The sequence below is a fragment of the Triturus cristatus genome, chromosome 4_2, assembly GCF_964204655.1.
Source record: "Triturus cristatus chromosome 4_2, aTriCri1.1, whole genome shotgun sequence".
NCBI lineage: Eukaryota > Metazoa > Chordata > Amphibia > Caudata > Salamandridae > Triturus > Triturus cristatus.
Window position 1 is genome coordinate 509451721 of NC_140586.1, and position 144179 is coordinate 509595899.

Consider the following 144179-nt stretch of genomic DNA (forward strand, 5'->3'; position numbering starts at 1 on the left):
AATTTTACGTGCTCTAGGCACTGTGTCTATTCAATTTGTGGTTGTTATACCACTTTCTTAGTATATGGTTTGGTCTCCCCTGGAGCCCACTATGTATTGTGCTATTTACTGTCGTTCTAGTGATTTAATATTGTGTGCTTCTGCTCTAATCTCATAAAGAGGTTAGTATAGAGTGTTTAGTTATAAATACATATATTTTATATATCTCTTGTGTGGTTCTCCTTTCATTTGGTCAATCAGGAGGTTCTAATCTGGTAAAAACAACCTGCTTTACATTCCTTTGAGACTGAAGGCTGCTCTCAATAGCTAACACTAGGATAGATTTTAATAAAGGTTGTCTTTAACCTAATCATCAATAGGGGTTGTTTGGACTGGTACAAGGTGCCCACTTTAATTATTGGTCAGCCTATACGAGGCCAACTTCTCACACACTTTCCAGGCCATTGTTTTTCACTTACTATGCCATTTAGACAGAGACCAGGCATAAGCAAATCAGTCTTATAGGAACAGTTCTGGCTGAACTGCAAGGCCACATCCCCTTCAGAATGGAACACAAGCAACCTTTTTGTGGTTGTGGCATATATAGGCACTGTCAATGTGGTATAGCTTGAGTCCTACTTTTATTCCTTATATCCTTTGTATGGTCTTTTACCAGACTTTTTGCCCTCAAACCTTCTTTTTTAAGTATTAGCTTTTGTTGCCATTAGGACCCTGTGTACTCTACCCCCTCTAACCAATGCTAAAGTACTTGTGTTCTGTCCCTTACACATGTTAAAATTGGGAAATAGTATTTATAATGCTGTTGTTACCATGTGTGGCTTTACATTGCAAGTCGTTTCTACGACTTGTGCTGGTGGCGTGCAACACCAGGGAATGTGTTGGATTTTAAGTCCAACATATTCTCTGCTGTTGCGCTAACTGGAGTAGGAATAGTGCTTTGTACTATTCCTAAATCCAGCGCGCCATCTAGCGCAAGTCGTAGATATGACTTGCGATGTAAATCCACGCGTGGGAACAACACGGTCATTGTAACGACACCGTTGTAACCCACCGCGTGGTATTTGCTCGCGGTGTAACGTCATATATTCGTTAAAATTGGCCTAGAGCTGATTGGCAATTTAATGTACATGTACTTCCCTAGTAAAGTGGAACTGCATGTACCCATGGCCTGTAAATTAAATGCCACTAGTCGGCATCAGCATGCATTGTGCCACCCAATAAAGTAGCTTTTGAAAACACGTCTCAAGCCTGCCACTGCAGCCTGTAGTGTAGTTTTAAACCACCATTTCGACATGGCAAAATAATCCTTTTGCCAGGCCGAAATCTTCCATTTTAATACATATGTGTCACCCCTAAATTAGGCTCTAAAGGGCCATAAGGCACGGCACATTGTATTTAAAAAGCAGGACATGAGGCTTTGCATTGCACATGGTACTGCAAAACACAAAATTCATTTTTCACTACTATACAGCCTATCTGTCCTGCTGGATAACACTGGGTGATCCATTTACATTTAGTAAGCATTAACTTCTGATTGGAAGCAGATTTAAATGTAATGTTTGGAGTCATATGAATTGTAATTTAAATTCTCTTCAAAGGTAAAGTTGGATTTTAAGTCACAACCCAGAAAATGCCTCTGCCAATGTCCTGGGTCACGTGAGTGTGAATGGTGCTTCCATTCGGGTTTGTATAGTCCTGCCAGACAGTAAGACAAAGGATGAGCCCCACTGTTCCTAGACGTCTGGAGGTGGAGCTGTTCCATATCCCAATTATACTTCAAAGGGCTTGCCTCCAGCATACTCATAGGAACCTGACATCACTTTTTTTTCACCCCAGGTGTCTTGGAGCTTTTGGCAGGGGAAGGTAAGAACTTTCTAGAACCAGACATGGTGGTAGCTCAGGTTGTCCCTCCACTTCATATGCTGGTACCAGGTAAAAATATTAGACCCTCTAAAAACCACTTCAATGTAGCTCCTGGAGCTGTGGAAATTTTGACATCTGCCTGGACCCCCAGAGGACTGCCCTGCTGCTACCAGAGTAATCCCCAGCTGCTTATAGGGCTCTCTTGCTGTTGGAAGGAGTACTGGATAGCTCCTTGAACATAGGACTACCAGAAGTGACTTTAAATGCTCGTCTGCTGGCCTACTGTGTGAGCTGGAGTGACATACGCTCCAGAGAACCTGAACCCCATACCTGGCCTCTGGTGGAGTGAGTCCTAACCCCCAAGTGGTGTCCCCTAGGTCCTGGACTCTTTGAAGTGGTGTTAGAGGTGCTGCACCTGCCTAACCATAAAACTTGCCATTTCAAAAATATTGCACCAAGAAGTGCCCTGAGATCTGACAGAAGACTGTGACCTACCTGCCAACTAATCAGTCCAAGGTGCATTGCAAGTCTGAACTAACTTTCTGAAAGCTCCCACTATGTTCATCTTTACAGCAGCAAATCCTGTTTAGTGGGACCTCCTGGTGAAGGTGTCCAGACTTGTGGATCCCTCATTGGCTATATCCTTCAGCTTTTGCATGCCAGAGACATTGTTCGACTTCTAAAAAGTGACAATCTCTGAAAGCAAAAATGTTCACTGCAACTCCATCCAGCAGCTCTCTGACAACTACGAATCCTCCTCATACACCTCTTCTAACTTACCCAGCTAAACTTGACCTTCTAGGAAACGTTTCTCTGAAATTTTTCCATAGGCTGAAGGTAATTCTAGACCAGACTCAATTCACCATGTGTATCCCACCCAGGCTCCATCATGGTGAGCCTTAACTTTTAACTTTGCCCGGGTCTGGTGCAACAAGATACCCACGGTTGGGGCTTTGATCTTTTTGGCAATATTTTGCACTAAAAGCCTTACAAATGAGTAGGGTTTTCACCCCTCTCAAATAGAGAATAAATCAGGGAATAAAATTAATGTATAGATACACACAAACATGTTTTTAAACTCTGTTCAGGTACACTGATTTGAGTACACACAGGTCACTTGTTAAATCAAAAAATACAATTGTGTACAGGCAAACTGTTGTTCACTGTTTACTAGGCACATCCAGGGGAAAGTGACAGTGTACAGTTGGTTTGGCTCTCACATATGTACACCAAAATATGGCTCTTCAGGATAGAGAGCATAAGTGATGTGTGCTTGCTTCCTGTGTGGAGGAGGCAGAATTGGGCCAATGGCATTCTGGGAATGAGTGAAGGGAGCACTCGGCATCACAGTGAACGTGTGCATAAGGTGAGATGAAAATTGCACCGTGTGCATTCCAATAGAAGATGGGAGGACACACACAACCAACAAATAGCATTGGGCAAGAGATAAATATTCCATTGACCTGAGCAAACACGGGATTGACACTCAAGCAACTGGTTAAGAGATGCTTGAAAAGAAAGCTAGTGGTTGAAAGTGGCAAGCCCAAAGTCAATTCTGTGAATTTTGCTAGCTATAGGGCTGTTTAACAGCTGTGTAGTCAAACCCCAGACATAAAAACGAGATCTGCTTTAAACAAGGTCTTCAGTAGAGTACTTGGTCCATCGGTTAGTCCCTCCCATAAAATTGAGCGAATATCCTATCCTCCTTTTCTGCTTTGACTGCAGATCAGACGCTGGGCTATTTTAAAACAAGTTAAATCCATATCCCCACGGGATCCCTGTCCTCCCAGAATCATTCATTTGGTACCTGAAGCTATAGCAGGGCACCTTACATGCATATTTATTCAAAAATTCAAGTCAGGACTCTTCCCAATGGAGTGGAAACTGCCTCAATTTTCCTGCTCTTAAAGAAATCTAATTTAGAGGAAAGTGATCCAAATAACTATAGGCCTACATCTTGCTTAGGATTTCCAGCCAAAATTATTGAGACGGCCATCAATCATGAACTGACTACCTTCATCAATAATAATGAGATTCTAGACCCAACACAATTTAGGTTTCGCAATCATAGTACAGAGCTTGCTGTAATTACTGCACCGATGAACTCAGACAGGCTCTAGAATCTGGAGGAAACGCAGCTTAGATTTTATTAGACCTTTTGGCCATGGTCGATACTGTCAACCATGATCTTCTGGTTGGCCGACTCGCCTCCATTGGCATTAAAGTTGAAGCCTTAGCCCTATTAACTTTGTTCCTCACAGATCAAGTCCAGATAGTGGCCTTAGGAGACTTTCTCTCTCCCTCTTTCTCCCTCCCATGCGTTGTGCCACAGGCGTCATCATTAAGCCCCACTTTATTTAATTTATATGTTACCCTGCTAGCAGTGTTGAATTAATCCTTTGGCTTCTTTCTGGTATTATATACGGACGACACTCAGATCACTGTGTCATTCGCTGACAATCCAGAATCCACAGCAGTCAAATTCCACGACTGTATGCTTCAGGTAGGCAACTGGATGAGAGACAACTGCTTAAAGTTACACTTTTCAAAAACAGAAGTCATACTGTTTGGTACAAACCCTCTTTCTGGTCTTCTAATTGGTGTCCTTATGAGCTAGGTTCTCTTCTAACCCCAAGTGCAAAAGTGAAAAACATGGGGCTGAATTTTGATTCCAAACCATCTTTCGAGGGCCAGAATAATCATAACACATTCTCTTGTTTTTTCTTCTTAACAATTCTTAGTAAGGTTCTTCCATTTCTGCAACAGTGGTTACGGCACTTATTACCATGAGACTGGACTACTGCAATGCGCTGTTCACTTGCACTCAAAAACACTGCTTTGAAAAATACAGATCCTCCAAAATTCAGTGGCTCGGTTGCTCTTGGGCATTCCCAGTTACAACTCTGTATAAAGAATTCTTTATTGTCCACTTAATTAAAATCATTACAATAAAACAACACGATTCATAAAACAAAACAATTTCTAACTTTCCTTAAAGATATTGAAGAAGTGTTAACATCCCTTTATAACCATTGGAAGTACATACAATATCATAGAAAAATATTTCATTCATATCCTGATAAAAACATTACATTTCATTATCAATCATCATGCATATTATTAAAACCATCCCAACAAACAGCCGCGGCCCGTGGAGGGAGTTGCGATGGGGCAAAATGCGATGCAGCGCGCGCTACGAAATTCGTTTTATTTATTTAATTGTTTACTTACCTGCAATTATCCATATTCCGGTTTTTTGAACCCCCTACCCTGCCCCTCCCCCGCCCCGCCTTACCGCCCCACGGGACTCCCTCCACGGGCCGCGGCTGCCAACAAATAATCTTTGGATCCTCTCTCTGGTTTTTAACCAGCCCCTTAAAAGAAGCTATGCATAAGGTAACACATTTTCAATCCAATTATAATCGTAATGATTAATATATAAAGTGCATCTGCACTTCTTAAGATTTCCTTATACCTTAGATACTATATCATCAGTGAAAGATAGACATAGTGGCAATTTATCCAGTTACATTACCAATATAGAAAAAACAATATAGTTAGTATCATAGCCACTTTCTATTCTTATTGCATGACCAAAACATCGTCCTGAGCCAGTTTTTTCTCAGCTATAAGGATAAATTTAACAAAGTGAACTGTTAAAGTGATAATACACCCTTGAAGGCACACTATTATCGCTTGGCGACACAATTTCACCCCTTGTTCCTTGAATATTGGTTTTAAAACTGTTAATCTTTCTTGACACAATTTGGGGCAAATGCATACAATGTGCAGTAATGTTTCATTAGTATAACCACATAATCTACATTTTTGTGATTGCCAAACTTGTACGCATCTCGGTGTCCCATCTTTTGTTGGATAGTGGCCAAACCTAAGCTTAAGCAATATATCCCTTACCGCCGGTTTCAAAAAAGAGGTTAGATAGGATTGGGGTTCAATTCTATTATACAAGTTAATAACTGACCAGGCATGCTTTTTTTTTGCAGTTATCTCCTAATCTAATATGAATGATACAAATGTAGTTGATTGATTTAAAATCTATTTTAAAATGGTCTTATTTCTAATCATATCGTCAAAAGGTGGGAACTTAAAAATATTTAAACTTTCCGTTAAATATAACCTTCATGGGCTGGTATACACTTTTGTATTTATTTCTTGCCAGCACATATATGCAAGGGACTCAGGGTCCGATAAATAGAGTGAAAATAGACATTTTAAAAATGCAGCTTGCCTTACCAATGTTTGGTTTAACAAACCAAACTCCAATCTAAGTATATATAGCATGTCCAACGTTTTTCGAGATCCTAAAAATTGACTTAAAGACTTTTATTTGTAATTCATCCAACAGTTGACTATCTTTGCCGCAGAAAATTATTGACCCATATGTAAGCGCGGGGATAAGTTTCACCTTCATTACTTTTAATAAGTGCTTGTAACTTGGGAATACAAGTTTATCTCCCAATGAACTAAAGGCAAAATACAATGAAGTTGCTTTGGCCTTTAAGTTATCAAAATGTGGTTTAAAAGTCATCCTATCATCAAGAGTAACTCCTAAGTATTTACACTGCTTTACTGGTTCATTAGATAAATCCTTAATTTTCCATAATGTCAAGAAAATGTCATGATTTTCTTGATCCTATTATCATAATTTTTTTTTTTTTGTATTTATTTGTAAACCATTTGCTAATATATATTGATCAAATTACTCTATCAATCGTTGCAACCCTATTTGCGTGTGACTTAATAGAATGGTATCATCTGCATTTTGAAAATATTTAATACTTTGGCCTGCAAGGATTGGCGAGTGTGCATTGACATTATGTAAATGATGTGATAGGTCGGCCATAAAAAGATTAAATAGACATGGGGCAAGTATGCAGCCCTGTTAATTGCCACTATATGTTTCAAATCGACGAGTGGTATGGCTTCCATCCCCCACTTTAACCTGCACCAACGTATTTGTATACAACAGTACAATCATAACCAAAAGATTTTTTAGTACGCCCCATGCTGCCATGGTGATAACTTTGCCCAAAGGAGATTACGCAAACAGAATCAAAAGCTGCCTTTAGATCTACATAAAAAATAAAAGTTTTTGCTTTTTATATTTGGTTTTCTCTGCCAACAAGGTAAGTATCAGCAGGTTCGTTATTGTTGATTGTCCCCTAAGAAATCCAGTTTTAAAAATTAGGATAACTTTCCTTGTAGTTGCCCATTCCTCTAGATCTTTGAGTAATAATGTTGCAAACATTTTCGCCTCTACATCCGTTAGGGCAATTAGCCTATAGTTTGCTGGGTTATTAGGAGGACCACTTTTATAAATAGGATGTATTATGCTGCCTTGCCAGGATTCTGGGACCAATTTAGTTATTACAATGTTTTTAAACATTTGAGTAAGAAATTTTTACCATATGTCTGTTCTTGCTTTAAAGACAGTTTTCGGGATCCCATTTGGACCAGATCCACCATTTGATTTAATCCTACTTATCAGTGACTTTACCATGTCCACCTGTGGTGACTCAAAAATTAATAATTGATCATCATAGTTTCATGCCTTCTATTCTCATTATGTATATTAATTATCGATAATGGCTTACATGCATCATTAATGAAGTTTGGCCCATTTACAGTATTAGACCCATACAGGATAAGAATAAAAAAATCCCAGGCTATTGCGAGAATGTTGGCACTGCCAGCTCTCATATTGCCATGTTCCAGAGTGTTAATTATACCCCAAAATGCTCTTAGATTGTTTGTCTTGCTTACATGGTACAATTTTATCCACAATCCTTCCTTATATTCTCTTTTTGCTTTCCAAATCTCATTTTTGTACAATTTACTCAATTTCTTTATTAAACACAACTGGGTAAATTTGGTTACTCCATGTGATGTTTTGAACATAGCACAAGAAGCTTTGTTAAGAGACTTTTTTTTGCAATAACTTTTATGAATACCACATTGTCCTTTTTGATGTAAAAGGGTTTCCCCTGAAAGCTGGTGTTACCGGAAAGCGATCAACCAGTAAAGAGCAGAGACCGGGCTAAATTTCTGCTATTGAATTCCCGTGGCAGCCCTCATTTATTACTAGATCTATTATAGGGATCAGAAAGTCAAAAATCTCCTCCTGTTTTGCTGAATGCCACGCCAGCCTTTTCAGATTATAAACAACTGGCCCTTTGTCAGGAACTCTTGATATTGGTAAGTAGTCCACTGCCAACGATAATGGAATTATTTGTGGGTTATGATCACTTTCTACTCTAGGGGCCACTTGTAATCCAATAAGACTATCCATTAATTTATTTGAGATAATGGTATAGTCAATTGAAGACTGTTGCCCTGAATTTATAAAGATTGGGAAACCTGTTGTATTATGTTGAGAATCCTGTAACAGCACAATATCCCATTTCTGCAATTGGGAACAGAACATCTTGGTAATAGCATTGCCACTCTTCTTTATGCTCCCTGTACTTTTAGTAAACAGATGCATATAGAAATCTCCCGCAATAATAAGGCTAGTTGCCGGATATTGATATGATAAAATTGTAATTGATTCCAATAATACTGAAAGCTGAGTCATTTAATTCAATCAATCAATCAGTGGATTATAAGCGCGCTACTCACCCGTGAGTGTCTCAAGGCACTGATAGGGTCAGCACATCTGTTTAGCCAAAGAGCCACGACTTGAGGGTCTTCCTGAAGGTGTTTAGGGAAGGGGAGAGTCTGATGTCTGCTGGTAGTTTGTTCTAGGTCTTGGCTGCGATGTGGGAGAAGGATCTTCCGCCTTCCCAGGCTCTACGGATGCGGGGGATTTCGGCCAAGGCGAGGTTGGTAGATCGGAGGTTTCTCTTGGGTATGTGGACGTTGATTCTGTCTGAGATATTTAGGCCTGTTGTTGTGTAGGCATTTGTAGGCGTGGGTGAGGATCTTGAAGGTGACTCTTTTCTCCACGGGGAGCTAGTGGAGCTTTCATAGGTTCTGGCTGATGTGTTTGTGCTTGGAGATGTCAAGGATGAGTCTGGTGGCGGTGTTCTGTATTGTCTGGAGTCTGCGGAGTAGGGACTTGTGTTTCCATAGTCCAGTCTGCTGGTGATGAGTGCGTCGGTGACCATCTGTCTTGACTCATGGGGGTTCCATTTGAAGGTCTTTCGGAGGATTCAGAGTGTGTTGAAGCAGCTGGAGGTGATGGCATTGACATGTCGGTTCATGGTGAGTGATGAGTCGAGTACGATGCAGAGGTTCTTGGTGTGGCCTTTCGGGGTAGGTGGGTTTCCGAGGGTGGTTGGCCATCAGGTGTGGTCCCATGCCGAGTGGGTGGTTCCAAGGACGAGGACGTCTGTCTTCTCAGCGTTGAGTTTCAGGAAGCTGTTGGTCATCCAGACTGCAACGTCTTGCATTCCTTTCTGGAAGTTGAGTTTGGCAGTGATGGGGTCTTTTGTGAGGGAGATTATGAGCTGGGTATCGGTGGCGTAGGATATGATTTTGATGCCGTGTTGTCCGACGATGGCAGCGAGGGGAGCCATATAGATGTTGAAGAGGGTCGGGCTCAGAGACAACCCTTGTGGGACTCCACAGGTGATCTTCATGGTATCGGAGAGGAAGGGTGGCAGTCAGATCCTTTGGCTTCTTCCGGTGAGGAATGATCGGATCCAGTCCAGGGCTGTTTCCTGTATGCTGGTGTCATGTAGTCTGGCGACAAGTGTGCGGTGAGAGACGGTGTCGAAGGCTGCTGATAGGTCAAATGGGATGAGTACTGCGGAGTGGCCCTGGTCCAGGAGGGTGCGGATGTCGTCTATTGCGGTGAGTAGGGCGGTCTCTGTGCTGTGGTTGCTTCGGAATCCGGATTGGGATGGGTCGAGGATGGCGCTCTCTTCGATGAATCATGTCAGTTCCCTGTTGACTGTCTTCTCTGCAACTTTGGCTGCGAAGGGGAGGAGCGAGATGGGCTGGTAGTTCTTTAGGTCATTGGGGTCTGCTGTGGGCTTCTTGAGCAAGGGCCTGACTTCTGCGCATTTCCAATCGTCTGGGAAGGTGCCTGCTTTGAAGGTGGTGTTGATGGTGTGTTGTAGTTTGGGTGCGATGGCGGCCGTGGCTCTGTGGTGGATTTGATGGGGGCAGAGGCCGTGGCAGCCCCTGAGTGGATGCCTTTTATGGTCGAGGCGGTGCCTTTTGTCATGATCGGTGTCCAGTTGGAGATGGTGGGCCGGCTGGTGTCTCAAAGGGGAGTGGGTCCAGTTGTGGAGTCTGGTAGGTTGTCGATGAAATCGTCATAGAGGTTTTTGATTTTGAGGTGGAAGTAGCTTCCAAGTTTGTCGCAGAGGTCTTGGGATAGGGTGATGTCTGTGGCTTTGCTGTGTGGGCTGTTGAATTCCTGAATGTCACTGAAGATTTCCTTGGAGTTGGTCGAGTTAATTGCGTTCTTTACACTCAAATACACATTTACAAATATGATTGGTGTTTCAAAATCTATTTTAATGCACAATAACCAGGTCAATTGAAATTCTATTACATGATGAGTAGCATCTAAATCATAAGTAGAGAGCCCACCTTTCGCTCAGCCGTAAACAGATGTGCGAGTTGCAAAGTTGGCATATTCATAAATACCAATTATGGGCTCATAGCACATTTTCCATGTGTCCTGGGACATTAAAATTTTAAAATTCTGAATAAAATGTATTGTATCATGATCTTATAATAGCCTAGCAAGGCCATATACATTCCAGGAGCAAATATTAAAATTGGTTGGTCCATTCTTTCTGGGCAAACTGCTCCATCTTCAATCATTCTCATTAAGTTTTCCTCTACTGAGTATTTTCAGTAGCCAGGCCCAATCCTCCATGGGGGCTGGTTGTTTTTGGGTTTCTTTACAATTTCGAGGCCCCAAATACTACATGTGATGTTGATGCCGGAAGATAGTTCAAGATTGAGCAGTGGTCCTATTGCCCCTTTCAGAGTTTTTACATTCACCTATAGCGATCCCATAATCGTTAATTTAGTTGGTAAATGACTTTCGTCCCCGACTTTGGGTATCAACAATGTTGGATACAAATTGTCTTTACATTATTTTTTATTTAATTCCCCATTTCTCGAATTATTTTGTGTATTTCAGTATCCTATTGATAATCTGCTCGCTTTGCCAAATGGTACAAGTTACTTCATATTTGGGGTTATCAGAATCCTGTTTAAATTGAACTGATTCTAGAGCGTATGATGTTAGGTTACTAAGCTCTGGTATAGAAGCTAATAGCTGTAATATATTGCCACGATTTACAATATCATATTGACCCCTTAAAACATACAATGGAATAAAAAGTAACTTTGCAGAAGAAACGGCACAACCATCCCCAATTATAGTTGGTTTCTTTTTAAGTTGATGATTAGTAAAAGATAAATTACAATTTAAACTTGTAACCTCGAAGCTCTTTGGCTATCTTCAACATGAGCAGTTTGTCCTAGTTCAAAATTTGGTCCTGAAATGACTTCATATTGCATAAGAACTTTCTTTTCACCAACTGAAGAGGGTGATGAAAATGTTGTATTTAACAATTGTTTTTCCTCAAAAATGGTTAAAGGATTATTTTGACTCTTTGTTATCAACCTGAATCTGAGTCTGCTGGGGGCAACTTTTGCATAGAACCTTGTCAAGCCACATAACTATATGGGACTTCACCACTTTGAGGAGGTGTTATCCTACTCCAAGCATCTTCAACCAAGAAGGATTTATCTATATCCCCTTTATCTCTGTCTAATATATTACAAGATAGTTTTTCAGATACTTTGAAGATCGGCTAGACCTCCTTTGTGGAATGCAAAACACCAGAGTTTGTTAATTTATTTTTCCAGTGTGTTTCATTATGTGCTTTCCTTTGTTTTTTCCTTGCTCTTTTGGTGAGACCTACTGATTTTTGGTTAAGAGATGAATCTAAAGTATATGGTGCTTGGGCAACCTCTCCGCTTTGAGCTATTTCTTGTCTATTGGCTTCAATTTCACAATTAACAAACGGTTGTATACTTCCTTGCTCAATTTTAATATTAATTTGTTTTTCATCCTCTTCGATGGATTGTGATTCTAGTTCCAAATCGTTATGTAAATCCTTGTAATTAATCCACTCATTTAATGCTCCATACTTAATCTGCTACAATTTTTTTTGTGGGGGGTAGATGTCTTGCCCATGGCTATGATCATTCATATTTGAAATTACTGACATTGTTTTACTCTGCATTTACATTAGTCTTACTTTGTCCATGAGAGAACCAACTATAGTCGGAAGACCTGATATTTTATCTATAATATTTGCACATGTACAGGAAATCATTTGATTATCCCTATCAGCTTGTGCCCTTACTAATAGGTCTGTCAAATGTATTAATTTAGAGTCTATTCTTGCTACATAAAGGGCAAGAGTATTTAATCGATCCACCTAAATACTCAGTTTGTCAGAATGATAATTCAGGGCGTTGGTTATAGTATTCATAGTATTAAGCAAACTGACCCATATTCCTGTTTGAATGTCCATACCGTCCTCATCTGTTCTTCTACCCACAGAAAAGTTTGTATCATATTTGGCCAATAAGGAGAGATCAGCTGAATTGAGAGGATTATTCATAGAGTCGGCGTTCTCTGGTTTGTTTGTCAAATTTGCACACTTAATGTCTGTCACCTCGGGAATCATTGCTAGTTTTAGATCGGAACTGGATCTCCCAATTGTTGAAATTAGGCTAAAAGGATCCAGTTCAAATACGGTTTTCTGATTCTTAGGACTTAAAATGACTTACGGACTCATGTTATGACAGATACGATCCCTATTATAATTAGATAGGGCTAGGTTTCTTGGTGATTGAATGAAGAATGGAAGAAATACATCATCTGTTGAATTTGACTCTATACCTGATGATATACTTATCACCAATTTATCCTCTTTCCAACTCACTTCATCAGGTAATTCACCATCTTTCCTGACCTTTTCCAAGGCTTTCTCAGATCCATTTCTAGCCTTAGATACTGTTTTTTTCCACAGATCCACTTTTAGTACAACTTGGCTTGGTCGAGGTAGTCATAGAACAGGGAGCATGAACTTGAGCTTTTACAACCAGAGAATGAGCACCAAGCACTTGATTAGGAGCCATGTTATTATTTATCTTTAAAGGTTTTTGATAACAATGCCAGCAGGTGCCAAGTCTATTTTAATCAATTCTTACCCTAAAAGATGCATACAATTAGATGATATTATATTCGATTATATATTACTTATTTCCGTCGTTGTTATGTTGTTGGCCATTTTTTGTGTTGCAAAAGATCTTTTCCTTTCTAATACTTCCCACGTAGAAAAATATTCCATAATAGTTGACTGTAAGATGTCATTAGGATTCTTTACATAGCATGCAGTTACATCCAAAAGACAGACTTTTGGGGAACAAGGTGCAGTTTTTGTTAATATATTTGACTTTTCTCTAATTTGTGGGGCTGGTCCTCCACCAGATGCCTCAGAATCACCTTCACCTATTTTCTTTTTCCATTGCCTATTATGCTACTGTAGCACTGCTCCACGCAAACGCCTAGATCTCATAGTCCCCCAGTTATATGACTCACTGAATTGAATACTTTATGGTTGATATTTGGTTCACAGTGCCAATCACATTGTAATTATTTGCAGTTTGAACACAATAAATTTAAATATTTAAATATTCCCCAAACAATTAAGCACAATAGATTTTGGATATTCCGAGGCTCACGTCACCAGCCACTTCTTAACAGTTACCTGCTTCTCTCGCTTACTCCCAATGGGTGGAATTCCCTTAGAGTCTGGCCAGTAGGTGTTGAGAGGAAACTTAGATTAATTAATAGCAATAACAAATGTCCCCTCTCACCTTATGAAACTCAGGTCTCCGCTGGGAGCCAGAGGAGGGGTGGCAGGTCTCCAAAAATGAAAACCCAACCAAGATGTCTCACTGCCATATCCCCCCCTCCTTACAGGATAAACCTCAGGTACCCCGGGTCCAACGTAATTCTCCTGGTTCATGAGCTGCCACAAACGTCCCAAGTTGCAAACCTTATGGGGGTCGCAGGGGTCGTATTCGAGTTCAGGGGCAACACTAGAGCAGTGTGGAGGCCACCACTTTCCACAGCGAGAACAGCTGCAATTACCACCCGAATTGCTGCTCCCTTTGTGCCTCCTGTGACCGTTTTCAGTGCTCCCGCCACCCACAAGCCACACCCGGTGTGTGTTACACTGGGCCACTTCCGTGGGGATGGAGCACCTGCTGCACCTTCTAACCGCTTGGTCACCCGGAACCCAGTTTGATTCCATGCCCTAATTTTGTGTTCCTCCGCACTGTAATGCAGTTAGTTACACGGCCGCACTGTAACGCCGTTAGTGACACAGGCTCTCCTGCACTCCTCCCGCACTTTCTGCTATACTGCTCTTGCCCGAACAAAAGGAAATGCCAGCGGGACTGTGACTGTCCATGCAGATTGAGGGGTCAGCTGTCAGGGGCCGGGGAGGCCAGGGAGCCAAAGGAGCTCTACTCCGTGCCACGCCGCAACGCGACAGCTCCGACTCCGGCTCTGCGGTGTACAACCAACTCTGCAACTTAGCAACTCTGGTATCGTTTCTTACTCCTTACAACCGGCGCTGTCTCACTGCCAGCGAGGTATATATCGCAAGATAGATGCTGAGTCCTCATTCCCGATAAAACAACTCTGCTTCTCAAGCTTTAAGGCAGTTACACTGGCTCCCTGTGGTAAAACGCAGTAAGTTCAAGGCCTTGTGTATTGCTTTTAAAGTCCTTACACAGCCTGGGTCCTTTACAGCTGTTACAAACCTTTCAACCATATGGTCTAACAAGATCTCTTCATTCCTCCTCCAGTGGAAACCTTGTTGTTCCCAGATTTAAAAGAGTCAGATGGGGCACTAAGAGCTTTTTCACAAGTACAGCAAGACTATGAAACACACTACCTTTAGCACTTAAGACCAAATCAAATCTGCCTGACTTCAGTAAAAGTTTAAAAACTTGGCAATTTAAGCAGTAAATTATCCATCCGCTCTTGGACTCCTGTATGTGCTACAGCTCATAGAGAATTAAGCACCTAGACACCCCAGGTTATTAGTTGAACTCTGCAAATTCTATTTTCATTTAATTTCAAAGAGTCAGTCTGAAAATGTAATTTCGTCATTCCAAATGTGGGTTCTTCAGTCTATGCATAGTTAGAAAAGGTAAAACATTTTTATAATCCCTGGGATATTCCTTTCACCCATCATTTAATCAAAGAATGGAAATCATGATCAATTTTTGGAGGACTCATATTATATATGTTGATACCAGACTACACTTTGTTTGGAATTGCCAGCCAGAGGAGACTCATCCACCATGCCCTCCTGACTTGTGAGGGTTCATTTGACCATGAGAAGCATCACAAAACATGGTCAGAATTGTATATAATTTAAGGAAGTCCCGAAGTCCTCTATAAACATTGATACTCTACCAGATGCATATGGAGAGAAAAGAATATTGATCAGTTCAAGTCATGTTGTTAAAGATAGATACACACAGTTTCTCTGTTTAAAGAGAATCTGACGCACTAGCCTATTTATAGATCTGACTTACAAGTATGAAAACATACATGAGTTCCTGTCAAAATACCTTTGCACAGAACAGGATAAGTGGATATGTCCCTGAAAGAAATCTAAAATCTTTGTAATGGTTGGACCTGTCATTTTTTGCAGGGTCTCCCCCAGATGGATGCCTTCTGTTACTAACCTGTTTTTTGTTGGCATTACCACTTTTTCCCTCATAACCAGTGGTATAGTGCTTGTGCTCTCTCCCTAAAACATGGTACAATTGGCATATACCTCTGATTGGCACATTTAATTTACTTGTAAGTCCATAGTAAATGGTACTATACTTGTATCCCGAGCATGTAGATTAATTTCAGCACTCATCATACCGCCCAATGAAGTAGCCTTTTAAAACATACCCGGCCTAAACCTTCCTTTTTAATGTCAGCCTTAAGGTAGGCCCTGAATTTCCATAGGGCAGGGTGCATTGTATTTAAATGTATACTTTCGTTTTACATGTCATGAGAGTGAAAAACACCTAAAGTCAGTGTTTACTACTGTAAGGCTTATCTCTCTCATTCACTAACATTGGGTTACCCTTTTAGGTTTCATGAGGGCGAGCTTTTCATTGAGAACGGATAGAAATATGGTGTTTACACTCAAATGAATTCTAATTTATAACCCTCTTTAATGGCAAACTGGGATTTTCAGACAAAATTCTGAAAATGCCACTTTAAGAAAAATTGAATTTTTCTGTCCTAACCATTTGTGCTTTTTGCCAGTGTCATGTGTAACATAACTGTGAATGGTTCCTCTGTTGGGGTTTGTGCATTCCTCTCAAACAATGATATAAAAGGGGACTCAGTGTGGGCAGGATGGGCCATACTGCTCTTCCCTGCCCCACTTACACTTTAAAGGGCTTGCCTCCAGCACACAGAAAATAACCTGTTACTAGCATTTCTTCAATGCAGCCTTGAAAGGGGAAGGAACTTTCATGAACCAGATGTGTCGGAAGCATAAGGGATCCCAAAACGTCAAAGGCTGGCAACAGGAATAAATATTGGACCTGTAGAGCTACTCATCAACACACTCCTGGATCTGTGGACACTACAGAAGAAGGGCTGTCTTGTTCCTCAGAGGACTGCCCTGCTGCTTGAGGACTGCATGGACCCTCAGAGGGCTAACCGGCTGCTTGTATGCCCTGGTCTCTGAGATGGAAGACTTGACCTGCTCCCTTCATCACAAGCTACCTGAATGACCCCAAAGTGTAAGTTGGCTGACCTCCATTCTAATCTGAGCTACAGAGACACAAGTTGCAGAGGCCTCCCTGCCCAGCTGACCTGCTTCCCTGGACCTGCTTGGCTCTGCAACTGGACCTGCCTGAGCCATACTGCCCTCTACTAGAGTGAGTTCCCAATCCCCAAGAGATACCTCCTGAGGTGTTGGAACCTTGGCTTGTATCAGTTGAGCTCCTCTTGTGAAATAAATTGAAATTCTGAGGTTTTGGGCTCTTTGTGACCATAAATAGGCCCGTTTGTGCCAAGACTCTGTCGGCCACAATGAGCGCTAATGTGAAGCTCTGGTGATCGCAACTATTCATGCCACTGCGACCGCCAGCAACGACCGGCAACACTAGATCTGCACTTCACAATACAGCAATGACAGTCTGCAGTGACCACCAGCATTAAGCTCCAGCAGCGACTATCCCTGAAGCCCCATCGGCTCTTTGGACTGCATCGATGAAAGCTCAAGCCACTCTGTGTGCTCTGTGCTCTACAGCAAAACACCATTCATGATGCTGTCCCTGTTTTTGCGGCCTCCTCCATAGTGAATGAAGCTCATCTTGTCAGATTTTCATCAGGACTAGCCTGATCCCTGTAGCCTGTGCTCCATCCCAGTTGGCCTGAACTTGTGACTTTCTCCTGGTCTCACCCAACGAAATGACCACAGGTGGCGCTTTGTGCTTTTAGGTGCTATATCTACTTAAAATTTTAATTTCTCCAATTATACTGATTATTTCTGTCATTCTGGTATCATTTTATTTAATAAAATGTACTCAAATGTTCTGAATTGGTATGGCATTGTTCTTGTGTTGTGTTTTCTCTTTTTTACTGTTTGTGTGCTGCATGCAAATGTACACTTTGCCTCTATGTTATTACTGACTGCTTTTGCACTAAGCTATCAATTGTTGCCTGAGTGGGGCTTCCAAACTCTCAACCAAATCTGTGATTTCTTGCAGTAATGATTCCTGTTTTTTGTATCATATGATGCCCAAAACCAAACATAAAAGGGTGATCTTTCTACATTAAATGATGCTAGCACAGTTCTGTCTGCATGAAGGAATCATTTATTCAGAAAACAGCCATTCGGAAGAGTAGCCCATAAAATTACTTATGTCACCAATTTTATTGAGCAAATGTTAAATAAAGTTGTTAGAAGAGCATTTTGATTATGCTCTTAGTTTGTAAAACCTGCATTTACATTTAATATTGTCAAGTGCATCAATTGCTGCTTCATGCTGCACATGGCAGTGCTCCACAAGAGCATGCAGTATGTGCATCAACAGTTTCTACAACATCTTCTGCCTTCTCCAGTTTCACCTGTCCTTCAGCCAGATCCAGAGAAGCATCTGTAGAGAAAGGTGACATTTTATGAACACGATACCCATACTTCATTTCGAATGTTTTCCAGTGTATGCAAAGAGGCTATCATTTCCTTCGCACAACAGGTGCAGGAATGAATAACTGGACTAAACAACAGTACATTTCCAGCTTATTAGTATAGAAAATGTTATAGTAACAGTATTTAGAAGGAACCGAAGTGTTGTGTGAAGCGCTATGCAGAGACAAAGTAGCAACTATTGTTATCTTTAGACTGCTTCTAGTGCAACTCTCATTACTACATTCTTCAATTGCTTTGTCAAAAGCCCGCAAAGTAAACAATTATATTATGGACTATTAAAGTAAAAGCATGCCTGTGAAACGTATTAACTACATTTTTCTAATGGTGTAGCCTTTTAGAAAATATGATTTAAGCGCAACAGTGTTTCAATGCAGTTTGGGATGCTGGGCTAAAATATGTGCAGTGGTTTGGGTTTCCACGTGCAAAAATAAATTCCAATAGTTAAACACAAAATATTGGAGCACACTGGAGGCTGGTTACCATTGGACCGAGACCCGAGACAAAGCAATTTGCTTTGTACTTTTGGGTCTGCCTATTGTTTATGTTTGGATGGCTTTCTTGTCTATGCCAATTGCCTGCTCCTAATTTGATGTTTTTGCTTCCATATTCTTATATTTCCCGTGCCGCAGGAGTCTGCTAGTTTCACCCTGCTTTTAAATTGGTTCAATGTATCCTTCCACTGCTAACGTTAGGCAACAATTTTTAATTGCTTATGTCTCTGACATATGAACTTTACCACTTGATTAATGTTTATGTTTCTCTCTCTCTCTCTCTCTCTCTCTCTCTCTCTCTCTCTCTCTCGCTCTCTCGCTCTCTCTTTCTCTCTCAGTCTCTCCCCAACCTCTGCCTTGCAGTTATCTGTAGTCATGACCTCAAAGCCACTTTATCACTCTGGCACCTTCCTCCAACCAGTCCCCCGTCTCACTCTTACTCAATCTGTGACTGTCTCCCTCCTTACACACAACTCTCCAACAGACTCCCTCCACCTCTCCACTCAGTCTCCCTGCCTTCTGCTTGCCCCTCTTTCATTGCCACTGCCACTACTGCTGTTGACTTTTCAATGCTTGTAAAGCTGCAGAGCAAAGCTGATAGCATTTGCTTTAATCTTGAAATGTTATTTTGTACACTTTCAAGATGGTCATCACATTGTGTCTATACACAACATGAACACTTATAGCTCTACCTTTACAGATGGCCATCACATTGTCTAGACGCAGCCTGATGCCAAGATTGGGAGTATAGGAAATAAGACACCAAGATGGCCGCCTTGACAATGCTAGCACCACAATTATACGAGCATTAAAAAAGCCAATACCAACAGCAAATAAGCATTGGCAAAGCAAGATCCATTGTCTTTGCTAATGCTTGAATTTGCATGAAATAAACACTGTGAAGTGCAGACCATTCAGGAGACCTGCAATGCTCCTCACTAAAAATCTATATAATATGCCACAAAAAAATTGCTAGAACATATTGGACTATAACATTTTAAATTGTTAAATATTTGTTACATTAAACAGCGTTTATAGCAATAGTGGTTTGTATGTTCATTGTCTTAATGCATAGTGGGGCCGAATGACAAAGTTAAACTTACACTTTTGTGTAAGTTTACTATATTTTTGTTATTCACAAACTGTGAACTAATACTAAGTTTACGACTGTGCAGTCGGGTAGGAGAGAACTCCGCACATAAAAAGATGAGCCTGTGATATCTTTTTGTGTGCCGAGCTCTCCGCCCTGATTGTTGAGTCTCCGCAATCATAAGCTTACTATTAACTCGTAGTTTGTAAATAGGAAACATATCATAAACGTATACAAAAGTGTAAGTTTACCTTTGTTGATCAGTCCCTAAGTGCTTTTAAAAGCATCCTTTGTTTTTAAGCTTACCTGTTCTTAGACAATGAAAGCCAACAGAGACAGGAGCAGTTCTGATTGGTGAGCATCCCTTCACACAGCGTAAAACTGGATTGACAGAATAGCACTTAGAATTGTCGCCATTAATAAGGATAGGTTTGTCAAGTTTCACCATTGTGCGCTGTAATTTGCAAGCTGCAAATGATCAAAAGATGTTTTATGAAATACTACAAAACACTGCGATGCATTACAATTACAGATTTTGGGCTTTACAAATAACAATTACATTACAATATTTTTAATAGTTGTTTATTGACACTGCAATACAATGGCAGAGTTTGCACTCAAACTAATATTAACAAGTTTACAAGGAAATTTTATGATGATCACTAATTCCAACATCCATTGTAACAAGTGGATAATATTGATGAACAGAAGAACATAAAATCGGCCTCAGCATCTTAACACTTCAGCATTATGAATTACTTTTATTCACAAAAGGTGGGTTTTGTGCAATAAGGGGGTTGTTTGCTTATTTATGTATTTATTTGGAAGATTTATTGAGCACTACAAGTTATCTAAATAGGTTCAAAATGCTGAAGCAATATTAAACAGATGATAAAGCCTTTCAATGGAGAGAACAGAGTTGCCAAAGGTTGGGTGCTTCTAAGTCTCTAACCTGTCCGCCTTGGCAGAAGTTAGCTCTATGACTGTGTAAATTTGTGTATTTTTAGCAGATTTCTGAATCTGATGGAGTCTGGTTAAAGACTTAAAGGCAATGGAATAGCATTCAAGATGGAGGATCCATGTGAGAGAAAAGTTTTTCACCTAACTTCTTATAGCAGTATCGTCAGATGGGCTGTAATTTGTAGTTGGTGGATCTAGAGAGTTTTCTGGATGGGAGGGAGGGAAGAAACAATTTAGGCAGGTAGTCTGGTGAGTGATCATGCAGACCTTTATGGATGAAACATAGTTACTGGAAGTTGACACATTCCTTCACTTGAAGCCAGTTGGCCAGTTGGGAGGCTGTAATGCGTGTTAGAAGTGATGGTGGCGAATCAGTACAGAGTATACAGGCAACGTGGATTTGGTCCCACTGAAGTTTGGACCTGTTTATTTATGAGAAGGCGGGTGTTGAAGCTGTTACAATAATAAATATGAGGTATCACCACAGAGAGTAAGATGGCAATTGTCTATGTGAGGTGGAGTGGGGGAGAGGAGTCCTCAGAAAATAAATGAGAGGCTGTCATTGAATAGCACCCACAGGCTATAAGCTTTTTGACTGATTGTGACGATGAGCCCAAGGAACCAGGCTAGAGAAAGGAAAGATGGACCACAGAGTAGAATCCCAAAAGCGGAATTTCAGTTTTCTCACCATTAAGGCACAGACAGTACAGCTTGGTAAGCAATTGACGACTTTTGATGAGGTGTCAGAACTGCCATTAAGCCTCATGTGTAACTGGGCATCATCAGCATACAAATTAAATCTTAGGTCGCAGGAGGGACACATTCTAGTGTTGTGGAACATTCAGATAATTAGAAGCCTGGAAGAAAGTGGATCCTTGCAGGGCAGGGCCCATATGACCCTCTGAATACGATTTAGGAGTTGTAGTGTGGATTTTTCTTCCACAAAACAGTTTTTCTTTTACAGACTATATTTTTTAGAAACAAAAATGTAGTTTTATTCTATTGTACTTAGCAAATATGAAACTTGTGTGCTACTGATCTGTACCAAAGGCATTCTGGGTGAAGTAGACTCAAAGGTACAATCCCTGAGTATCAATCTTCAATGTACTCACTGGATGGCAACTGTTCCTATTAAAGAAAGCAGTAACCCATTAGGTTACAAGAAACGAATGTGCATAGATGGTCTCTTAGTGTCTTACTGCTCGCAAGAGTGTGTGAGGGCACTCATTTCCAAAGGAGAAATTCCCCATCTTCATCTGAGCAGTAACACACTAAGAGACCATCTATGCACATTCGTTTCTTGTAACCTAATGGGTTACCGCTTTCTTTAACGGGAACAGTTACCATCCAGTGAGTACAGTTACGTTCTTGGGAGCACTGGTATTGGACCTACTCTTTCTACAACCGCTCCCCGTCCCCCCCCCTTTGTTAGTGTTTAGTGTATCAATCTTCAATACCATCAATTCCTTGTAAAAGTATTGATGACCAAAATCTCAACAAGGGAAGTAAGCCCTGTATATGTACCTTGACAATATATAAGTATCTTCAAGGTAAGTAGATGTGGAGATAAAGATAGTAAATTCATATGTACCTCTTTATACCTACCTTGATAATATTGTGGTCATTGATATCTTGCACAATATTAACAAGCATTGCCATTGCCAATAGGGTTGGCTTTAAAAGAATGTTGAATGGTTACGTTATACATTACAAGTGAATAGCTTGAGAATGTTTATGTGTTTGTGTGGAAGCAAAGAACTGTAGAATAATATTGGTGTAAATCAGTGGTTCCCCAACTGTGATCCGTAGAACCCCAGGGGTCCGCGACACATTCCCAAGGGGTCTGTAGGCAGCTGTTTTAAAAGCACTTCAAAGTTCCTTGTATAACAGCAGTTTTCTGGCAACAATAAAAACTTCAAGATAACTCTGGTTATTATTGTACCTGCTGCAGAGAGATGGAAGCTTTGTTCAGTTGCAGCTTTAACTAATCTAAGGTAGCACAGAGAGTTAATATGCTTGCTGCAAAGAATGTGTACCATGTCTTTAAAAAGCAGTATTTTATGTGCATAGCTCGGTGCCTTACTGCTTTTGTCACAGAGATTCTGTTGTTACTGTACAGTTCATAAGTTATAATTGTGATCTAGCACAGGGAGCTGTGAACTGCCATCAAAAAGCTGCATGCAAACAGCATGGTACAAGTTTGTAAGCTTTGTTTTTACCGGTCTTTCGTTATTCTGATCCTGCTAAAAAGGTTTTGTTCAGGTAGAGATACATTCTTATTATTTAAGTTAATGCTAACTCCTGAGTTTGTGTTTCTCCAGACCAAGCATGCTTAAAAATACCTACCAGTATGGATGATAGGTGAATCGTAGCTTCTGATTTATTTTTTTACACACATATGATTCATTGTCTCTATATGTGTGCCAAGTAAAGTGTTCTGGCACCCTACACTGGTATGAGAGGTGCTATAATACAAATGAAATATATGTGACAGAGGGGCTATGAAAATATAAGAGCCACTGTTGGAGGGTAATAGTGAGGGAATCATTGAAGAGCCCCAACAAAGACTGTTGCATCCTGGTGCACAATAAGGTCATCATTTACTATGATTTAAAAGCCAATACAGTTCATTATATAATGACAAATGTGTTCTAGAATGCACCATTTTCCCCACATTTCTTGGTGGGAGAGCCCACTAGACCCCCCTTTGTAGTGTTCAGTCTCACTCACTGTACTTGGTGTACATCGTACAGGGACTGGTCTGACAACATTTGCGAGGGCAGCTTTGGATTTCCAGTCCAGCCCTGGCAGGAGCAGGAGCCTCGTACCACGAAATAAAACCAAACATTGAAATGTTAGTCGCTGAGATGCAGCACCAACTTTCCCATTAAATGGTAAAAATTTTTGCAAATTCTTTCAATATAAACTAATAAAATCTTTAGTAATTCAAGTATTTTGTTTGGTGTGCACTTATTTGTGTCTTTTTTTGTGAATTTACTGTTTTAATATTTGAAATTTAAATAGTAGAAACTGCTTGGGGATCCCCAGCTTCCAGTAGTGACTCAATGGGGGTCCTCAGGAGTCAAAAGGTCGGGAACCACTGGTGTAAGTTAAAAGGTCAGGTGACGGTTGCATTGTCAAACTAAACCTAAACATCTATGTAGGTTAATCACTGACATCCTCCCTTCTGTGTCACTGTCAAAGAAAAATACCATACATTTTCTAGTTATCTAAGACACTTTCCAATGTCATGTGTGCCCCTGGAAATTCAAGATCAGTCTGCTGTATAAATAAACAAATGATCACAGCTGTGTAGAGGGCATGCACATTTTTGTGTGGAAGTACACAAAGTCTGCTCAATCCAAACATGTACTCCTGGATCCCAACATGTGAGGGGAGATGAAGCCCCTCTCCTGTTGATTCTCATATAATTGCCTGGCAGCAACTGTGCTGTCTAGCCGGACCATACAAAATTGAGATTCAGGCATATAAGCAGCAGCAAGTAATATTACCTCCAGAACAGGACTCTTCTTCGAGCATCCAAGAGTGGCCTAGGCTCTCCTCATCTTTTGCTACTAATCCATCTGGCATCTGGTATTCCCGTTCCCGCTCATCATCATGTCGACCGCAAACTCCGCATGTCTTGCCCTTCATCCACAAAGATGTTCCAACCTATGTGAGGGCATAGTAAAAGAGAACTAATTTGTAAATAAATGTATATTCTTGAGAAAATATGGGAGTAGAGATAAGGCACAATAGTACCTGGCATGTTATTCCATTATAGAAGAGCTTTTCAATGCCAAATTCTGGAGCAGATAGCGACAGACCATCACCTTCCTTTTCAATCATCACATGAAGATCTGTAATGAAAGGATGCAAATTGCCTTCATTAAAAGAGACACAGTTTTGTTTTAATGCTCTAGAAAATATAGATACATGCAGCTAAATATATGTGATGTTGGCCTCTGTACTAATATATTTGAGTGGGTGAATGAGTGCAGACATTTGTATAGCAAGTTCTATAATTGGCCTTGTCAAAGGAACTCATATTTATGCTAACAGGTAGGTGAAAGACAGGTGTTTCCCAATAATGAAAGGAACTAATCCCTCTACCTATCATGGGTTTGCTTAGAAATATGGGCATTTGCAGATTATGGTGGAGTGGGAGCAATGCTGTTAATTGGCAGTGCCAGGACCTCACTAAACATGAAGTTTCCCCTCTCTATTTAGACTTGGGTGAAGCACCAGGTTTACATCCACAGAACATCCCCTATTTTTGTCTGTGTAAACCGATGACCTCTCAGCCCATCCACCAAAGGACTGGCAGGTAACAGTGTCAATCAACCCATCCTATTGAGGAAGGGTAAGTGACAGCCACTTGTTTATCCTGCCTAGGTCTGCCATTCAATGCATGGAGGAGCTAGGCAGGGACGATGCAGGATACCCCCCCACACACACTGGAAAAAAGTTCCCATTGCAAAGGGCCATTTGCTTTTTCTTCACAGAAACCAGACCCCTGCTTTGGCTGCTAGATTTCTTTAAACAAAAAGCCTTGAAAAGTAGATGCTTTAAACATGGCATCCACTAGGCAAACCTTCAGTGCTGTGAAGGGAATGGCCATGCACGCAGGAATATCTAACTAAGGATGACAGTCCTTTTCCATGGTGGTGGAGGCGATGGCCTCCACCCTCGGGCATTCCATCTGCCAGGGTCATATACACCCCTATAGTTTTTGGCTTGTGGTTTGTTGAGAACATTCCATTACTAATCTACAAGCAGATCTCTGCATATCTAATTTGTAATAGTTCATTGGTTTCAAATAAGTAATTACCGAAACACCTGTTCTATTGCCTAATGTAATGGTCTGAATGCCTCTCTGACTCCCTAGAGCAGTGTCTTCATGTATGTGTTATTTGTATAGTGCAAACCTGAGCAAAAGGCTTCAGAGCACTGTACATGATTAAAGAAAAGGATGACATCAATGAGTAATTAAAAAAGTAGCTGATGTCTATTCTCAGAAGTATGCTGTTACTTATTCACAAATGATAACTGTTTCTCTATGCGGGAGACAAATTAATTTTAACATAGATTTGTGTGAAACAAAATATATCTGCCCAGATTATGCAAGACTTTGTGAAGTGAGTTGGATATGCAATATGCAGGACTAATCCTAAAATAAAATTTTGAGAGTGCCATCTGAGTTTTTGAAAGTAAAGTACACTTTCACAGAATTGAAGGTTATTCATGTGAAGTAGTGACACAGAATGTGTTTCTTGACATGATGTATTTTCAAGGCCAATATTGAAAACCTTTGTCATTATCTGTAATATTATAACATCACCAGTATATTACATCACTTTGTCCAGTTCTAAAAAAACCCATAAAAGCAGGATTAAGGAAATACGCATTATGTCAACGATTCATTGAAAAAGTGTAGCAATTATTTTGTTGTTGGATAGAGACTATGTCCAAGAGACTATTACATTAAATACATGAGTTGGAAATGCAGTGTAAATGTTGTACTGAGAATCAGAAAAGTAATAACACATATAATGTAACAACTGACAGATAACTCAGTCAGAACACTTCCTGATACCAAAGATTGCTGTAACAATAATTGACAGATGTTGCTATTTTTTGTTGTGTATCCACAAACTAACCTATAGAAATGTGAAACCTGATGTGGTCTTGTCAGATGCCAAAAGATAAATTATTGGGAACTAAATTTCAAAACCCAAGAAGACATCATCAAGGAAAATTCTCTATTGGTGGTGATTGTTAGAGATTCAGGACTTAGTAAAGAGAACTTTTTCACTACTCTATATGGCCTGTGTAAATGTTCCTTGTGTTTTTGGAAAATACATTTTGAACACTGAATTACAACAGGAGCATGTTTGATTAATGGAGTTTACCAGAATAAGACTGATATGGCAAACTGTTCACTTCAATGCCATTGATCGCCAATTTTAAGGTCTCCGCCGATGGGAACATGTCAATGTCACTTAAAAAGGAAAAAAAACACAATCTTGTGTTAAACCTTTTCTGTATTTCTGAAGGGGAGTTAAATCTTGTGAAGTCAAGTACTAAGCAATTCATTTTTTTAAATATTATGTGCAATATCATCACAGAGAAACAGCCACCTGAGTACATGCAGGTAACCTGATGGATTCAGATTATCAGAATATATGTTCCACAGAGCTAAATCACGATTTAAAAGCAGAGCGAAAACTAAGGGTAAAGGACAGAATAACCATATTTATAGCCTGCAGATGTCATGCTTAAATCATTGACAGTAGGATTAAATATATAATCACAGGAGCAGAAGAAATATTGAAACATTGTTTCCACTTATGTAATAGACAGTTTAATTGTGTAAATTTATCAGGGACACTTGAGGGCCATAAAACATCTAAGACCTAATTGTGGGTCACCAGGTATTGGGCCAACATTTACAGCCACAGTTTTATCTTTACTGGCTGGGATGGCACTTAAGGGGGGACTATAAAACTACAGCATTATGAGTTGTACCTTGAGAGTCCACTAAGATATGGTGTACAACTGGGGAATTGAACATATCTGATTCCTCTGGTTATTTTTCATTCCCGGCAGTATATTCACCCAGAGATTTTGGTTGCCTAGAGCAGTCCGGTTCTCCAGGATAAACTGTCTGAGCCTTACATTTTTAGCAAAATTCATGATCCAAATTGATCTGGTATCACCCGTTACTGGGCTTTTTCGAGATTACGATCAACTCTGCAAATGAGGGTCTTATAATGACAAAGTATCATGAGCCAGATTGTTTCAACATACCTCTGTAACAAAGCAAAACAATAATGCATATTTATATTAGCTCTCAATCTGTTTGAGATTATGAAAAAAACACAAAATATTGCGGTTTAAATAACTATCATCAGGCTGATGTAAAAAGAAATCCATGACATCTCTATTTTTAGTGTGAATATTTCAAAATGCTAAAATGTATTTTTTTACATCATGGCATCATATATTTCTCTTTGAAGACACTAGGACATATTAACCATAAATTCCCTTTAATATCCAGCTTGGACAATGCACATTCTTTAATAATTAACAATCCACTTTCCATATTTTTTTCAGTAATGTTATAATAAGGTGCATTATCTCACATTTGTCTGGCAAATATATAGAGTGAACTCTGGCATGCCTGCATTTCCATTCCAGAATTCCATCCTTTGGACAATAAATATTTCATGTAAATTGCATGTTAAGGAAAACCCAAGCAGGAAGGGAACTGGAGTCATATTTCAACACTGTGAAGAGATTGGGAGTGCTATCACCACACACATGTTCACAGTGTATGTTATATATTGACATTCATAAGAAACGTCATACACTTACTAACTGCCAAGTTTGACATTAATGGCTTTTTGATCAGGAGACCCTTCTGCTGTCTTCATCATCACCAGGAAGCTAAGATCAGGGCTACAGTCTTGGGCCAGGACATGGTAGCAGCTTCCAGGCATAGAGTAGTTAAACTGAACATTGTTGAAGGTGATGATTTTATTGTTTGACACCGTGCAGTGACCTATGAAGAAATAACACATTGTTTTCAAGACCTAAGAATTATTAGTAAATTATGTTTTATGTTTTAAATAGTCATGTGTGGCTCATGTGAAAATAAATTTAAAAAATGTTTTTAGTTATCCAATCATGGACACTAAAAATTGTTGCATCTAAAGATCAACATATATTCTTCAGGCGGTTGTAATCACTGAATTTGACGCACACATCTTTCTTTATCTACAAAAGTATATTCAATCACTCTATAACCTTGCTGTTGTGTGGTACAGCACACCACTTTAACATACTACATATGGAGTGCACATTTTAATTTACAATTGATGTTTTTTATATGAGTCAACACTGAAGACACAATCCAGTGGCTACAAAAAATGAGAAATGTAATGGATGATATTGCCAAATGTTCACCTCTCAGTTGGTTGAGGAAGTAGTGTGGAGCTTCAGCAAAGATATTCCAGCTTGGGGATTGAATGGCTGAGCCCTGGGTTGGGTGTCCAGCAGAGATCGCGAATGGGAGCTGGACGGCTCTGTAATACAGAGTGAGCTGCAGAGGAAGGAGAAACAAAACATTAGAAGTGGAACCAAATATTTTTGCAAACAGTATTTAATGCTGCCATTGATTCCAATACTTACCCTTGGGACTTGTATCAGGGCATCAAAAGTTCTTGGAGAGCTTAGTGACAGAATGACCTTCGCCTGTTTATATGGATTCTTCTGTAACTTTTCTGAAAATCCAGCCATAAGTGCAGCTCCAGGAACAAACTGAGCAACCCTGAAAAGAAAATTAACTCTTATGAATGCTTAATTATAATATAATGCAACCATATGTGTATGTCTCCAAATGCCTCAATAGTAAAAGCATGTGATTATTAATGATTGAGGACGAATGGGCAGTATTCTATATGGTGCTTGTATACTGTGATTCTACATCTGAATTTGTATATTTAACAACATCCTAGAAAAATGTTAAACGTTAAAGAGTAGGTAGAAGTTATGAAAGACATCAATTGAAACATGAGTAGATGCAATTAGGGCTGTAGTTTTAAACCCAGTTTAAGCATTTATTGAGGATCTTCTACTCCATGAACTCCTGCTATATAAAAATACAGGGGCTTGTTTACAAGCCCAGTGTGCCACCAGAACATCACCTTTTATGATGTTACGGTGGCAAATTGGGCTTACCCATATTTACGAGGCCACGTCAAGACACCCTTTTCTGCTTTTCAGGGCCTCGTAGATATGGTGTGAGGCAACACAGCGCAACTCACTGTGTTGCCACACACTGCATTGGGGAGGCATGCAATGGGTGTTGTGGCGAGTGTTCCCACGTAACACCATGGCATTTGACAAATTCCCAGATTTACGACATGCTGTAAGTCTGGAAATGCATCAAAAGTCTACACCTACTCAGGGATGGCGTAAGGGTTGTCTTTGTGTGGGAAGGTGTCCCTTCTTCCACAAAACCAACCTGATTTCAATTCAGACACCTGCATTGGCTCATGGCAGCCATTTGTGTGCCAGCGCTGTGAAAGAGGATAGGAATACGCCAAATCTCATAGATTCCAGGCCTCTCTTATGTTGGGAGAATTGGAGGAGCACCACCAAAAGTTGGTCTGAAATATATATTTTAGTATGATGCACTTCAGTCAGCGTGAGTTTCATGTACTTCATATATATGTAGGTAGATTATTTAAAGGTAAGTTTAATGTTAAATCATGTTAGGCCAGTTTACATGCATTGCCCTGGGATTTGTAGTTTGCACTGGGGACCACATAGTTTTGCACTCGTGTTTGCATTGGCTGAGACTCAAACTAGAGTCTCATACATCAACCCGTGTTAATCCATTCAATGGCAGAATTTGCCCTTGCCATCTTGGCTTCCTAAATGATATGGCTGAGTCTCATCAGGTAGTTCAATCTTTAGTTTCACATTGACAGCACCCCAGTGCTTATAAAGTTGAAATGGTTCCTAGCTAACACTGAGATTTGATGAAGAAGACCTGTTTCAGCTACGTACTATTACAATAGTAATCACATGTTATGGCATAGCAGCTTGGCTGACAATGTGAGTAGACTCCTGGCTCCTCTGGTGAAATGTTAGACCAGGAAACATAATAACCTTGGCTTCTTTTTCAACTAGGCCCTCATCCTGTCGCCTTAAGGTAATTACACTTGCTCAAGTAATTAATTGGTATGGATCCCAACAGTTTGTGGCATGTTAATGCCAGTCCATTCAACATTCACCTGGGCAAACTGACTAACCTGCAAATAGCAACTCTAAACATAAACTGGTAAAATGCAATGGGTATAAATGGCCTATTGGTCATTGGGGATTCATGTTGGCGGTGAGTGCAGTTTGGGGTTGATGCGGGATCAATGCTTAGAGATTTATCCACAATGGTTATGTCCATATTAAGGTTCTTGTAAGTCTTCTTTTCTGTAAATTGAATGACTGAGTTAGCAGCACCGGGCCTATTCGCAAAGGCATTTTGTTATGTTATGTTATTATTTTTAAAGCACTTGATAAGTCATACAGCATCTTGTCCCACCATGTGACCAATTATTATGTTGAGAAAAGCCACGTTTTCAAGGCATTACTGAAGGTTAATGGGTTGTGCAAGGTTTTACTGTGAGAAGGAAACTCATGCCAGGCCTTTGAAGCTCCCAGCACAAAGCCCCTGCCACCCCAGGAACTGATCTGGAATCTGAACTCTGTCACCACATTGGCAGATGGACCTGCCTGTTATGTACCAGTTAAAGATTTTTCTAAGAAAGGCTGGTCAGTAGTCGTGCAGCACTTTGAATGTGATGCAAAGTGCTTTAAACACATCCTCTGTCTGACCGGAAGCCAGTGCAGATCTCTGAAAAATCTAGAGATAGACTGATATTTGGGAATTTTAAACAGGAGCCAAGATGCAGCATTTTGCAGTAACTGCAAATTATTATTGGCAGATTGATGGGTGTTGCGAAATAGTCCCTTACAATAGTGGATCTTTGGCATCACTAAAGCAGTGACAGCTAGTTTCTGCAATTGGGCAGGAATAGATGGTAAAATCTTCTTCAGCAGCCTGAGCGTACACAACCCTGCTGACGTGCAGAGTTGGGAGGAGAGCAAAGCTGAGCCACCAGGATGAAGACCAGAGAGATGGTTTTGCCCCAATGATCCAGACACGGACAGCTTGCGTACATTAGTTGAATCTTCGGTTGTAACCCGAAGCACCTGGGTTAGAGAGACGATGATTTGTGTATTGTCAGCATATGACGAGAAACAAAATATCAAAAGATCTGATGAGCTCTGCCAGAGGAGTAACATATACATCAAAAAGCATCAGGCTAAGAGATGATGCTTGTGGAGATCCACAAGGAAGAAAGTACATAGGTGATGTAAAACCACCTAGGTTGACCACTTGTTCTCACTTACTGAGAAAGGAACTCAGAAGTTCCCAGGCTACTCCAGATGTCCCTATCTTCCCCTAAAAGATCCATCAGCAGCCCATGATTCACTGTATCAAAGGCTGCTGATAGATCAAGCAGGACAAGAGCAGCTTTTCCTTCTTGGTCCCGGGTAATCCGAATTTCTTTGGTGGCTTTGATAAGAGCTGTTTCTGTGCCGTGTCCCGACAGCTATTCTATTGTATGTGTGTGACTAGTTGCATATTCACCACTTTCTCAATATGTTTTGCTGGAAGGAGAGGCGAGAAATTGGAAGATAGGTGTTTGTGGCCAGGGGATCAAGAGATGGCTTTTTTATGAGAGGCAGAACTGAGGCTTTCTTTCAACAGGTGGGAAAAATAACTGTAGCAGACATCTGCTGAAAAATAGCGGTTAACGTGGTGCTATAGTTGCTGCTGCTCGGACAGTCTCTTTGGGAAGACAAGGGTCACATGGCATTCCCGACTTTGATCCTTTGATCAGCTTTGCAATTTCTTCCCTAGAAGGAGAGATAAAGTTGTCAAGCTCAGTGAGTGTGACTTGATGATTATGGTTAATAGTATCAGGAGTCGTTGCTGCTCTAAGAGTTTTAAAATTACTAAAGAAATCCTCCACTTTAAAGCAGAAGGAATCTGCCATTGCAATACAGAAGGACTGCGAGCAATCCTTGAGAGAGTTGGTGTTTGGAGTGGTTGGCTTTTTTTTATAGTCAAAAACATTTATTTAGATGAGTTACTGGCTTCTTCAATCTTTGCTGTGAACTGAATAGTTTTTTTCTTTACTGATTTGGGTCTTGTAAACAGCTAAGCATCTTTTATAGTTTACTTTTTCCAGTTCACTACAGGCAGAACGCTATCTTTTTTTTCCTGTTTTCTACAGTTCTGCTTGAGGTTCCTGAGATCCTCAGAGAACCAGGGGGGCGATAAGTCATTCCTTTTCACCCAGGTTTTTTTACTGGTGCCAATGCTTGAGACACCCCATCAACCCTTTGAGATATACCGAAAGCTGACACGGTGGATAGCAGAGAAGTACTTTCTGGATCAGCAGATGCCTCCAAAAAGAAATTGAAATCCTTTAAGACTAATAAGTCGTTATGCAGCGCATCGGTTTCCAAGAGAATACATACTTCTTGGGCAAAGCTCACCCATGGCCCTGGGGGCCGATAGATAAGAGTACCTTTTGGGATTTGAGTTGTAGATATTGCATTGAAAAAAGGCATCGCTTCGCAGATAGAAGTCATTAATGGGGAACACCAAACTCTTAAGTCGGAGTGGTATATTATTGCAAAAGTGCCACCCCGTATCCCTGAGCGGTCTGCTCTAAGGAGCGAGAAACCATGAGAAATAGAGGATTTCTGGACTAGAGTCGATATCCGCCCAAGTTTCTGTTATAAAAATAAGTTGTGACACAAAAGTGTTGATAAACAGATTAATTTCAAGGCTATGCTTTATTAAGGACCATGCATTGATAGGGGGTCAAGGTAAACCTGTATTTGTGGCGTATCAGTGCAGATTGTGGAATCAGATATTATCTTAGAACAGGAGCCTACAATGCCAGACTGAAAACCGCAAGTAGCACAGGTGATGGCAGCCCTGTCAGAAAGACCTAAGAGGTCAGTCCGTTCACATGTTGAGTTCTTACCCGTTTGGCCTATCACCCACAGTGCTGTACGTGCATAGCAGAGTCTAGGACTCTGTTCTGGGTTGTGAACAGCATTTTGGAGAAGGCAAGTAGTGCCTCTGTAGAACTTTTTTATCTACTCCTACATGACTTTGAGAATTGATATTAAAAAATCCAAAATGGGAATAATGCCAGTAAAATGGGAATGGGAATATGCATATAAAGTTATTACAAATTGAAAGGTGTGAGTACTTTTTGCACTTACACTAACACGAAGTTGAACGTTTTGGGGCCCATTTACAAAGATATGTAATAGTACGTGAAAGAGTATTCCGCTAGTACTACTTTCTGTAGCCATACATGCTTTTGTGAGCTGGACCCTGCAAGCATAGCATGCATTCTAGCACTTATCAATGAGCAATGCCGTTTCTTAACACTCACAACACTGATAAATAATCAAGACACATACAATTATCAATTAGGAAACACTTTTTACAGCATCTACGAAGCAATATGTGCATCCAGGATGTAAATCCTAGTCTAGAAGGAAGCCCGCCGCAAATGGAAAAGAGGACGGCTGGCTATTTCACCTGATCTGCTATTGGCCAGCCTTAAACGATTATAGAAAGTGGTTTCTAAACCGTGTACTTAGGAAAATGGGTTAAAAAACTTGCACAAACAAATGATCATAAAAAACTGCAAATAATGGACAAGTACCTTTAGACAATACATGGAAACAAATCTTTTTAAGGAACACTTTTTTAGACTGACATTGATTCTTAGTTTCTTTACATACGGACTATGCAATTCTCGTTATAATTAAATTACCTTCCTTCTCTTTAAGTAACAACTATTTATGTATTTCTTTTTTGTCCTGTACTATATGTACTGTGCACGTGAAAGAATCAAAAAATGCACCAATAATGATGAACAATTACCATTTTCCAGCCGATTTCAGTTTCGATGGGATTCTTGGCCATTCCACCTTCAGCCTCAGGCCCGGTTGACTGCCAAAGTGACCAGTTTGAGCCTTTGCAGAAATTTTGTAGTCCTGGCAATTCTGACCCCATTTCAGAGAAGCCTAGATCATAATGTAAAATACACCATTACAACAGATCGTATAGAAGAGGAGATTTTAAAATTGTATGTTTTTGTGTTTCTTCCATGAATATCCACGGTTGCCTCACCTGTGCTTCATGAGAGTTGACAACAATTGCATTTACACAAGCACGCCATCTGCTGGAGCTGGCGATTTCCACTGCATAGGCCTGGATCTGGGGCTTGGAGTTGTGGTAGTCGGCGTACACGATCACCTGGTATCCTTGTTTCTTGTTGTCATTTCTCACAGCTTGAGCAGTAACTGCCAGCACCGGGGGCTTGTTGTCTCCCATAAATGCAGGCTACAGCCAGGAGAGACAGTGACAAAAAGGAAATATGAAGGTAATCTGTTAAAGACACAATTGTATTAGACCAATCTGATATATAATTCATAGAGGTTTGAATGCTAACAAATTTATGATCCTAAAAGTAACCGCATTCACTTAATAATTAATATACGTTTACAATTATCCAGGCAGCAGGGGAATCCTTCAAGAATAGAAAAGCATAAAAGCGGCACATTCAATCACACATGTAAAAATGTAATCCTGTTTTCAAGTAACAGGGTGGACTTACCCTCTGAGATCTCCTGTCCTTAGACCCATGGCTGCTGCTTGAAGAGCTGGAGCTGGACTGCGAGGAAGATCTGTGGCCAGACGCTCTCTTATTGGAATTCTATTTTTTCAAAAATAACAATAAAACTTCGATGGCTCCACAATGTGACTTACTTTAAAGGTTGTTTCATTTTATTAAACTTCAGTGGCGTATTTTCTAAGGGATGCAGAGCTACATTATTCCAAAAAATAAACATATATTTTAGGAAATTGATAAACGTTATGCTTACCTTTTGTTAACATACTCTCATATAGGACGTACTGTTATTTTGCAAAATGTCTGGGAACCCTCAGCCATTGAACTTTACTGCATATATTGTTTTAGTCATTGAGTGGGGCCTGGGTGTATCTCACAAGAAAGGTTTGGAGGACGGTGGGGGCATGATGGCTACCAGGCTATTTAGTTTCTCCTGCCCATGAATTCCATTCTTCCATTACCTGTCAGGAGTAGGATAAAGGGAGGTAGTGGCCAGGTGCACTGGGGGTGGTGGGTATGAAGGTGAGGTTTTTAATGGGCGCTGTGCACCTATATTGTCACCTAAAGACAAATAACTTTCAGTAAGCACAAACTTAACTTCCATTTGGAAACGTGGCCTACGCCACAAGACAATACTCAAAAATATGTGTTACTGTGTGAAACGAATCAACCAAACAACAATACTGTTAAAGAAATGATTAGCCAAATGGCCAACAAGACTCATGTTAGCACTTGGCCTGGGTGAAGATTTACAATTATGTAGCTTTTTTGTCACTCAGTGGAAGGTGGGGATGAAGGTCTTATACTACAACAGCACCACATTTCAAACTAGCAGTAAGCCTCTATGAAAACATGTTTTTTGCAGGAAAGTAGAACATCTGAGAGTGGGATAGGGCGATGTGGCTATGAGACAATGTGCTCATAGCTTCTGGAGTTGACAAATGTTGAGTTCTGTTCACAAACAAATCAAGCACATATTCTGCAAAACAGAGGTCGGCAGACACAATGAACCACTTGCACAGTTTTTGAAGCTATTTTATTCTGGTCTCGCCTTAAGGAGACTCAATCCTTACAAAACCAGCTTTATGGGGCATTCTATAACCACTGCAGTCTTCCACAGTCCTCTTAGCAGCATACCAATTAACTTGGATCTCCAAAACTAATCTGCAACATCCTCTATTACTGGACATTCTCAATGCACTTGGATGTCAGACTCTCCAGAGGTGCATCTCTTCAGCAGACACACTGTAGTTCACATCAAGGGAAGTTTTAAATCTCTTCATGCATTAGGTGAACAAACTGACTGCATTAGTTCTTCATATCTGCTCTTAAATCTGCTCAAATTCATCTGGTAGGCAGGCCTGTTTTATTTTAGCATAGTGGGAAGAGATGTATTATTTTTCACTCTGTCTCAGCTGATAATCAAGTGAAAGAATTGCTAGTGAATTTTATCCTAGTGCTGCCTAGGGGCCGCGGGGGGAACTCGCGAAAAGCCTTTTGGCCATAAACTCACGCTTACAGCCGAAAAGACCTACATTTACCCCTCCCAGGAATCAGTAGTGGCTCGTGGTGGAGTGCTGCGGGGGAGGAGCAGGGGGGTAGTAAACTATGGCATACTGCCGAACAGAGGTAAGTAAACAAATAAATAAATAAAACAAATGTCATTGCGTGCGCTGCATTGATGAATGCGATGCAGCGCGCGCAACGAAATTCGTTTTATATCTTTATTTGTTTACTTACCTCCGTTGGGCCATGTTTCGTAGTTTACTACCCCCATCCTACTTCACCTGTGCCCTGCCCCATCGCCCCGCAGCACTCCCACCACGAGCTGCTACTGCCAGGAATTAAGAAGGGGAATCCTAGCAGGCAAACATTGCTTTACCACTGTGGACTTTTGCACCCAGAAAAATGCACAGTAGTCATTCCCACAGAAGAGTGTGGAAGATACAAGGCATAATTAGAAATTCATTTTGTGAATGCCCAAAAACATGAATGCTCAAGGGCATTTAACAGCTTCAAGCCAACCTTTCCCACCCCTTGAAAATTTGGAGGAGTTTTGTAGGCTTATGTAGATGGCAAGGGGGAAGGAATCACCTCCAAACTACATACATGCCAACAGACTCAGGCAGGGGTCTCCCGATTTTGTAAGCCAAAAATTACTTTATTTTAGCTGTCTCACAACTAAAATTCCTTTTGCTTGTATGTATGTAGATTCGGAAAATAATGCCCCCGATTTTCTTTTCCAAATCTCCCTCTTTCCTGTTTCAGAATGTTGGCATGCATTTCTCCAAGTGTAGAATTTTTTTCCTAATGGAAAAAAAAACTAAATTAAAAATTAGCCACTATTTCCCCTGTCCTTAAGTCTACACTACGTAGACTTACGCTTTGCAGTAAATGGATGTCAGGGAATATGTCAAATGACATTCCCAGTAGTATGCATGGCTGTCTGCGCATAGAGAAGCTTTCCAGTGAGAATGTTAGTGAACTCCCAAAACTACCACTTATGCACCCGTTCTTAAGAGTACATTTACGGGTGTGGATTTACTAAATTATTTGTAAATTGTCCCAGAGTATTGTGGAGTCTCCCTATTGAAACGCTCTCCAGTGCTACCTCACACTGTGGCACTTGCTTGTGCAGCTATAGCCCTGGTGAGTGATTCATCTCCTCCACTTGACATTGGCAGCTTGCACTCTCATTATGCCATTGGGGTAAGTGAAGGTAAGCCAAAGACATTAATCAGTGCATCCGTCAAAGCTGACTTGAGATCCCATATTTTAGTTCATTAATTCAAATTCACTATAAATTAATACTTACTCGCTGTCTGTTTGTTGGATTGAAACGAAGCTGATAAATCTCAGGAGTTGACTGCATAAAAAAGTAAAATATAATGTTGAAGAGACAAAGTTAGAACTGTTTGAGGTATAGTTAATAAATATAACAACAACACCATAACGTATGAAGGCTACATTTCCCCCCATATTGTAGCATTAGAAAGGTTTCCTTAAGTTAACATAGTTAACAACAGAACTTTATTTCACAATAAAACTCAAAGGTGCTGTGCTAACATTGAATTTACCCATTTCCTCGAGGATTCACTGCTGCTGCTGCTGCTGCTGCTGCTGCTGCTGCTGCTGCTGCTGCTGCTTGCGCTGCTAATGCTCCATTGTTTTTTACGGTCCTGTTGGTGATGTTGTTGGCTTCCACGACGAGTACTCTTAGGGCTTGCTCTAACTCTTCTTGTTTGACTGCTGCTGCTACTGCTGCTGCTGCTGCTGCTGCTGCTACTACTGCTGCTACTGCTGCTGTTGTTCCTGCTCTTTCTACTGCTGCCACTGCTGCTACTACTGCTGCTGCTGGCAATGCGATGTTGGTTCTTCTTTGAACTTGTGTCTTTGTTGTTTTGTTGCTGGCTACTGCTTGACAGGCTGCTTGAATGGTGGTGGCCATGGTGCTGTCTCTTTCCTGAAGCATGAGATGAGGACGATGAGGAAGATGATGAGGATGAAGAGCTAGATGAGCTAGATGAGCTAGATGAACTGGATGAGCGTCTGCTCTTTCCACGTCTTAAGATTTCTGCAACATTTGGTGTATCGTCTTTGGGTAGTTTGGTGCTTCTGTGCTTCTTATGTCTTTTACTTACGCTAACCTACAAAAAAAATGTCAATATGAGCTTAAGACTTGGTGCCAATCAATAATCTAGTTTGGTTCACAAAATTATGTTGATTCCATCCACCTTGATTTTCAAATGTCAACCAAATAATATTTTATATGATCAAAATTATAATCATTTAATGGATATTCTGTAAATTACACATATTTAATGTGCACAAACTTTCTGTAAAAATAAATAGCAATGAAAAAGTGTAAGAAAAAAACTCGAGTAGAGTACCTAAAAATAAACACCATATTTTCTGACGTTGATGGTTAAAACATCATTTAAAAGATATGTGGTTATTTTTTGGAGATTGGAAGGGGTGCCAGCTGGCATTACACGTTACACATACATGCAATGAAATAGGTTAAGTGGGCTCTGTTGCCTATTTTGCATTGAACTGTGCGATACAGTAAAGTCTTGTGTTGTACTTAATGTGACTGAGCACTTCAGAGTGCACCTTGGTGTAAAGGAAGAAGAAGAATATTCACGCGGTATCTAAAGAGTGGTAAAAAAAAAAAATACCTCAAGCAAGTAGGTGGGGCTTTTGACTATGTCTGAAAGCAAAGACTAAAGGGATTTTACAGCTGCGAAAAAAAAGGTATTTGACCCCAAAAATGTTTGGTTGTAAAAAAAACTATTTACAGAGGCTGGAACGGTGAAAAATGAAGGTGGTCAGTGTTGCACCTATTTCAAAGTTCCAATGCTTTACCTTCAAATAAACAAAACATTCAGACTCCAAACTAGTCTTCTATACCCGCTCTTTCATACAAATGCCAGTAGAAACAATTTTATTTCTCCAATCAAAGTTGGCACACATATTTCTTTTCAAAATCAGGGACATGAAAGGCGTATCCTAACTTGGTGAGATTTAGAAATTTGACATTGAAGATGAATAGTGTACTTTTACAAATTTAATTACTAAAACTACTTCCATGGTCCTGCAGTACGTGTCTGTAAAAGGTTACCTCGATCAGGTTTTGTATAACGTGTGTCTAAGAGGTCAGGAATTATGACATATTGTCAGAGTTTCTCAAAAGGATACATTTACAGAGAATAAAAGTGAATGGAAAATCCCAATAAGGAGAAATCACGGGTTCCACTAGGAATCTGGCATGGATCCGACCCCTTAGATCACAACAGATCTAGATAAACGTGTGCATGACTGTTCATAGAATCAAATAACGGAGCTAGTAAATTAAAAATGGCATACTTGAATACTGAAAATCTATTTATAGAGGTGTAAGACATATATACCTTATATTCTTCATCAATTCCCAGAATCTTCTTTAGCTTCATTTGGACTGCTGACTCTTCAAGTTCTTCACCCTCATTTTCCTCCATAGCTACCATTGTGATTATTTTTGAAGCTGCCTTTGGACCAGCCTGTATCTCCAACAACAACTTTTCAATAGCTGCATCAGTATGTGCTGCAAAGAGCACAAAGGAATGTGTTATAGAATGCTCTGCTCTGCTCTGTGTTTATTGACTATTATTTCATTCCATACTTTCCATTTCACGGTTTCAACGAGCATAAATGAACACAATTTCTAGTTTAAAAACATTCTTACCTGGTTCTATCACTATTTTTGCTTCATGTTCTCCAACTACTTTGTAGAGAGGTGCGTTATTGAGGAAAGCTGCATTTTGGGACTTGGTTTCAAGGCAGACTTGGAAACCAAAGTTTTTGGCCTTGGCACAAGAGCGATGGGCGGTTGAACTCATTGTTGCAGTGTGGTGAATTCCTTCATCTGCAGAGTATGCGTACTTCTTGGACATCAGTTCAGAAGACATATCCTGCATCCATAGAACAGAAAGTAACACTTGCTTTAGCTGTTGTTTATTCATAGTAGTGCGATCAACCCAATACCTCAGTTGACAAGCCTTACTACATTGCTATAGTTACTCATTTTCCTTGAAATACTCTATAAACCTCAAAATATGAACAAATACAATTTTGATAATTCAATGTAGTTACCCAAAATGTATTTTCCTCCCTTGCCTATTCCTTTGACAAATGTGCCTTGTTTACGACAACTCTTACAAAAACTAAACTTGGATTTCTTCAGGCCCTGACCTTTGCCATCCTCCTGCATCCCCATCTCTCTCTTGGATCTTTGACCCTCCCTGTCCTCCTCCTTCTTCCCTTTTCCCTGCCTACCTCTCTTACCTACTAGCTTCTTTACCACTTTTCCATCTTCAGTGCTAGCTCCCCACAATTTCTACCTATCTTCTTCCACTTTTACTCATATCAGCCTTCTCTTTTCTTCATCTTACCCTCCTTATTCACTCCCACTTCTGACTCTTCCTCTTTACCCTTAACCCAGCTGCAAACCTTTACTGCCTTCATACCCTGCGTTTCATAGGTTACCTTCAATGTTAATCCAAGTCTGACCTGAGAAAAGTTTGTATAAAATGTCTATCATTTTAAATATTCAGAATCTAATATTGGTTTCAGATTATGTGCTGTTTCAAATCCTGCATAAATGGCTGTTAATTGTATTACTTGCCAGCACCGTCTTCAAAGTTAATTTCAATGTAAGTGCACTGTTGACTTTCTGGTTGAATGGCGATAGATAAAAGTGTAAAGAAATATATTTAATAATAGAAATTGAAATTCAGTCACAATTTGTTAAATATTACCTCCTAATAAAAGTAATGTGTGTGCGCACAAAGACATTGACATATGTGCACATGGATACACGACTGTAAAAGTGGAGCGACAAAAAGCAAGCTGGCTTATATCTGGCAGTGAACAGCAGAATATGCTATATATTATTTACTCCTGATAAGGTACAAATGATTTGCATTTTCGGTCAATAAGAGTTACCTAAATGTATTTTAATATTCATTTCACTCTCTCCACTATCTTGTTAATTTCATAATTTTGAATTATAGCAAATTCTAAACAGTTTTCTTTTTATCTAGATGTAAAAGTTGGCATTATCGCCGGATTGCATATACAGTTTTGTCTTAGCATTTGTTGGTGGTGTAGATTGTATTAGGTAAAAAGATTTGTTCCGGCAGTATTTTCTATCTGTAAATTGCACAGTGTTTGATGCTCAGCCCATATTGCATCTCATAATGTGTTTATCATTACCACAGTAGTGTTTCATTAAATTAAATTTTTCACAATTGATGAAAATCCACTAGTATGCACAGTATTTAAAGCCATCAAATTAAAATGCCCTTAACATAAATCCTTTTACATAACATGGCCTATTACATGAAATGGCCAATAATGTTGACAGTCAAAAAGCAATAACAAATAACAGTTGACGTCAGATGACCCCAATGTTCTAAAAATGTCTTTATGTTGTTAGTTTTAGGAGTTCATTGTTTGTGTCTGTTGGAGGTTTTTGATTAAAATGTACTAGAAATGTTTGAAGCAAATCATCAGTGTCAATGGTTAGTGATGCCACTTTTTAATATCTTATCTTGTCAATGAAGGTTATACGGTCTATGATTCACTTCCACTACTGCTATATTTTAAATTACACCCCTGCTGTGAAAATATACAAGTCTACAAACCATCATGCTAGCAGCTTCTGCCGAGGACTTTCCTGTTGTCTCAAAATGTTTCTTAAGAATGTTTTGCACAGCTCCTTGTGGCAAAAGAGGGGTCTTCTTGGCTGCATCCTGGTCTTCTACATTCCTTGTGACAGCAAACACCTGAGCCCTGAAAACACAAAGATGAAATACTTTTAAGATGTCAGGTAGGGTCGTAGAACATAAGGTTTGCTAGCTTAAAACTCTCACTTTTTTCAGATAATCACAGTCTAAACAAAGTATTTGCTATTGTTATCTTTCTTGGAAAAGTATCAAATGGAGTGCAATAAAAGTAGGTGTAATGTAAACTCTCAGTAATTTAGCTTGAGGCCTTTTCGAAGGCCAGTGTACAGGCTTGTGCAGTAAGCCAAAGAGAAGAGGTGTCCTGTTGGAGTTAGTGTAATTCTTTAAGGAACAAGGCAAAGAGAGAGGATTTCACAAAGGCTGAGAAGGTGGTGAGCAATATGAAACAGACAAAAGGCGATGGGAGGCTCCTTGCAAAAAGTCCCTAACTAGCATCCAGAAATAATGCCTGCCTGTTTTCTTGGATATGGCCTTGTTTCAAGACTATCGTTCATCACCAAACCCCACAAAAGGTGATGGACAGAATGCTTGCAATTTGTTTAAACCACTGACAAACACTTGGGGTAGCATTCCAACCCATTGTTCTTTTGCTCACGGTGCCACTTCAGTTTGGACCCAGCCATATGCAAATCAGTCTGGATTCTGTTCCTCATGGGATCAGTTCAACCCGAACTGCCAAGCCAGGTCCTCCCTGAACTGGAACACAAGCAACCGCGGACCAGTTTTGCCCTAGTTCTGGGCTCATCAGCCAAGCACAGCTTAGTTTCAAGTGACAAAGTGAGCATGGGACCCAAGTCTGGACATACCCATGCAACTTAGGTGGAGTTCATAACACACACAAAATGTGATGTGAGGCTGCTTGCAATAAGTCTAACTACTGGAAATTGCTCTGAGTAGCACTCCAACCCATTGTTTTTTTGCTCATCATGCCTCCTCAGTTTGGACACAGCCCTATGCAAATCTGCCTTGACCCTGTTCCTCATGGGAACAGTCCAGCCTGAACTGCCAAGCCAGGTCCACCCTGAACCAGAACACAAGCAACCCAGGACCAGTTTTGCCCTAGTTATCGTCTTATCAGCCGGGTACAGCTTGGTTCCAGTGACAAAATGAGCATGGGACCCACTTCTGGGTATACCCATGTCACTTGGGGGGTACATAAAACACACAAAAGGTGATGTGAGGCTGTTTGCAATAGGTCTAGCCTCTAGCAATTGCTTGGGGTAGCACTCCAACCCATTGTGCTTTTGCTCACCATGCCTTCTCATTTTGGACACAGCCCTATGCAAATTAGTCTTGACCTTGTTCCTCAGGGGATCAGTCCAGCCTGAACTGCCAAGCCAGGTCCACCCTGAACCAGAACACAAGCAACCCAGGACCAGTTTTGCCCTAGTTATCGTCTCATCAGCCGGGTACAGCTTGGTTCCAGTGACAAAATGAGCATGGGACCCACTTCTGGGTATACCCATGTCACTAGGGGGCTACATAAAACACACAAAAGGTGATGTGAAGCTGTTTGCAATAGGTCTAGCCTCTAGCAATTGCTTGGGGTAGCACTCCAACCCATTGTGCTTTTGCTCACCATGCCTTCTCATTTTGTACACAGCCCTATGCAAATTAGTCTTGACCTTGTTCCTCAGGGGATCAGTCCAGCCTGAACTGCCAAGCCAGGTCCTCACTCAACCAGAACACAAGAAACCCAGGACCAGTTTCACCCTAGTTATCAGCTCATCAGCCGGGTCCAGCTTGGTTCCAGTGGCAGTGAGCATGGAACCCACATATGGGTATACCCATGCCGCTTAATGTAGTACATGAACCACACACCTAAGTGGCATGAGTATGCCCAGACATGGTTCCCATGGTCACTTTTTCACTGGAATCAAGCTGTACCCGGCTCACTGTGTCACTGGAGCTAAGCTGTACCTGGCTGATAAACTCATAACTTGAGCAAAACTGGTCCTGAGTTGCTTGTTTTCTGGTTCATGGAGGACCTGGCTTGGCAGTTTGGGCTGGACTGTTCTCATAATGAGCAGGGTCAAGACTGATTTGCATTTGGCTGGGTTCAAACTAAGGTGGCATGGTGAGCAAAAGAGCAAGGGGTTTGGATGCTACCTCGAGTGATTGCCAATGGTTAGACAAATTACAAGCATGCCTCCCATCACCTTTTGTGTGTTTCATGTATCGCTCTAAGTGCTAAGGGTATCCCATGCTCACTGTGTCACTGGAACCAAGCTGTACCTGGCTGATGAGCCCATAACTAGGGCAAAACTGGGTTGCTTGCTTCCCAGTTTAGGGAGGGCCTGGAATGGCTGTTCGGGCTGGACTATTTCTATGAGGAGTATTGTCAAGACTGATTTGCATATCACTGGGTCCAAACTGAGGTGACATGGTGAGAAAAAAATCAGTGGGTTTGGATTCTACCCCTAGTGATTGCCAGTGGTTTAAACAAATTGCAAGCATTCCATCCATCACCTTTTGTGGGGTTCGGTGGTGAACGCTAGTCATGAAGCATAGCCATATCCAGGAAAACAGGAGGGCATTATTTCTGGATGCTAGTTAGGGACTGCAATTTGTTTTAAATAAGAAACCTTACTAAATGTATTATGTTGTTTAGTTTTCCACTGGGTGAGCTGCAGCAACAGGGGCACTATATTAGTTTATCAAACACTAATTCATGCCCCCAGAATCAGGCATCAGCTCTTGTACTTCGCATGGCCGTTCAAGAGGAATCAGTGATATGTCTCCTGCATATAGGTAACACCACATTGAAAATGGAGGCAAACAATGTGGATAGATAGTGGCCCTTTCCCAAAAATATTGACTATAGGCTTAAGTAACATTTTATGCATGGGAGTGAACCATCTACTAATTAAAATGATAGTGCAATGTATACCTACCTTGTAAGTAACAGTTCATTCTCCTGTTGGCATGGCATTGTTTCAACCTTGATGTTGTTTGCTTTCATGTCGACCTTAGCTGTGAATTTCAATGGTAGACTTGCACGTAGTTTGGCGTGCAACTCAATTCCAGCCTGGATAAGGTGGGTGTTGATTCCCATTGTAGCAACTGTGTGCATGGACAAGCTGAAAGAGAAACCAGATGCACATATAGAGCATGACTATCTTAGTTATCGGTTAATTCATTATATAATTTCATGGGCGTGATTAAAAACCATATGTGGCAGTATCACAGTTCAATGGTCCAAACCAAACCACCATGAAAAGAAAGTCTGTTCATGATGATGCATTTGTCAAAATCTACGCAATACACAGGTCTTTTAAGTCAGATGTGGCTTTAAATCACCATGTGCCAGAGCTCAATGCCAAAGTAGCAGAGCTTTATAATCACTTGGTCTCCTTGAACACAAAATAGGTGAGCCATTTTAACACTTTTCAAACAAAGCAGTGAAGGACGTCATACTGTTTATAGACCATTTAATGCAGGAGATAGCCCTTTTCAAAGTGACTAGAAATCTTGCTAGATAAGTAACTGGAGGATACACTGAGTTGCCAAGAATAATACAATTTGGTTAGGAATGGACTCTGGTACTAGAGCTCAGGTTATTCTCTCACAACAAACAACCAGCCACTAGATAACATTTCCTACCACAAAGACCACTATTGCACTGATTGCAAGGTATGAAAAAAGCAGTTTTTTTATTCAACGGTGGTCTATATGATATTTAGTATGTTTTCAAATCCTCTATAAGAAGATGTTACCGGTGTCACTGGTAGCTTTAAATGTAATAGATCATCAGTGATAAAGAGATAGAGCAAGAGAAGCAACACAACTTTAAATCAAAACAATTGAAAAGGGGCTTTTGTTAAATGATAACGTCCTAGTTGGAAAATGGATTAGACACATATAACATCCCTCCAACAGGTGATCGCTCACACAGAGCGGGGGACCATGCAAATTCTCACTAGCAACAATGATCCTCTCCAGGATATTACTGCACACCAAGGCCCCACAACCACATCCATCTCAGAAGCCTGATTTGTACGAAATACCCCTTATGCTGCACGTGCATTCTGAACTGTTTCTCCAGTGATGGGTCAGCACTTTGTAAATGTCTGCCAAGTAAAGTTCGAAGTTACGCTGAGGTTAAGTGGCTCCTCCCAGTACTAACTCCTTTTTGTTGGAGTTGCATTAAAGGGGACTGTTAGAGCCGCAAGTATCCATATACTGCATATTTTATGTCAGCCCTACGTTGGTGCATGCTAAAAAACATTGCAAAATGTGTTAGTAATAGCAAGCGATCCTCCCAATGTTATTTCTTCAAAGATGTTAGCTCAAGGAATGTGTTTCTATTCCGGTCAATGACTAAGGAAATATGACCAGCTTCTTGGCAGTTATCCTTTGGTATCACTCAGACTTAGTGGGATATTGTAAATGTGAGGAAAGAAAAAAAAAAGAAAAATATGAAAGCAATATTGCCCTCCTGCTAACTGAACCTGGTTATCCAGATTCTATCAAGATCATTATTTTTTCTAACTCATCATCCAGTCTACAACATTGTTAATAAGAGTTGCATGTTATCATTGAAGCTCTAGGCATATCACACATAGTAAATTGTCCTTCCTCTTGACAACAATCTAAGGGCCAAATCTACGACCCTTCTTTGTGGCTGCAAACGGGACATCCTTCCGTTTGCGACTGCTAAACAGGGTAATGGCATGTACAATGATCTTTTGCGAGTCACTGACTCGCTAAATAGCATTTGCGACTCCTGCTATTAGGAAGGGGCGTCCCTTCCTAATAGCGAATCACCATGCCATGTACAATTGTCTTGAGACCACATTTGCAGCCGCAAAACACTCGCAGTTCACCACCTACTTCAAGTAGGTGGTAAACCACTCACAAATGGGAAGGGGTCCCTAAGGGACCACTTATCCTTTGTATGTGAGAAAATATTTTTAAGAGCAGGCAGTGGTCCCAGGGACCGCTGCCTGCACTTAAATAAATGAAACTGAAACATTTCATTTTTCTTTTTTAAATGAATCCCGTTTTCCTTTAAGGAAAACGGGCTGCATTAAAAAAAAAATAATACTGCTTAATTTAAAAGCAGTCCCAGACATGGTGGTCTGCTGACCCCAGCAGGCCACCATCCCTGGGAGGGATCACTGACATAATATCGACTACAAAAATATAGACTTACAAAAATATCGATGCCAAAATATAGAATGCCAAAATATCGAAGTCCTATCTCCAAACAGGAAATTACAAAAATATCGAATCCAAAATATCGTTGTAAGTAATATAGTTAGTCAAAATATCGAATTTTTTAAATGTTTTAAAAGTAATGTTAAATAAATGAAATAATACATATAATTAACTGACACATACTTAAAAATACTTAAATAACAGTAAACTTAATGAATAATTAAAGTAAGTAAAAAAAAAAATTAATACATATATCTTAACGTGATATTAATTAAAAATATTCAATATTTTCTGTGTAGGATAGCGGGCGCGTAAAATTTACTATTACCACTCCAGTAAGTGCAATAGTAGGGAAAGCGTTGGATAGCGGGAGGGTAAAAATTACTATTCCCACTCCAGAGAATGCAACAGTAGGGAAAGCGTTGGATAGCGGGAGGGTAACATTTACTATTCCCACTCCAGTGAGTGCAACAGTAGGGAAAGCGTTGGATAGACGGAGGGTAATATTTACTATTCCCACTCCAGTGAGTGCAACAGTAGGGAAAGCGTTGGATAGCGTAGGGGTAAAAATTACTATTCCCACTCCAGAGAGTGCAACAGTAGGGAAAGCGTTGGATAGCGGGAGGGTAACATTTACTATTCCCACTCCAGTGAGTGCAACAGTAGGGAAAGCGTTGGATAGCGGGAGGGTAACATTTACTATTCCCACTCCAGTGAGTGCAACAGTAGGGAAAGCGTTGGATAGCGTAGGGGTAAAAATTACTATTCCCACTCCAGAGAGTGCAACAGTAGGGAAAGCGTTGGATAGCGGGAGGGTAACATTTACTATTCCCACTCCAGTGAGTGCAACAGTAGGGAAAGCGTTGGATAGCGTAGGGGTTAAAATGACTATTCCCACTCCAGAGAGTGCAACAGTAGGGAAAGCGTTGGATAGCGGGAGGGTAAAAATTACTATTCCCACTCCAGAGAGTGCAATAATAGGGAAAACATTGGATAGCGTAGGGGTAAAAATTACTATTCCCACTCCAGAGAGTGCAACAGTAGGGAAAGCGTTGGATAGCGGGAGGGTAACATTTACTATTCCCACTCCAGTGAGTGCAACAGTAGGGAAAGCGTTGGATAGCGTAGGGGTAAAAATTACTATTCACACTCCAGAGAGTGCAACAGTAGGGAAAACGTTGGATAGCGGGAGGGTAACATTTACTATTCCCACTCCAGTGAGTGCAACAGTAGGGAAAGCGTTGGATAGCGTAGGAGTAAAAATTACTATTCCCACTCCAGAGAGTGCAACAGTAGGGAAAGCGTTGGATAGCGGGAGGGTAAAAATTACTATTCCCACTCCAGTGAGTGCAACAGTAGGGAAAGCGTTGGATAGCGGGAGGGTAAAAATTACTATTCCCACTCCAGTGAGTGCAACAGTAGGGAAAGCGTTGGATAGCGGGAGGGTAAAAATTACTATTCACACTCCAGAGAGTGCAATAATAGGGAAAGCATTGGATAGCGTAGGGGTAAAAATTACTATTCCCACTCAAGTAAGTGCAATAGTAGAGAAAATAATAAATGTATTTTTATTTTTAAATTAATTAATTATTAATACAAAAACAAGTATTACCATTAATTACCAATCACACAAGAATTGATCATTTTTAAATACCAATACATTTTTGTTTAATTAATTAACAATGAATAATTAATTAACAAACAATTGTTTTTCAATAACAAACATTATTAAATGCAAATAATACCAATTAATAATTAATTTATAATATATTAATTAAGGATATACACAAATTATTTAAATAATTTTTTTTTCCCAATTATATTACTTCCCACCATATTCCCGTATAAACACAATACCCGCTACAAATATTAATTGAATACAATTAACATAATTATCAATTTACCTATTAATACTAATTAATTACCAATTAATACTAATTATTTACAAATTAATAATTAATCAACAAACAATTAATTTGCAATACCAATTAATAATTAACTAATAACAATTAAATTACTTCCCACCCTATTCCCCTATAAACCCACAACCCGCTACAGAAGTAAAATGCAAAATTAAATTAAAGATATATTAATTAACAATATACACAAATAAATTACATAATTATTTATTTACAATTATATTACTTGCCACCATATTCCCCTATAAACACACTGCCCGCTACAAATATTAAATGAATACAATTAACATAATTATCAATTAAACAATTAATACAAATTAATTACCAATTAATACTAATTATTTACCAATTAATAATTAATCAACAACCAATTAATTTGCAATACCAATTAATAATTAACTAATAACAATTAAATTACTTCCCACCCTATTCCCCTATAAACCCACAACCCGTTACAGAAATAAAACGCAAAATTAAATTAAAAATAATTAATAATTCCTATAAATTATTATTTAATAATATATAATTAAATTACTTCCCACCCTATTCCCCTATAAACCCACAACCCGCTACAGAAGTAAAATGCAAAATTAAATTAAAAATAATTAATAATTCCTATAAATTATTATTTAATGTACTATAATTAAATTACTTCCCACCCTACTCCCCTATAAACCCACAACCCGCTACGGAATTAAATTACAAAAAAATAAAAAAACATAAAATTCAATAATTTAAAAATATTCTAACATACATTCCAATATTAATACATACTTTTAACACATATACTAACACTTAAAACACTATAAAAAAATCGATATTTTTAACAACTATATTATTGCAATCGATATTTCTTACCTGTTTTTCGATATTCTTCACCACTATATTTTTGCAAGTCGATATTCTGTCCATTCGATATTAAAAACTCGATATTCTTGCTACTCGATATTTTTTTTTCGATATTATGTCTATTTACCCCCTGGGAGTGCTACCCATGCCTAATGGGGTCGCATATTGTGACAGCCTATTAATATTCATGAGGCATTCAATTTGCGACCCCATTAGGAATCGCTAACAGTGTCTGAGACACTGTTATACATCCCAATTTGTGAGTCGCAAATTGCGAGTCACAATTTGTGAGTCGCAAATTGGTGGGTCGTACATTTGGCCCTAAGACTTTTAAGCTGTCAGGCTCCACTTCACCACTTAACATTTTGAGTTCATGTATCATGTGTCTGAAATATGAATTCTATTTTCCACTCAATGAAGTAGAGGAGGTCCTCCAAACTCTTTGGTGTCTTGCAGCCAACAGGAAAAGAATCATACCCACCGGACATCAGAGAAGGGAAAATATGCATCTAACCATTACTCTTCAGTTGATGAGCAAATTAAGTTTGAGTTCATCTATGCCAAGTGGCCATGCCTCCACATCCACTGTACATCAAAATGGAACATGCAACACTCATTTGTATATAATAGTGTCAAAAAAATGACTTTTTGGTAACCTTTTTTTCTGCAACTCTCACTAAACAAGAAGCCCACGTACCTCCTTGATTTACGCACGGTGCCTCCAGATATTGCTGAATGTGGTAAAGGGACTGATCAGATTATAATATTCAAATTCTTTCACTAAAGAATGCCAAATATTCATATAGAGAAATGTAGCCTCTTCAGGGTGTTACATTTGTTTCAGCAGTCATCAGTCCCCACTCAAACACTGTGACTTTTTTCATGAATCCAGCACAAAAGGCTGCTCTTGATCTCCATGAAACTCAATTATCACTGTTGTTTGAGACTGAGACTGAGCACACCATTTTATGGCTGCATGCAATGGATGACACATAGTCGTCTGTAGAAGGGACTCTCTCATATCCTAGTCTTCCAAACACATTATTATTATATTTGTTTTGTTTCCCACAAGAAGTAAGCACCTCTCATCTGGTCTCTTTGACCTTCATCATTTCAACTTTTAGAGACCATATACCAGTTTAGCTATCACTTAGCCTTTATTCTGCCAGGCTCAAATCTAGAGGACTTTTGATAATCTGTAAACAATTCAACCATAATTCCAGACATCTAATTACTACACAACTACCCATTAGCAATGAAGGTCAAAGGTGATCTAGTGTCTACCAGAGATATGAGTGTATGAGATAGTAGACTTAAAATGACCTTATATTTTCACTCCTCAGCATTTTCCTGCACACTGTTAACCATGTTACCATCGAGCACTTAGATCAGCTTCATAATATCTAGGAACTGTGCCTAGAAAGATATTATACCTATTCCAGGCATTCTTCATTTTCTAGATTAGCATTAAGCCAAACGGTCTTGGCAATCTATTCAATAGTCTATAGAACTAAGCATATTAAACTAAATCAAAGAAGTGATTTTCTCACCTTGGAGCTACATCAGCATGGATTTGCAGATTAGACTCCAAAAGTTGTGCAATACTGAAATCCGATGATGGGGAGGGGGTCACCTTTACATCAGCTTTGAAAGACAAACATGAACATCAAAGTTAGAGAAGCAGCTCCAAAATGTAGATGTTGTTGCTAAATACTGTCCTAAACAAATTCAAGACTTTAGCTTTTCCATGATTTTAGATAGCAAACTATAGTCATGTGCAACTACTCACTGTTAACAGCAGCATTGGCCACAGCTGCAGAATATAAACTCCATTCCATAGGTAGACCGACACATGTGGGAACGATATGTCGGAGCTCAGCAGCAACCACTGGTTGGGCAAATTGCCCAACAACTCCATTAAGAAGTTTGTTGATAACAGTCCTCACCATGCTATGTCTTGCTGCTGGTTCATTGACAGCCTGTGAAGAAGTACACATGCAACAGAATGATCAAATCTAAAGTATTGGTTACCTTTACGAAACAGAAAAGTCAAAATGTGGCAAGTTTTACCTTGATTGCACTCTGGATAGATTCCTTGTTGATGTTAAGATAGGCTAGTTCCTGGCCAAAAACTTTAATGTTAGCAGAAATAAGTGGGACCTCAGAAGGCAATGCTTTCCAGCCCAGAAGCTGCAAAAGGTGAAAAATATAGCAATTACAAATGTATATATTTAAATGTTCACAGGACCTTTTCTTCGAAGAAGCAAGTGTTCTTTGTACAATATAGTGATCATGCTTGTACTCCACGCATTGGTAATCCAACCATTGTTCCATGCTCAAAGATAAAAATGGATGGCTTTATTAACCCCTTCCCCGCTCATGACGGAACCACTCCGTCATGAGCCACGGGTGCGCTGTGCTCATGACGGAGTGGTTCCGTCATGCTGCGGCCGTTGGCGGCCGCTCCGCCCACGCGGCGCTAATTCCCCGCCTGTGCGGGCGATTAGCGCAGTGGGCGGAGACGTGACGGAACCACTCCGTCATGAGCACAGCTCACCCGTGACTCGTGACTGAGTGGTTCCGTCACGAGCACAGCGCCACCGCAACTGCTCCCAAACCCCCCCAGCGCCGCGGCGGAATTCCTGCCGCGGCGAAGGGGTTAAAATAATAGGTCATAGTCTATTTTAGTATACTTCTTCCTTAGTCCGTATTATTTATCTAATAACCTTGAGCTTACTGGCATGATAACTAAGGTCAGTGCCTCCACTGCAAATACTGGCTTTAAGGAGCATGGCCTATGTAAGGCTGATCACAGATTACAATTTCATCTTGTTTGAACTATGAACATTTGCTTTTGTTTTCCCTTTTTTATTTCATTTAGATGAGAATAAACAAAAACACATATGTCATTATTTGTTAGTTAATCTATAACATGAATCAAAAGATCTAATTTAGGTAGGAATGCAATAATGCCTGGTATATGATTTGATTTCTGTGAAAATGACTTTAAGTTGAATTGGTTAGCGAAGAACAAGGGTAACTGAACGACCGGACTGGTGGCACTGTGCCACTTTTAAGAACTTGCTTTCATGCTCTGCGCTGATAAAGGGTGAGATTTTGTTCTCAATACATGTTGGATCTAAAATTCTAAACCTCTATATGTCTGAGGGCCTGATAATGATCAGAGTTCTCCCACTTTGCTGTGTAGCAATATGGGTGGCACTGTTTCTATGACTTTCTTTTTTGCTTTAAGATTTGGAACCCCAGGCTGCAGGAACCCAGAAATGTTTCCGCTGTTCAGCTATTGAACATTATCTGTGAAACAAAAGTGTTCTCTGGAATTTCCATGAACGTTTTCTATTTTGAATGTTATTTTATAATATTATTGTTTTGTGGATTTGTTTTCCCTCAGTTCTAGTAATATTTATGAATAAATGCTGTGTGAAGGTGGCTAATAATGTTGTAAGACAAACTTTGTGACAATCTTGTCTAATGAGGATTGGACAACATAGCCTTGCACTGAATAGTGCTGGATGGAGTCCAACCCCTCTTTGCCATTCTGTCCTTTTCGGACGGAATGTGCTTGGTGCCACAGGATTCCAATGCACATTAAACACCCATAATTGCCACAAGATGGAAAGTGACTGTTTCAATTATCCAGTGTGCAACAATGTTTCAGCCAATCTGATTAACCTGCATTTCAGACAACCTGCTAGGATTGTCTAGTCTAGCCTGGAGTTTTTATATAGCGCATGGCTACCTGGAGGCGTCCTAGTGCTGCAACAGAGACCACAAATCATCAGTAGCTGTAATGCAAGATTAGTCACTGAAATGTCAGGTCTTCACGGTTTTGCGGAATGGTAGTTCATGCTCCAGTAAGCACAGTTCCAAAGGTAGGGTACTCCAAAGTTTTGGCCCCAAAAAAGAAGTAGAACGGACACCCCATCGGGATACACGAAGATCTAAGACGTCTCCCAGGCAGATATGGGGAGGCTAGCGACCTTAACAGTGAGGGGCCTTTTTTATTGATTGCTCTGTGCCTTATGCATAGGGTCTTTAACTGAATTCGTTGTTAAACTGGCAGCCAGTGCAGTTCTCTAAGAGCCCTTGCAGCAGACTGATGCTTAGGGATGTGCATCAGAAGTCATGCAGCAGCATTCTGCATGGTCTGCAACCTTCTGACAACAAAGCGAGGTGACTCGAGATACTAGGCATTCCTGTAATCAAGATGTGATAGCACAAGGGCCTGAACAATCAATCTTCTAGCTGTAGAAGCAAGACCGTTGAGAACCTTCCTCAGGAGTCTCAAGATGACATAGCAGCCAATAGCAAGCTTTTTGGCTTGATGGTCCATCGTGAGACTGGAATCTAATCACTTCCCAAGGCTCTTTATTGAGCTTTTTGGGAAGGGCAGCTTGCTCAGGCAGTCTTGTAGAGGGTTCAGGGCACTGCTGCAAAAGTTGTTGCCCAGCAGTATAACTTCAGTTTTATCCTCATTGAATTTCAGTCTACAACCAGTCATCCAACTGGCTACTTCATGAAGACATGGGTTCAAAGATAAATTACTAGAGCTGGGCTCCGAGTAGATTGACATGACCAACTGGATGTCGTTGGCATGGAAACCAAAGGGAGCACAAATGAGCACACTATATCAGCAAGGGAAAGCATGTAAAGATTAAAAAGGGTGGGGCACAGGGTGGGACTAAGGGGAAGCTGGCTGAGTAACAAGACTGATCCAAGACCTTGAGAGTTTTATTCCCCGAGAAGGAGAGTGTAGGAAAGTCGGATCTGCTTCTTATGGTTGCCCTCACTTTTTGCTTGATGTTGCACTGGTTTTGACTAGTCTGACTGGGATCCTGCTAATCAGGACCCCAGTCTATCTCCTTTCTCCTTTAATACGTCATGTATGTACTTTGGTCCACTCAAGATTGGATACTGGGGTACCCTTATAAGTCCCTAGTATATGGTACCCATGTACCCAGGGCATAGGTACCCGAGAGGCCTCCCATGGACTGAAGCATGTATTATGCCACCCATGAGAAGCCATGCAAAATAGAACTATGTGCCTGCTACTGCAAACTGTGTAAGCTGGTGCTTGCACCGCTTACTTTAGATATAGGTTCACTATATCTATTGATCACTACACATAAAGCTTATAAATCACCCCAACAGCACGCCTTATCAATCCTGAAGGCAGGGTTGCTGGGCTTTAGGTGAGAGGGTGCCCCTGCATGAGCAGAGCCTCTCTGCAGCCTTCAGAAACCATTCTCCCGGGTTGTCTGTGACTCAGCCGGACATATAGGTAGAACTGCATTAGTTATAACCTTGCGGTAAATGCTATCTTGAAAATGGCTGCATAGAAACATATCGTGTTTGGAATTATACCTCCACACCAGTAACCAGTTAGGGAGGTATGATTCCACCCTTCTGAAGCGAGCTTCGTGGGGTCACTGGTCTATCCGGTGCCAGCCAGCCAATGTCTGTTAAGTAGGAATTGAATAAGAGAGGGATAGAAGCTTCAACAGGCTTCCCTGTACAACTGAGAATCAAATACCTGGGGAAAAAATTCCTGTTGTCTCAGGCGGACAGTTTAGATCAGTCCATGGACTGACTTTACTGCAATGTGGTACAGGGTCAGCTGAAGGGTATTAATAGGGGAGCCGAGTGACATGTTTGTCCTGACTATCTCGAGTCATTAGGAATCTTCCCCGGGGGGAAATGAGGAGTCCCTCTGCTTTTCCTTCCCTCATTTGCTCCTCGGAGTAGCAGAGGGGTAACAACCTTTACAACATGGGCGTTGCCGCGCAGTACCTTCACCACATATCCATTCCAACGCATATGCATTTACAGCACAAAATTTTACAATCATTTGCCTTTACCACAAATGCCTTTCAACAAACAATTTAAGTATTTTGCAGGTAAGTAAAAAAAAAATATATATATATGCATATATATATATATATATAGAGAGAGAGAGAGAGATATACATATACATGTGTATGTAAATATCTATATATCTAGATCTATATATCTAAATATATCTCGATATATATATATTTTTATTCACAAAAAAAAAAAAAGGTTACAGGGACATTATAGTTAGGGTCAGATTTCAATTGTACAAAACCAGGAAAATTCTGTCACTATAGTTAGCTGAACTAACTATAACTCGCTACCCCGCAATGACCACACATATTATATCACTCATGACATGGTCAGTGACATCACTGATGAGATCTCAAATGACATCACTGATGACACCTCAAATTACATCACTGATACTGATTGTGTCCTGATGCACTGGCAGGTGTTTTTCATTAGGCAATGGCAATGCAAACTAACATTGGCATATCCAGGGACTCTGCCTTTTACGATCAAGGCCTATTCGCTATGTTAATGCTTGTCAATAGTAATTCTGAGCTATATTTAAATACAAGAATGAAATACTCACTGTTTTTGCTATTTGAGCAATCTTTTTGCGCATCGGATAATCTGCAAATGGAATATTCTGCTTCCTGAGAGTTTGTTCCAGGCCTTCTGCTCGGACAGCAACCTATTGACATAAAAAATGCAATTGGGTTGAGCTGAATGGAGTCACACAAAACCACGAAGTGCATTCCTGATTTATCAATACAATTTATTTTTGTGATTTTAGGAACACTGTTGATAAAGGATGTCCTTCCCCTCAACTGTTGTTTGTTGTCGCCCTGGGGCTCAGGGATGTGGGTTTCAGACTAATTAAAGTAATACACAATTATCTGCAAGGTGTTTACAGTATCAATATATACAAAGAAAATATGTTTTTACAATTAGGAAAACAGATAAAGGCTCTTTATAAATACGTATTAAATAATGATTCATTTGCAAGGGATCTGGTTATAAAATCAGGATGGGTACAACAGAAGGTGTGTCTTTTAAGTAAATAATGATGCGAATTGAGCCCATATCCTCCTTCTTTGTTATACTGTAAAATATATGCTACATTTGGGTGAATTAATGTGTACTAATAATATTTTGAGAGATGGCAAACACGACTTCCCTGATACCAAATGGCTAGAATTATTTTTCCCAATCAGACCACCAAAAATACTTTAGTAAACTGCAGTATTTCCTTTCGGCTGTAGAAAAGCCAAGATTTAGCAAAGCCCATACACAAAGTTCATACAATTTTGCCTTTATATCTCCAAGTTCCCAAATTCTGCTAAGTTTAAAAGGGAGAACTGTGCTTTGCATTTTGGCACCCAATGCATGGAATGATCAGTATGGCAGCATGACGCAACAAATACATTTGCTAGCTTTCAGAGGCTTCTGTTAAGATAGTAAATTAGCCTTTCAGTTCTCCAATTATTTCGAGCACTAGGAACCTAAATGTGAGCAGCAGCACACTTTAGAAGTTGTCCTCGTTCAATCATTTACCCATTCAAGGATTTGCTTTCCAAATCTCAGTCTCTGAATTTGCAGAAGATGTTAGTTACACTTCACTACAGGGACTCAGTGTACAGGGGACTTGAAGAAGCACTTGAAATCTTCAGTGGGAAATTAAGAAATCCGTATCAACATGTTATAGCTAACGTATGGAAACTGCCACCATGAGAACTCAGTGAAGCAGTGAGTGTAATGACCCCTCATTTTAGATGCTTCACACCTATCTCCTTCCCCTTCTACTTTGCAGAATTCATTTGTCCCATCTCGTCCTTGCCCGTGACCACTAAAAGGTCACAGACTAACAGAACTAAAGGCCTGCTCCCTCTCAGTTGTTACCCCTTCTAACTGCACTGCCCTGTCTCTGATCCTTGCTTTTCCACTTTCCACCCTTACTCCTTGCTACACTTGTCTGCCCAAATACATTTCTTGCTTGCATGTTGTCCCTTGCACCTCCAACTTGGGTTACCTTTACTTTCTGGTCGAAAAGGAGCATAAACAGTAGTTCTCGGAGGACCATGGGCTTTGATTAGCAGTAGACAAACATATCAACCGCTATACCCTTCTTAGGCCCTTTGGTGTCACTGGCACTGCCCTTATTACTATATCAAAAACTGCCCCATGTATTTACACCAACTGAGTATTTTTTAATGGTTGTGACATTGCCTATGTATTCAGCGAAGGGGGTTGGTCCTGGCCTTCATTAAGCTCCAGTGCCCATCTACAGTGTGTGCCTTCCTGAATAAGATAGATGAGTTAAACATTACCTGGTTTTGTTAAAATGACGCACCTCACAGAGGAAACTTTGGGTCACACTGAGTGGTTCATTCAGTGCCCCAGGCTGGTCATCATAGATGTGCTCCTTAAGTGAGAGTATGGTGTGGGGGGGCTATGGTACTCTTCCTTGTTTGAAACTCATGGTTCTCCTAAGGAGTCATTTGTGGTGGCTCTTAATCAGCTGTATCTTAGTCTTACAGATTATGTATTCTTCCTTTTCTCACAGGTGCCCCTTTTTTTGTCATTGTCCTCTCTTATTTAAGATACTGGTTAGTATGTCATTTAGAGTTTAAATATGTGTCTGAGGCGACCAATGTTCTTTATTTGGTTGTGTCACCGTGTGCATTGTTAAATCAATGTACCATGTTTCGACGTAATAGTTATGACTGGCCAACATGTTTCATTGCCATGATCGGTTCGGCAATTCTGTTGGGACCTGAGGACCAACAGTCACTTATTGTCACAAAAAACCTGCAAAAAGAAAAACAGAGAAAAGGAGAAAATACCCTGGTGACTCCTCAGAACAACCTACCGTTTTAGCAGTAAGTGATAGTCTGCTGAGGGGCTTAGGCATCAATCCAGTGATGTCTTTGGGTTCAAGGGTGCATGATGTAACTGATGCTACCCTTTGCATTTTGGTGAGTCGGTGTTCAGAAGAAGAATGGTAGGGGATGGGGGGGTAGAAGATGACAAGGGAGAGAAAGACTAGAATGAGAATAAATTATCAAGAGGTACATAGTGGCTAATGCACACTTGGACATGGTCATTAAGATATCCCTTTCAAAATCACCCAGTACCGGATTGGATTTCCTCACACAGGTTGGATTTTAAAAGTCTGTATTTATAAAGACGGCTTTAATTTTAATGCAGGATATATTGGAGTACACAGCTCAACTGACTTTTGATCATACATAAAGATTAAAGGGACCAGTGCGAAGGCAAGAGGGTAACCTTTGAAATGTTAAGAGTGGAAAGGCTCTGCACTGATTGCTTCCATTTGACAATGTTATTTAGTTCTGTGGATTAACCTTCTCATAATACATATTTTGTCCTATTTCATAATTCCTCTACCTTGTAGGCTGAAGATAGGGGGAGTGCAGAAGGGAAGTTTGGCAATGAACAGGACTTTACAAGGCAATAATCTGGCAAACAAGGGAAACCACAGGATTGAAGCAGAGGGAATGAGTATTTCTCAACATCTAGTATTGAAACTCACAAAAGTATTCGGAAAATAAGTATTTATAAAATAAGATATTTAATTCAGTTAGTATCCATGTATGACTGAACCTGACAAATTGGGACTTTGTGCAATATATGAATTAGTGTAGTCATCTGCTCAAAGGGGTGTGAATGGAGAAAGTGTGCTGATAAATTTAGTATTCTCTGGATTGGAGTAATCACTAGGGGTGGGCGGAATTTGCGAAATCCACTTTCGCAAATTATCGCGAAAATGTTTAAAATTATCGCAAACAAGCGGAAATATCGCGAAGATGCGGAATTTTCTTTCCTGCATGTTCGCGAGATTTTCTGCATGGTTGCGGGTCGCCAACTTACCCATGTGGTTGCTCGCGGGCGCGGCCATCTTGTTTTGAGTTGTCTCGCGGTGCATGATCGCGAGAAGAAAGACGTGATCGCGCGACGCATGATGTCACTGCGGGCGCGAACTGTCGCGAGACAGCGCAAATGGCTAAAAACAATCCAACATCTCATGGAGAACGCTACCGGATCAAGAAAACTTGTCGGCGAACGCAGGGATTCAGGTAAGGTGATCGCACGCACGCGAGAATGTATTATTTTACGGCGCGAGCAAGAAACAAATTATCGCCAAGCTGCGGAAAGTGGAAATTTTGACATTTTCGCGCTCTCCGCGGAACGCGAAAATGTCAAATTATCGCAATTAACCGCGAACGGAACGAAATTTTTGCCCAGGCCTAGTAATCACAACAACCTGGGTAAGGAAAAGAAGTAAGAATGAATTTTTCATGAAGCATGTTTTTAGCATCTCAGAAAAATCAACAGCATCTAATAGCTTGCAAACAAGCGCTGCATTCATGAAGTAAGACTTCAATGCTCTTGCAGATTTGTGGTCTATTACCTCTAGGATATCAGCCTCTGCACCAGTGAAGTATCCTCGGACTTTAGCAAGCATCAACACGGGGAGCAGGGTAGTGGCACTGTTCATCATGAATATATCTGCTGCTGCGCCAGCCATCAGTGGATCTGAAAACAGCAATAGTGGTACATTTTCCTTTATTTCACAGCCAATTACGAAGATCTTGTGACTAAAATTGAACAGCAAAGTGAGCCTGACAGCACTTCACACATCATCACTCGGTGACTCCTCACACTTACAAATTTAGCACTTGCGCTGCCAGATCACGGCACTCAATTCACAAAAAAAGAAATTTATTCCTGCAGGTTTCCTCCTACATTTGGAGTAAGTCTCTAATTTTACTGATGTTCAGAAATGTTTTCAAATACACCTAGCATACTGTTGCTTGGAAGAATGTTCATAGTGAGGGATAGCTTGCACAAATGTCTTGTTAAATTATTTCCCCTGGGGAAAATATGTTTTCCCATGGAGGCAACCCCCCAACTAAACCCCAACATAGTTGGGGGTATTTTTTTATATTCCCACCCTGGGCACAAATGTATTTCTGTCTTTCAGAGTAGTATATCATTAGCCCTTCTGGGAATATGGTGGCGAATGTTTGTGAAAATCCACAAATGTGCATTTATGAATGTTTCCAAACTTTCGAGGTATTCCCTCACTAGAGAACCCACTGCCCACCTTTGATAGATTTACTCAAACACAAAACATGGAGACTTGGTAAATCAATTTACAAGTGTAAACCCTCATCCAGAGATTCACAGACGTGACTTTTCACTCAAAAAAGTGACTTGCATATGTTTTAAGCACACATCGAATTACTTTGGAATTGGGACTGTAATGCATTACAACAGGAAACAGGCATGTGCAAACAATGATAGGGCAGTGAAAATCCATAGTGATGTTCATTCTTTCACTTTATTAACACGCTGCACAGTACATTCAGGTAGATTTGATTGGCCATGGCAATCACATACCACTGGGTAGAGAAGGAGGCTTCACCAAACTAACATGATTTTGTCGTCAACCGAACAACCAACTTTGTTGAGCCTATCAATGTGGACCTCATTTGAATGCGGGTCAGGCCCAGGTAAAGCACCTGCCCTTCTACCGCCATAATTATTTTATTACAGTGTCCGTAGTGAGCAAAAAATACTCCAAGGGGCATATTATCAAGAACACGCGATAAATATCGCAAATGGCGCTTAGCGCGTTTTTCATTATCACCCTGTATCGCTGAATTACATCGCCGTGTTAGCCGTTATGGCGAACAAAGCAAAAAACCCTTGGTACGGTGATGGATTAAACCCAGATCAGTTGACTGGGGTTGAGTGCTTGCAATGTTCAACACTCCGTCCATCATTCCCTTTGGTTTTGCTTTGTTCGCCATAAGTTGGCAGGGTATGCTCAGACGTGAGTCCCTTGCTCACTTTGCCACTGGATTCAAGCAAGCCTGGCTGAAGACGGCTGAAATGCCAGAAACCGGTCCTAGGAAGCTTGTTTCTGGTCCAGATAAGACATGGCTTGGCAGTTTGGGCTGGACTGTTCCCATGAGGCACAGTGTCAGACTTATTTGCATATGGCCATGTCTGAACTGGGGTGGCAGAGTGGGCTAAAGAACGGTGATGGCTTAAACCCAGATCAGTTGACTGGGGGTGAGTGCTTGCAATGTTCAACACTCCATCTATCATTCCCTTTGGTTTCGCTTTAAAAAGATCTTACCCTGGAAAGTATTTTGAAGGGCACTGGAACATCTCACAGAGACCCCCCAGAGTTTTGATTCCCGAGGCTTAGCACTAGAAAGACTACTCTGCTAGGTGGACCAATTTACACACCGCTGGAGAAAATGTTAGAAGTGATACAGGTATGCTGTAAACAGACCAAACACCCATTGCAGAGTCCAGTCAGTTGTCACGGAATTGCTACAACGATCCCCACTTTGCCATTTCTGCCTCAGCCATATATTGGTAATATGTGTTCTGCAAAAAGGGTGGACCGATTGCATTTAGTATCGTACACTCTCCGTAGAACTTAAAACATTATTAATAACAAAACTATTAACTTCCATTCTTATTGTGTTTTTACTCTGTTCATCATATATGAAATTAAATTGCGAGGTCAAATTAACAATAACATTCAAAAGTCTGGGAAATTAAATCACCTGAGAATCCCTCTTCATCCAGTCTATGAATCCAGTAAAGAATGGAGAATTCAGTATATGTACTCACACTTAAAGGAATCCATATGTAGAGCTTTGCTGTATCGATAGCTCATTCTGTCAAGAGCTGGGTTCAGTATCTTAACAGCTACACTGCAAGCAGCGGCCCTAAAATAAAGAAAAGTAAATATAATCAGAATAGTTTGTTGCCTATTAGAAGAACAGAACATGTTCATTCCAAGGTGTCCATTGTTATAGTACACTAAGGCGCGCTTACACTTGGTGGAGAGATGGTACGCGGCTTCTGGACAAGGCCTTTATGTAAGAATAAGCAAAGCTAGCGAGCTGCAGGTTCACTTTGCTCTCCTTCGATGCGATGTTGGCGATGGTGGTCACTAAGGCGAGACCAGGCTTGGTTTCGAACAGAACCACAGTGGCCATCATCCGGACCTCCGTACGAACCTGGCGGTCCATGAAGACCTGGAGCAGAATCTCCTGAACCTATGTGGAGGCAATTAAAATACTTCAGGAACTCAAAGATTGCTTTACAGCTCTCTCTCCCTATCAAAATGAACCTTAGGGGTAGGGGTGACTGATTTGAGACCCACAATGCTGGGGCAAAGACAGTGCCAAGCATGTTACACAGAGGCCAATTACACTTGAGCCATAGATTATACCTGTAATAATTGGGGGCCTCGGGCCCGAGGAAATTACAAGGCTAGCAATACTGCATAAGCAACAAAACTGGCAGAAAATAGAAAATGACCTGGGGGGGCAATACTTGAAAGTGCAAATGCAAATAGGATGGTAGAAGTTAGGGCTGATCAATACATACACCCGTTACACAGCTCAAGGCCCTTCCAGACAAAAGATTCTTGATGATCTGCTGGGTACAAGTGAACGTGAAATCATATTTGGAGGGGACCTCAATGCAATATGGGAAGATGCTTGGCGGTCTTCAGACCCAGACATGAGGGACTACCAATGTTATTCCCACGTGCATCTATTGTATTCACGCATAGGTCTCATCTTCATGTTGTAGGACATAAATAGATCATTATTCTTGGCTGAAAAACGGGAAATTTTCCTCTAAGACAATGCATACCTTGAAATACTATGGGAAGGGCAAGTGAGAAGAAATGTTGCAGAAAAAATGGAGACTGAAAATGAGCGCCTTCTAAGACTCACTATTCAAAGCTGAAAAGAGCAATGGAATAACAGTATTCTTCCAGTTCAATGAGGAGGGAAAGTCGCATCAAGGCAAAGGTGTGGGTACCAGTCATAGCTATGTCAGCTCAGGCACAAGGAGATAAAAGGCATGAAATAGACAAAGGCAGCAAATTGTCTCATTAGCCAATAACATTTTAAAGGTGGCAATATCAAGGCCTAGAGAGAACATGTATTAAGAATTAACTGAAATCAAGCATGTTTCTATTAAATGTGAAACAAGGTACCAGTGATGCAACCTCACTAAATAATTTCAAACAATTAGGAAGACAGAAACAATCTTTATTTTCCACGATTAAACGATGCCCGCAAAGATTGAAAAAGTCCTTTCAAGGAGACTGACTGAGGCCCATTGAAGGAGGCAGTGCATATCTACTTTACTCTCTCCTAAGGCAGTTATTGACCTTCTTTTCCTGATCTCTTACCCTTCTTGGATCCTGCTTGGCGATGTTCCTGAGGGCCATCACTGCATCAGTCTGAACCCGGACCGGGAGCTGGAAGGCGCTGGTTGAGAATCCTGGCAGGAACTTCTGGATGCGCTTGATACTGGCCGGCTGTCCTGCATTACCCATGGCTTTCAGAGCCAGGGACATGTCCTCTTCATGGGCACTGTTCGCTGCCTCCGATGCTAGCTCATGGAGGGGCTAGAATAGAAACATCCATTTATGCACCCCAGCTTCCATGTCAATCATTGGAGAGCACAGATCTCCATCCACTCAATCACAAACTACACTGCTTTTAACACATAACCTAATCCCAGGAATTATGTTTATTTGCATGTTTCAAAGAAACTATGGAAGCAGACACACAACATGTCATATCTATGTATATGGGGACTGGCCTTTGGTCGTAATACAGTGTGCCTTCTGAATTCTAACTCCTTGTGTGCCTTGATGCTGGGATAGGTGATATAGCACACCAGAGCAAATACAATTGTGGCTTTATTTCCTCAAAGCATTTGCTTGAAAGTATCTAACCACACTACAGGGGCTGGTCCCGTAGTGCCATGGTTCTCACAAAAGCGATGTTTATCTGGTTATGTCAGGGTTTACTTACACTGTGAGTAGCAGTCCCAACCCCACCTCATTTGGTAGAGAGGAGGTTAAAGTTCAGTGTATTTATGCCTAGCCATTTACAATATAAATTATGAGTAAATAGTATTGAATGAATGCCTTCATTTAGTTACCACAATCATGTATTAATATACATTCATATATATGTAATAGGGCACACATTCTACACAGGGAAAGTGGAAATGAAATATCCTTCTTTATTGAACACCACCTTGCATCAAATGGGCAACTATGTAATGTATTTCTTAAACCAACATTTTTAACTTGACTTACATTTCACTCATATAAGCCGCTTGTATTGTTTTTGGGAATGAAGTCTATTACTCACAGAAAGGGCGGACTCTGAACCAGATGAGTGCTCACTAGAATACTTTTTCACCATGGACCCATATGCCAGAATTGCAGCTTTGAATATTTCAGGGTATTTCTGATGTTTGGCAACTGTCACTAGATCCTGCAGGAACAAAGACAGAGAACAATGGTGAGCATAAAATGTATTCTGAACAGACATGGCCTCTGCAAGAATGTGGCATGAACAGACTAAGGGCTCTGATGCTGCCATCGCTGGTATTACCTTGTGTTAAAACCACCCAGAACCGAGCATATTGCAGAACTATATTAAAAAAATTATGATCGCTTTTTCAACAATACTCAAAGCATTACAGGTAACAAGATCTCCAAGGACACCGCTACATCATCATATCATACATCGGATCTGTGTTTCACGTTGACAAATTCAAATATCTCTACAAAATTCATTGTATTTAGGAGTGTGTTCCAAGTGGTCCATGTTGGCCTATTTGTTTTAGAGTACTCTTTCTTCCACCTTGTCCTAAACCTATGTGGAACATAACCCTCTAATAAGTCATTAAAATGTGCAAGTGGATATCTACATTGGTATCCATAGAGATGCTACCTATGAATTTATGGAGTCAAATTGACAATAAGGCAAAGGGCATGTGTGCCGTGGTGATTTCAGTACTCACTTTCCCACTAGCCACTTATCTGCAAAGAAATCAACATACACCCTCACTCTTGTGCAGGATCCATAGTTTAAGTGAAACTGTACAACATGGTTAAATAACCTCCAGCAATATGCTTAAGTCACCAACTATTGCATCAAAGCCATAAGACCTAATAGTAGTTTCATCTGCACGTAACATATATTGACTAGTTGAAATCAAATTCTCTGCTGACTGAGCAGTGAGTCTAGGAGGACTTTCTAGATTGTTAGCATGCCTTTCTGCCGTAGTAGCCCCATCTTGTACCATTCTGAGCCTTCGATGGCTTGATGGCGCTCCACCTCACAGAATTCTACTTCCAGTGCAGGTTTGTCTGCATGTGCTATCCCCAACTAGGGACCAATTGGAATTGATGAACCTATCTGTTTTGGCCCTGTTTGTCTTTTTCCTCTATGTCGGTCAATGTTCTAAAAAAAATTATCATGTCCAAATCTTTGGATCCCCCAGGTAGGCCCATTATGTGAATGTTGCTACATCAAGGCTGTCCCTCAGAGTCCTCTGCACTCCCATCTAGAAAAAGTAGACCAGCTCTGAGAGGTCCTTGAATTGTTCTTGTATGTCAGTAATTATGGGTTGTGGGCTTATATTGTAGTTGCCATATATGTCACTGTCTCTACAAATGTATGTAAATGATCCCTTAGTCTACTGCCATTGTATCTACTTTTAGCACAAGTGCCCCTCTAGCTGCTCCAGTGGCTTCTAGTGTTTTGTCCAGCTTGTCAGGAGTGGCATTAGCAATATTGTCATATGTTACAGCACCATGAGGGTTTTCAATGGGGTGACCTTACCAAAGGATTCACTTGAGAAAGAAACATATTTTTGATTAAATCTACATTAGCTAGTGAATAATATAACAATGAGGAACGTACTATAGTATGTAGGAAATTCTGTTGTAACAGATTACTATAATTTTAGTAGCAATATATATAATGCACTTATAGATAAGAAACATTGCTCTCTATAGCAGCAAAAAACAATTAATGCAATTACAGCAAAATTAGAGGCTGATTTTGAATTTGTCGGATAGAGCACTCCGTCCAAAACATAATGTATTTCCCTACCCACTAAACTGACAGTCCGTTCATCTAATTTAGAGTCAGGAAGACGTAAGTATTTCATCAGAGGAGCTCCCGTTGACTTCATCATAGGAAAACTTCCTTTGATGGAGCAAATCAGTAGGGGCAATTAGGGGGAGCACATAACACCATCTGTCCTATGTCGGATGAGCAGCATTAGGTGCTTTTTTTGCTGCCTATTATTTATTTTTTCCTGTACCTCACTTAATGGTGAGGGACAGGAAAAAACTAATGATGACCTCTACGCCCTGGGTAAACACTCCCAGAGTGAGGGGGCATTATTGTTTTATTTTTCGAGTTTGTTTTTGAAAAACAAAAGCTTAAGAAATATTTGTCAGCTGCCCGTCATGTCTGAGAGTACCATCCGTCAAACGCTTGCTACTTTGAAAGGAACTGCTATGATGGTGGTTTCTGTCAATGTAGAAAGGTGTCCACGGGCCGATGGGCATATCTAAATTGGGCAAACAGCTTGTCTGTCAGGTATTCCTTTGCCCTCTTCATGACACGAGATAGTGGCACTCAGAGGAGTACATCAAATTAGTTTGGTGTAATTCCCAAGCTGGGTAGCAACAGACCCAGGAAGGATGAGAAGGACTGTTGAGGGGCAGACACAGACACCCAAAAGTAAAACAAAAACTGCCTTGTTTAACTTGACAGATTTGAAAATACAATTTTGGGTTTATTGATTCACGAACGTGTGGTACCAGAATATAATTGTCAAAATATCATTATCTGATATAGATATAGTCCCTAAAATATCGTCAACAAAAATAATATCCACTTTGGAGCAACCAATAGAAAATTTACACCCAGTAGGATTATATTTTGGTAAACAGTATTTAAGACACAACATTTATGTCAGGTGCTATTTCTCTGGAGTCCTAATTTTTGAGAAATCTTGGAAAGTTCTACGAAATTACTTACTTGAGCTACTTGCAAGGTCTGGTGATCTGCTTTGGTGAACTGGACAGCTAGAGTGACAGCCTGGGCTGCCTCCCTGGGGCTCAGCTCCTGGTTATGGATCTTCTGCTTGATAACCTTCAGTGCATCAATGGTTCCCACCACTGGGATAGTGTTGAGCAACCAGCGCCTGCAGTCAAAACAAACACATATTCTGAGTCCCACTGAAAACGTTCCATCATTTCAAAAGGAACATATTCATTTGTGAGTACTCTGTACCTGTACTGAGGTCTGTCGGCAAATTGTTTCCATATGGCCTGGATATTTTCATAGTTTGCCGTGCGCAGAATCTGGGCAAGCTGCAGGAATTTGGCAGGTGCATCAGCATGTACCTGTTGTTGGTTGTTCTGCACTAAGTGCTGCAAGGTTTCTGATATCTATAAAAAGCATGTGTCGAACATATTAATCTATGGTAAGACATTGTATTCAAAAGCATAACCAAAAACATAGGGTGCAAGAATATTACAGGCGTAAGGCATAATGTGATGGTAAAAAATAGGACGCGTTTAGATAATCAGGTAGAGTCCTGGTTAAGCTACTCAAATACACGTAGTGTCACTTGTCATCTCTATGATTGGAGTCGGGATAAAAATGTAATGAATTGGTACTGTGGAATACATGATAGTGAGAAAGATAACTTCCAGCAAACACATTCCACCTTCAAAGAGGAAATATCACACTCAGATGGAAAACCACTGGATGGTGGGCAATTTGAGGTTTTGGTGGAAACAGTCAGAGGAGTCAAAGTAATGCAATTTGTCTAGGGAGATTTTATTGTACGTACTATCAGGTCATTATGTTATCAACTACATAGTTGGCAAGTCAGACTTTGTACCTCCTACACATTATTGTACATGTATTTTCCTATGCAAGGAACAAGACAATTGGGAGAGGCAGCTGAATGTACCTCTTAATAAATACATGTCTATTCCGAAAATTCCTCAGTGTGATGCCTGAGAAGTACAAAGAAGAATAGGATGAGTATTGCAGTGTGTTTTCAGAAATGTGGTCCACTGCATCTCACACTCCTAAAAGTCTTTACGTTCATGACAACTGAGCACCTGGAGATATGCTCAATGCACACAACACGAATCTCCCAACCAGAGGTAGAATAGGAGCTATCTGGAGAATTAATCCCAGGTACAGGAAATCAAAGGACATTCCTGCTAAAAGTTTCAGTGAAACTAAACATTTGTACCAATCTGTTACGCTATGGAACTGAATTTCACATGAGGAAACACTGAACTATGTGGAACAATTCTTATATATGAGCGACCGATCACATAGCTTTATTAATATTTTAAAGAATTAATGTTATTTTGCATGTATTTTACTGTGTTAGAAACAATATAATGAGTGTGTGTTTTGCTACAAATGTATTAATGTTATTTATATTGTTTGGGAAAAGTTAGGCTAGTGTATTCACTAAAATGTACAGTGTTGGTAAAGTTAGGAGGTGAAGTAATAAGTAGCGATGATCAATCTTGCAACAGATCTAGTGATGTGTGCAAGACTGTGCAAAGCATTCATGGTCCCACAAAAAACTTGGAACTGCTATTTCCTTCTTGAATGTATGATGTTAAACTGTGCTGTACATACCTGGGACTCAGGACTTCTGGTCTTAACTAGCTGAATTGGCATCTGCAGAACTTCAGAAGCAAATTGGTAATGAAGGCCACCTCGGTTCTGGAGCTCCGTCTGAGGAGCGTTCACTCGATTGCTCTTAGTTTCAACAAACGTGAGCACTTGCCTGAAAGAAAATATAGTAAAAAATCCATAAATTGCACTACTTACTGCTAGTCCTTAGCATGAGGTAAATATTGTTTAAGGTGGGATATGGATCTGAGAGTTGACGTAATCTTCTAAATAGGATCATTATGAGTTCTTAAGTTTCCCGGTTCCCTACCTGAGTACTTCTTCCAGTTTAGGTTGTTTTTATTTACATTCTAGGATTTGAAGTCCTGTTGATCCTATTATAAAATAAAGACTTTGGGGCAGATTTACAAGCCCTGTGCGCCACATTTGCGCTGCCGTTGCGTCACTTTTGTGACGCAGAGCGGCGCAAAGCTAGCGCCATGCTGCGCCTTATTTACAACGTGACGTATCTAGGGAGATGCGTCACGTTGTAAAGCCCTGCGCCACATTAAACCTGCGTCAGGTTTAATGTATGCAGGGTGGCGCATCCCTGCTGACTTGCAGGGATGCGCCAGGGAACGTAAATCTGCCCCCCTATGTCCACGACGGCAAAGAAATCCTGAAATGGAGTGTGAGAGCTCTGGGTCACTTTTACTTTGATGGAAGTACCATGTGAGACCATAATATTATCTGCATTTCCCTGCCTGAGTAATTTATCCCGTTTAGGTTGTTTTTATTTACATTCTAGGATTTTGAAGTCCTGTTGATCCTATTATATATACTATGTGGGACCCTAATATTTTCTGCATTTAGTCTGCTTATATAGCCCCCTATCAAGCTCTGTTACGTCTGCTATTATAACTGTATAAGGGTTAGAAAATAACAAAATAAAACTTCTCTACACTGTTCCATCCCACAAAGTGGTAAACAATAATCAGTCAGATTCTTTACAATAAAAATAATAAGTGGAAAACATCCACAACGTTGGTTTAATTGTGATATTTTCAGAATTAAAATGTATTTTATTTGACAGAAGGAAAGAAAAAGAAAGTTTGTATCACTAATGTATCCTACAATAAAGCACTAGTGGTGAAAACAGCTAGAAGAGCAAAACAATTAACTCATGCAGGTTGAGAAAGACAACAATGGCAAATTATTAAGTTAACTTTTTTTTACAGAAGATGCAGGAACGAATGCAGTGGGTAAGGGTTTTTATGTGTCCATCACCATTTGGCAAAAATATTATTGAAACCTTTACCCAAACAGAAGGCAGTATATCAAATATGTTAGCCAACAAAAATCAAAATTGTAAAAGAGAAATATTTTCATCAGCAACCTTTTTCCTTTATATGTTCACATACCACTACATCAACCACAATGCATATCAGTCTACCACATTTGTGGCTATGTAAAACAACCTTTCAAACAAACCTGTTTACGATGCTTTAAGCAGTGAAAAACATGCTAAATAACTGTACTAAATTTTTTAAATATTATAATCATTGCCAAAAATGGCCAATAAGGTAATCTTCACCCACCGATGGCAAGCCTCCTGAGGGCATATGAGCCTGCTGGATACTAGGCCCAATGTATATATATCGAAGGAGAAAATCTAAGATATAGGGGCTTATTAAGAGTATGGTGGTCCATAGGCCTACCTGCAGTATTACGAGTGTGACGGTTGGACCGCTATGGGACTGCTACAACCGCAGGGGATCCAAGATCATGTGGTGGTTGCACAGTGGTCAAAAGCCACAATATGCTGGAGGTGCCGCTGTGGTACTGCAGAACATATTCTGAGTTGGCTTTTCACTGCCCCTTTCATGGGGCGAGCCCACAATGAAAAGGATGGCGAATAAGCAGCTAAGGGTGCCCTAACAGTGCCCCCTGTCACTCCTGGGGGCATATGCAGGGGGGCACATGTTGTGCCCTTCTGATATTGCACCCTCAGTTCCTGTACGGTGTAGCATGCATGCAAGCTTTGTCTCTAGTTTTAACATACACTATATAAAAATTGCAGTGGCCAAGCAAAGCAAGATGCAGAGGCAGATTACTGTGTGAGGTGAAAATGTACTTTATAGAATTAATCTCCAGTGTGATTGCATTTATAAACTTCATTGGAGGTGGCTCTCTTAGGTGCATGCTCCAGAAGCAGCTGATTGTATTTCTAAAGGGGCAACAATTTGTCTAGAAGAATTTGTAATTAAAGATTGATTTGAAATATATCTTGTTGGTAAGGATATAATAGCTTAAATAGTTGATCAATATTTGCAAACAGAATCAATGCATTTTATAATTTTAGAGAATATTTACCTGGCTTCCATAATAGCTGCCCCATAGAGCTCATAGAACGGGGAGAACTGATACACCTGGCGAGCAGTTGCTTCAGTGATCAGAGCACCACCATCGCTGTATTTCATCTTGTATGTATAGGTGGCTGCTCTTCTTAAACTCTTTGACTTCTATATAAAAACATTAATATTGATAAATGTATGTGCCATAAATGGAGACATGATATAGGATAGTACAGATAAAGAAGTGGTCGAACCTGCTGGCAAGCAACGCATTTCTCCACATAGGCCATGCCGATGTTCTTCTCCACTTTATCCTGGCAGCTGTTTAGGTCCCTGGATTTCACAACAATAATGCTATCGGCCTTCTTGTCTTCCTGGATCACATACCTTGTGTGGCAGACACCAGTGATGCCCGACTGAGGAAATCAACATAGAAAGATTACTGTTACATTCGGAGGAATTCATTGTTAGTGTATCCAAACAGTAATAAGGAGCTGATGGAATGTGTGGCAAATGGTGGGGAATGAGGTCCAGAATAGCATGTATAATATAGCAGGGAAAAAATATGTAGTATCCTCAGGTCATGTTAATATGTTCTCTTTCATTCCTACCATATGGACTAGCACTATATTTTCAAGGTAAGCAGATGTGAAGTTAAGAAAAGTAAATATAAATTTATATTCAGATATGTGAACTGACAATATAATAAAAGGTGAAGTAGATGTGGTATTTTAAGTGGATATTGTTGACCTTGATATTGTGACATATGATATGATTAAAATAACAATCATCAAAGAGTGGAGTTATTGTGGAAGTCTCAGCAGCTGACATTTGCTCTGGGCATATTCCTCCTCATTGTTTAATGACACAGTGCCACTTCTACTGAGATAGCAACCACAAAAGCATTTGAAAATATGGTTGACCATTCAATCATACACCCATAAGGCTTAATATAAAGAATGCCTCTCGGAGATCTGGGCAATACAGAGGCACCGATTATAGGTAGGAAGTAACTAGAATTGTCACTAATTTCAAATGTACCAGCTATCGGAAGAAATGAATTATAGTTATGAGGTATAGCATTGATTTTACAACTCTACTGTCACCATAACATTTCCTACCAACCTCTTGTAAGTCGTAGACATTTTGTGACTTCTTCATTGTGACTTGCAGCATGTTCACGATCCCTCTGTAAATATTCATCACAGTTTCAGAAACAGTTTCTGGGGCAAAGAAGTTGCCGACACGTCCATTGCTGTACTCAAACTTCACAGGTCTGCTGAGTTGAGCAGCAAGAGTCTGGGTCAGTTTTGAGGATCGAGTGAATGGATCCCTGGGCCAGATGCCATTGTACTCTTTGATTTCAGGAGCTATTATCTAAAAGTAAAATTACAACAAATATCAGGTTTATATGTTCATTTGAAGAAAATTTGTTTGGCTGCATAGGTGGGGATTTACTATTGCAAATCTTTCAATCATTTCAAGAACACATTTTTAGTTGACTTAATTAATTTGTGTATTGCAATGAGCACAGAGTAACACTTGGCACCGCTTATTTTGAAACTGGTCATGTGTTAGGGAACTAAGCTGTGAGCAGGCGTGTCCCTAGAAACACATATGGTTACTTTCTAAAGCGTAGGTGCTCGTGTAGAGCAAAGCGATGCAAAGTACTGCATCAATTTACTAACAGTGACAATAGTGTACAGGCACAGTGAAAAATTGCATAGCAGTGGGCACGTGCCTGCTCAACTCTTAGTAAATAACTCTCAAAGTACTCTGAAAGGAGCACCTTTATGTTCTTTATAGCTTGGTTGTACTTCAAAACATACAGTGGAGTGAAAAATTAAAGGGTACTTAACCTTCTGGTCAACATTTCAAGTAGTAATGAACCTGTATTATTGTTATTAATATTATGTAATATAATTAATATCATTAGTATTAGCAGTACTTGTAGTGTATTTATTATTAGTATTGTGTTTGGTAACAATATTGGTGATATTAATTGTACATTAGACTGTTCTAGAAACCTTAGAGTGTGGATACATTTTGACACAGACCTGAGTCTTAAACAATAAGTTATTGAAAGGTTCATGGGATCAGGTCATTTCTCTAAAGTCCATAAAGTTAGATATCAACTGAGGGCATCATGTAGATGAATGGAGTAAAATAATATCGTCCAAAAACTGATAAATGTCCTGTACACCCTCCTCTCATTTCCCATTCCTTATTTAGAGGTTAGGAGAGTGTAGTTTTCCTGATGGCAGAACTGTAGCCGTTGTGGAAAACCTTGTTGTGGACCCAGCACTTACATTTCCACAAGAATGCATTTCCTTTGCGTCCAAAAAGTCAACCCTGCTGGTATCGGGCAGAAATGTCCAGAAATGTCACAGACATGCTGAAAAAGGTGGCTAGCTGCACACTAAGATGCCTGCGTAATAGCGGAGGTTTGGAGGCTGCCTCTGACTCAAGGGTGTCACCAGAGCTACAGGACTGCCGGGGCCAGCTGGCTGGCCAGATTTTGGCCCAGGGAACGGAGAGCAGCAACAGGGAGAAGACAGATGTGGCTCCCGCTGGCAACAGACACAGCATGGGTCTGGGCCTTTGCTGCAGTGTGGAATACAAACCGGCATGCAGCATACCCGCAAGGTGGTGAGGCATCGGATGGGGCTGGCTGCACTTGAACCCCCTGGGCTGGACCTCTGGCTGTGGTGGCTCCCCCTGCTGCATGACTGTGGGGTTGGCTCAGATGAAAGTGATGCCAGTGCAGCTTGCAGGTCTGTAGCAGAAGCCTGTGGCTGGTGAGGACTGCACCAATAGCTGGGGCTCTCCCTCCTGTGGGGGAATCACATCATGGTGGAGGAGTGGGGAGCCTCTCCACGGTTGTGTCTGGTGCACTGGTGGTGAGGAATAGCTGTCCCAATAGGGGGCTCAGGGCCCCTTAGAGTGGAGCCAGAAGTCGCCTGCTAAAGAAGACCCAGGTATCAATGGGCCGCTCACCAGTTATAACCCTGCCAGCAGGGGTGGGCGCTGGGGAAGAAGAGGTGCCAGAGGTGGGCGCTGAGGGTGAGCCATCTGCTGCTGACACACTGTAGCTCTCCTGGGGTGCGAAAGAGCTGATGCAACCGTGGGGCATCTAGGATGTGCATGGAGTGGTGGATGCTCTGGTGGCAGGAGACACGGCAAGAATTAGAGGCTGCCGGCTAAGGGGCAACATATACGTGACATGAGTACCTGTGAGAATTCCTACTAGTCAATGCATTTGGAGTACAGTGTAACCCCAGGACAGAGCTACCCACCCAGTTGAAGAGTGCTAGCAGTGAGACTGAGGGGGAGAATACCCAGGCAGCATGGGGTGCACCAAAGGTGTGAGGGAAATGGTGGTGGGGAACCACCATAGAGCTGCTACTGAGTTACATAGAGGGGACACAACCCAATTACCAACTGCCCTGATAAATTGGACCTGATCTTAAATGCTGTGAACACCTCCCACGAGGTACTTAAAAGCAAGATACCTGGACCTGCTGGATAAACAAGCAAAGGACTCAGAAGGATGCAGCTGACCTAATAACATCCAAATTATTGTTGTTCTCGAGAAGGCAGAGGGGCCCGATATGGTTACATTTCTTGATAACTGATTAACCAAGGTGGTCGCGCCTAACAGTCTTTCACCATTTGTTTGTGCTGGAACAGGCACATAGGGTCCGTGCAAGGCCACTGCTGGCACAAGCACCCCATCACCCGGTATTTGCCCGTCTCCTGCACTGTAAGGAGAGGGACATAATCCTGCAAAAAGCTTGGGAAACCCACAGATTCCAACTGGCAAATGCTGAAAACGTTAACCTGGTGGTTCAGTGGCAAAGTGGCAAAGGGTGTTGTTCCTTGCTGTCTAGAAAGAACTTAGAGAGACTATTGTCAGGTACAAGCTTCTGTTTCCTGCATGTCTTAAAATCATGATTGACGGCTGCACACAGTTTTTTGATGACCCATCAGCGGCTTGAGATTGGCTGGAAGTCTGTAAAGTTGGTACAGACCACAGTCAGGACCCTAGGCCTCCAAGGTGGGGGCTACGCCTTTGGAGCGGGGGTGCTACCACAGGGGATGCCGGCAGCTGCGGTCAGTAGTAGGAGTAGCTGCAGGGCGGTGACGTGGGGAGGAGGAGGGGGAGTGGGGGGTAGTAAACTATGGATTACGGAGGTTTACAGGTAAATTAACATATAAACTAATAAAACAAATTTCGTTGCGTGCACTGCATCGCATTTGGGGATGCAGTGCACGCAACGAAATTTGTTTTATTAATTTATATGTTAACTTACCTGTAAACCTCCGTAATCCATAGTTTACTACCCCCCACCCTACCACTCCCCACGTCACCACCCTGCAGCTACTCCTACTACCGACCGCGGCTGGATGCCGGGCGGACATGGGCAGACCGCTCCCAACAAAGAGGCAAACTGAGAACATCTGAACGGCAGCGATCAACACACCAACCTCCCTGAGAACATCGCCAGGGGGCTCATCTGGGAGCCGCCACTCTACCTCTTCCTCTGAGAATGTTGACTTTGTGATCTTATCCGAGGATCTTTCCGCTGGGCTGATGTTGAATTTTAGGTTGGCGGATGGCTTACAATCCAGAATATACTCTGAACTTGTGCTCACCCTGGAAGACGCTCCCAGCTGAGAGAGTGGGGAGAGTCATCGCCCTCTGCTGTTCCCAAATCAGAGCGCCTGAGCTGACCAACAGAAAGGCGCAGTATGATGACTTTTCGGAACTCCAGCTCTGATGAAGAGTAATCCTACATTACCCTACTGTGAGTGGGTCTAGGCACTGTGTCGATCTAGATTGGCACAAAGGCTGCTGTGCCCTCAGAGAAAACCCATATGACATTGTGGTATGGGGGTTTGGCTGTTACCATTCAGTTTGATTCTTTGTTTTGGCCAGGGGATGTTGCTACTCTGACCTGGGGAGAGGGAGATGGGGATGGTTGTATGGTTTGCACCTAGTACTGGTGCATGATTGATCTGCTGTGGGATCTAGGAAGTGGCTGGAGGCAGGGTGGTGGAGAGAGGAGGCTACAGATGTGGGAGTGCCTTGCAAATACATGGCAATGGAGAAACTGATGCACTATTTCTTCCTAACCTGGAATGTTCGAGGATTGGGCTCCTGTGGCAAAGGTTGTAAGATCTTGGCCTTCTGAGAACGCAGAGAATTGGACATAGCAATGCTACAGGAGACTCATTTGATGGCAGGGGAGACAACTAAACTGCAGAGACGCTAGAGAGGCCACATACATGCGACTGGGTACTCTGTTGTTTTCCACGGGGGCATTGATGATTTGGGTCCGACCGGGAGTTCCATTGAAGGGAGATAAGACATACATTGACGAGGTAGACTGTTATGTCATTGTGGTAGGGAAGCTTAACAGGCTTTGATTACTGATACGCAGCATTTATGGTCCCAATGCCAGAAAACGAATGCTCCTGCGGAACCCAGGTAAGACCAAATTATCATTCCACTCTTCGGGACATGACCTACATGTTCGGCTGGATGGGCTTGGCGGGTCTGGTGACCCGTGTGGGCAAGATGAGTACATGGGGTGCACATTGTCAGACAGGAAACCACTGCAGATGGTGCTCCGTTAAGGAGGGAGATTGGGGCCCATCTTCATCTGGAGACTATCACCCAGCCACCTGTATGAACCCACCTTTTAAGACCCCCTGGGTGATAAGATAGTGGAGTACTTCAAAACAAACATAAACACTGCCTCTCATATTAACGTGGAGTGGGACGCCTTTAAGGCGGTCATCGAGGGATACTGCATTAGCCAGTCAGTGGGGGTGGCCTTCTTTCTACACACAGAGCTGTCTACTCTAGAGGACGATATTACTCTAGGGTGCCTGGAGGCCCTTCCTGCCCTCTATGAGATGCGAGGGAAGCACTTAGAGGAACTGGAAAAACTCCACTCCATGAGCAAATGGGACTACCTTATCACAGTGCACACAGACGGTGGATGCACAGACCGGCTGCCGGCTGCTGGCATGAATGTCTTGATATAGGATAGGGGGACCCCTATTATGCAGATAGCAGGCCCATGGGGGACATGCTTCACTCCCAAACAGAAATACATGACGTTTTCACAGCTTACTACCAAGCCATATACAAGCCTGGTGCTCTTTTACCAAGAGGCACATTGGACCTATTCCTGACTAGAGCGACCATTCCATGACTTCCTGAGGGCGACCGGGAAGAGCTGGGTGCCCAAATAACCAAGCAGGAAATCAGAGAAGCCCGTAACGGTATGGCCCAAGGCAAGACACCTTGTACGGATGGCCTCTCAGACACATTCTACCAACCCTATGCCCCTCAACTGGTACCACAGCAGGCCACAATGTACGGGTGCCCTGGAGACGCATCCCCCTTTTATCCCAGGCTCATCCGTCATACACCCTGGTTGAAGACGCCCTAGACCGCTTGGGTAGCACATTCGGCAGAGAGACACAACACGCGACACTTGGTAAAGTTAAGTTATGAGTTGTAATGTTGTTGTTACTAATCTAGTGGGATTTAGACAAGATGGGCTTGTGCGACTTTACCAGGTTTGATGTTGTGCACATACAGACAAACACAACCTTATGAACAAGACTTGTGCCAACAGAAGGGATGACCAAGTTGTGAGACACTGTGGACCTAAGCTACATCAGGGCCATACTACCTCTTTAATAGCTGTAAACTGCATGATATGTCATGTATTTGTATCTTTGAAATGCATGTGCTGTTTTGTATTTAAAACCAATAAAGATATAACATTTGCTGAAAGACAGCTCCAGGGCATGATGAAAATTGTCTAAATAATTTTTGAAGAAAGACTTCCAGTGTGGCACCTGCCTTCCAAAGTAATATAAGTGGCAGTAAGTCTGTCATGGTGCAATGATAAGAGAGACCTGCCAGCATGTTAATTTCTTCAAAAGTGGCACCGGCCTGTATGATGGGGGTCATTTTGGAAGGAGAATGTACTCTAACATGGCATACAACTCTGAATTCTGTGGGCTAACCCCCATTGTGGTGGCAGAGGTGGTGCCTTCGCTATACCACTCATACACCAGCCATCTAACTGAACCTGAGCTGAGGCCCTATGAAACTACATCCTGCCATTATGTGACACCTTTCTCACTTTACAGCTTTATTTTGATTATTTTAATATAAAAGAGGACACCACACAAAACCTTGGACGTGATTGTATTTTATATGACGGGAGCAATACACCCAAGGTATGAACACTCTAAAGGCACCTCCTTTATGAAGTAGAAACTACAGTGGCTTTTACCAAGAGTATGTGTAACAGGCAACTGTGTGCAAGAGTATCTTAGAAAGGAGGTTATTTCTCATAACGTGACAGCTTGAAATGACCTTTGTTGATTCCGCTTAGGGAAATTGTTTGTCAATCTTAAACTACGCTGTCATGAGCAACATTGGAGTTTAATGTGATAAGCTGAGACACTCCTCTACATGGTCCTAGTTTGGTTGAAATGTGTTCAACTGTAGCCTTCGCCAAAGATGCTTTTCCTGTAGGTGTTGCACCAACTGGTCCATGGCAATGATGAATAGGAGTGCGGAGAGTGTGGACCCCTGCCTGGTGCCCCTGGCAGGTGTAAACGAAGGCGTCATTGAACAATTCACACGAATATGAGCCGCAGGCTGAGCATATAAAAGCTTGATCAGGGATGAGAACCCGTGTGGCAGACAGAGTTTCTGCAATGTTGCAAAAAGAAAAAGCCACTCCAGAGAATCAAAGGCTTCTCCGCATCGAGTAAATAATTATTCACTTGTTAATACTTTATTTATTGTATACATTAATTAATATATTTTATCTTATTGAATGTTTTATATATTTTTTATGGTTTTATTGTGTAGGTATGTTAAATATACATATATCTGTATTAACACTGTTCCACCACTCGAGGTAAAAATTGTTTATTTGCAGAACTTTTGCTTGTAAATCAAATTCATAAGCAGAGCTGGCGCTTTTAAATCAGGACGCATTTTGGCTGTTTGAACAGCCTTTCTCAACTGAAGGGACCACCGGAAATCTTTCTATATATCAGGAGTGGCTCACGCATTTAATCGCAGTGGGGAAGGGTGAGGAGGGGCTTGACAGACAACGATGAGGGAAAATTAATTGTTTATTTAATTTTGCCTCATTGTTGTCTGTCGAGTTGCCTTCCACCCCACTCCACCGCTCTTGCTACAAGGGCCGAGAGATATCTGTACCTTGATCTGTATTTGAGATCACCTACTTTGTAATCACTGTTAAAAATGTAATTACCCATTTCTTCTCTTCATTTACTCGAGGGGAGATTGTAGAGATGTATGTGCACTATTATGCAAAGATCTCCTTCACATGCATCATCGAGATTGCTTGCCATGCAATGATCTGTTGGCTGCGACCTCATCACACGTTTTGGCCCTAAGATCATTTATGACTTTCTTACAGGTCTGATGTTGGAGCGGACCAGGTCATTAATAGCTAAGACACCCAATATGTCATGCTCATTTTTACTATCAATCACACACCGACATGCACCAAACAGGGTCCTCCCACCCACCTTGATATAAGCTGGAGCACTTGCCTCAGTTCAACCCCATCTGTATGGTATTTTTAAAAACACCTAAATTTCACTTTTTGCCGACTTGTTAATCCTGTTAGCATCACATTTTTTAGACACAATTTGAGTGGCTCCTTCAAAGAGCTGAAGATGTTGCTGTTTAACATCTGGATGGTGACCAACCAGCCATTTCAGAAATTACCACTCAATGTAACATTAAAAATGAAAGACTACTGCCAAAAACTGTTAAACTTGCAGCAGTTAATCAGTCTGCATCATTCTTTTCTGTTTTGAGAAAGCTTGTGTTCAAGTTTTTTTAAAGTTGCATAAGCAGTCATATATTTGGAGATGATAAGGTGAACGGATCATGTTGAAAAGCATTACCTTGTTAAAAATCTAGAATTGTATGCAAGTGTTGGGCCCTTATTTTCTCTTGTAACATTTTCATTCAACATTTCTAACCCACCATCTTTTCAAAGGTCGTTTGGCCCATAAAACATGGTTGCTCATTGTTAATGTTGTTATCTTAGTTGTATTATTTGCTTATGGTACACTCTTGTCTAGGGCAAGAATTACGTGTTCAAGAGAACAGGATATACTTTGAGTATACATAGAAATGACTCCAATATTTATTAAAGTTATTTTTTGGCCTATGTCTCCACTCTCTAGTCATATCCTTCTTTTCCCATTATATAATTGGTGCTCCTGCTTGAGTTTCCATAAAATTCCCTATATTTACAAACTACACCTTTCCTGGAGGTCAGATGCTGTTTAATATTATTGTGGATATAGTAAACTAACTGCTACCAGAGCATAGACAATGGACATCCTGATATTGGTGATATCGTTACAGGTGTAATACCACCTTATTGTATTTTATTTATAAAGTTTTATACAGCACAAACATGACCCTAGCGTGTATCGTAGCACTTTACAAATGGTCAAAAAGGAGAAGCAGATTGAGAAAACAACAACATAATCGAGAACAGTACAAGATGTAATAATTGATCAGGTCACGGAAGAGATAACCACAAGGGCCAGCATAATAGTTCCACAAGTCAGGGAATAATAAGCAATCAAAAGACCTAGGTGTAGATACTGCACCATATCGAGGCCTGGTGAGTGGAGTTTATGGGTTCTAGGTCAGGAATTTGCTCATCAGTAAGGCTTTGTCTTCTTTTTTTAATGATGCAGTTGAGGGATTCAGTCTGATCTCAGGGGGCAGGGAGTTCCAGATTCTCAGGGCATTACCCAAGAAGGCTCAGTTGTAGATTTTCTTTGTGGAACAATCTTGTGGTTTCAACAATAAGGTGCTGGTGCTTCTAGAAGATCTGCAGCTACCAGATAACTCCAGTGTTTTGCAAGGTACCTCAGGGAGTTGAAGTGCAGAGCTTTATGGGACATGCAAGCAATTTTTAAGTGTGTCCTTGCCTCATATGAGAGACAGTTTAGAGATTTCAAATTAGGAGTGATGTGGTTGTTTCTCTTTGTTCCTGTGGTGAGCCTTGCAGCAGAGTTAAGGGACCCTTAGTGGAGCCAACTTATGTCTAGGTAGGCCACAGAGGGTTGCACTTCCGTAGTCCAAGCTGAAAATCACCAGGGCTTGGACAGCTGATTTGAAGTCATCAAGGGGTAGGAAGGGTTTTATTTTTCTTGAGATGTTCACATGGAAGTTCGCTCATTTGGTGGCTGTACTGATGTGTTCCTGCATGTTCAGGTTCTTGCCAAGCACTATTCCAAGAGATTTCGTGGAGTCTACAATGTATGGTATGCAGTTAAGAGCTGTAAGTTGCTTCACCCATTCTTCGATTTTGGGTGACTGTTTGGGGGTTGACTAAGAGGATTAATGCTTTCAGGACGTTTAGTTTGAGGTGGTTGCTGATCAGACAATTTTGGGGGTTTTGTAGCGCTATGTTGAGGGACCTGATATCTTCAGGGGCAGAGATTTTAAGATACAGTTGAGTGTCATCAGCATACATGTGTTAGTGGATGGTGGATAGATTCAGAACTTTAGTTAAAGGCTCCATGGACAGATGAAAGAGAGTAGGTGAGAGCAAGGATCCCTGAGGGACCCCTAGAGTGACAGGTTTGGATTTAGACAGGGACTGATTAACCTTGATTCTTTGAGTTCTGGTGTGGAGAAATGAGGTGAACCAGTTTAGGACATATTCTGATAGACCCATCCTACGTTCCTTCCTATAATACTATAACCAGTATCAATAAGAAAGTGATAATCAAGGGCACCTTTTAGAAATTGACACGTTTGTGTTCAATTCCCTCTCAATGCACTTGTTTTGCATACCACGCTCAACACTAAAGGACCTATGCGAGCTGAGAATTAGCATTCCACCACTACTAATCCAATGTTGAATGTCACAACTACCCTTGCATAATTTGACCCATTGGTTTCCGGTGGTTCGGCACTGGCATATATTTCTCAACTCCGTCACTAATGACATTCTACCACACTTTGACGCTGTCTGTCTAATTTTGAGATGAGGAGACCAATGTTTAATGAATCAATATACAATTAAAATGACTAATACTTGCCACTCAAGCCATTCTCATTGCTTTGGGGGCCTGGAAAAGTCTGAATTGTCACACCTGTAGGAGTGTGATGATTTGTTGTTGTGTTCGTACTGTCATTGGCAGTGCTGGGAGGAGCAATGGGTGGTGCCAGCTGCAGTGGCCTCCTGACAAGGGCCCTAGCACTTACGACTTTTACAAATTAAGCGCTGACAACTACAGATGAATAGAAGAACCAATCTGTTACAGTCAGTCCATCCTTGCACTGAATTACGTTTTTCGGGCTCATAAATCAAATACAAAGGACACTGAATATAGCTGCTTCTTTAACATTTGTCGTGGCACATTTTTACTTTCATATGGCTTACGGAAAACATCTAAATTCTCTTGCACCCTGTCTGCTTTCTTTTGTGTGTGCTGGGAAACGCGAAGTTACTGGAAAGGCTGGATTCTACCCATTCCTGGAAACTGAATGAATTACTTGCTAATAGTTTATGTTCAATCAAAACATATAAAAAATGGCCTGGCTTTAACAACTGGAGACGTTTTGGGGAACTTAGTGCTCTGGAGGTATCATTTGCAAAGAGAAATAATTAAGGCTGTGCAGCTGCAATCACTTTGCGTCCACTATCATTTTTATTGACATAAAGACATGCAGGTTCATAGAGACCCTAGAGGGCAGCAGATATCTGGTGCTCCACTCCCTCGGCAGAGGACCATACAGTGTATTAAGAAATTCCTGGTTCCCACCTTCCTGGCACTATTGATGAAGTGGTTAATCCGAAGGCCTAAAAGATTGCCCAGTTCATTACACCTTTTCAGCAAACATTTTTGGTTTTCAAGAATAATCTCCCAACTGGCCAATGTTTTACAGGTGATTTCTTCCTTGTGTGGTGGCCACTGCTTTACCTGAACCCTCTCCCCCCAAAAAGGCTGGTGCCCTGGCCAGAGCCCACTTTGCCCATGCCTTAAAACGTCTCAGATTTGCCCAGAATCACAAGATTTCCAGTCAAGTGCTTAGGCTGGGATACAATTTGCCAACTCAGCCTCTAAATCACGCCTCCTCTGTTGTACTGGCAGACTTACAACTGCCTCTGTACATTTCAAGAAACACACATACTAATTTCCTTACTGCTCTGTTTGTCAAAGTTGATATAATGTGCTTATTGACCAGCAACCTTTACCTAATCTCTTCTCTCTTCTATCAATCTCATTGCTCTTTGGTGTTATATATGAGCCTACTAATTTAATTTGGTCTGCTGTCTTGTATACCTGCGCTAGTATTTGTTGCTGGTATGTATTCTTTACAGCATTAGACATACCACCATTGGGCAGGTGCAGTGCAAGGATTTTTGCATAATGTGCAAGGTGATACTTGGATGCGGCCTCATTGTCCCCACCTACTTCTCACCTTCACAAGGGCAACATTTTGCTAGTTTTGAGGACACCCTCTATGAATGTCTGCTCTATTGACAGCCCTATGACTTTTTAATATGTTAGGGCTCTTTGTTGAGAGACTGAAAAAAATGTATCAACTCTAAAAACCCACCTCAACCAACTAGATTACTTAGCAAGGGGATATTTCTTCATAGTTCTTTTCTTAATGCATACCAAACCTAGGGTTGTAACTTCGGGGAGGGTTGGGTGGCGTTGGAGTTTTACACCCCCTAATAAATGTATTATTTAATATATAGTTTGGTACATGAGCTTCTAGTCGGGTATGGTAAGATGGTGGCATGTCTGTTAGATTTCACCTGGGAGTTTTAAATACTAACTCAGATAAAATTTCACACACACAGTCATCTCTGTTTTGAAGGTCTTAAAACATGGTTATTTTACAAAATACTGTGTTTTAAGTACCCCTCACAATCCACCTTTCTTTCCCTTTCCACTGGCCCTTAAGCCCCCCTCATGCGCTGCTTCCCACATAATGATTAACATGATATGCCAGATTGGTTGTTGGAAAATTCCCCCCCTCTTCCTGACCAAGCTACGCCCCTGACCAAACCTAGCAAAATGTTCATGCTATTCTACGAATTTGTTTCATGTTCCAGTTCTGATATTTAATGTGTTTTACTTTTTTTTAAACTCACAACTACCCCTTTAAGCAATCTAAGTACACTAGAACTCCATACCTTGAGGAGATACGCCTTCTGTGCGATGCCACTGATTTCCACCTTGCAGTTCAGTTTGACTCCAGCTCTGGCTGTGCCGCTCTCCGGCAGTCCATTCAGGATCAAGGCCTCATATTGGTACACATAGGTCTTACTTTGACTCAAGATGGGTTCTGAAAGGTGGAGAAACAGTTACTAAAGTGTAGGGTTCTCCTGATTCTGCATTCAGTATCAGCATGCTGCCAACAGTCTAAAATGCACTTCAGACAATATGAAACAGACCTACCATAGTTGTACTGCTCACTGCCTGTGAGGGAAAATATCAAATAGGTGTGTTAGAAACAGAGAAGCCAATTCCATGTACAGAAGATATCCCTGTTCATAACCCCTCAACTCATGAAAAGAGGTGGGAACTTACCCACAAGAGCGAGCAGAAGTGCAAAGATGATTCCCCTCATGGTGACGGCGAATGGCGTCCAAAGAAGATTCACCTCCTTTTTATAGGGAATCAATAGGTCTTATCTGGCCTGTGAGGTAGAGATTTTGGCATCTCATACTTTTTTTTTATCAGGGGGGCTGAGATTTGTTTTCATCCACAAGAACATTTAATTTTTCTTTGACATGTATCCTGCAACATCTATACAATGCCCATGTGCCACTCTGTCCGTTTTCCATTTTTATATAAATGATTTCAATAAATTTTACATTTTGCACACCTTTAAATGGTAAAAGCCATGCAATGTTTAGAGTTAGCTAATGTTATTTTTGTTGCTGAGAGCTGGTCGTGTATTTTGGCATACCCGCTATGGATCGATGAGGCAGGATAACTTTGTTACGGTTATTGTGACACGACCTGGGAGAGATCTTGTGTGTTTCATGAGCTTTCCAAGCACTTGTAAAAACACATGAAATGGCGAGAATTTGACCTGAGAATGCAGTTTTACGTGTTATTTTTTATCAAATGAATTTTACATGTATTATGATATGAACTCTGGAGTGCAGGTTTTGAAACAAAATAATTACATTGAGAAGGAGAAAACTGTTTTTACTTTTCGTTAATAAAGATTTACTTCTGAATTTAGAATATTACCAAGCATTTTACAGCACAATGACGTCTACAAAGTTACCAAAGTGCACCAAGTAATGTTACCTCAATTTATTGACTTATTAGTGCGTGGAATGTTACAATATTTTATGAAAATATTTACCTTCCGCAGGGAAATTGAGACCTTTGACAGACACTGCTTGAAAATAAACACCTTGGGTCTGGGTTACTGGAAGTGGTAAATGTTAAATCTGTAGAATTTAGCTGGTTATATATTACAGCCAGCAATAGTTTTCTTAGAAGTATTTACCACTGCAGTAATTTCCATGCCACTGGTAGTAATGCATAATTGCAATATGTGATAATTATGACACAGCAGCAATTTGCAGCTGGCTGTATTGTTTAAGTAATGAGGGTTCTTTTATCTAATGTCAGTTGGTGCAAAATGCTGCCACTGGTATTGCATGCAGAGTTTACCACTTTGATCATGCATCACAGTTATTGGTTGGTTTGCATTAGCTCCCTGCCATTTAAAGGCACTAGTTTCTGATACTGCGTATCTTATTCTTAAAAAGCAGTTTAATATCAATATATTGTGCACGGTTTTGGAATTGGACTCACTGGATTGTTTGGAGCTCCCAGGATTAAGAATGTCTTTTAAAAACCCTTTTTATCCAAAACAGAGCTTATTTCTCTTTGCCCTTCCAAATGACCCTTAGGACCAAGAAAGCATTTTTGAGGGCCTCATCATCATCGACTCAATGACACGATAGCGTGGTAAAGAATATGGTTGTAAAAAATATCAGGAAAAAATATTGTTTGCCCTAATATCGTGATCCTATACTTAAGATGGTAACTACAAAGATGTCGGAAAAAAATAAATATTGTTGACACTTATGGAGTCCTAAAATAAACAAAAATATAATGTTCTTAGTATAAAAAGAGTTTAAATCAGTACATTTTTCATATATTGTTTTAACACAAGGTAAATTAAATATATTCCTCTGATATTTATCAGGATATGTATATATGTACTTATGTAAATACACATATGTGTTTCAGTAGCGGCTGCTACTGGACGGGGGTGGTAAGGCAGGGGGAATGAAAAAAAAAAAAGCACTTATCTGGGAACGGCCCGCCGCCTCTCTGTCCTCTTCGTCTTCCTTCTTCTTGCCTCCTGTCCCCGCAGCAGGAAGCAGCAGGAAGCATCCGTGCTCTCAGAATCCCCTAAGCCAATCACAACACTGCAATGCAGCATTATGATTGGGCTGCGCGCCATGGTTCGGCACTCAGACATGGACAGGGAGCCTGTGCATGTCCAAGTCAGCGGGCCAAACAGTCATGCGTACTTAGAGAGCGCCACCACTCCTCCCCCCTGCTCTCACCAGGCACACATGAAACAGAGCCACTGACTGCAATAGGAAAAATAAAATAAAATGATAATAACGATATGTTATTATAATTTTATTTTTCCTTTCGAGCAGTGGGGTGATGCTCCTCCTCCTTAGCATTAGTTCTGCAAATAAATTATCTGAACAACTTTCTCCTCAAGAGCAGAATCTTCTCTTTATTTGGAGGAACAGTGTTAATGTTGAGGCATTAGCGGTGACACCATTATCTGAAGCCCCAGCTGTTTGGCACACATCAGCAGAGCCGCAATTCAGTTGGGTCATTGCAAACGAGGCCCCCAAAACCACTACTGAGGAATGGATGGAAAGAGAGCTGTTACAGCTTGGGAGTCGGATTTAGAGTCTCTCGTGGCAGGGAGTGCATACCTGCTATGGGCCCTTTGCTAAGGACAGAAAGTATTTCGGAGCTGGGTGCCACATTGGGTAGCCGCCAAGTTTTGAGGCGAAAGTCGCGAGGTAAAGGAGAACAGCAGCGATTGTTTTTGACATTCAACCAAGAGCTGTATATAATTTAAAGGAATGCCGATACTTTTAAAAATCAAATACTTTCTACACAGTGAGTTTTTTTTGCCTGTTCCAGTATGTAAAAAGATTAATGTCGATTATCAAAGATAATTACGATATTTGAACTGTAACAAGAGCATGAAGCATTTTCCCCAAATTGGTCTGATTGAACTCACATATATGGAGCAGGAGCTGCCCGAGCAGGTAAGAGTGGTAGGGCGGGGTGAAATGGGGACTCGACAGACAACAATGAGGCAAAATGAAATAAATATTTAATCATTGTCGTCTGTCAAGTCGCCCCCGCACCCTGCCCCTTACCTGCGCGAGCCGCTCCTGATATATCGAAAGATTTCTGGTGGTCCCTTCAGTTGAGAAAGGCTGTTCAAATGGCTGAAATGCGTCCAGCTTAAAAAGTGCCAGCTCTGCTTATGAATATGATTTACAAGCATACGTTCTGCAAATAAACAACTTTTGCCTCGAGTGGAAAAACAGTGTTAATACATATTTATGTAGATATATAACATACATACACAATAAAACCATTAAAAATATATAATACGTTCAATAAGAGAACATATATTAATTAATGTATACAATAAATAAAGTATTAACAATTGAATAATAATTTACTCGATGCGGAGAAAGCCTTTGATTCTCTGGAGTGGCCTTTTCTTTTTGCAACATTGCAGAAACTTTGTCTGCTGCACGGGTTTTCATCCCTGATCAAGCACCCAAATGCTCAGCCTGTGGCTCATATTCGTGTCAATTGTTCTCTGACGCCCGTGTTTACACCTGCCAGTGGCACCACACAGGGGTCCCCACTGTCCCCACTCCTATTCATCATTGCCATGGACCAGTTGGTGCGACACCTACAGGAAAAGCATGTTTGGCGATAGCTAAAGTTCAACACAGACTCGCTGCTCTTATCACTTTAGGCAGACAAAATATTAATCTTCCTTAGACACCCCTCTGTCAACTTGCATCCCATTGTTTAGGAGATCCAGAGATTTGGTTGTTTTTCAGGTCTCCTGATGGACTGGAGCAAATTTGAGCTCTTTCTGCTGACGGCGAACCACGCACCAGGTTCAAAGTGATCTCCCATTACAATGGCGAGATGACACTCTCAAATATCTCAGTCTCCATATCCATCAAGAGAAGGAACAGGTCCTTCGACTGAATTATGCTCCAGCGGTGAGTAAATTAACTTCACAAACTGAGAAATGGATAAAATTGGCGCCATCTGTGGCTGACTGTGTGGCCATCATTAAAATGGTCATCCTTCCCCAATTATTTACTTGTTTCTCAATATCCCTGTCAATAATCCATGTCACCCCATCCAATGCCTTCTTTGCCACGTTGTGTACTCTTCTGCTGCAATTAATATAGGCAGGTCGCAAACTACGGGTTGGCTGGCAGGCGCTAGTCCTTCACTATGCAAGAGGAGGCTTCGGTGTGCCACACTTTTATCTTTACTATTTGGTCGCCCAGTGTCAATATGAGTATCATTGGTACCACAGAGACGCTCACCTTCCTTACGACTGTATTGACCGGGATTTGGTGGGGGATACAACACTAAATGCTATCCTTCCCATGGGATACCATTGGACCACACAGACATACAGCCACTCTCCACTACCTGCTGGGCATGGTGCCATCTAATGTGTACGGCTATACTACTCTGCCTTACTGCTTGCAGACAACCGCTGGATCACTCCCAATGGCAGAAACCATTGTCAAGCATACTCTGAATCATTATGCGTTGCACACTTCTGGAGATCTGTTCCCAGTTGGCCATGCCATTACCTGGGCAGAAGATACATGGGTTGCTAACGCTACGCCACTCAACAGGTTCATTTTGCATCATATTCAGAGTGCCCTATGGGCCCAGACACCCATGTAACCCATTGCCCCCTATGATTTCACCGCCTCACTCTTATTATGGAGAGTGACAATGTTGAGCACTTGGTTTCCATGCTGTATCATGCATGTCTAGACATGTTACCCACTGCGGATGACAGACTGCTTGAGGCATGGACAGAGGACAGGCAGCCCCCTTTGCCGAAAGATGTCTGCTATTACTGGTTCCTCCAAACCAAACTAGTCTCTCCCAAACATAAACATAAACTGCTGCATTTTAAATTCCTCCGACAAGCCTATGTGATCCTCGGTCTCATGGCCGGGATTGACCCCTCTTGCCCATCGACATTTCCCAAATCTATTGCAGAAGACGAGAACTTCTTTCACCTAGCATGGTTGTGCCCACACAAAAACAGTTATTGGGTCGACATTTTTACATGGCTCTCTCAGATGCTGGAGGTGGTTTTGACGCTGGAGCCCCTGGTGGCAGTACTGGGATATGTGCTTGTCATCCCAAAGGGGTCCCAGCGCTTTGCGGCAACTGCACTTTGGCTGAGGAAGCTGGAGATTCCAAGGTGCTGGGGGAGCAATCGCCACCCCACTGCCACACAGTGGCTTAAAAGACTGATATTTTGTGACACAACTAGTGAGTTATATGCCCTGATGCAGTCACCCACATTAAGCCCATGTAATATCTGGCAACCCCTCTCTGCTGTGAGAGAGAAAACACTGCACCAGGTTGTGAAATATCTATGGAGGCTCCTCCCTTAAGCTACTAGAAGCCCTAATAGCAAGGCAATCCTTGAGCCAACCATTTGCTTCTCAAGACTATCTCAGGCATGGAAATGTAGACTTTGATAGCACTGATAATTGGACGTTGGTTAAGGATTTATCCGATACCTCATTCTCATCAGCTATGATGGGAGAAGAGAAAATAATCTTATCTCAATGTTTTGTTTGAGTCAAGGTTTAACAATCTTCCAAAAATCTGACACTGTAGTTAGGTCCCAATACAGTTCTCAGTAAACTCAAAACCTGGTAGCTGTCGCAAAAGCAGCAGCCAGTTCCCCCAGAGAAATGAGTACTAAAGTGAATCAGTACCAACAATTTTAAAGCCAAGAAAACACCACAATAAAATGTAAAAAAGCAATTGAAACATATAGAAAAATCAAAAATTAATTGCAGGGGGTGTGGTTGGCAGCCATCTGGTACGGCCGCGTTTTGAAACGGCTCCGCTACCCTCACCGTAAATCCTGATGAATATCTTGCATCTCAACGGCAATAATCCCCTCGAACACCGAGGATCCCAGTCCTAGAGAGCTCCGAGATGCCGGGTTCATGCAGCGCGCTGCAGGGAGTGCGGCAGCACTGAAGAACCGCTGATGTGCCCGCGACCCGCATGGAGGAAAAATGGCGCCCCCCCTCGTCTGTCCAGCTGAAAAGGTGAGCCTGCTGCACGGCCGCCAAAACAAGAACAGTTACGTGGACCGGAGGCCGCTCACTACCGGCTCCTTGGCCCGAAACTCGATGCGGCACAGCTGAGTTCAGGAGCATTCTGACTTGTTTCCGAGGCTGGCGGGGGGAGGAGCCTAAGTGCTGGCTGTGATTGAGCGCCGAAGCACCAGAGCGTGAGATTGCCAATGCATAATAATCCGCGGCCAGCAAGAGGGACACCTGGGCCCACGGACGGCGCGCTCGCGACAGAGCACTGAGAACCGGCATTAAGACAAGTGGAGGATCTCCCAGGGAGCTGGGAGATAAGGATGAAGAAAGGCTGGAGCGCCGGCCGCACATGCTAATTGGCCCGCTATAGTGGTCTGCAGACAGTGGTGGACGCAAGGGAACCCACAGGCACTGGAGGTGGGAGACTATATAGGCGAGCATCCCGCTCAATCATAGGTGGCCCAAGGTGGCACTGAACACAGGTGCAGCGAAATCATTCAGCCCGCAGACCTCAAGTCGGAACAGTCAAAGACTGCACTATAACAGGCAGACAACAAAGACTAGAGATTGCGGGGTGAGTGCAGGCTCTTTTCAGCTTGGGGCCCCCCTCCCTATCACCCAAGGCGAAGTGATCCAGAGTGGCGCCTCGTCACGACTCCTTTCCCTAAAGCACTGATTGCTCGCCTGACTAGGAAACCCGACAGGCCGGCAGAGACGGGAATTTCCCCCTGCGCAGGCAGCATCGAGTACTGGTGCAAGGCCCTGAATAGCGGGAGGGACGCTGTTCGGCACTGTGTGACAATGGCCAGTGGAAAGGGGACCAAGACGCAGATTCAAAGTAAATTAGCTAAATTCACCTGGGACAAGAAGGGTGAGGGAGAAAATGCCGCCTCCACAGATTTGACCCTTCAAGATGTCATGGAGGCCATTGCCGGAGTGCAGACCTCGCTAGAAACTCGCATTGACTCGGTTAATATTGAGGTTTCCCTTATCAGAGCCGACTTGCGGAAAATGGACTCCAGAATGAAAGAAGTGGAAGACGCTACAGAAACGCTAACCTTAGATAAGCAACAAGTGACTCAACTGCGTGACCAATAGATGAAAATGGAAGGGTTACTGGATGATTATTAAGGAAGGGTGCGCAGGAATAACATACGTATCCGGGGTGTCCCGGAAAGGGTGGAGGGTCCAGTGGCAGACCTCTTCGTCGAGGACTTGGTGCTGACGAAACTCCAACTGACGCGTTTAACCAGTTACTTCTCCGTAGAATGTGCTCACTGAGTCCCCAGGGGCAGACCAAAACCGGGAGCCCCGCCACGACCGATCATAGCACAGGTGTTCAATTTTCGTGACCACGATGTCATGCTCCAAACAGCAGGGGCCAACCCACCACTGAAACGGGAAGACAGTGAAGTCACCTTCTTCCCGGACTTTACTACCAAAGTCCAAGCTCAAAGAAGCAAATTCACCATAGTTGAAAAGGTGTTGCGGGACTAGGAAGTGAAATACTCCATGCTCTTCCCGGCACGGCTCTGGGTTGAATCCGAAGGCTTGACATGGTTTTTTCACATCCCCAGAAGAGACATGGGTCTGGTTGGAAGGGTGATAAAGAGTGGGGAATCCGAATGGGAGTCGAATCAACAAAGCCCGTAGCAGTAGAATGAACAATGTCGACAGACCACAAGATGATCCAGCCCAAAGGGAGCCACACTTGACGTCAAAAGGCTAAAGACTTCAGATATCTTGGACTCTGGGATGTGTGGAATGCGACATAAATAACGCCCCTGAGTATAAGACGAGGCGCCTGGCAAAGGTATTTGGGTATTCTCCACAAACCCTTGACTGCAAAGGTATGATCCGCTGATACCGCTCTTAGCGGGACGCACAATATCGAGCTATCTTAGCAGTGAATCTATAAGCAAGGACTGGGACATATTAGAATGACATAATGCGTAATATACTTATATCCTTCATTCACGGCGGGGGAGGGAGGGTTGTAAACCAAGCACCTCACAACTGGGGGGCGACAGGCACTCTGCCTTGCTGGGTCTGGGTAGATGGAAATCCACTGGCAGGGGGCAGGGAGGGGGTGGAGCGGGAGGGAAGAAGAGGAGTTCTTTTTGTTATTTTTAACGTTGAATGTTACATTACACAGTGTGCTCAATCAGAGCAGAGCAACTTGCACAACGGAATGAAGGCAGTCGGTACCTGGATGAAGGCAGCTGCCTCAAGCTCAACACAGACAAGATGAAAATCGACATCCTGGGCTCCACCTCCTCTGCTTGAGACGATTCCTGGTGGCCAACAGAGCTCAGAACCCTCCCACGCTCACGGACCATGCACAAAAACTCGGCATCATCCTAAACTCCTCGCTCTCAATGAACCGTCAAATCAATGCTGTCTGTCCTCCTGCTTCCACACGCTCCGCCTGCTTCAAAAAATATTCAAGTGGAACCTCACAAGTCCAGGAAAACGGTCAGCCATGCGCTCGTCAGCAGCAGGCTCGACTACAGCAATGCACTCTACGTCGGCACCACCCAAACACTCCTGGAGAAACTGCACAGCATCAAGAACACATCTGCCAGACTCATCCTGTACATCCCATGCCGCAACCACATCACCAGTAACCTGAGAGACCTCCACTGGCTGCTGATCGACAAAAGTATCACCTTCAAGCTCCTCACGCACCGCCTACAAACCCCTCTACAACGCCGGACCTGCATATGTCAACCACTGCCTCCCCTTCACACACCCACCTGACATCTCTGGGCCGCTCCACCCACCTGGCCCTGGCCACTATCCCACGGAACCGCAAGATCTCGGCCGGAGGAAGACCCCTTCTCTTACCTTGCTGCAAAGACCTGGAACTCCTTGCATCTATAAAGAACCACAGTTACACCCAGGGTCTGGGCCGGGGAGGGAACTAGAGGCGTTAGGGCACTAGAGAACGGTCAGCCTCCAACCAAAGCTATGAACCACAGAAAGGACCGTCCCTAGTTGTGTCTTAAGAGATGCCCAATTTAGTGGGGGCAAATTACAAAAATTGACGGACTGGCATCACACACCACCAGGTGTCATGCTTCATCATCTGCCAGTCCTCGCCCTCTAAAAACCGCGTTTGATAGAGGGCGGGCATACACCTGAAGACAGGGATGCACTTCTAGACTAAGTGGGGGCCCAAACAAAAAAAGGAGTGAGTGAATTTAAAAACCATCATAGTATACCTGAACAATTTTTATTCTATGGGGTTACTATGTGGGATTAAAATATATAAGTGCGGTGAGTGGGGACCTTATCATCCCGTCGCCGCTGTGAATCAGTGATTGTTAATAGGGGGTCAACATGTTTCTGCCTGTATTGTCCACTTGGGTACGTGGCATTCGTCAGGACCTTAAATATTGGGCTCCAATCTTACCACTGGGGGCGTAGGCCTATAGCCAGCTGCCACCTGTTTAGAGAAACCTGTAAGAGAGAGGGGGTGAGACAAACATAAAATACTCAAAATGGTTGTCATTCGGTAGACCTTGATGTGTCACAGTCACGCTCCATACTTACTGCTCTCTCCTAAAGTGAAAAGGTGAAAAATGTATATGAGTGTCAGGCATCTGTGTTCACTCTGACATTCATGTGAAACAAATATAGAAGTCTTACCCTCTTGGAAAAACCTATTTGCCCCATGGGAGGGGTAGGGGGAAAATCCTTGTGGCCACATTCTGGTGGGAGACGATAAAGGATGAAGACAAAAGGGTTAAAAACCAGACTGGTTGGGAAGGTATATCAAAGATACTGAATTAGTTAGCAGAAAAAACCGTCAGGGCGTGCTTGGTCTACTATAGTTTCAACCTGTTGGAAGAAGAAATCAGAACAATGACTTACAGTTCAAGGCGTACTCCCCGCTAGAAAACCTAGTGCTGCATGCGTCCAGCCTCCTCCCCGGTGACATTAAGTGTAGTGCGCAGCAAGCTTTTATACTGTTGGGTGGGGTCGGGCATGCGATATGGGTTTCAGGTGAGCGTGGCGCACAGTGATGATGCTGCATTTCCGGTGTCCTGAGCGAAGCATGCAGAAAGGACTGCACGTTGCCTGTTTGTTGCCTGACCCTCGTTGGGGTGTGTCAGCACATGGCGCTGCTTTATGACACGCCGCTTCCTGTGTCCCGTCATTACCTCAGATGATTGCCTGGGGTGGGGCGGGACCAGCTGTGGTCCAATGAGAGCGCCTGCCATAGTTTCTGGAGATATTTAACATGTGTAGACAAGTTATATAGAAATATGGGGAACATGTGCCCTGCTCATGAGTATTATTTCATGACGGGAGCAGTTACGAGTATTTACACAGAAGAAAGGAAGAGAAAACAAACCCAGATTGTTTACAGTCAGGGTGGCGGTGTGGTTAAACCTACAATTAGTGCACAAGTTGATTTTACAGCTGCCGCATGATTGCTGATCAAGATGATTCTAGTTTTAGAGAGTAAGGGAAACTGCGTGAAGCTCTATTCACATGTATTACTGTGTCTATTGTTTGTGTTTTTGTCTTTATAATGGGTACTGTTAAAGTGTATGTTTTAGTGAGCGCTAAGGGAAGTTACTTCATTTGTAGCCATGGGATATCATCGTTCAATCCGTTTTTCCATGTCCCAAGGCGAAACACCCAACGCTGTTCTCTAACATGTAAGACATGGGGAGCACATTCGCTCCCAGTCTGGCATGCCTCTACGTACACCAATTTCAGGAGGACCATATCTTTAAGGAAACCAACCCCTACCTTGATCAAATCAAAATGTGGAAGAGGTACATCAACGACGTTCTGATCATCTGGAGGGGTACCAATGAAGAAGCACAATCATTCGTGGAATGGGTAAACAGCATTGATCCACATTTGAGATTCACACATACCATCGACAAAGAAAGAGCAATATTCCTGGACCTTGAAATCAACCTATCTTCAGAAGGCCTACGCACAAGAGTTCACAACAAAGCAACCGACAAAAACAGCCTTCTGCTTTTTGAAAGCTTCCATCCCAAAGCCCTAAGACAAAACCTCCCGGTAGGGCAATTTCTGCGCATCCGCAGAAATTGTTCAGAAATTTTAGACTTTCATGAACAAGCAGACACCCTGGAAATGAAGCTCAGAGCAAGAAATTACCCTAAAAAATTGGTCATGAATGCCAAAAAAAGAGCTCGAAACAACAACCGGGCAGCTCTTTTAGAAAATATGCCAAAGGAGCCGGCGAACCGGATGGTGTGTGTCACCACCTTTACCCCAGCGTCCAACAAAATTCAGAACATTATTCAAAAGAAATGGCGCATATTAAACACCAGCGACAAAGTCTGGACCCAACCCCTATTTGCGTACAAACGCAATAGGAACATCAAGGATGAACTAGTCCATACAAAACCACCAGCCGCTACAGATGACAACCAACTGACACTATGGGGCCACCAACGACCAACTGGACATTTCCCCTGTGGCGATTGCGTATCATGCCAATTCACGGCCACCACAAAAGAAGTGGACATAGGTACTGAGCGGCCATGGACTCAGAAGAACTTCTCTAACTGCAACACAGAAAATGTAGTGTACCTACTCAAATGCCCTTGCCAACTCATGTATGTTGGCATGACTACTAGGCGTGTAAAGATCAGAATTAGTGAGCACCGGAGCACTATCAGAAGGAAGAAAGATAACACCAAATTAACAAAACACTTCCTTGAGAAAGAACACTCTGATAAAGATCTAAGATGGACGGTACTGGAAGTAGTACAGAAGCGCAATGGCTGCCTCTCACATGTCTTACATGTTAGAGAACAGCGTTGGGTGTTTCGCCTTGGGACATGGAAAAACGGATTGAACGATGATATCCCATGGCTACAAATGAAGTAACTTCCCTTAGTGCTCACTAAAACATACCCTTTAACAGTACCTATTATAAAGACAAAAACACAAACAATAGACACAGTAATACATGTGAATAGAGCTACACGCAGTTTCCCTTACTCCCTAAAACTAGAATCATCTTGATCAGCAATCATGCGGCAGCTGTAAAATCAACTTGTGCACTAATTGTAGGTTTAACCACACCGCCACCCTGACTGTAAACAATCTGGGTTTGTTTTCTCTTCCTTTCTTCTGTGTAAATACTCGTAACTGCTCCCGTCATGAAATAATACTCATGAGCAGGGCACATGTTCCCCATATTTCTATATAACTTGTCTACACACGTTAAATATCTCCAGAAACTATGGCAGGCGCTCTCATTGGACCACAGCTGGTCCCGCCCCACCCCAGGCAATCATCTGAGGTAATGACGGGACACAGGAAGCGGCGTGTCATAGAGCAGCGCCATGTGCTGACACACCCCAACGAGGGTCAGGCAACAAACAGGCAACGTGCAGTCCTTTCTGCATGCTTCGCTCAGGACACAGGAAATGCAGCATCATCACTGTGCGCCACGCTCACCTGAAACCCATATCGCATGCCACGACCCCACCCAACAGTATAAAAGCTTGCTGCGCACTACACTTAATGTCACCGGGGAGGAGGCTGGACGCATGCAGCACTAGGTTTTCTAGCGGGGAGTATGCCTTGAACTGTAAGTCATTGTTCTGATTTCTTCTTCCAACAGGTTGAAACTATAGTAGACCAAGCACGCCCTGACGGTTTTTTCTGCTAACTAATTCAGTATCTTTGATATACCTTCCCAACCAGTCTGGTTTTTAACCCTTTTGTCTTCATCCTTTATCGTCTCCCACCAGAATGTGGCCACAAGGATTTCCCCCCTACCCCTCCCATGGGGCAAATAGGTTTTTCCAATAGGGTAAGACTTCTATATTTGTTTCACATGAATGTCAGAGTGAACACAGATGCCTGACACTCATATACATTTTTCACCTTTTCACTTTAGGAGAGAGCAGTAAGTATGGAGCGTGACTGTGACACATCAAGGTCTACCGAATGACAACCATTTTGAGTATTTTATGTTTGTCTCACCCCCTCTCTCTTACAGGTTTCTCTAAACAGGTGGCAGCTGGCTATAGGCCTACGCCCCCAGTGGTAAGATTGGAGCCCAATATTTAAGGTCCTGACGAATGCCACATACCCAAGTAGACAATACAGGCAGAAACATGTTGACCCCCTATTAACAATCACTGATTCACAGCGGCGACGGGATGATAAGGTCCCCACTCACCGCACTTATATATTTTAATCCCACATAGTAACCCCATAGAATAAAAATTGTTCAGGTATACTATGATGGTTTTTAAATTCACTCACTCCTTTTTTTGTTTGGGCCCCCACTTAGTCTAGAAGCGCATCCCTGTCTTCAGGTGTATGCCCGCCCTCTATCAAACGCGGTTTTTAGAGGGCGAGGACTGGCAGATGATGAAGCATAACACCTGGTGGTGTGTGATGCCAGTCCGTCAATTTTTGTGATTTGCCCCCACTAAATTGGGCATCACTTAAGACACAACTAGGGACGGTCCTTTCTGTGGTTCATCACTCCTTGCATCTATACCTCAGGCAATCACCGTCACTGCCTCAATTCAGGAAGGACCTCAAGACCTAGCTCTTCGATTGAACAGCAGACCCACCCTACAGTGCCTTGAGACCTTCAAGGGTGAGTAGTTGTGTTTTGCAAGAAACCTTATTGATTGATTGATTTTCTTTGCTGTATTCCCCCCCAAACAGTGTCACAGAGGTAGACTGTATTTTGGCAGGATGGTGCATCCTGACAGGATGGGTAGGGTTGGAGTTGTCACCTACCAAACTTACATTTCACAGGAGCTGCCTGAGCACACTCACAAAGGATTTCACACAACACGTTTGTTACTCCATACATCCTCGGACCAGGGCAGGGAGGAAGCAAATTACAGAACTATCTGTGGAGGGAAAACTCTAGATGTTTCTCCGACTTCAAAGCTGGCCCCAGTTATAAATATTGCACCCTGAAGCCCACTCACAGTAGACTCATGGACCTGTGGATTGTACACAAAAAGGACTGACTTGCTGTTTGAGACTTTCCCTGCTCTCTGAGAAGGAAGAATGGACCTGCTCCATTCTTCCCAGGTAGAGTGTCTTAAAGGGTGAGATGGCAGCACTCGTGTTCTGAGCTACAGGGACACCAAAAGCTCTAGAGGCCACCTTGCAACTGTCCAACTGACCTGCTGCACTGAGCCTGCCAGGACCTGCAACTGGACCTGCCAGAGCTCTGCTGGCCTTTGCTGGAGTGAGTTCCTGATCCTGAAGAGGTAAATCCCCAGGCCCTAGACCCCTGGCTGGCATTGGTTTAGCTCCTCCTGTGAAGAAAAGGAGAAATTCTGAAGCTTTAGGCGCTTTGCAACCACCAACTGGCCTGTTCACGCCGAGTCTCTGCCGCTCATGATGGCTGCAAATGCAAAGCTCCAGTGAACCTGACTGTGCGCTACAGTGTCCACCAGCAACAACCGCCAACATGATATCTGCACTTCACGCTTCAGCAATAATAGCCAGCAGTGGCCATCAATGGGAAGCTTCAAAAATGACTGTTTGTGACACCCAACAGATTCTTTGTGCTACAGTGATACTGTCTGTGACTCCTGGCCTGCTCTTTGCGCTACAGTGACGACCATTCTTGACACTCTGCGGCCTTCTCAATGACGAACTGCTAGACTTTATGAATGTAACTTTTCCAGCTAGACCACCACCGTGGTCCCTATATCTCAACTGCACTCCATCCCGGTCAGCGTGAACCATGACCAAATGAACGCAAGTGGCACTTTGTGCTTTTGGGCGTAATATTCACCTAAATCTGTAAAATTGCATATTTCTGGTTCTGCTGATTGGATTTTTGTCATTTTGGTCTAATTTTATTTATAAAAGTTTACTCTATTTGTTGGAATTGGTGATTTTTCTTGTGTTGTGTTTTAACTTCCTTACTGTTTATGTTGTGTGCTGAATAAATACTTTACAGATTGCCTCTAAGTTAAGTCTAACTGCTTTTGTGCCAAACTACCAAAGGGTTAAGAGGTTAATTTAGTGTCTTCTGTGGTTCACCCTGACAAGGATTGTGGTTATTGCTTGAGAAGGGATAACATCCCCCATGCCAATAACCTACTTTCTCTTAATGGTCAATCCCCTCGATTATTTGTTGATGTTTGCACTTTATGCCCTCAATGACAATGTCGGCCATCATTTAGTTTGCGTACAATGTGCTGTGTAGGTCCCGCAAAACATCCCCATATGCAAATGGGCCAATATATGTTTTGATTCCACATTATGTATGAGGCCAAAATAGGAAATGGGGCACTGTTGTAATACAAGCAATGATAAGCGTAAATTTGTACACAATTGCAGTTTCCAAATATTTGGCAGGACACATTGCACTTTTTGCATATTTTGTACTTTAAACCTCATGAATTTGCACATCTATTGTTGCAGGGATTCTGCTCATACACAGAACTATGCGCAGGAAACCAGGACCTCAGTGAATTGTGGTGTACCAGAAACTCACCTCAGAACCCAGAACCCCTTATCCGGCCAGCATCAGTGTCCCATTCGTTATCCATATCATCACGGAGGTCCCAATGAATAGACAACCCAGAACAAGCGACTTAGGGTACTCTCAGGAATGGTGGGAATCAGAAATACCTGTTCGTAATTATTCTCATATCAATCCACAACAAGAGTAAACGAATACACGGTAAAGTTTAAAGAGTTTATTTTATAAACCTCGTGTCCTAAGATGCAGTACTTTGGCTAACACAAGCAGACAAATGATTAATATCAAAACCATCAGCATTGTTACAATACCATAGAAAATAAAGGGAGAAATCATATTATAAATGACAGTGGGTACAACCACCTTCCCTTCACTAATAAGCTAATATTATTAGACTAATAAAAGGTCTCTAAGCTTGAATGGGGAACCCCATACCGTAAAGATCAGCTTAGTGGATTCACATCACTGGATCAGATGTGGTCTTCTCCTAGGAAACCTCTTCTTCAGAATGTGTGTAAAGCATGCAGCCTGCAATATTAAAAGCACTCGAATTTCAGGTATTTGCAGCTGCGTGCGTGTTATGGCTAAACAGTGGGCCGATCAACCTGAACTCAAAAACATGCATTGTCTAGCGACCCAGACTGTTTCTTTTACACAGTGTACAGACCAAGGTCGCAGCTCACGGCTAGGGATGTGAACAACAGACAGTTCTCATGTGCAGAAAAAGGCGAGCAAGCAGTTTTCAACTAATAACATGCAACTGTAGTATCGTGTGCAAAAGCAGCAGAAGCGGCAAGATGGCTTTCTAACATCTAACGCGGTTATGCTAACTTAGCAATGTGTGTATGTAAATTGCAACCCACACTACACCCCCCGGTGATCGGACCACTAGCCAATAGGGACACAATCAGGAAACGCAGAGTTCAAGTGCGGAAGAACGGAACTAAGTGCTTGAATGTCAAATCCCTATAAAGGTGCAGTGAAAGTTCGAAGAGAAAAAAACCTACAAAAAGGGAAAAAAATCGAACGTTTATTATTAAAGGTAATGCTCATAAAGCGTCATTAATCGTAAAAAGGAGAAATAAAATTGTAAAGTGGAACCTTCAAAAAGTAATAATAATCCGTGCAACGGAAAGTCGCACGACCTCTCAGTGAATCCATTAACGTGTATGCACAGTAGGTAGCAACAGCTTCCAACAAAAAAATCGTTGGAGCGTCCTCTAAAAGTTTCTGCCATCCAGTTTAATAATGGAAATGAGCATACATGTTCCTCGACAATCGGAGCCTCTAGTACCATCAGAGAGCAACCGGCATGTTCTTCAAGATAACTTCTTGCCAGAAATTCATATGCAGCCGTTCCGATGTCCCAATTCCCTAGGACTCCATGTGTCGCTCCACAGGCCATAATCCTGACACCAGAACAGTCCAACTCAAGAGCCACTAAGGGACTCATTAGTCGATCATAATCCGGGGCGGGAGACACCGAGTTTGACAAGCATAAATCCAGGGCCCATTGGAAGGGACAGTCTAGGCAATGAAAGACAGGTTGTACGCATGTAAAGTAGGAAAACCGGAAGGACAATCCATAGGCTATGCTCAAGGTTGCCAGTGGCAATGTACCATAATATTCGAGCATCCGGTCACGGAGATGCAGCAGCCGAGGCAGGCTGTCGTGTGACACAAATTGTGCAGCCATTGTGCAGTAAGCAGATCAACAACAGCACTCCTGCTACGAGGGCCAGAATCAACGGGAGACCGCCAAAGACGCTGGAAAAAATAGAATGAAAAAAGGCCGGGATCACACCAAAAACAGTTTCGAAGGAGGTCACGAGGCCGGAGCCCACAATTTTGAAAAAATTAGCCAAGCCACTTGTTGACGAGGCATTAAAGATAGTTTGAATCAGAGCCCCAAAATGAAGTGGGAGATCAGTATTCAAAAGCGCCTACACCTCAGTGCGCGTATTTGCTACGTGAAGGACAAATGTTTCCCGGGAAGAAGTCAACGCGACTTCTTATTGATACAATAGAGCCCTTTTTCTGCTCATCTTATTGAACTCTGCTTTCAAGGTTGGTATGGAAAGCCAGATGGATACATCGAGCCGCCCATGCGGGGGTGGGAAAAGGACATTTTTACAGCAAACCACTCTCTGTGATACAGTCACAATGTAGGGAATTCCCACTAGCATCCCACAGCAAGCTTCATTATTTAAAAGCAAATAACTACCGTTAGCAAGCAGCGTGAATGACGGTGTAATTGCTGGCACTGGAATCCCTTTCAGGACGCAAGCTAAGTTAGGGGCATGCACATTGCATGCGCCATGCAATTGAATGTGCCTACATACTACTGAATGATCAGGCGCGGAGGTGCATTCCTCGCCTTTCATGTATACTTCTTTACCATCTCTCGTACATCTGTATGTAAAGGGGAGTGACCAAACTTCATGCAGGAAGGCGGTACCTAGTTGTTCATATCTGCCTAGTGCATAATGTTTCATGCAAGAGCTGAATTTAAACAGGGGATAAGGTAAAGTGATTAACCTGTGTATAAGCCACACGGCTGAATTTAATTCGGCCACAGAGAAAGGTAAAGGTTCTAACTTTTCAATATGCAGTAATGAATATGATGCATCTTTCATGGACATGAATTGTTGTTTTGCAGTCAGATTAAAGGGAAGAAACAAAGATGACGTGTTCATATAGTCCCATGGGACTTTCCCTGCCTTTAACGTTTGCAACGTCCATGCAAACTGCATAACAGAATGCAATTGAGTTTGACCATGATACAACACAGACATATCATCCTGCACAATATCAACAACAGAAGAAACAATATTTTCAAACGTATAAATTCTGGAAGAAAGGGTGTTAATGCTATTATCTATAACGGCTAGTACTTTTTCCATATTCGCTTGATCAATAGCCCTCAAGCGGGAAGCAGCTTCAATTTGTGACAACTTCCAAATTTCGTTATAAACAGCATACACCCATCTTTTGGACCTGCCACCCACAGGACCCTTTACAAAATCATTCAAATCTATTTTGTCATGTAATTTTGATAAATGAAGTTTAACAGATGCTAAGGTGGAGTGTTGCAGCCAAGATTGGCATAACTTCCCCACAGAGTAGGTAGTTACTGAATGCGAGGATTCAAAACGAGGATCCACGCGCACCTGCGTGTACCCAGGTTTCATACCCAGAAACCGATGTTGACAGGAATCTGAGCTCGTCTGCCATATTAACCAGCCTTCAGGACTTAAATTAGAAATATTGAAGGACGTGTTAGAGATAGATGACTGCAACGCATCAAGTGATTGATCTGTTTGGTTATCCCAATTCGGATAAGTACACAGATCTGGAATCAAGGGAAAATTTAGTTTTTTCGAACTAGCCAATCCAAGACAGGTGGTTTGGAAGATTGTCGAATTTAAAAACAACATGTGATTTGGTATTGGTATAAGGCAAGCATGGTGCAAAGCTTCTGTCCCTTGTACCTGCCACGGTTTGGAACCCCAAACCGATTTAAGATCAATAGTAGCCTTCCATAAATCGTAACCTTTGATTGACAACTCATCCATAAAGGATTTTGAATATAATAATATTGTGTGAGCTAGCCTGACCTTTGAGGGAGGTTCGGCCGCCATTTTAAAACAAAAGGAGGTTGGCTTGGAAACATGTGTATTTGTCTACCAATGTAGGTGAGCTACCTAAAAGTGGTGTTGGACAATGTTCCTATTGGGTAAAATTTACAAAAATTTCGAAATGTGTTTGCCTTATGCAGGAAATGATTGCCATAATGTTGAAAGCAAAATTGCTCAGCATAATTAGCAGTATCTGAATATAAATCCTCAGCATCAAACGCAGCATAATATTTCAAATCAGAAAACAGTGCTTCTATGGCTTGAACGTCCCAATCATCAGAACGGATGTTTTGTTTAACTACATCAACCATAGAAACACGAAATACATTAGGTGCATTGATAACCTCAGTCGGACCATGAATTTGAAATTTAACAGCATCCCACGCAATCCCATCTAACACTGGCCAGGCAGTAATATTCACAAAAGTCTGGTCCCTCTTCATGATGTGAGATGAGGAGTGGGGGGCCAAAGTTCCATCAATTAGTCTAATTGTAGATCTTTCTTTAAGGTAGTGTCCATTCACAAGACGGAAAAATACCACTACAAATCCAATGGACATGAACAAAAAAATACCTATGAGCACCAGCCAAATGTAAGTCCAAAGGGGAATCAAAACATGTCTTTTCAACCAGATAGCAAAAATAGAAACTTTTGAGGGGGAATTGGAAGTCAATGAGTTAGTGTCAAAGGAGAGACGTGACTGGTCAACCGCAGTAGATTGTAAAACAGGCAATTGTACATCTACAGGATAAGCATACTCAGTCTCTTCAGGCAGACCACCAGCGGGTGGTAACAACAGAGGATCAGTAACTGTATGCATCTCGATGGCAACATCAGACAAGGTGGTAGAAGCAGGAACCAAAACAGAATTTCTCAGCATCGCAGGGCGTGAAACCGCTGGAGTCATACTAAGAAGTATCGGCCACTCGCTGTAGTTTGACATTGTCAATAGAGATGTACCTGTTATCCTTGCGACCAGGAAGTGGAGGTAAAATGACTGTTCTTGTACCCTGTACGCCAAGCACTGGAACCGGTGCACGATAAGAGGGGCCGAACTCCTTCTTGTTCTCCACCTTCTCACGGACCAGGTCACCAACTCGAGGTAGCCAGCCGACTACCGGAATCTGAAGCTCAGCATCAGATGTGGAGGGTATGTATTCCTTCGATAGACTGTCTCTGGCTTCTTGTAGATTCTGCAATACAGCACAGTGTTCATCTACATCAAAGCGTGCGGCTGACGCCGCCATGTCTAGACCATCAAGGTCTGGGACAAACATTCTTATTCCGAAGAGCATCATGTATGGGGTCCGCCCACCCAAAGACCTTCTAGGGAGATTATTAAGTGCACGTTGGATGTTATACAAATGGGCTAGCCAGTTCCGGCCAGTGACCAAAACCCGTGCTGTCAAAGATTGCTTTAAGTCACGGTTCATTCGCTCCACCACACTATTACCCTCAGGCTGGTAGGGAGACGAAAATTTGACTTGGACCCCCAAATTTCTCATGACTTCTTTGTACGCTTTAGAGGCGAATGCAGGGCCCCGATCAGAATGAAAGGTACCACATGCAAAACTTCCCACAAAGACACGCAAATCCCTGATGACAGTCCGGGAATCAGCACTCCTTTGTGGCCACACCCATAGAAAACGTGTGCACGAATCCACTGCAACCAAGATGTACTTGTACACAGTATCAGAGGAGAAAGGACCGCAGTGATCTAAATAAACGCACCCCAGTGGTTTATTAGATATGTACAACTGAGTTTGTGGTGGTCGCGCAACAGTTGAAGGCTTAATCTGTTGGCAAATGTCACAATTAAGAACATAAGCTCGGGCTTGTTTGTATAAACCGAACCACCAGTAACGTTGTTGTAACAGAGATACAGTAGCTGCAACGCCGGCGTGGGCATATGCCAACCCCTCGTGAGCTGCTAGTATCAAAGACGGTCTGCAGTCCGCGTTGGGAATCAATCTGTCACCAACGTCGTTAATCCTCACTAACGGGACGTTATCAGGACTGCAGTGATAATGGTAACCAGAAGTGAAACCTTTCGGGTAATTACTTCCCTTCTCAGTCGCAGCAATAGCTGCCAAGATGTCATCATCAATCTTACTTTTGGATCTTGTAACTGCTGCTACTAAGTATGTTGCCACTGCTGTTTTTGCTGCCTTGTCAGCTAGGCTGTTTCCGACAGCATGGACACCAAGTCTTTGGTGACCAAGAGTGTGAATAACATTCACGAGCGGCAGGCGTCCTTTAAATTCTGCCACTCGAACCCAAAGCATTTTATGCTTAATTGTGCTACCTTTGGAATCGCGATATTCATTTTGAGACCAAAAATGTAGATTGTCGTTGTAGGACTGAACACAATAAAAGGAGTCACTCACTATAAGAGTAGTGACCCGAGGATCAGCAAACTCCAGTGCAAGCACTAGAGCCCGAAGCTCTGCCAATTGTGCGGTACAATCATCCAATGACTGCGTATGTACGGCATCAGATTGGAATTCATCATTTACGAAAGCACCGACCACAATTGCGCAGGCCGCCGAATAGGCATGCTTTGATCCAACCGCCGGTTGCGCCGAACCATCAGTGTAAATGACACAATGGTAATCTTCGAGCGGGTGCAAAGACAGAGGAGCTGGATGAAAGAATTCATACTGCAAGAACTCCTCAGTCTGTAAAGAGGCATCAAAGAGGTATGTGACATCTGGCGAAGTCAAAGTCGTCGCCCATTGTATCCACCGTGGATGCAAAGCTTTAGAATTTGTTACACATGCTTTAGTCACTGCCTCAAGGGCAGGATATGGTGTCACAACCAACATGCGTTTTCCTTGCGACAGCGCTCGTTCTTTAAGAATCGCCATCTGCACCGCAGTCAGAACTTTCTCGACAGGAGGACTATGTTATATAGTCTGTCAGTGGGAGCCACTCTTGTGTCAGCAGTTTCAACAGCAACGAACGTGTCAGTTGCTGTCGCCGCCAAATACGGACGCAGAGCTTGTCGCACTATGGTAACTTCCGCTGCACTGTCTAGCAGCGTTAGCGCCCATGTCAGGTTCCGAAGCTGTGTCCGCACTATCTGTGGCATACCTCGCTGTTAGCGCAGCAACTTTCTTCTTTTGAAACGGGGGTCGTTGACGTGCAAAATCCTCCTGCTTGCTTTTGCCGTCAGTCTGTTGGGATTGCTCACGTGCTTGTGGGGCACCCCGACCTTTGCCACCACCTCCGCCACCGGACTGTGAAGCCGATGTTTCCTGTGAAGAACAAGGAGAACGTTGTTCAGAAACCTGAAATCGATCAGGTGACTTAATAGTAGCACGATCGCGTAGATCATAAGTGCGTTCACTACCTGACTGTACGGGAGAGGCAGGACGAGACCCCTGTTTCTGTTGCCGCTTCTCCTGTTTCTTCGCCCGCCAATTTTGTTTCGGAAAATTAGGCCCTCGTCCTTACCAGACGAGTTAGCCTTTCTTTGCTGTATTAAATCAGGATTCTTCACAGTTGGTTTAACACCTAAAGCGCTACGACCAACTTGTTTATAGGCATTCGCGATAATTTTCGCGAATTCCCTCGGCTTGTCGTCTTCGTTCACTGCGTCTAATTTATTAAGCACTTGGAATTGCATAGCATCTCCTTTGAGGTTGCCCAATATCATGGTAGCAACCACATCGAACACTCCGACAAGCCGCATTCCCAATTCTACGGTAGCCTCCGCACCGTGATTCTCCTGAACACGTTTAATAACGGAGGGCAGCACCGACAGAGACGGAGTGCCAAAGCACTTCGAGTATGTCGCAGCAAAGACCTTGCCCCAGTTCTCACAATCGGCCATATCTGGGACCAAGTCTTTCAACAAAGTAATGGTAAGTATCCTGTGTTTCTCCACAGGAGTTGTATGCGGATAAACCGCTTCCAACTGGACAAATTTCTCAGCAAGCCAATAAGTGAAATCATCCCTATTCTGGGGGCGCTTGCCCACAACCGAATTAACCATAACAGGACTAATAACCACCGCGTGGTGGTCCGTCGGTTGTCCCGCAACAGCAGGTGCCCCCACCTGCACGTTGCGTGACACGTACTGCACTAAAGCCCTATGTTCTGTAATAAGGGCTGTGTGAAGTACACGCAACTCAGCCACCGTCACATGAAGATAGCGGGGATGAGGCGTATATCCGGCCAGTACCGGCCATGTGGCCCCTGCAATCGTCAAAGGGCCCATTCTCGCCGGTATAACCGCATGGGGAAGGGCTCCATTAAACCAAATACTATGCTGCCAGGCAGAAATAGGAGTTTTTTGAGTCCTGTATGGCGTATAGTTGGCTGGTAGCTGCGTGGCAGTATAGGAGTGGAACGTATCATCGTCTTCACTCACCGCCGGCAAAGTAACCCAAGAGTAGAACAACTCATAAGGAAACAACGCATCGGCACTTACCACAAAAATCACAGCCATACCATCGTCTGGCACCCCATACTGCGTCAAATGACGTTTCAGGGGTGCACGGCTATGTGCCAGAATATCGACCACCATTAGGACACAGACAGAAAATCTACACCGTATTCTATCAGTAGCACAAGGGTTCAGAAACCTTTATAATGATCAAGCTTGAAAGAACCTTTCAGGCAATAATAGGTAGGTTGAACTCCGTCACTGCCATTGTCCGGAAACAAGAGTGAGGGGATGTGGACTAATACGAGCACTACTAAGGTGTCTCAGATCAATAGACTAAACGTTAGGTGCGCCATGTTGCAGGGATTCTGCTCATGCACAGAACTATGCGCAGGAAACTAGGACCTCAGTGAATTGTGGTGTACCAGAAACTCACCTCAGAACCCAGAACCCCTTATCCGGCCAGCATCAGTGTCCCATTCGTTATCCGTATCATCAAGGAGGCCCCAATGAATGGACAACCCAGAACAAGCGACTTAGGGTACTCTCAGGAATGGTGGGAATCAGAAATACCTGTTCGTAATTATTCTCATATCAATCCACAACAAGAGTAAACGAAGACACAGTAAAGTTTAAAGAGTTTATTTTATAAACCTCGTGTCCTAAGATGCAGTACTTTGGCTAACACAAGCAGACAAATGATTAATATCAAAACCATCAGCATTGTTACAATACCATAGAAAATAAAGGGAGAAATCATATTATAAATGACAGTGGGTACAACCACCTTCCCTTCACTAATAAGCTAATATTATTAGACTAATAAAAGGTCTCTAGCCTTGAATGGGGAACCTCATACCGTAAGGATCAGCTTAGTGGATTCACATCACTGGATCAGATGTGGTCTTCTCCTAGGAAACCTCTTCTTCGGAATGTGTGTAAAGCATGCAGCCTGCAATATTAAAAGCACTCGACTTTCAGGTATTTGCAGCTGCGTGCGTGTTATGGCTAAACAGTGGGCCGATCAACCTGAACTCAAAAACATGCATTGTCTAGCGACCCAGACTGTTTCTTTTACACAGTGTACAGACCAAGGTCGCAGCTCACGGCTAGGGATGTGAACAACAGACAGTTCTCATGTGAAGAAAAAGGCGAGCAAGCAGTTTTCAACTAATAACATGCAACTGTAGTATTGTGTGCAAAAGCAGCAGAAGCGGCAAGATGGCTTTCTAACATCTAACGCGTTTATGCTAACTTAGCAATGTGTGTATGTAAATTGCAACCCACACTACACTATTAGCTATATTTTGCACATGTATATGTACTTCATAGAGAGGTGGGGTAGTCAGTATGGTTTCAGCTATGTTTTATCTAATGGCTAAATCAGGTCCCATATGATATGGCAGTACAAGTGCTGATTGTATTTGCGCATTTGAGAAATCTAATGTTGTATGTTTGGTATTGATATTCTGTTTTCATACTGGCTGATTAAGATAAACAGTATATTGCATGGATGTGGTTCTGGGGGGATCAGTAAAACGTGTGTAGCTATAAGATTAAGATGAGTACAGATAATTTGAAGAGTGTATTGTTTAATGTAATGGTTTACATAATAAGTGGAAGATGAAAGCCTTGAAAAAATAGATGATAGGCCATACTCTGGATAAAATCCTCATTCATGAGACTCCTATAAAGTATGCACAATTGAAGATTTTCAATGTTTCATAAGTGGGCAGGTTTTTAATGTTTGTCTTCATCAGAAGCAGCCCTCTGGGGGCAGCCATATATATCAATAAGCATTTACTGGTGGATATCTATACCTCCCAAGCAGAAAAAGAGGGTTGATGCACTTGGAATATTGGCTCTGTTGATGATCTACGATTTACAGTGGCTACAATATATGCCCCCATTGAGAGTCACCAATTGCTGCCTATTGATCTGTTTTAGTCAATTATGGCTATACCAGGTAAGGTGATTATGAGAGGTGATTTTAATTTTCTGCAGCATCTGAGCTTAGATTCAATAAGCAAGCAATTGCGGACAATATAATGTCGAACAGATAGGGTGCTATTGGATTAACAGAAAAGCTTAAATAGAAAAATAAACAAAATCCCTGGAGAAATGCATTTTCAACCTAGCAGGAGTACATCTGTGTGTCTGCAAGATATAAGTCAACAGCAAGGTTGGATTTCTTTTTAACGTCCTCTGATTTTTTTAAGCAACATGAACACCATAATTTTTTGGACCATTCTATGGTAGAAATGCATGTAGAATTGTCGGCAATCTGAAGCCTCCTGGAAGAGGAACCCTGGGTTTCAGAAAATGAATAGGTTTTTATTACAGAATGAGCATTTGGCCAGTATTGAGATGGTTTGGGATGTATTCAAGACCACCATTCAAGCCACTATAATGACTAAAGATTTGGGACAAAGAAGAAACTCTCAACAAATAACGAACTTGGGATATCAACTAAAGCAGACCCATGAAGGTATTTATGTCATAAGAATTGTACAAACCACCAAATTGAGCGAGAGAAATACGAGATACGGAAATGTTATCACAAGGAAATCTATTTGATTAGTAAAGCTTATATGCAGAGGGTAAACAAGGAAAGTTCATTTCTGGGTCAGTTTAAGACCTGGCAGGCACAAGAAAGATCAGCAAAATAATTAATTAGGTCACTTTGAGATGCTGCATGAATACCTGTTAGATTTGGGGGTCTCTAGTTGGCGGACGTAGGTACCTTTGAACAAATAGGAACCCTTGTGTCTAGTCAGGGAAAAGGGCTACTCTCCTAAAATAACCCCTGCTCACCCCCTTGGTAGCTTGGCACGAGCAGGCAGGCTTATCTCAGAGGCAGTGGGTAAAGCATTTGTGAACACATACAGTGATAAAAATACAGATGGACACCACACAGGTTGTATTATAAAAATACGTATTCTTTATATAGACTTATCACAAGACCAAATGACAAAAATCCACAATACTGTACGTCAAAATAGACTTTAGAATATTAGGAAATAACTCAGTTCTCTTAAGACTGTAAATGCGACACTTTACTCTCAAAGTAACTTGGATGCGTAACGCAAAGCAAACAAAAGGGTCGCAGGAAAGGTGATGCGCCGGTTCCTTACACTCAGGGGAGTGGATGCGTCGGTTCCTTACTGCTGCGCAGGGGAGTTGATGCTCGCTTCCTTACTGTGTGGGGAGGAGATGCGTCAGTTTCTTACTTCTCTCGGTGCATTGAGACAAAATGGCGTCTTGGTTACAATGCGACAACAATGATGCGATGCGTGCACGCCCGACGGTGATGATCTTCTGAGCCACGACAGGCCCAGTGACACACTTCTCCGGTGATGCGACCTCTGCGGCGGCGGCCCGCTTCTCTGGTGATGCGATGTGCTTCGGTGATGCGATGGCTACAGCGGCAGCGGCGGCATGCTTCCCTGGCGATGAGACGGCAACTGCTGTGGCAGCGACACGCTTCTCGTTGTTGAGTCGCGCTTCCAGCTCCCAGTGACACGCAGTCTCTCAGAAGGCCCAGCAAAACAGCAGGCACTTCAATTTCCAGCAAGGAAATTCAGGGGGGAGATGGTTGGTGAAGTCTTTTATCCCTGAGACTTCAGGCAGGAGGCAAGCTCAAATTTCAAGCCCTTGAAGATTCTTCTTCAAGTAGATGAAAAGCACACTCAGTCCTCTTCTCCTTTCTTTGGCAATGAAGCAACCACTGCAGGCCTACCCCCAAACACACAGCATAGGGGTAGTCTCCTCCTTCAGCTTCCTGGTTCTTCTCCTCAGCAAAGGTTTGTCTTGATTCCCAGAAGTGATCTAAAGTTCTGGTGTCTGGGTCCCCCCTTTTATACACCAAAATCCTTTGTCTCTGAAGGCAGAGTGTGTCTGTACCTAGTCCAAACCAGTTCTGTGCAGTCCCGGAGCACTTTGTTTACAGGACTCCTTCTTTCCTTTGACAGTGTGGGCCAGGGTCATCAGACGCACCACAGGAGGTGGAGCCAGCATTGTGGAAGGCAGGCACAGACCTTTTCAGGCCCAGGTGCTACTCCTCCCACCACTCTCCATGCAGATAGGTCTTTTCAGCCTTGTGCTGACTCACCCTGTCTCCTGGAGCCCCTGTCACCCAGAAACCAGTCATGGAATACACAACCTAGCTGAGGCAGGCTTGGATAGTTAGGCAAGAAAATACCTACTTTCTAAAAGTGGTATTTTCAAACACAGAATATTAAAACCAACTTCACTAAAAGATGTATTTTATCATTCTGAGTTCAGGCATACTAAACTCGAATTTCTACCATGTTCCCTGGGTCAGTTAGGATTATAGGGTGTTGTAATCAAACTGCCTATGCTGGCCTATGGGGACAGGTAGCCTTGCAATAGTGAAAAATGAAAATGGCTGTAATTCACTATCAGGACATGCCTCACACATCAGGGCATGTCCTACCTTTTACATACAATGCACCCTGCCCTTGGGCCTACCTTAGGTGTGGCTAACATGTAGAAAAGGGAAGGTTTAGGGACTGGCAAGCGGGTGCATTTGCCAAGTCAACATGGCAGAACCAGAGTGCACACAGACTCTGCAATGGCAGGCCTGAGATACACTTTACAAGCTTCTCTGATGGGTGGCACAATCAGTGCTGCAAGCGCACCAGCAGCATTGGATTTACAAGCCTTGGGCACATGCAGTGCACTGTACTTGGGTCTGACAAGTAAACCAAATAGGCCAGTCATGGAGTCACTAATCCATACATCAATTTAACATAGCAAGCACTTGCACTGTGGCACTGAATAGCAGTGGCACAGTGCCCAAAGCATCTAAAACCAGCAAAAACATAAGAGGCAACAGCAAAAAATGGAAGGGAGGCCCACACCAATGGTGCCTGGTCTAACAATACCCAAATTACAGACAGTAAGACAATTCAGGATATGGTACTCTAGCATTTTAAAAATATTTATGGCTACCTACAAGAATTACATATCCTTAAATTACAGTCTTTTAAAAAACGTCTTCCATTTCCAACATTTGCCAGGTGCTCTGTGCAAGCATTGGTTAAAATACTCACGTTGGAGGTAGTTGAGATAGTTCTATTACATCTTTAGTGAATGGAAGCACTAGTGGAGATGATGGGTTTCCAGCTGAGTTTTTGAAAGCCATTTAAAAAAATATATATATTTATTGGCATTTGGCATTAGACAGAGCATTAAAATAGCTTCAAGTATCAAAATTCATGCAACATAAAAGCTATTCGCCCATAGTACTTGCAGTTTAGCTGGAAAAAATAGTACATTCCAACTACAGTCCCATACCAAATGGAATAGGTCCTCAGGGTAACATTAGACATCTTGCCTTTTACACTGACATACATTTATGGCTGAAGGCCAAATAATACAAGGGTGAATCTCTATGTGGGAAGGCCGTAGACCAAGTTGTGGTATCCTATGTGTTCGGCAGATGCTCCACACTCGTGGTGGAGGTCGAGTCTCTGCATTGAAGATAGGTGGTAAAGAGTTCCCAAATATCTCTGGGGTGGGACCTCAGTGGCATAAATTACCGAAATGTGTATAATTGCTCATGATCAGTAGGAGACATCTTTGAGCCATGCTTAGATTGTGATGGTCCGCTGCCTTCCCCAATGTATCGCCACCCTATGTTTGGCCAATATAATCAATATGGACTAGACTGCGGGAGCTGCGTGGCACATCCTTCACATACCCAAGCAGACCAATCAGTGGATCTGCGGAAAGTGTTGTGTCAGCAATATTGTGCACAATGTTAAAGATCTTTGTCCAGAAGATTGCAACTCTGGAACAATGCCGTACTAGATGTATGAAGTTGACCTGTGGTAAGTGGAATCGCAGACAGTGAGAATATGCGGCCAATCCCATCTGCCATAGCTGTGTGGGTGTTTGATATATATTCCATGTAAAATTCGAAATGTATTAAGTGGAGCCTGTAATTCAGGGACAAAAACCAAAGGAAATGATGGATGGAGTGTTGAACATTGCAAGCACTCACCCCCAGTCAACTGATCTGGGTTTAATCCATCACCGTTCTTTAGCCCACTCTGCCACCCCAGTTCAGATATGGCCATATGCAAATCAGTCTGACCCTGTGCCTCATGGGAACAGTCCAGCCCGAACTGCCAAGCCATGTCTTCCCTGGACCAGAAACCAGCTTCCTAGGACCGGTTTCTGGCATTTCCGTCGTCTTCAGCCAGGCTTGCTTGAATCCAGTGGTAAAGTTCGCCATAAGTTGGCAGGGTATGCTCAGACGTGAGTCCCTTGCTCACTTTGCCACTGGATTCAAGCAAGCCTGGCTGAAGACGGCTGAAATGCCAGAAACCGGTCCTAGGAAGCTTGTTTCCGGTCCAGGGAAGGCATGGCTTGGCAGTTCGGGCTGGACTGTTCCCATGAGGCACAGGGTCAGACTGATTTGCATATGGCCATGTCTGAACTGGGGTGGCAGAGTGGGCTAAAGAACGGTGATGGATCAAACCCAGATCTGTTGACTGGGTGTGAGTGTTTGATTGGTTCTGATGCTCCGTCCATCACCACCCTCTTTTGTACCGTTTTGTTCGCCATAAGTTGGCAGGGTATGCTCAGACGTGAGTCCCTTGCTCACTTTGCCACTGGATTCAAGCAAGCCTGGCTGAAGACGGCTGAAATGCCAGAAACCGGTCCTAGGAAGCGTGTTATGTCTGAACTGGGGTGGCAGAGTGGGCTAAAGAACGGTGATGGATCAAACCCAGATCTGTTGACTGGGTGTGAGTGTTTGATTGGTTCTGATGCTCCGTCAATCACCACCCTCTTTTGTACCGCTTTGTTCGCCATAAGTTGGCAGGGTATGCTCAGACGTTAGTCCCTTGCTCACTTTGCCACTGGATTCAAGCAAGCCTGGCTGAAGACGGCTGAAATGCCAGAAACCGGTCCTAGGAAGCTGGTTTCCGGTCCAGGGAAGGCATGGCTTGGCAGTTCGGGCTGGACTGTTCCCATGAGGCACAGGGTCAGACTGATTTGCATATGGCCATGTCTGAACTGGGGTGGCAGAGTGGGCTAAAGAACGGTGATGGATCAAACCCAGATCTGTTGACTGGGTGTGAGTGTTTGATTGGTTTTGATGCTCCGTCCATCACCACCCTCTTTTGTACCGCTTTGTTCACCATAAGTTGGTAGGGTATGCTCAGACGTGAGTCCCTTGCTCACTTTGCCACTGGATTCAAGCAAGCCTGGCTGAAGACGGCTGAAATGCCAGAAACCGGTCCTATGAAGCTTGTTTCTGGTCCAGGGAAGGCATGGCTTGGCAGTTCGGGCTGGACTGTTCCCATGAGGCACAGGGTCAGACTGATTTGCATATGGCCATGTCTGAACTGGGGTGACAGAGTGGGCTAAAGAACGGTGATGGATCAAACCCAGATCTGTTGACTGGGTGTGAGTGTTTGATTGGTTCTGATGCTCCGTCCATCACCACCCTCTTTTATACCGCTTTGTAATTCAGGGACAGCATTTTAAGTTGACTACAGCAGAAGGCCCACTGAGTATCTGTCAGAGGGCTATCCAGGTGATGATTCCAGACCTCGCGGGCAATTGGTGAATGACTTAGGAAGGGCTGCCATATGTGTGTGTAAAGGTGACTTATCAGCTTGCACTTTGTCGAGCTGGTATACATATTCCAGCACTGTAAGTGTTGGTGGGGGTGCAGGGAAGGACCTATAAAGTGTGCTGCAGGTGGCTTGTAGCTGAAAATATAGAAAAGTTTCAGGCAGCGTAGGGGCAAACAGGTCTGTTGCCCCCGGTGGAGGAAGAGAGTGGTCACCAGGATACAGATCCACACAGATGTGTATGTCCATTATGCCTCCATGCCTAATCACTCCTTTATCTTGCCGTGGTGGGAGTAGGGGGTTGTTGGCTACAGGAACAGAAGGGACATATAATGTCGGGATACTAGGGCATTTCCGGAGCTCTTCCCATGCCCAGCACATATTCTGTGTAGTGTCAATCTCCAGCCTGGTTTGTTTATAGGGGATGAACAAGGCTGTTGTGAGCGGCCAGGGGGACACCTTGTCGTACTCTATAGCGACATGCGGTTGGACAGGTGAGGGATGCATCCAGAAGTGTAGGTATTGGGCCTGCACTCACAGGGCATATATGTGCATGCCTGGAGCTCCCATGCCACCCCGTGACAGTGGTAAGGTAAGCAGCTCATAGGAAGCCTTTGAACACCGTCCGGCCCATACCAACGAGCTCAGGTTTAATAGTAAACATTTAAAAAACTCCATGGTGAGCAGTATTGGAATGTTTATGAATAAATAAGGACATTTGGAAAGTATGACCATTTTGGTCAGGGCAGTGCGGCCTACCACAGACAATGAAAGTCTGGACCATACCGAAACTCGATCTTCCAGCCAGTCCACTGCACTTCTGTAATTGGTCTGCTCAAGCTCTCTGCTCAACCAGATGCCCAAATATTTAATTGGGCCAATGGCCCATTTCAGAGAGTATTTGGTGGTGAAAGGTAATGTGGGGTCTCTTAATGGAAAAGGACCGATTTGGCCCAGTTCTCTTCAATGCCAGAATAGCCTCCAAATCACACAACCTCTTGCATTATTGGGGAACGGTTGGTCTGGAGTTGCGTACATAAACGGTAATATCTCCTGCGTATAATGATATCAGTAATCCCCTAGATGCAAAGCTTAGACCTCAGTCTGCATGAAGTTGGCGGAGTCATGCAGTGAGGGGCTCCATGGCAATGACAAACAGGAGGGGTGAGAGTGAGCACCCCTGCCTCGTGCCACGCATGATGGAGAATGGCTCAGAAATATGGCTATTAAGCCAAACGCAAGCAGTTGGAAGTGTGTACAGGATTTAGATTAGTGCTGTAAATTGGGTGCTGAGTGCCAGTTGTTGCAACAGTGAGAAAAGATTCTAACGATTCAAATGCTTTAGTTGCATCCAGCAGTGCATAAGTGGTGGGTATCTGCAGGTGTAAATGATGCATTACTGCAAACAAGGTCTGAAGGTTATGGGATGTTGACCTCTCCGGTATAAAACCAGACTGGTCAGACCGCACAATCACTGGCAGCAGTGGCATTAACCAATTCCCTCAGCGACAGGCGGAGCGACCCTGCCTCCATAGAATTCTGGTACATGTCCGGTAGTCGGGTGGCAAAAAGCTGAGAGTTTTCTTTGTAGAAGGCCAAGTTAACCCGTCAAGCCCTTGGACCTTTTCACCGAGTGACTGGTGATCACCTGGGTTATCTCTGCCACTATTATGGGGAAGTCTAAGATGCAATATGTGGGTATGACAACTCGTAGAGTAAAAACCCGCATACTGGAACACATGAGCACGAAACAATGTGGTAGAATGAATACAAAACAGACGGCCCACTTCAATGAGTATAAACACAGTGAAAGAGAGTAAAGGTGGACAGTACTGGATCAACCTTTTATCCCACCAAATATGAGTGATATTTCCAATTTACTCCTACTAAGGGAACAACAGTGGGTGGAGAGGCTAAAGAGCAGTGTAAAGGGACTTAATGATTGTATCCCTTGGATCAAACTACATGGAATCATAAAGAAATGAAGAAATGGGATATCACACCAAGATTATGTATTTTGTGGCTTTCATGCTGATTAATAAACTCCCAGCTTTGCCGACATACAGGTGGCGCAAGGGCAATTCTCATCAGGGGTACAATAGTATGTGGCACCTTAATAAAAACGAAATCTCTTAGAACTTTGATGAATTCAGAACAGTATAGTTTCACTTTAACATACACTTGAGGTGAATCTCCATCAGAATAAGCACCTTAGAAATGGCCGCCAATTTGGTTATCTCCAACGTTTGGGATACAATTTAAGACCTTTTCTATGTTTATGAATTGTATTGCCGTATGTGAGACGTGCTCACGTGATCGGGTAAGGGGTGTTTCGAACACTCCGAAGCTCTTCATATGGAGGCAAACGGCGAAAAATCACGTTCGGCGGAGGACCAGTGTGGGGCCATCTGAGACAGTGTCTCTTTGGAGTAGTAAGTAGATGCAGAGTGCGAGTTAGAGATGTTTGGGTATATCTGTAGACTCTATCTACTATGAGCTTTTATAATTTTCGTAACAATACGAGATTTCAAAACTAAGCTAGATTGAACGTACTCTGAGAGGCTGAGTCTTTCTGGGCCAACGCTTCTGAGTTAGAAGAGAGTTATGAGAGGCGTGTGTATATAGTAAGTTAATGAAAATTATCTAATTGACACCGCTTCCTTTTCTTTCCGTTTTTTCCCCTCCCTTCAATGTATTATTTCACTCCAGAGTGTGACGACAAGAGCACCGCCCCACTAAGGTCCCGGGTTCAGAATAGTACTTGTGAACTCTTGTGAGTAAAGCTGAGCCACAAGAATATTGGCTCAGGTTTGAGATGCGCTTTCTCTGGGGATATGGTTACTGGTACCACTCACTTGATATCATAATAACAAAACAGTGTGGCAGACTTCTGTTGGAGTAAGATTAAGATCACTATAAGTTCTGCCTTTTTTCTTTTTGTTTTTTCTTGCAGAAATATGATTCCTCTTGGAAATTTCCAGAGATAGTGGCAATTGGACATTGTCTAACGCACTAAGTAAAAAGGTAAAAACACCCGAATAGGGGTGAAGCCCAAAAAACAGGGACCAACATCCTGACGAATGCCAGTGCGACCTGGTTAAGTGCAAAAAAAGCTGGCAGAAACATGTTGGTATTTGCAGTGGGGATAGAAGGGTTGTTACCTTCCCTGAATACCCCAGATCTTTGGTTTTAATCCTACCAGGGGTTAACAACAAATAAAAAATTGAGTGTTGACCACTAGGTAGTTTTAATTATATGTATCTCACTCTTTTTGGTCCCATCTCTAAGGGGAATATATGTTTTTCCTTTTAGCTGTGCTACACCTTTGTGTTTCGTTTTGTGTCTCTTCACACTTACTCACCACTACTCTTCTTATCTTTTAAAAAAAACTTGCGCTCCATCCAGTGCGTTGGTCTGCACCTGGATGTATGATGTGGCCCTATGATGAAGCATGACACTGTTAAGTGTGTGAGGGCAGTATTAAGAATTTTTTTGTCTTCCCTTGTCTTGTGTTTGGTAGGGTTGTATGTGAGACACACCATCCCACTGTGGGTAGGTGGAGAATTTTGTGTATCTCCCTGTCCCTCAATCTGGGGAACAGAACAATCAGTTTTTTAGCTCTTCTCTGTTGTGTGAGATTAAGATATTGTTAAGGAAGTCAGAGAAGGCATAGTCCCTTGTCTCTTCCGTTTTGTGATATTTAGTCTAAGAATTCCCATTAGGTACACCGTGAGCTCTGTCTGGGTCACTACGGGGATAGCAGAATACAGCCTAGTATAAAAGGAGGACATACATGCAGAAGATGAGAGGGGAATGTGCAGGGCCTAACCTCTGTGTCCTGGAGTTACGATGTATAGACTGAGGCTCATTTTCCTGTGTGCCTGCTGCTGCTAATCATCGGACTAATCCCTGAAAGTTTGCCCGGCGAGGGAGCGAGGGAGCAGGGAGGACCAGGGAACTACTATTCCCTACTTGCCAAGCGGTGCGCTCACTGCCAACGTCACCGCACCGTCATCACATGTGCCAGGAGACGCTTAAGTTGCGGTCGGGGATCCCGCAACGCGGGATGCGCGCGGGCATGCCTGGACCAAGGGCGGGCCCATCTGCGCCCATCAGCGACTGGACAAGGCTGGGCTGGGCCAGGACTCTTGGCCCTACATAAGAAGAGAAGGGACATCATACTGGTGAAGCCAGTCATCCCCAAGGTAAGTAGAAATGGGGAAACGCAAAACTGTTATGGTATCTGCTAAAGATCGTGCAACCACATCAACAATCACTAGCTTTCTGACCTCAGCCATGGGGGCGATCACAAGTGAAATAGAGTCTGTGGAGGAGAGGCTAGGGACCACACAAAGAGCATTAAATGGTGATATACTGTCTGAGATAGTCTCTGAACAGGACCACGTGCTGGAGTCTATTACGGCTGGTGTAAACTTACGGGATAGTGATCAAGCTGCGGGGGCTTCAGCCAAAACCGATTTGGATACATCTAGGAGCGCTGTAAATAAAAGCGTTGTACACCAGGGAGGTTTGCTAGATACTTTACGCCCGCCGCCATAAAAAAAACAAGCCATGTGGCAAGGCTAAGAAAGACGCACTGCCCCCCGTAACAAGAAAGAAAACCTTGGCGTCCTTCACAAGGATAGGGCAAAGGGCAAAAATTTCAGACACTAGCTTATGCACCAAATATATTGAGCACACAGGGGGGTTCGTCCCATTGACAGTTTTTACTAGTACATTGAAGGCCTCTATCAATTCACTCCTTGAACCATTGATGAGAGTGTTGAACAGTATCGATACTTCATTAAAAATATTAATTGGTTCTAGTGCTTCAAAGCTAATTTCCGGCCCTGGCATTGTGCCTGACTCAACTTCTAACTTACATCAGAGTACACCACAAGAAATATTTCCCCAGCTGGCAGCCCTAGCCAAAGTCTGTCCTATTCGCATCCCTCAGATAGTACCGTAACTAGCAATGCCGCAGACAGTTGAATTGTAAAGACGGGATGATGGCGGGCTAAGTTTAAAACCCAAGCAGAGGGTGTTCGGAGGACTTAACTCTGTAGATGGACATTGTAACACACTCTCAAGTGGTAATCGGAAAAATGTTAAAAGAACACTTAATCTTCCCCCAGATGCGACACCTTATGTCATCATTTTCAAAAATGTCCCACCCTTGCCATCAGACAAAGAAGAGGACTGGAAGCAGCTCAAGAATAAAACCGTTCATTGGCTGGCAAAAGCCGTGGACTGGCCAAGTAGTAGTGAACTGCATTACAATATAGATAATGTTGAGCGGGTGTCATGGGTAGGTCTACAGGTTAAAACAGATTTAGAGGATTGTATTGTTGTTAATTTTAAGGATAGGCCCCTAGTCCACTGTCTCATGGATAGGCTCTCCTGGGGTGGCAACATGAGGGGCTCCATTGAGGCAGTTCCACTGGGGTATTTTTATAAACCGGAAACAAAAAGAGGCCCAGGTCCTCAATTGACAGCTGTTAATAAGTCTTCTGTTTTTGCCATCCCAACTTTTAACCATGTTTCTCCCCTAGAATATGTAGATTGACTGCATTCTTTGGCTTGGAGTTTCCCTGGGGTTAATTGCGGTCTACCACACATCTTACCTAATACCAAGGTGTCAGGGAAGGTTAAGTCATTACCATCCTATGTGACCACGACAGACAGTGTTGATCCCTTAGGATCCCCCAATGTCAGTCCTCTAGATGAAGCGTAAAATGCCTATGCATGAAGTGTGGATAATTTTGTTTCCCTTGTGATTTCTAATTTAGTCAGTTGTACCTCACATGCATCATCAGAGAGCACTGCATCACTATGGAATGTTTTGCCGCAAGGAGAGCTGGAACTCCCTGTGGCATCAAAGGATATGGGTCCCAAAGTGGACCATGCCTTACTCTCATCTTCCATAGTGGAGGGGCCTATTGGTCCAAAAAACATGACCACTTGTAGAAGTCTTTTTTGGAATATTGCAGTCCTATCACATAAACTAGAACTCACAGAAAGAGTTGCTTTTATAAAAAAATATAGTATAGTATGCCTTCAAGAAACATGGCTGCGAGATATCGTACATATAAATGGGTTTTATTCAATTCACACACCGGCTAAAGGAGATTTATTGACACTTGTCTCAACGACAATGAATGGCAGATTGGGGAGGATTACGTGTTATTCATCGCACTTTCAGATTATAAATATCTCCATTAGACGAAGCTTAAAATTGGTACTTATACATTTTTATCATAAGAATTTTAATGTCACAAACATAAGCATTGCCCAAGAGTTGGAATATGCACTGTCAAACCACATAGAGGAGTTAAAAACTGATTTTGTAGTGCTATGGGGAGGCGACTTCAGTTGCAAATTATGCCCTCTTTTAAAACAGGGTGCTTGCCATTTGATAGCTGGGGATACAGATGGCAGTTGTCATTTTATTCACAATTCTTGTGGGAATATTTTTAATTCAATACTGTCTAAATTTTCCCTTTTTCTTACTGTGGATCTTATCAATTTAGTAGGAACTGATTTAGTAACATACATTGGGAGAGGCCAAGTCACTTTAATTGATTTTATTACCTTTTCAGAGTATTTTAAATCCCACTCTTTGGTTTTAAATATTCATAAAATTCACTATAGTGATCACATCCTGTCTCCCTAGAGATGGTGATCGAAACTGATGCCCAATCTGCACCAGCTAGATCAGGCCCATTAATTCATGGCAACAATAAAGGGCTACTCCGGAAGTGGTCCACTATAAACTCTGACTGGGTTTTACATCAAATTATAACAACTAATTTGACTCAAGTCTTAGATTGCCTGGAAGAAAGTATGAATCCCTCAGTTATGGTAACCTCTTTTGAGGCAATAATAGAGACTATAAACGCTGCATTAACCAAGAAATCCAATTCTAGGCCACTGAGTAGTAAAAGGTGGTTTAAGGATGACTGCACCTTCTGTCACAATAAACTAATAAAGGCACTGAAAATAAAACCTCAAAACGTATTAGAGGTTAAACAGTTACGCTCTAAATATAAGCACGCGCTTGTGAAACGCAAGCTTGAAATCAGACAGGAAGCATGGGAAAAACTGCACATAGCCTTCCAGAGCAGAGATTCCAAACTGTTTTGGCACACTGTTAATCAGGATTTTTTTAATGGCTCTAAAAGTGGTAACATTGATGTGGCAATTATTCCAGAGACTTGGGTCGAACACTTCTCGGGTCTTTATAAAACTGGTAGTGATCCTGTTTTTAGCTTTAATATTAATTATGGCCCCCCGACATGAGATGAGGTAGATAGGGCCTTAACTCAGACTGTGAGGAATAAGACCTCTGGCCCTGACGGCGTCTCCGCGGATTTGTTCCTGGCCAATACATCCCTGTGGCTCCAGCTTTTAACAAATATATTAAGTTGCTATGTAGCCAAATGTCCTCCTGACTCCTGGAGGACAATAGTCCCCATTTTCAAAAAGGGTGACAGGGCAGACCCCAAATGTTATCCGCCAATATCCCTGATCAACTGCACCTGTAAGATCATGGGCAGAGTAATTTTAGAAAGGCTGGAGCCCTGGGTGACAGAGATTGGCAAGCTCTCTGATATCCAATATGGCTTCAGGAGGGGCCTGGGCATGGTAGAACAGTGCCTTAATCTGCACCTAGTCATAGGCAAATATACCTTAGCCAGGCCGGGATCCCTAAACTTAGGGTTCATGGACCTGACGTCTGCCGTTTACTGGGTGCAGAGAGGAAAGCTCTCGGTGAAGATGTTGGTGATGGGCATTGAACCAACAATAGTGCATTTCATAGCAGCCTTGCATCGGATGTCACCGTGAGGGTTCGTTATGGAGCAGGTGGGGAACTTACTGCACAAATCAAAATGAGCCACGGGGTTCGCCAGGGTTGTGTGTTTGCCCATTTTTTATTCTGTCTGTATATTAACTATTTAGAAACCGTTATCACAAATGGGCACATGGATGCTCCTCAGATAGTCCAAAGGCCGTTACCGGCCTTATTATATGCAGATGATTGTGTTTTAATGTCTTGAACCGGGGTGGGGTTGCAACGGCTTTTAACCAGTTTTAACAATTTCATGAATTACCTTGGCCTCAAGACCAATGTAGCCAAATCCCACGTTATGGTGGTGGGTAAACACCCTACAATTGTAAAGACTTGTTTTATAGGCAGTGAGAAATTGCTTTATGTGTCTACCTTCCCTTATTTAGAAATTCTTTTTGATTCAAATAGCTCATGGCATCACCTAATGGAGGCTAGGATCAGGGGTTTTAATCAAAATCTGGAGACTTTTACTTGTTTATTAATTAGTATAGCAACCCCCCTGATATTGGAGCTCTGATTGGAACAAACAAAGTGGTCCAAGCATTTTTATTTTTTTTAAATATCTCAGTTAACTCTTCCTTCAGGAGATGTGTTTCCTGGAGAATAATAACCTGTGCAGGGGAGTCTCTAATATATTCTAAAATCTTTGCCCTTCTAGATTTAACAAGCCGACCATTCACATTCCAGGACAGTAACTGAAACATTCTCATGGAGGTTTGGAGCCTGAACCTCTGCGCCATTTACTAAGCAGAAAATGCCAGCATCAGACCAAGTAGCACAAGATTAACATCCCTAGGGCAGTCCGAAACGTGCAGAAACAGTCTAAAGCGAATGAGGAAATTTTGTTGTATTTTATCCCTATGCTCCCCACCCAGTGCTCCCCTCCCCCCCCCCTACAAACCCCTCCCAGGAGAACCCCCTTCCCCCAATTTTCCTGGACAGATGAAAGTCCAGACTTCTGCACCTAGGGGCGACTCACCGTATCCCCTTATATAGGAAAAAGAGAATAAAAAAAAAGAAGAAAGGAGAAGGCTGAAGGATGTCCCTTAACAGCCACTGTGGGGCCGATTCCGATCCGGGTCGGAAGGGCACCGAACGTGATCCAGCCAGAAAAACTACGCGCCGTACGCTTTTTTTCCACCCGACTCGTACTACTGTACGAGCGAGCAAGTACGATACGAGCTACATGAAATTCACCGACCGACTCGTTTCCGGGTCCGAGCCGCTCCGTACATCTCGGTCGTAAGCTAACCGTGGTGTGCAATGGATGCGATGCACGACCGAGCCAGTACGATGCATGCGTCGGACAGCCTGTGCGAGTCGGAGTGTCCGGCTCGCAAATCGTCCAGGTGGTTGCCTTTGGGGGTCCACGTCGGACCCCCTGTCACCCGCAGCCCTACGACTCGGACACAGGGGGATACCCATGGGTCTCCCCAACACAGGCATGTACGGTGCGGATGGCACCGATGTGTACTCACTGTAGGGGGTGCACTTGTCAGCGACGTACCCATTCAGTCAATGGGAGCCTATGTACGCGTCATATGACCGGCTCCCATTGACTTCTATGGGAGTCCGACCGAACCGAGCCCGACAGCTTACGGCCGCATCATACTCGCTCGGTCGGACTGCAGGACTCTGGGTCAGTCGGAAAACACTCCGGATCCGGATCGGTCGTAGTGCTTTCCGACCCAGATCGCAATCGCCCCCTGTGTAGTTATAGTTATATAGACAGCGTTGCAAATGTATGGGTAATCAAATAGTTATGTTTTAAATGAATAGAACCAAATTGGTACTTAGTATCCTGCACCCAGGGACCCCCCACTATATATAACCACCCCAAGAGCAAGAGTAGATTAGCTAACTATGCCTCGCCTTCCTTAAGACTTTCCAGTAACTCCTCCGCCTCCCGTAGCGTTGTAACATTATGCATTTTATTCTTATGCATTATTTTCAGGGTTGCAGGGAATTTGAGTTGGGCCACTCCACCAATTTTCTTTTTAAATCATTCAGCTTTCTACCTAGCTCTCATTGACTATCGAGTGTGGCTCGGGCAAGGTCAGAGCGTACTTCAAAAGAGAAATCTTCAATGATTTTGCCTTCAGGGCCATATTGAGGGTTTTTTCCTTCAAGGAATAGGTATGAAAATTCAAGAGGATTTTTCTGGGCTTTGTTCTTTTAGGATTTCTTCTGAAAGGATCTCCATGTGCCCTCTGTATATCCTTCCTCAGATCTTCCTCTGTTTCCTCTAACTGCAGAGTTTCTTTTAGTAATGCGACAATGTAGGATTTGAGGTCGTCCCCCTCCCTTTCCTTGGGAATGTTCAATATACGGAGATTAATTCTTCTGAAGTTATTTTCCAAAGTCTCCAGTTTATCCCGAAGAACCTCAAATTCCCCCTTGAGAGCTAGTATTTCCGCTTTTGCTACACCAAGATCATCTTTTAATTCTTCCACAGTGTTTTCCAAAGTGTCAGTTCTTGAGTTGAGGAGATCAATCTTCTTTTCCAGAGACTTGCAAATGTTTCTAATATCACCTTGATTAGCCTCAGACACTGCAAACCCTTTCTTAATGTGTTGTGAGAGAATGGAGAAGAGGGCTTCGAGAGATGCTATCGAGGACCCCGTTGTGGCTCCATCGGCCTCTGGGGGGCAACTCCCACCCCCGGTCTGAGCCTGAGCTGTTGAGACCCCCTGACCACCATTTTTGCTCCCATTCACCGGGAGCCCAGCTTTACCAGCCCCAGCTTCCTCATGGCCTTGTGTGGTGATATTGGATGGCAGTGACAGAGACCCCCCTGAAGCCTCCATTCCCTCTAAACCAAGACCTGTAGGAGACAAAACAGCAGACCCCCTTCTAAGTGCTTCTCCCTGTTTGACTACGCCCAACACTGTGGGTTGGACTTTGAAGTATGACCTTAGCGATGGGGTGATCCTGACCTTATGATCTAAAGGTTTGATTCTTGTTTTCCCAGCTTTTACACTCCTGCTTTTCACCTCACACCGCTGAAAAGCAGAGCAGTCTATGCCAGTGCCAACACCCTGACAGCCTGCCTGCTGGGGAGAAGGAGAACTCTTCCTGCCCCCCCAATTTCAGACCTCTTTCCTGGAAGCCTGTTGCCTCCCTCTTGTGGCAGACCTTAGCGATACCAATTGAGCCCTCCCCTGCCCTTTGGCTCCCTTTGCTCCCTTTACTGAGAGACCGGTGTCTAATTTCACCTGGTCTGGTGAACTCGCCTGTATCCAGGAAGAGGAGGAAATCCTTGAGCAAGCGCCAGCGCTGAGTGCATGTGCCTCCATCTCCGTTTCCTCCGCAATGCTGACCTTCCCCGCAACCAAAGCAGCGCAGCAGGTGCTGTCGCTACACGCACCAAACCAGAAGAGACAGCGAGCTGCTGCTCTGCGGCCCCTTCTGAGCTCCAGGGCGGCCGCCTCCCACCAAGTGGAAACGGTGCAGGCAGCTGGAAAGCGACTTACAGCAGGTGCCGAGACACCGAAACATATAGCCCAGCCCTGGAAGGCAAAGAAAGCAAAAAAAGGATGCAGGATCAGTACCCCCAAAGAGCAACAGGTAAAAAGGAAAGGTGGGATTCAGCTCCGCCCTCTAATCCATGGTGAGGGACACGAGTGCCTCCGGGGAGCAAGCGGCAGCTCACGCCGCGGCCGCCATGTTCTGCCAAAGAGGTCCAAATACTCGCTATTGTGGTGGGGTCATTTGACTGGAGTAGGTCCGTCTCCAGGGCCCTGATGTCAGTTTCTAGTCTAGTAAGTGAGCATCGGATGGCCTTGAGAATATAATTTGGCTTGGAAATACTGACCCCCCTTATAACTGCCTTAAAGGCTTCCCATAGTTTAGAGGGAAGCTCACAGAACTCATGTTTTTCTCAAAATATTCCACAATGACCAATCGGATTTTGTCTTTATGCTTGGCGTAGCGGGAGAGAGCAGCAGGACGAGTCTTATAGGGGCATAATCGGAGAGGGCATGTGGTATGTCCGTAACTGATGTTGTCTTTTACTGTCCATCTTTAGAAGTCAGCCATACATCAATTCTTGACCACGCATTGTGTTACGAGGACAGGCAAGTGCTCTCGCAAGTATGCTGCGTACTGCGTTGTTTGAGCCACCAAATGTCTATCAGGTGATTATCAGAAATCAGTATATGTAATGTTTTCGCCGCCTTGGGTTGGAGGCGCCGAGAGCTGCCAGATCAATCCCTCAAGTCTTCTAGGGGAACATTGAAGTTTCCCCCCCCATAGTACCGTCCGGTGTCTGATTTTAGAGATTGAATTATTAATGTTAGGCCCATAAATTGCGCCCAGTGTCACGGGGTGCCTGTGGAGTGTGTGTCTGCTAATATTACATAACATCCATCTTTGTCACTGAAACAGTGTGATGTCTGCCACTGTAGTCCCCTCCTGAACAAGAAGGTGAACCATCTGGCATAGTTATAGTATGTTGAGGGTTGTATTGCTGCCCACCCTCATGAGAAAAAGCCCGGAGCAGATAGGTCTCCAGTAGGAAGCATATGTCAATTTTGTGTGTGGTAAGATAATTATGTACCAGTCGAGCTTTCTGGCCACCATTCAGCAGGTGTATATTCAATGTCAAGCGGGTCATGCTAGTCATCCTGCTGGGAGTAGCTAGGAGATCTCAGGAGGGGTGTATAGTTAGACTCTTGGTAATGGGACTGAAAGCCTCACAAGTACTCAGTTCGGAAGAGCCATGTGCAGCAAAGGAGCAATGCCTGACCTTTTGCCAAGTTTTTCAGAAACTGTAACAATCCCTCCACCCTCCTTCCCAAGACTTCAAACAACCAACCCTCTCCCATCCTCTACCCGCACTAACCCCCCCAAACAGGTTGTGCAATACCATCCCATAAACACAACTATGAATTATCCCTCAGGGTCCTGGTGACACCAGGCGAACACCCTACCCAAATGACAGGGTGGCCGAGCTGTTGAACCTCCATGGGGTCCGATGTAATCTGACAGCATGCTAACATATGTATCAGAGCCTCAACATAACAATAGCATCAATAACATCTAAACGAACAGTACTGGTAGTTTTTTATGCATTATCAGTGGGGCACTACCATTCCTCCCATCACAAGCCATGAAGACGACTCCATGGGATGTATTGTCACTGAGCTGCGCCACGGATGAGGACCACGGTGAGGCCACCCAACATCCACGAGTCTTGGCTATATGATTGGCTGACTTCAAAGCCTGCTTAGCATTGTGAAATAATACACCTTGCCCTCATGGGATATTCCTAGCTTTGCAGGGTATAGAAGGGCATATTGCATGCCCACCTGTCGTAATACTTTGTTTGCTGGTAGGAAGTACTGGTGGGCCGCCTGTGCCGCAGGGGGTAAAGTCGGGCTACAATGAAATGGTGTGACCTTGATGCTGGATCTTCCCTCTCTCACGGGTCAGCCTAAGGACTGTATCCCAGTCACTATAGTTCAATAGGCGGGCCACGATTGGTTGGGGGAGGCCCCCATCGGTGGCCTGGGGCTCAACGACCTATGAGGCCTCTCCATCAGAAAAACGGGTGATATACCTGCTCCAAATATTTCATGCAATAAAGTTTTGACAAAATCCTCCATTTTGTACTTGGCTGTGGTTTCAGGTATTCCCACTATGCGGAGATTGCTGCACCTTGAGCAGGTCTCAAGGTCTTCATTTATGGCCTTGATCAGCTCAAAAACTATATCCTCATGCACAAGAAGTTCCTTTGGTTCCGATTGAAGATCATCCGCATCCGATACTCAGGTTTCCATGATCAAGTCTTGTGTCATGCATGTCTACCCCCTTCTTGACATGGTCAAGGGGAAAGGTAAGGAGGTCTAGCTTAGAGTCAATTGTCTTGAGGCCTACTTTAACATCCATTATTATCTCCCGGAAATCCGTTGCTTGCACGCCAGTCTCCTCCATCAGTGCGAAATCGACAACCTAATCAGAGGCGTTGTCTACTTGGTGGGTAGATCGCCTTTTCTCAAAGGACAGTTTTGATTGGTTCACATTGTGTTTACCCATTTCCTGGCTGTTGCTGCAAGATAGCTTTGGGATCCTGGTGCGCCGTAGCTGGTACTATGCCAAATATGGAATCTGCTTGGGTGTACTCAATCCTTTTCCCCTTTGGTGCTATCTGTGTGCTCCGATAATGCTTTATCGTAGGTTACAGGGCCCCGGCACACCTCCCAAATTCAGCCACGTAGGAGGGGCATGAGCAGGCCACAGCTCTGGGTGGATGTGGACGGCTCTGGCTGCAATGGACTGATGAGGCAGCAGGTCGAAGAGCTGCAATGACCGCCAGCCAGGGCAGTGAGCAGACTGCCCAGATATTATGCACCATGCTGCCAGCTGTGCAGTATATGGTTGTGTGAGTGCTCCGCTGGCCAGAACGCTAGCTCGGTTCAGCGGGAGGGCAGCATGCAAATCATTGCCATCTACTAGGTCTTACCAGCATGCCCCCCAATTCTGCCAGCATTCTTTTTCTATGCTATGTGGGAGTTCGTATTGGGCATGGGGGTCTAGGCAGGAGAGCGTCCACAAGGTGATGGGCCACAATCACCAGGCGATCCAGTGGAGCTGTAGGCCCCCATCTCAGGGCTCGAGGTTTAACCAGTCCGGCCTGGCCCGCCCAGGGTGGGCCCCCGCAGATCACTGGGTTTTTCCAGGCCCGCCCACTCCCGCCTCTCAAAAAGGCCTCCAGCACTCTCCAGTCAGGGCGCAAGGCAGCTCGCCGCTATTGTCTTCTAATGAAATTTCCTATTTCTTCAGAAAGATAGCTTTGAACAATGAGATAAGATGAGATGAAATTTGGCTGTGTGGGAAGATTTGTATAAGAAAGTAGAACTCATTGAAGTCCACCAGGGAGAATTCGGACTATTAGCAGTTTATGAATTTGAAGTATTTGATCATATCTACATGGAGATGTTTTTGGGTATTTTTTCCTGTATTTATAATTGATGTAACATCACAATGAATGCAAAGGCTGTGAATTCTCCCAATACAAAAAAATGACACAGTCAAATGTATTAATACTTGAGTTAGTCAGCATTGGTTTTAATCAGATCAGCCTTCTTTATTATTAGGAGTTTTAGATATTTAAATTTATTTTGTTTGGTGTAAAAGATGTATTTAGAAAACTAACCTCCATCTTGGAAAAATTAGGCTTCCATGTACCTGTGGGTGAATACCTCAATTTTATTAAATTCTTGTAAAAATGATACACTATATCGCACCTATATTTTTCTTTAAAATAATTAAAATATGAAAATACCATTAGCCAGGGTCATTTTTATAAATTAAAAGTCATAATTTGATTAACAGTACCTAACTTTGCCATATTTAGATAAAACCCGGCCACCACATTGTACACAGATGCAAAGCATTCTGACCAAATCAGGAATGGAGAAGCAAAGTATTTTAAAATCATAAATAATTTTTTTTTTTTTTATGTATTTTTTTTTTATTGAGAATTTGCCTGGTGTACATAGTAATCCAATCAGTCATTACAAATAAACCAATGGTAGAATATATACACATTCTCCTCCAACCAAACTAATTAAGAAAGAAAAGAATTACATAATACAAAATCAGAAAGTAACCACAACATAAGTCATCAGTTTGATCTTCTCCAGCTATCAAGAGGAGCCCACATATTTCTACCCATTTCCCTTATTTTTTCCCCCTTTTGATCATTTAGACAAGACTCAATATTATGTATCGCTAGAAACCTGGCCATCCACATTTGAAAGGTTGGGGGGGAAAGATCTTTCCATCCTGTTGAAATAAGAATACGCAACACAGCAACCGATACAAATACCAGTGCTTCAGCAGAGTTAGACAAGTCTGCTTTGCTATCTACACCTACCACCACCTGCGTAGAAGATAGTACAATTCTACATTTTAACAATCCAGCCAAAAAATCAGAGATTTCTCTCAGTATCAAGGATAGCTTATCACATTCGAAAAACATATGTAATAAATCTGCTGGGCCAGTCTGACACCTAGGGCACTTATCATTCTCCACCAATCCCCACAAAAACAATTTGGCTGGAGTAAAGTACAGATTGAACAGTGTTTTAAAATGCTGTGCCCTTAAATTAGATGAACGTAGCCATTTTTTATTTAATATAAGCGCTAAATCAAGGTCCACATCCGGGTTGTCTAACTTAATGGATAATGCATGTTCGGTTTTTTCCATATCATCCTGTACACCCTCCATGAGATGATTATAAATATGTTTGATTTTATTTCCCCCTTTCCCTACGTAATCCAATAACGGGCAGCGTGTAGTAACAGTAATTTTCGGTCTGATTGCCTTTAACAACCGAAATACCTGACTATAAAAAAGCCAGTGAGTTGGTGGTACCCCAAATTTGACCTGAATTACATCAAACCCAATAACCGCTCCACTTTCCCACACATCCCCGATGGTCTCGATTCCGTGCTCTTTCCAAAATTGATAGTGCATACCTGTATCCAGATGTGGAAACAATTTAGAATTCCATAGAGACAAATATGTATTAACTTTAGGAATCTCTAACAACTTTTGAATAGCTTTCCACATCCCCCATATCCCACTTACAATCTTGAGCCTCACCTTCAAATAATATCTACGGTCAACTTCCATCAATAGTAGCCCTACAGCCTTCTTCCCCAATAAAAGCTCGAATATAGTTGGGGGGTCCTGACTGTCTCCCTGAATCCCTGGTAAATTATCGTTTAATTGGAATAAAATAGACATTTGAGCTAACTGGGAAGAATAATGATACAATCGAAGGTTTGGGAGGGCCATTCCACCTCTATCGTGAGGGAGTGACATGAGCATCAAAGATCGTCTTGTTTTCCCATATTGCCATATGAACCTATTGAAAACTGATTCCAACTTCTTCAGTAATTTTTCCTCCAGCAGGAGGGGGATAGCACGAAACAAATAAAGAATCTTGGGGAACATTGCCATTTTGAGAACATTCACCCTCCCCACCAAAGATAGGTGTAGAACATCTAATCTTTTTAACTCCGCTTCTATTGAGCCAATAAGCGGACCGTAGTTTTCTACATTAATCTTGTCTACTGCTGCATTGATCCTCACCCCTAAATATACTGCAGAATCAACATATCTATTATCTGACTTAATGATGTTATTTGTACCAATGATCTGGGTCTTCCCCTCGTTTAACAAGTACCCAGATCTTTTGCCAAATTCTCTTGCCAACTCCACTAGTGCCATCATCGCCTGCTGTGGATGGGTCGTAAGAATCGCCAGATCATCGGCATAAGCCAACAGCTTATTACTATACCCATTAACGATCACTGGGCAAATCAATGGACAATTCAAGATTCTATAGATCAGAGGATCTATATATAGCGCAAAGAGTATCGGGGAGCAGGGACAGCCCTGACGAGTGCCTCTCCTGATCATAATTTTCTCAGAACTCTCCCCCATCACCGACACCCTGGCTACCGGATCTTTATACATGGCTCTGATAGCGTTAACTGCTTTTGTACCAAATCCTCTATCTTCCAGAATACCCCAAAGATAGTCCCAGGTTACGCGATCAAAGGCCTTCTCTGCATCGAGGAGGATCATGGCCATCTCGCCCCCCCTGGCAGCGTGAGCGTCGAACAGAGCGATTGCTCTCCGTATATGATCTGTAGTGCCCCGCCCAGGCACAAACCCATGCTGCCAGGGGGATACAAGACCGCCAATAACCCCCCCCCCAACCTTTTGGCCCAAATTTTGGAATACAGTTTAGTGTCTGCATTAATGAGTGATATAGGCCTATACGAGCCTGGGTTTTCTTTAGGTTTGCCTTTTTTATGGAAAATAATTACATTTGTCTCTTTCCATGAATCGGGGATAATGCCTGTACACAGGATACCGTTAAACAAATCCAACAAGATAGGAACAATCTCAGGTTCAATATTCTTATAGACTTCTAGGGGAATTCCATCGGGGCCTGCAGCCTTCCCGACAGCCAGCTCATGCAAGGCATCCTTAATTTCCCTTTCAGTAATGTCTCTATCCAGTTTTTCCCTCAGTGATTCATCAAGAACTCTACCTCCATTATCAAACTCACATCTTTGATGATCTTGCTGATCGATAGGGAGCTCCTCACAGTCATACAGTTTTTGATAAAAAATTTTAAAGACTCTGAGGATGTCTTGAGGCTCTGAATAATTTTTACCATCCTCTTGTATGTTTGAGATTACATTCCTCGTTCTATCCTGTCTTATTCGTAGGGCAAGAATCCTACCTGCTTGCTCGCCTGTCTCATAGCGTTTGGCCTTGGAAGCCTGATACTCACCTACCTCCTTCTGTGTAACTAATCTCTGTATATTAGCTTTGATAATAGTCAAACTTTTTGCACTTTCCGAGCCATCTATTCCATTTCCGATATCCCTCACATGGAGCTCCTCTGCTTTGATTAAATCTATCATTAACCTTTCCAGCTCCAGTTTATCTGCTTTCTTTAAATTCACTGAGCAACTAATTGATTCCCCTCTAAAAGCCGCCTTAAAAGTTTCCCACACGACATTCCTTGAGGTACTATATCGATTGGCATCGAAGAACTCCTTGGTCCATTTTAAAATATGATCTATAAATCTATGATCGGATAGTAGTCTTCTTTCGAAGGTCCAATTGGTGCGGGTTCGCCCTGCCATATCTATGCAACAAGAAAGAATTAGAGGATTGTGATCAGATATTGTTCTGGGGAGCTTCTTAATACCAGCCTTGCTCAAGGCTGACGACGAAATAAAAAAATAATCAAGTCTGGTTTACTTTTGAAACGGGTGTGAAAAGTAAGTGTAGCCCGGGTTCTGTGATTCCCTAGTACCCCAAACATCCTCCAGCCCATGAGATCTTATAAGGGAGGAAAGAGCCCTAAAAACCCTTGGCTTCCGCCCAGAATAATTCTGTGAATTATGTCCATCAATAGAAATATTTAGGTCGCCACATACTATCAATGGGGTTGGCCAGTCCGCTAGTTCTTCCTCCAACAAATCGAATATATCCGGGTCATCACAGTTTGAACCATATATCGAACAAATTGTATAGCCAAAATTCATTTCTGCGATCACCCACCTACCCATTCTGTCACTTTTTGCCCTCTTTGCCCCTCCCAAAGACGTTCTACCCAGGATTGCGACCCCCCTTACACTGGAAGTTTGTGTGGTACAGGCTATAATATCAAACCCTTTCATACAGAGTAAATTACGGCTGGCCCAAGGTAGATGAGTCTCTTGTATACAGATTATATCTAACCTGTTAAATGTAATAAAATGAAACAAATTTTGACGCTTTTTCAGATTGTTCAGCCCATTAACATTGATAGTACAAATATTGATATTAGCCATTCTCATGATTTTAAAACCTCCTTAACCACAAAGCCCCCAAATGAATTCAGCACAGATTTATGCACAGACCCACAGAGAAAAAGGCAAGACACCCAGCACACGTAGCCTTCACTACAACTACATCTACATCTCTCTGTTTGGAATACCTCCCTACCACACCAGATAAACTCTCTTTTAATTTTTTTAATTTTTTCCCCCTGCTCCCCCAACCCCCTCCCCCTCCCCCCAACTCTTCCCCACCTCCAAACCCCCCCCCACACCCCCCTACACCCCTGCACCTTACCCATAGTTGAGGCGCTCAGTAGAGTCTGAGCATGTGATGCGAGCATGGTCGCAAGAGAGAGACGTAGGCCAAAATGCACTCAGGAACCAAACATTTCTCTAAAGCCGTTGAGGCCATTACTATATGAAGGAGAGAGAGAAAGAAAAGAAACAAACCAAACCCTATGCTTATCAGCCACCTGATGAAATACAATGCTTGAAATAATTAATTCCCTTAATTCAGTACTCCCAATTGGCCCCGTTAGCCTAATGCATCAAGAAACTCCTTCGCCTTAATCTCAGAGGAGAAATAATTAATCTTCCCTTCCTTAATAACTTTCAACTGGGCTGGGTTAATCAGATAGGCTTGAAATTTGTTGTCCTGAAAAGGTTTGATGAGCTGCCGCAGTCTCCATCGCCTTTCTACCGTGACATGGCAGTAGTCCGGGCGAACAAAGAAAGTCACCCCTTCACTAGATCTTCTCATATCCGGCCTCGCCATCTCGGCAATCAATTGCCTTAAAACAAAGTTTCCAAAAAAAATCAGAAGAGCTCTCGGCTTGTCGCCCTCCTTCGTATTCCTACGCACTCTGAACGGGGTTCGATGGACCCTCTGAATTTCCGAGGACCAGTTCCAACTAGATAGCTCGGGAAAGGCTTGACCAAACAGTTTAATAACATAAGCTCTAATATCTAGACCTTCGGACCCCTCAGGGATCCCCAAGACCCTGAGATTGCTCCGCCTCAATCTGTTCTCCATATCCTCGAGCTTCCACTGTATATCTGAAAGCTGCGAATTATGAGCATCCGCCTTGGCCACTGCCTCAGTGGCCTGAGCTTCTGTGGCTACAATCCTTTCTTCCAAATTGGAGACCCTGTCACCCAATGTTGTACATGCCTTAGATAGTTTCCTCACAGCTCCCTGCATTTTTCTCATAGCTGCTTGTGATTTCTTACTGTCCTGGCGAGTCTCCTCACGGTGAGCAACGATTTCTTGATGAATTAGTTCCAATAGTGATGCCTGAGATGCCTCTAGGGTGAGACTCCCCTGTAGTGGCCTGTCCGACGAGTCTTCCCATCTAAGCTCCTGATTAACCTGACTCTTGAAAATTTTTGGACCAACAATGGGCCGTACTGTGGTAGTGGGTGGCTCGGGTTCTTGATCACTTCCTGTGCCCCGGGTACTACCATCTAATATGAAGCTTTGATCTTCTTCTTCCTCCTCGTCTGACCATTCAGCATCTTCAGATACTGAAAAGAAGCATTCACTTGGTACTTTTTCTTTTTCAGCTGGCCCCTGCCCCTGTCCCAGCCTCTCTACTTCTAGGGCGGACCCCCTAGGAACAGACTCGAGGGTTTCACAGACTGCATAGTTATCCTGCTCCTTGCCCTGCTGTTCGTTGCCAAGTTCAGAGGGGCCAATACTGCAGGTGGGTTGAATGCCAGCGTTTATAACATCATCCGCTTTTATGGGAGCCAATGCTTCGTGCACAGCCGAGATATTATTAGTATTGGATGAATCCTCGGATACACAGCTCAAGACACCCCCCACCGGTTCTCCTTCGACTAGAGGTACATCAAAAGTATGTGTCTTATCCGCTCCTGCTCCGCCTACACTAAGAGCTGGCTCCTGTATTTTCACTGGGGACATCTGATGTTGACTGCCATCCACCCTCTTCTCCTTACTTAATTTAATAAACATATCCGTTAGCATGGTGGAAGAAGCCTGACGAGTCTTCCCAATTATCCGCTGTTTCCGAGCCAGGGGAGAATGTGTTCTAGTGGAGTGAGCCTGCCCCTCCTGCCCTGATCCACTTGCCAGCCCTCCCTTTGCTTTCTGTGTCACCGGGCTTGCCCTAGCAGTTTTGGGAGGCATCGTGGCCGGTCTCGTCGTTCGAACCCTCCTCCTGGTCATAGAGATGTCACTCCTGGGACACGGACAACGCGGCACCCAGCCCCGGATCCTACTCGGCTCCTTACCTCCAGCAACCAAGCTCGCGCGGAGTTCCGCTCCGCTACACAGTCTCCTCCCCCAAACAGCAACGAAGCGCCAGCGGCGAGATGAACGAACTGCGGCAGCAGCCAACGTCCACAGGAGCGGGGCTCTGGAGCCGGTAGGTTCTAGGAGCATTATTCCATCGTTCAAGTTGTTCAAATTGTTCAATTTGTTCAGGTTGCGATTAAATCCCACGCTGTACTGTGCTATACATCAAACTTTTCCCCAAAGCACTTTCGGCTTTCAGCTTTCAGCTAACAGCTTGCGGTTTGGTGCTCTCTCCCCCGCACAATCGGCATCTCTCTCCTGCGATCAGCTGCTCTCAGCCACTTCACGCGGCCGCCATCTTGCCTCCACAGCTCCTCACCATCATCATAAATAATTATATCAAGTTTTATGCAAGGAACTAGCACATAAAGAATGTATAAACAATGACACATATCTTCAGATTCATGACCTCAGTCTTTTTGAAATATGTCCGAAACAGACACTAGGGACTTGCACTATGTAGCTTCATCAAATGAACTCCTCCAGCAGAGCTTTCTGACTCATTCACTCTCATTACAAGAGATATATCACTATTCACTTTCAAACAAGTACCAATCTTTTCATTTTATAACACATGAATTTGTTGAAAAGTTGCATTACCTTTGTGATGATACTGTCAAGAAAACATTTCACCTTGTTACAAAGCATTCCTTTAAGTAATCACCACAACACTCACCTGCTTCACACAGTTTTAATGCAAACAATAATATCAATTGTTGCAGGAATGTCCAAGAATTATAAAAGTAATATAATTGAAAAGATTATTCAGTTTAAGGAAATGTAAGTCAAGTTTATGTTTTGCTTGTGTTCTGAAAGAAACTTCTGATAAACATTCAACTTAGGGCCTGTCAAGACGTGTCTGCCACGAGGATGCACGGGAGCAAAATTTCGCTTGTTCCCAATGCCTCACCATGATCTCCCAGCTGCATGTACTCTAAATAACGTGTTCACAGCGGAAACCCCAGGGGGCAAGGGGGATGGGACAGAAAAGAGATAGTCACTCTATAATCGTCTGATTCTTCCTCCAACTTCAGGCCTTTCTTGCTATTCGTCTTGGCTGGAAGTGGAACTGTAAGAAAGGATAATCAATACAACATCTACAGTACTTTAATCATTTATCTCGAAATGCTTAATGTGTACCTACCCAATCTTTATGTGACCTATGCTTCTCTTCTTTTGTTGCTTATCTTTTTGTTCTGTGTACTGTAAACTAAAGTTTATACACATAGGTTATTTGTATTAATTTTTCTGTTCTTATTTCCTTTTGTTGTACTAATTATTACCTTTTCACTTTCTCGTCTTTTTTTAGGGCTTCTCACCTTAATTCACAGTAGCTGCTCCGTGAATGCTGAATTCTATCTCTGGTAAGTATTGACCTTTTTTATTACAGTATTCTCTATGTTTAACAAAACATAATGGCCGCTTTCTGACCTCATGTTTTTGGTACGCTTATATGTACAAGACGAGTTAACCCTCACTCGTGTTCCGCCCAACAGACTACTCTCCTGTGAAATTCAAGTGAAAGACTTCTTCGCAATTCACTGGGATAAAACAATGTTGCTGGGACTTATTCTGACTCTGCCCTGAATCTTTGAACACTACCAAATGTAAATCACTAATGCTTCTTTGAACTGCGCACTCCTTGAAACACAAACCCTCTGCTCATAAGTGCGCATGCCCCATACCATAAACAAATAAAGGCTTACTGACTTGCACAAAGACTAGCTGCTCACCCTCAGAACTCAGGACTCTAAACTCGTGTCGAGTGAACGACGAAAAACACGCAACGAAGGTTCCCTGACTAAACTTTTGCGGTGCGAACCTCAGGTACGTCCTTCTCTCCTCTGACTGCTGGTGAAGTGCGCGCTAATGCGGGCGCTTTACCTGGACATTCTAAATTGCTGGAGAATGCCAGAGCGCTAGTGTGCTGCTCCAATGGTCGCTCCCTGGTGGCCACTTTGGTAGTAGCTCTCATTCTGCTTTGTCACTGGGAACTGGCTTTCCTTCTTTTCAGAGAGGCTTTTAGGCTAATCACACTCACCGAAAACCTTTTTCTTTTGGGGGGGCCTAGCGATTGTTACAGGGCCTTATTATAACTCCATAGGACAGCCATAATTATTCAAAAGGTTCTAACTTAGCATGCCAAATGGCATTCACAGGTCTACAGTTAGGACCGAAGACCTCTGTTTGATATTTCCTGCGGTCTCCTCTAACAACCTGAACAAACCCTTATGCTTCATGGAGATGTTTATAGAGGGAATAAAACCTTTTTGGGTTGGATGTATGATTACCCTCACAGTCTCTGGTAATGGGCCTAATTCCTTTGCCGTTTCAATCATCTTAGCCATCTGAGGTATCAATCAGTCTGTGTACGCATCATAAAACTCTGTTGTCAGCCCATCTGTCCAGGGAGCCTTACACCAGCTATATTTTTAATGGCTTCTTCTATTTCAGCTTAATAGCAGTGGACCTGGCAACTTTCTAGCTTCTGCTGGAATCTCTTTCCATACAACCTTGTCTAGATAGTCCTTATACTCGTGTTCAATAGCTTACTCTCTCTACGCATACAGCTTTTACTATAATCCAGAAAGACATCATTCATTTCAGCTTGCATGTAATTTTCATTGTATTTATGTAGTACTTACTACCCCTGACAAAGCATTGGAGCGCTTTTCAGCGAGTGGCACGCTACTCCGGAACCTAAAAAGTATTAGTGGTGGATTAGTATAAGGAAATGTGTGGTAATTTGAGCAGTCGGCATGTGAGTCTGTTAGTTGGATTGAATAGAATAATGAAGGGATAGAAGTGGGAGGAGTCTAGAAAGTGTTATTTGGGAGATCATAGTAGTAAGATGAGGCTTGGGATGAGTAAAAGGAGAGATGGAGGTAGGACGATTCTCTAGAAAGGGATTAAGGAAATCATTGTAGTAAAATGAGGTATGGGATACTTGAGAGATGAGTTTAGAAAGGGTTGCTTGGGAGATAATAGTGGTAAAATAATATTTCAGGTGAACCAAGGAGGGATTAAGTGGGAAGAGTCTATGAAGGTCTATTTTGGAAATCATAGTAGCAGAATGAGGTTTCGGATGAGTCTGAGAGTGGAGGTAGAGGGTATATTGTGAGAGGTATGGAGTGAGACAGTAGTGCATTGGAGAGTCAGGCTTTTTTTCTGTTTCTGTTAAATTAGGAGTAAAGTAATAACTACATAGAAAGGATTTATATGTATCGTTTTATTTATTTATTTATTCTTTTACAGCAAGAGTAAAGTAATAAATATATAGATACTTAACTACATAGAAAGTGTATACATGCATAAGAAAGATAATATGTTGAGATATAAAGAAGTATTGTACAAACTCAGACTTTTAAGTGTAGCTGTACTTCAAGCTAAATTGTTTATTTATGTAATTTGTTTTTATCCTTTTCTCCATATTTCAATCATGAAGCACTTGTCATTAAAATAGTTATGATACTTTTTACAAATTGTGATAGATTAATAAAAATAGGGACCCATAAGCATGTTTAAATATATAGAGGTGTCATTTCTAATTCTATCTTTTCCTCAATAATTAAACAGTCACTGACTTGTAGGTAAGTAGTTATGATAATATTTACATATTGTGGTGGATGTATAAAAACTGGGAACTAGAAGCATCTAATCAAATAAATTAAATGAAACCAATGCAGTGAACTATAATCATCTTAAGCATAGAAAAAAATATATTATATATATATATATATATATTCCCGGAAAAAAACATAGGTTTCAGGGGCGTTATAGTTAGCTGGACTTTTCACTCGTACAAAACCATTGAAATTCCCCCGTTATAGTTAGTTCAGCTAACTATAACTCGGGCGCCCGCAATGCACTGCTGATGACGTCACATATTACAGCACTCATGACATGGTCAGTGACATCACTCATGACATCACTGATGACATCTCAAATGACATCTAACTATAACGGGGGAATTTCAATGGTTTTGTACGAGTGAAAAGTCCACCTAACTATAACGCCCCTGAAACCTATGGTTTTTTTCAGTGAATTTCTAAGGTTTTTTAAATGCTAATTCCTAACTATAACGTGCCTGAAACCTATGGTTTTTTCAGTGAATTTCAAAGGTTTCTTAGATGCTAATTTCTAACTATGCCTACAGAGATAGGACATGTGCAGAAAGAAGAAAAAACGCACAGAAAGAAAAAAAAGAAATGCAGAAAGAAGCAACAGAAGTCCTCAAAGACGAAGAAAAGTGCAGAAAGAAGGATAACGTGCAGAAAGAACAAACAGAAGAGCAGAAAGAAGCCTTGTTGCAAAATCATCCTGTACCCTCAACTTTTTCAGACGGATACTGGTGGTAACTGAGTCTGACTAACCAGTCCTAGAGCCAGTGCTATGTTAAAAGGCACTCAGAATACAGTGAAAACACCTACATACACTAGTGAACACTATGCGTTGGGGTCCCCCTGTGATCAGCATGACCTCCTCTGTAAGCCCCTAGTATATAATAGGGCAGGGGATTAAAACTACCTCTTAAAACGCGCCACAGGGCGTGTTTGCACACGTCACCTCAGGCCCCGTCCCCTCACTTCCCCACTGTGTAAACACGCCCTGTGACCATTTTAAGTTGGGAGATTAAGTCCCCTTGAATCCTGAGGGTCCCAAGGGTCCAACTAGACCACTAGGTACCTCCAGTAAGCGCCACAGAGCTCCGTTGCAGAGAGATGTAAAAAGGGGCACGGCCTAGACCACCTCTCTGCAACGCAGCGCAGTGGCGCTTACTGGAAGCACCTGGTGGGCTAGTTGGCCCCCAGGGTCCCTCAGGATTGAAGGGGAATTATTTCCCCAACTTAAAACGTGCCACAGGGCTTGTTTGCACACGTTAACTCAGGCCCTGTCCCCTCCCTTCACCACTGTGTAAACACGCCCTGTGGCCGTTTTTAGTTGGGAGATTAAGTTCATTTGAATCCTGAGGGTCTCTAGGGTCCAACTAGCCCACTAAGTACCTCCAGTAAGCGCCACAGAGCTGCGTTGCAGAGAAGTGTAAAAAGTGGCACGGCCTGGACCACCTCTCTGCAACGCAGCTCAGTGGCCCTTACTAGAAGCACCTGGTGGGCTACTTAGCCCCCAGGGGCCCTCAGGATTGAAGGGGAATTATTTCTCCAACTTTAAACGCACCATAGGGCGTGTTTGCACACGTCACCTCAGGCCCCGTCTCCTCCCTTCCCCACTGTGTAAACACGCCCTGTGGCCATTTTTTAAGTTGGGAGATTAAGTCCCCTTGAATCCTGAGCATCCCTAGGGGCAAAATAGCCCACTAGGTACGTCCAGTAAGCGCCATTGCAGAGAGGTGTAACAAGGGGCACGGCCTGTACCACCTCTCTGCAACACAGAGCATTGGCGGTTACTGGAAGCACCTGGTGGGCTAGTTGGCCCCCAGGGTCCCTCAGGATTGAAAGGGAATTATTTACCCAACTTAAAATGCGCCATAGGGCGTGTTTGCACACGTCACCTCAGGCCCCGTCTCCTCCCTTCACCACTGTGTAAACGCGCCCTGTGGCCGTTCTAAGTTGAGAGATTAAGTCCCCTTGAATCCTAAGGGTCCCTAGGGTCAAACTAGCCCACTAGGTACCTCCAGTAAGCGCCACAGAGCTGTGTTGCATCGAGGTGTAAAAAGGGGCGTGGCCTCAGAACACCTGTCTGCAACGCAGCTCCCTGGCGTATACTGGAGATACATGTTGGGCTAGTTGGCCCTCAGGGACCTTCAGTATTGAAGGGGAATTAATTCCCCAACTTACAACTTGCCAGGGGGCGCATTTGCAGAGTGCTACAAGGAGGGGGCATGGCCTTCGGCACGATGCTGGTCTTTTATTTATTTTATTTTTTTAAGAAGGGGGCTGTGTGGCCCCCATTCTTTTTCTAATTTACTGGCCCTGGGGACCCCATCCCCCAGGACCTGCACCCTAATTTTTTTTGTTGAAAAAAATAAATTTGGCCCTCTCAAGGCCTTAATCGGCCCCGGGGACCCCAACCCCCGGGTCATGGCCTTTTTTTCTTTTTATTCTTTAGGAGGGGGCTGCGTTGCCCCCCTCCTCATGCCACTTATGGCCCCGGGGA

At 42.6% G+C, this 144179-nt stretch overlaps 1 protein-coding gene across 1 annotated transcript; it reads right to left on the bottom strand.

Moving 5' to 3' along the window:
* Window positions 1–17544: 17544 nt before the first annotated feature.
* LOC146834634 (vitellogenin-A2-like) lies at window positions 17545–85625 on the bottom strand. Its single transcript, XM_085602101.1, has 35 exons — window positions 85585–85625; window positions 85453–85473; window positions 85188–85339; window positions 73051–73302; window positions 72180–72341; window positions 71945–72093; window positions 69596–69746; window positions 68216–68373; window positions 67961–68126; window positions 65267–65392; window positions 64291–64509; window positions 62916–63139; window positions 62709–62806; window positions 60466–60590; window positions 56623–56724; window positions 52242–52361; window positions 51961–52150; window positions 51722–51815; window positions 45138–45323; window positions 42142–42289; window positions 40182–40407; window positions 39868–40040; window positions 38035–38604; window positions 37773–37823; window positions 34943–35041; window positions 34456–34668; window positions 34207–34349; window positions 28851–28989; window positions 28626–28761; window positions 28035–28221; window positions 26570–26658; window positions 24420–24517; window positions 24170–24329; window positions 20004–20165; window positions 17545–18063 (listed from the first exon to the last, which is right to left on the bottom strand). The coding sequence occupies exons 1-35, from the start codon at window positions 85622–85624 to the stop codon at window positions 17948–17950; spliced, it is 5445 nt and encodes a 1814-aa protein (XP_085458227.1). The 5' UTR covers window position 85625; the 3' UTR covers window positions 17545–17947.
* Window positions 85626–144179: the final 58554 nt, after the last annotated feature.

Coding starts and splice junctions, on each gene's coding strand:
- LOC146834634 (XM_085602101.1), bottom strand. CDS start 85,624: ATGAGGGGAATCATCTTTGCACTTCTGCTCGCTCTTGTGG. Junction 68,127..68,215: donor GCCGACAGACCTCAGTACAG/GTACAGAGTACT, acceptor TTTTGACTGCAG/GCGCTGGTTGCTCAACACTA. Junction 65,393..67,960: donor AGACCTTGCAAGTAGCTCAA/GTAAGTAATTTC, acceptor TTGTTCCTGCAG/GATCTAGTGACAGTTGCCAA.